Here is a 109,932-nt window from a genome sequence, read left to right on the forward strand (position 1 = left end):
TATACATATTTTCTTTCTGATATTTCAGTAGTGAGTTTTGGTACCTCCTCAACTATTGAAAAGGTACTACTTTGAATTTATTTAGTTCACACACATCAATCACATTTTGTATAAGGCTGCCAACAGTATAGATGAATAAAATTATATGCAAAAAGTCATATTCAACAAAGTATTTATTTTTACTTTTTAACCACTTATTTTGCTCAATACTATTTTTTCTAATTTATATTGACATATAAAAGTATTGCTAAAAAATTATGTACTCAGAACAACTTTATAACATTCTCTTCTTTGTATTTCCAAAAAGAAATGAAAAACAGAAGAATTTAGAAAAATGATTATAACATGTCTAACTATTAAATAACCTCTATTCATAAAAAATGTTTCAGTTGTTTATATACCCCCCAAAAAAGGTGCTTAGAATAACTTACATTCATCTTAAGGCACAAAATATCTTTTTATATTTTTATTGAGAATTACTAAATTATCCTTCAGTCCATATATGTGATAATGTACTTTTTGAGATGCTTATTTAATAATCTAAGAAAACATCCCATCTTCTATTTTGTACTGTTTCTCACTAAATAATAATTCTGTGCAGGTTGTAAGGATCACATTTAAAAAATAAAATAGACAAATAGACAAATGGTCCCTAGAATAATTACATTGTGTTCTATTGAACAAACAACAGCACATGACTTAGAAGGCAAGGATACACAAGTCTGTGTTTAAATACACATTCTACAGGTAGGCCTCCATCATTCAAAAATATTTATGTTACAGAAAACATCCATAATCACCCTGCATTGAAATTTTCTCTTGCATATCCTTTAATTCCTTTAACATTTTCCTATGTTTTAAACAAGGTGGACTATTTCAATCTTAAAAGCTTTGAGCTCAATTTCAATTTAACAAATTGAGAATGGTAGCAATTTTATTTGGGGAAATGAATAGAAAAAAATGGAAAGAAACTTGGTTACTACAATAAATGATTTCATATAGTCTGATACAGATGTTACTTCCCTATGAAGGCTAATAAAAACAGCTCTGAAATATATTCAAGGTAAGTAATAAATAAAAAATACAGATAATTTAAAACTTATAGACAGGGAGGTACTCATACTTGCACATAAATATATCCATATCCCTATATATTCCTTTCTGAATATTTCTCTTTCCAGATTCAACCTTTTTGAGGAAAAAAAAACAGAATAGAGCTCTAGAATAATACATTCCAATGGTTGATCATACTTTGCATTAAATTAATCTCTCCTTTAAAATGCTTAGGGCTAATTTTAAAAAACTAAATCCCCCATGGAGTGCGTAAGATAGACACAAAGTCCTCGTCATCCACCACTCCTATACTTAGACCTTCATAGTAATCTTCAAATTCCCCATATGACACTTCATCAGACTTGCTGCAGGCGCCTTTTAATGTTTCTAGAAAAGATAATTTGATTTCTTCCTCCGTGGAATGACCTGCAAAATAGTACTGACCATGTAACAATCTCCTTAAAATTTCAGGAAAATGACTGACGATGGTAAAGAAATACTTATCACCCTGTAAAATCTTTTCAATGATTTAAAATCTCATGTCAAAGTATCCTCCAATTTACTTACACACTTTCTTTCATAAACCGGAATTTAATGATTAATGTTTTGGAGGCATCTTTTAAACTTCTGATAGGATGAATCCTCTGTAGAGGCAAAATAATAGTTAACTATCATAGATATCCTGATTTTTCTTAATGTTTTAATGGACTCACCTTCATTCCCATTGGAAAGAAGAAGAAAACAAATGCTTTCAAAGATTAACACAGTGATATGATGTATAAAAGATATCTCTACATTCAGGCATTAGTTACTTTGTGAATCAGTTACTCACAATTGCAGCTAGAAAATGTAACTGCAAACACAAGATTCAAGGGCCTATGAAAATGTTTGCTGGAAGAACTTACATTTGATAAATCATTCTATTTCCATCTCTTATATTAAGTAGGCAATTTTTATTGGCTTATATTAAATATGACTGATTTTATCCTATTAGAAGATGCTGAGAATCATATATGTAAATAACTGCAATTCTTTAGTTTGTTATTAAAAGAGAAAACACAATATCTGATCCTCTTTAAAAATTCACTTGATTTTTTAATTCAGAAAGAGAGCTATTCAGAAAAGGCTATTTAAGTAAGTAACTTTGATCATATTAAGGTCAGCTGGAGCAGAAGATCCATCTCAGCTTAAACACCATTCTCTTGGAAAGTTTTCACTGACCACCCCAAATGTGGGTTCTCCATCATAGAACTCTTCTCACTAATTTGCCACCCCCCTCATTGCCTACCCTTCCTTGCACTGATTTACTCTCAGGATCTTAGAATAGAACAGGAAAAGAGACATTCATTAATTTTTTAATATGAAAAGAGGAATTAAGAGAAGAAAGGAAGCTACAGGTTGTCAGATAATAAATAAAATAGAGACCCATATACAAGAGCAGAAAAGATGCCTAAAAAAAATCTTTGGACCCTATAAATGATTTTATATTTTTCATTTACTTTTATAAGGATAGTTGGTATAAATCATTTTAAAGTCATATTGCATTTTATTTTTTTAATTTATTTAATTATTGTTCAAGTACAGTTTTCTAAAACTTAAATTGGAATACCACCTGAATATTCATCTAACAGAAGAGGCAAAATTACAGTAAGAGCTGGCTCTTTCTCAAACACCAGAGGCTCTCTAACAGATTCAGGTAACAACTCATTGTAAAGTACCTTTGAACTGAAAGAATAAAATCTACTTAGAATAGAAAAAAGCTTGCTGTCTCTTAAAAACATGAAAGGAATAAAGAACACGACTATTTAAAAAAAAAGGTCAAAAAAGGACTGAATACTTATGCTACACAGAGATAGTAATATAAAATAATAAAGTGAATTTGTGATTGAAATCATGGATAAAATCATTTGTGAGGGAAATCATGGATAAAAATTAATCAAGATCTAATCTAAATAAAAATATATAGGGAGATTTTCCTCTATGTTTATAATCCACATGTTTGAAGAGATAAATTTTCATACTATTTTTCTAGGTAAAAGATTTTTTATTTAAATTTATTTCAAATACTCAAGAAATTTGTACTTCCTTTGTATTCTCACCCAGGAAATAACCTATCTTCCATCATTTGTAACTAACCCTTCTTTTGCTTCTCTTAATATTTTAATAAACGTTAGATTTCTAATACCATTACACAGAAAAACACTTGATAAATTCCATTTCTATTAAAGTTAAGTATACTTTTAAAAATAAATTATTTAAACAAAGTAAAAATTTTTTGTAGTTAAATTACATCTGGTGTAAAAGTAAAAGATTCAATTTGAAATTAATTAAAATTGTAAACAATCTATATCCCCAAAATGGACATGTGAATAAATTATAATTTTGTAATATTATAAAAAAATTTTTACACAGTAACAGGCTTTCCTCTTTTTAAATCTGTATAGTTTGTTAGCTTATCTTTTTCATCTGAATATAAAGACAATGGATGTCATTTCTTAACCTAACAGAAGTTTAACCAACTACAAAACAAAAACCTTCACCAACAATTTAACAACAATTAAAAAAAAACTAAAGCTATTTAAACAACTTATGATTATTAGAGAAGACAAAGAGAAAAAACCATGGTGTTAAGTCACCAAATTTTGAAATAAGTAAACTATCTTGTTTTTATCTTTAACATAATTAATTAAAGGAAAAAAGAAGAGAATGATATGGGTTTTGAGGGAAAGATATAATATGTATAACTAATTTTGTAAATTCTCTTTTGGCAACTGTAGTTCATTTAAAGTCATTAATAAGCAAATGAAGCTATTTTGACCTGCAATATATTTTTTAAAATTGGGAAGTCATTCAACTTTAATCTTTGTAACAAATTCTGCTTCTTTTAACTTCACAATGAAAAGTAATAAATAAACTATAAGGGCTATTGACAGTAATAAACCTAAATAATTACAGTGTATTTTTAATATCAAAGAGGAAAATTCTAGAAAAATAGTATTCTATAGTAGTTAACTATATAATCTAAAATATGAATTAGAAATTGTTCATTAAATGTTCATTATAAATGGTCAACAAATATACAAAAATGTTTAACTTCCCTAGTAACCACAGTAATACAAATTTTTAAAAATTTAGTCTATTAGGTTGTCAAAAATCTGAGGTAAAATGAATTCTCCAACTAATGGCAGTACAATCTGGAATAGCCATGTTACAAAGCAATTTGCAAGTATTAATTAACTTCAAACATACATATTCTAAGTCATGATAGTACCCCAAGAAAATAGCATTATATAGGCCCAGCCAAACTGTACTATATTGATTTTTAAAGGAATAATATGCAGAAGATAAAAAGATAGTTCAATGTGGATTAACATGAAGAGTTCTAAAATGCACTGTTGAATATAAAAAGCAAACTACATAACACAATGTTTCATGAACACTATGTTCATGAAAAAAACTCAAAAAGTATTAGATATTTATAACACATATATATCTATGAAAATCCATAGAGTAAGGACTGAAACATATGTGTATATGAAAAATAGTAATTGCTACCTTTACAGAGGGAAATGTAATATAAACAGAGAAGTTACTATGGCCAAATGCTTTCTATATAATGAAAATTCACTTATAAATTATGTAAAAATTAAAGTCAAAAGAAATATAATAGTTAATAAACCTCTAGAATTACTTAAAGATATGTTCTATAGCCTCAATTTTCCATAGACAATGTACATTCATTATATGTATAGCTCTATCCCTAGAGAAAGACATCCCCTCATCCTTCCTTAAATCTTCAAGTATAAACATGTTCAGTAAAACTAACTCAGAAAATTTGCAGATGTACCTATCTGTTCTCTATCTCTTTTCTGTCCTTTTTAAGTCAAATTCTTCACTATCTCAACAGGAAATAAAAGTTCAGTGTTGATCATAAACATCAAGGAAAAAAAAGTACAGACAATAGACCCAAGAATTTTTTAATGACTGTTAAATAGCTCTCACTTTTTCTGTTTTAAAGATAATTGTTTATTCCTCCCTTAATGGCCTCAGGTCCACATTATGAATTAATATTATTTGAAGATACTGCTTTTTTTAACTAACATTTTAGAAATCTAATGCCTTTTGACTCATAACAATTACCTGAAATCACTTCAGGGTGCTTCTTTGCACAGTAACATTTTCTTATGTCCATAATAGGCACACTTCCAGTTTTGTTGAAATCCAGTTTCATAAAGGCCTAAGTAATGACAGAAATATTATTTTTTCTATGAAACCTTTAGACATGTGAACCTAACTTTTTATTCTGCAGTAGTCATTTATAGGTTCTAAAAAAGACAGTTTAAAAATACTAAACTGGTATATGATGGCAGAATCATAAATACAAGGGAGAAAGGTACTGGAGCAAGATGGTTGTTGGCACCAGTTCAACCCCAACTAGAATACCCAATCTGCACTACACAGTGAAGGAGGAAAATGTATCCGGTGTGAACAACTCAATTGTGATGTAGCATGGCTGTGGTACAGCTCCACAGCAGTAAGCTTTATATGAAATAGGAGGCTGTGTAAAAGCATGGCTGCAAGGTGGTCCTCAGGCGAGGTGGCCCTTAAGTGAGGCCCCTTTCACAAAGCTCTGCTCCCATCCAGTCTGCTCCACTTTGCTCTGATCTGGGTCTGCCTGCTCTCTGGTCTGCTTTGCTTTAGTCTGAGGAGATATTTTCAATGTTTCAGCTTCAGCCAGGGAAAGTAGTTTTAGTCTTCAACAGAATGAGAAAGTGCCCAGAGTCACAGGAAAGCTGTCTTATAGAAAGAGAAGTCCCCACCCATGGACCCTAATTAGTCCATCCTCATGCAAATGGAGACTCCAAATCCTTGCGGTTTGGTTTCAAAGGCACTGTCCTGATTGGTCAGAATGGAGCTGCTCTGATTGGTTGGTAGGATGCTAATAAAAGTATAGCTGTACAGGTCCAATTGGCAAGGAAAGCCTCAGTCCTATTGGTTGAAACACAATTCCAGGAACTCCTTTATGAGGGCTGGCTCCTATAGCAGGAACACACTTCAGCCAGGCAGTTCCCTGCACGCTTCTCCCTGAAGCATGCATGGTCTGTGTGAGGTGCTCCTGTTTAGGAATGGCTGCTAGGCTCTGTTTATGCATTTGAGAACAGTCACCAGGAGCCCTTCTTGGTAGGTATCTTCTTTCCAGTTCTATCAGTCTCCAGCACCTTGACTTTGATAAAGTAACCTAACCTCCGTTGCCCTGGCTTTCCTCCTCTGCACACTGGACTTAGGTTAAAAATCTGTCCGGTAAATTCCAGTTTAAGAGTCACATGAAACTGATCAATGGCTAAAACAAACTGCCAGAAGTATTTTGACATGTAAGTGAATTTCCAAATATTCCATCACTAAAATCAAAGGAGTTATTAAGTTAAAAATGGAATCATTGGGGTGGACCTAATCCAATGTGACTGGTGTCCATATAAAAAGAGACTGGGGCAAAGACAACGCACACGGAGGGACGGCTGCGTGAACACCCAGGGAGAAGACAATTACGAGCCGAGGAGAGAAGCCTGGGGGAAACCAAACTTGCTGAAACCTTAGTCTTATGCTTCTAGCCTCCAGAATTTGGGGACACAGATTTCCATTGTTTAAGCCACCCAATCTGTGGCACTTGTTATGGCAGCCCTAGCAAACTGGTATTGTACTTTGTGACACTACTTTTTTCCTCTATTCCAAACACCAAGATAAATAAAGGAGACAACTCTTTGGTTTACATTTCCAACACCCAAACCTGTCACCAGGATATGTAAAGTACCAATAAATGGAAATTTAAAAATACTATGAATGAGGCAAATTTGTTTGGCTTAAGGTACTTTTGTGTATCTGTTGGCCAGTTAATATTTTGATATTTTTCTATTTGTGATTGATACTTGATGTAATTGTCTATACGACTCTATATACAGTGGCTTTGTTCAGTATTAGATACATATATATTTTGTATTAGGCACATGAACAAAAGGAAAAGAAAACTATGCTGCTCAAAAGTATGTTCTAAAACTGGCTACCAGAACTGCATTAATTTGTGGCTTCCTATAAAAACCAGGACTCCTGGTTTTTAATTCCAATTTAACATGATTGTTTTAATCCATATTTTAACATTCAGCATGCATATTATAAAAACTAGAGAACCATCACAGTCATCCTAAGATAGCACATATTGAGCACCTTGGCCACAGCAAAGCCACAATGTAAAGTCGTATGTATTATCTCATTCAGACCTTATAACACCTCTATGAGACAAGGAACTGAGGATATTGGGGATATTTAAAAAGCACATATAGTCACAGAGCTAGTAATTTATGGAGCCAGCAATTTATGGAACTAGTAATTTGTGAGCCAAAATTTGATTCAGATTTTATTTTCCTTTTATAATATTTCCTAAAACAAATGCACAAATTATTTAGCATTATCCTGGGACAGTTGTATTTGTACATGTTTTTTTTTTGTTTGTGTTTTACTAAAACCAAAATACATTATAGGTAAGGGATTTAAAATATTTTCAATGGTAATTCATTAAAGTTTTAAAATAAGGAACCCAACAATCTATTAAAAGAAACTACATGCATTTGAAAGATTACCTAAAAAGTTACCTTTCGAACAAACGATTTCCTATATTCGTTCATTTCACCAATAATGGCACGTTTGAATTCTCTGTAATCAACCTTGCCATTGCCACTGTCATTCAGAATCAACCACAAAGACTCGAAATCCTAGAAATAACACACAGACCAACCATTCTTGCACCCTTAAGTTGTACATGACTACACAATCATAGTATTTCGTTACATCTTTTGCAGTCCTAGACAAAGTAAAAAATTATATATAAATCCAACCAAATCGACTCAGAAAGCTCTTTAAAGAAACTCTGTGGTTGGGACCACTAACTATGCTTGAAAGTATAAAGCAAATTTGAGTGACTCTAATATTATTCCATAATTTACACCAAAAGATGTTATTTTGAGTAAATCCCTTATGCGAATCTGTTCATTTTACCATTGCCACTTACTGTTTTTATAAATGCACTATTTAATAGAATGTTTTATTCTCCCCCCAACTGTTCTATTTGCTCACCCAACTCATAAAATACTAGAATTGAACAGCTAACACTAGAGGCTTAAAATAAATAATTTTCAAGAATTAAATAATTTAGCCAAAGTGGCAACAAATCTATGTAACTCTTTTTCAGATATGAAAAATGATAATTCAGTTAAAAATAACTGAGGTTAATTCAATCACACTATTTCTATAGAAATTAAGCTATTTGGTTGAATACTGTTTTGTTTTTTTTTTTAAATTTCCCATCAGGGAATGCAACTACGCCTTATGACAAACTAACTCTACAATTAGGTTGGTGACTATTATTTTCTTATTTTACAGCCACTTACGTTTGTTTATCATTATATGGTCAGCCTCCAGTGGTATCAGTGGGAAAAACAGGGACTATTATTTAAAATATATGAAAAAGGGGGGGACCTTATTCATATTTTCATTGTATATGTTCTCCCTATAACAGGTACCTTATATAATTTTTTTAAGTTTTTATTCCTGAACCTAATCATAAAAATATAGCAAGCCAATCAAGAAGGGAAGTTCTGTGGTGAAGCAGAAAGAATACAGGTTGTCCCAGATTATCTGGCTTCCAATTTTACCTTGGGTATTAATTATCTGTATAATTGCTGATAAAGACACCAAGGCTTTCTAATTTTCTATTGCTGTCTTTTTGGGTTTTTACTTTTGTTTTGTTTTATGAAAAAAAGAGGCCGTTCAATAACTCACGGTGTGTGTCACAAGGTGGGCCATGAAATTAAATGTTGCAAAACCACAAAAGTTAGGTCCATCACAACAATAATATACAAAATCACGCTGGTACAGATTTTATAGTCAATAAAGCATATTCCTGTGTCATTTTCTCACTAGAGCTTCACAGCTCAAATACTCTAAGTATTGTCTCTGGATTGCCCAGGCGCAGCCTATCAATTCAAAAAGTGAAAAGACCTTCTCAAGATCACACAGTTCAAGTAGTAAGCCTAAAACTTGAACCTGTATCTCACAAACTCAACTTCCAGTGTTCCCTCCACAAAACACATTACATCTTGTGACAAGACTGTAGAAGCAAAAATGAACAATGAAGAAGATTTTTTAACTGAAATTCTTAAGGTAAATTTGAATCAAATTCATACTTTTATAATAAAATCCAAACTTCTTAGCATGGCATGAAAGGCTTTAATGCAACAGACCCTCCCAAGCCTATTTCTCTTCATTCTTCTCTTTTCCTTCCACCATCTATCCATTCAAAGTAAAGCATTGTGTCTTTATTTATTCAGTACTTGCTGTATGCCAGATTCTATTGAAAGGTGTTAGAAACAGAGCAGGAAACTAGAAGCACCCTGGTCCCTGCCCTGATGGGTTAACATTCTGCTTGCAGAGGAAGTGGCATAAAGAAAATAAAATAGGAAGTGCAGAGGACCAGAGATCGGATGGGGTTCTCCTATAGACAGAAGTGTCAGGGCGCACTCTCCATAGGAAAAGCTGTGGCCCGAGTGATGAGAAAAGCTAACCATGCAAAGGTCTAGAGGAAGATTACTCACAGTGAGGGAACAGTATGTGTGAAGGCCCTGGGGGTGGGGCGTGAGGGGACAAAGCATTTGCAGTTCCAGGGCAGGCCACACTCCCTCTGTCCTCCATGCTTTCACAATGAGCTTCACTTTTCGAGAACTATCCAGTGTCTGATCCACACTCCTCTCCTCTTGTCTGCTTAATTCCTCATCTTTAAAATTCAGCTCAAGCCCTGGCTGGTGTAGCTCAGTGGACTGAGCGCAGGCCTGCGAACCAGACAATTGTGGTTCGATTCCCAGTCAGGGCACATGCCTGGGTTGCAGACCAGTTCCCAGCAGGGGACACACAAGAGGCCACCATACATTGATGTTTCTCTCCCTCTCTCCTTCCCTTCCCCTCTAAAGATAAATAAATAAAATATATAAAAAATAAAATAAAATTCAGCTCAGATATATCCTCCACCAGGAATCCCTCTATGATCTTCCCTCTCCTTCCCTATAACATGGTTTGGAATTTATGCCGGGTGTTCTGAAAGCATTCTCTACTTAACACATATCATATTGTTTTGTAACCATTTATATTGTTATGATTGTAATGAAGATCTTAGAGTGTATCTTCTCATTGTCTTAGGAAAATGGGTAGTTAATATGTGCGCTCTCTCTCTCTCTCTCTCTATCATATATTCACATATATCATATATGTGAATATGATAGAAGAATGAATGTTGAAATTTTAAAAACCAACAGGATTTGTTACCTGATGGCTGAACACTGATATCAGAGCCTCAGGAAAAAGGAGACAAATGAACTACTAAAATTTCAGCAGAGAAGTGAATATCAACTAAGAATAATAAACCATTTACTGCAGTGAAGTATCTGTGGTACATACCTTTTCAGACACTTGTAAGTGAAACACTTTTAAAGCTTGCTTAAAATCTGGTTTATCTAAAAGTCCGTTTCCTTCTTTGTCCAATTGTTGAAAGTATTTTCCCAAACCAGACAAAATACGAACACCTTTCTTATGTAGCTGTTTTTTCAGCTTATCTGTTTAGGAAGAGGAGAGATGGAAACTAATAGTTCCTGTTCACAAATGTATCAAATTGCAATTGTCTCTCATGTAAGAAAACTAAAGTTGATGTCATGTTATAAGAAGTGCCAACCAAATCATATGTATGACTGATAAAAAAAACTTTGGAAAACAGAGTTTTTGTAATAAAGAAGGTTAGATATGAAATTATGTGTAAATATACCAGAACTATAGCACCACTGTGTGGTGAAAGTGTTCATTTTAAATGTAGGAAAATAATGTCACTTGAGCAGTATCAAAATAACCTAAATGTTCCAAATAGAATTTTATTTTCTAGGCACTCTCTTCATCTAACAACACCACATTTTTCATCTCTTTCTTCCGTCTTTGTTGATACGAACTGAATTACAAAATTGACACCAGTCAAACCACTCAAAAATTATTAGTTCAAAATGTCTAAAATAGTTTGCAGTTTTCAAGGTATAACATATATGTGAAATGGCATGAAGGCTTTGGAGTGTTATCCCTTGCTGACACTTTTAAAGTAACCCTTTCTTCCAGGAATTCATAAGAGGTTATATTCTCAGGCCCCAGCATTTTTTGTGGGTCATTAATCAATTTCACTTAATGAAGTTTGTGCCATTTTAAGAACATATAGTGAACTTTACTAAAGTAGTTACTGAGTGCAATACATTAGAGGAGGTACATGTCACCAGATACAATAGTGACAAATACTGTTTTGACCATGATAGAAAAAACAATTTACTAACAATGACATCAAGAAAATTCGAGATTTCAAATACCAATTTCAAACAACTTTGAAAATTTCTAGTCTTCTCACTCCCTGATTGTCTTTAAATGATAAACCAGAATTTATTAAAATTCATAAATTACATGATGATTTCCTGTGGTTACTTCTAGACTATGAAACTGACTGCAAGAATTGTCTGAGCCTATTATACTGTAGCAATTAAAAAATTAGGCTCTAAAAATAAAATATGCAACATGTGTGAGTGTCCAAAGCCTGTATATATTACAACTATGAAAAGTTAATAAAACTGATTATTTCCCCCATTTTAGAGATGAAGAAAGAGGTACAAGAGGTTTGCACAGTCATATGTCTATTGAATGATGGAATTGTGGCTTCTAGTCTCACGTCTTTTACACTAGGCGACCACACATCTCTTTAGGATGGCATCTAATGCATGAGACAAGTATTATGTTACAAAATTAGCTACATTTGATTCAGTCCATGAATAAAATCCATATAATTGAGTTCTTTCTAGAATTGTTAAATTCATAATTCAAAGAATATCAGTTATTCAATTAGAATCATTAAAGTAGGGGGTATCTTAAAAGTATTTTTAGACATACATACATATAATTAACTTACAAAAAGATAAGCAATTTGGAAATATAAATCAAGTGCCATAAAACTAAGAAATATCTGAAACATACTGCTTTAGTATGTACAAACAAAATTGTTAAACATTTGAAATAGTCAAGAGCAAATAAAATGATACACACCTTGAATGGCTTTAAAGACCAGCCTATCATTGGCTTCTTGACTGGTTGTATCATCCTCATGTTCCACAGAATCAGTCCTGCAATTGACATGTTCACAGTGATAAAAACACATTCTGTTTTGTAACCTTGAGTATGGAAACTCTAAGCTCTTCCCCATTCTAGATTAAATGAAAGTCTCATCAAAGTTGGAACAGTGCCAAGATTAATCAAATCCCACCTTCTACATGCTGATTTAATTCCCAGGAGGATTAAGTGTATACTAAGGGCTAACATTCTTAAAACCTTCCAACAAGTATCTTTAAGATTATAGTCATTTTTTTAGCTATTTTGGTGTCCTTTTAAAATAATTAAAACTATTAAATTTAAAAGTAGTATTGCCTTATAAAGTATAAAATAGAAAAATATTACATTACAAAGCCAAAAAGTGCATTCATTTTGAGCTATACAGTAAAATGACATAGTAAATAAAAACTACCTTAGAGCCAATTTGTGGGATATGGCCGCTGGTGCACATACAGTACAGCAATTATCAGCATTTTGAATTATATTTATTACCAAGAAATACTTGTAAGAATAGCATATATTTACCACTAAAAATCACTCAGCAAGAATAACAGCACATAAGAGTATATATAAAAAATAATTGAAACAGCTCAAATTCATTTAAATGCATTTCTCATTTATAGTATTATTCTTTCATTATTCATATTACAAATAAATACTATTAACATGTGGAAGCTGAGACATTTTTAGTGCTAAAAAATATCACACTAAAATATGGGGGAAAATATTAATATTTACTGTATCCGATCCTTTAAATTTTATTGCTTTGTTAGCATTTCATAAAAATGTTAGAGCAAAGGCAAATTAATAAAGCACCTTTAACATAAAATGGGACATTTTTGTTCTTTACTTGATTGTAACTATTCCCACACATGGAGTATAAGATAACAAATAAAATAGATAAACATAGCTATGCTTTGTTTTAAAAAATATAAATCTAAAGTCAAAATACTTTCAGATTGAATCTCATTTTTAAGTAATGAATAATAGTGTTTTCACTTACCTTCAAAATGACAAATGTATGTTTGACTTACCTGAATGAATCAAAAGCTATCTGATCAATATTTGTGATTCGAAGTATAAGTAATGTGCTTTCTTTTATGCTTTCTGGAAGTGTGGGATGATCAGAACTTAAAAATGTCAAGTTTGCACCCTAAAAAAATAACAAATGAATTATCTAAAGCTTAGAAAATCTATAAGGAGTAAAACACAACTAATGCTAATTTTAAATATTCTGATTATGTGACATAGTGTGCTTTTATAATGATTTTTGGCAACGTGAAAAAGGTGGGATAACTGTAACTGAACAACAATAAAATTTCTTAAATAAAATATAACAATGAAAAAATAAAAGATACTTGATCATGTCAACATAAAAAATAAATAAAAATAAAAACATTAAAGAAATTTGATAGTAAAAAATAAATAAAAAATACAAAGCATTTTAAAGACCATTTAGAAACCACACAGGCTTCAGTTAATAATACAGAAGAACACAGGAATAACCTCTCAATCAATCTCTGAATTAGAATAATCTTCTATTTAACCATCCATGTAAAAAATAATGTAAGAACTCCATTTTTATAAGAATCTGAGGAAGAAAGAATAAATTCTTTGAGGAAGTGTTTAGGAAAAGACCTTGGTGGGGCATATAGAAAAGATACATTCCAGAGTAACATCTGGAAAGCAAAAGAAAATCTCCTCCCCTATACCCAAAAATGAAGAAAAAGGTAAAATATGCCCTGGCTGGTGTGGTTCAATGGATTAAGTGCCAGCCTGCCAACCAAAGGGTACTGGTTCGATTCCCAGTCAGGGAACATTCCTGGGTTGCAGGCCAGGTCCCCAGTAGGGGGCACACGAGTGCAACCACACATTGATGTTTCTCTCCCTCTCTCCTTCCCTTCTCCTCTGTCTTAAAGTAAATAAATAAAATCTTTTTAAAAAGAGAGAAAAGGTAGAATATTTCTGCCTTTCCTCTCTCTCTATAAATAGATTTTCAGGGAAATAATAATAATAATAAATTTTTTAAAAAGAAGTGGAATTTTGTAGGGAGGAGGAAAAGATGCAAGGAGTCAAAAAAAATGAAGAGGGCTTTTAACATGGGAAATACCCAAGGGACATATTTCTAAGAATGAGAATGTCTAATCATAACTTGTAAGTTGCTGACATGCTGTAGTATTAACCTCTCTCCATGTCCCTTTCAAAATGTCTGTCACACACACAAGGCATCATATGCACGGTTTGCATGCAGACTCTGCCCACGCCCCTCTTCCTTCTTTTCTTCCTTCCTTTCATGGAAATCATGAAAGAGAGCAGAGTCCTACATCTTCTTAAGTGACAAGGAACAGACATAGTGGGAATACGGCATCAATGACACTCAATTAGTGGAGACAGCACTCGGAGCTGGAGGTAACTGCAGTTGTGGGACCGGCATAAACATCTTTTTTCAGGCTGTGAAACGGGGGTCAAAGCCAATTTTCTCCAGATCCCAAGATGCAGAGTTGAGTGACGTACATATATATTTTTTATTTAATTCGAGTTTAAGATGTGAAGTTTTCCTCACCTCCAATCTCTCACCTAACAGTTATTACATCTTAATGATTCTACATCCTAAACATTTGCTTTATTTTTCTAATTAGCTTCACAGCCACAGCTGTCTGTCTAATTCAGGTAGCCATAATGTCCTTCCTAAATATACATGTTCAACCCAATCTGGTTCTTTATACCTAGTCTTTAATCTATTCCCCACATTGTGATCTTTCTAAATCACAAAGTTAATGTCACCTCTCCCCCTTCCATCCACATCTTATCTTTCGATGACTCTCCAACACATTTCAGACAACTGTTTAGCAGAGGCTGTGCTTCAGTTCCCACTCATTCCCAATAACACTAACCTTGAACTCTACAGTCCAGATGGATTTTCCTACCCTCACCTATCTCCCTGTCCCACCTAGCTAAGTTTACATGGCATTTTCTTCAGGAAGCCAAATGTTTACCTCTCCTAGCTGAATGTTTCCCATTAGACTGAACTCCTCAAAAGCAGAGAAAGAGTCTTACTTACTCACTCTTCTCTTTCCAATGTCCAGCCTATGAATATATATGTGTTACCATCCCTACGGATAGTGCTGCATTTTAATCACAAGATAACGTGTGACTATAATGATTTGAAATGTAAGAACACTGTACAATTTGTGACATTATCTATGATTGACACATTCTACAAAGATCCATGTAATTCACCATGTGCCAGAAGCTTCATGAGGTGGGAAAATCATAAGGATAAGCTACCAGATATATGACGGCTCCAGAAGCCAACCGCCCCTCTGCATGGGGAGAAACAATGCGCATCCTCAGAAGATAAGCCTGTTCTAGGGGGAGCATCACTCCTAGTTCTATTGAAGTGGCCACATTACTCCATGGTACAGCCCTGTAAAGCCTTTAAAAATACCGAGACAAACTTTCCTGGGCCTATACTTCAGATTTAGGGGGCAGGAGGGGAAGAAGGTAGTGTTAAAGGGAATAAAAGCTGAGCCAGAGAGGCGGAACCTGCTGGGACTTATCAACCATGAGCCACTCACACAAGCACATGCCCCTGCTCAGGAAGGACAAAAATCGGCCAACGATGAGAAACCCTGCTCTGCCAGCCCCACGGGATCCCACAGAACCCACTGTCTGGAATTAACGCTTTTGTATGCACACCCTTAACTTACAATATAAAAATCGCCAAGTTGGTATTGTTTTCCTTTTCTTCGTCCACGCTGATGACTATAAATGTTTTTTTGAATAAAAGGAAGCACATTTGTTCTAGAAGTTAAATGAAAAAAATGTGAAGTCACTCAGCTTCTCTCAGAAGTAATCATCTTGAGAGGCGTAATGGTGCTTTATGGCATACCTGTTTTTCCCAAACTGCCGATATTCATAAATTGTAAGGGACTGGTCGTGAATAAAAAAGAACCCAACCAGCTCTCTGCATGCATCATGTCCATTTCTACAAAAAGGGAAGAATATCAAAGAGTTTTCTAAGAGGAAAAGAAGTAACTCCCTCAAATGTGTGGCAAGAGCAAGGGATAGGAGAAGCCACAAGGAAAACATGCCACGGCTTGCTCACGTATGGATTTAAGGTGCATTTGGATGGAGACGAGCATTAGTTACACTGGTGTGAATATGGATATACAGATGACTAATCTGATAGAAACTTTTAAGATAAAGTGAAAGATCTTTTAAAAATGCTGAGTTTGCAAGAAGCCACTCAATGATATACATGCATTACCCTTGGTCCTAGAAAGTTTAAAATCACTGAACCAACACGATAATTAAAAATAAAACTTTACCATTAGTATATACAAAGACTATCAAGTAGCGTTTGTTTTACTGGAAGTTTGTAAGACTGAGGAAAGAGATTTAAGAATCACCTACTCAGTCATCTTCTTGAATCTATCAGTAACCTGTTTACTAAAGCCATCACATGAAGTTATATAAATCAGCTTATATAATGGTTAATTTTTAAATCGTTTAAAATCTTCTAGTAGTAATATATACCTTTTTAAAGTTCACTTCTACATTTCTTTTTGAAAGACATTTTAAATCACATTTTAAATGACTTCCAATTAAAATGCTTTTCTTTAGGTTCATACTTCCTATAACTTTTGTAACAGATTAACTTACATATATTACTCAAAAATGTCCTAAGTTCATATTTGCACTTGTTTGTGATAAATTTAACTAATCTCATTATTGTTACTTCTATTTGAAAACAAAACACATTTTATAATCCTGAGATTTAAAAGTGTAATAAAGTCATAATTACCTTGATATGATCCTACCATCAAACTGAACTTTATGAGAAAGCACATTTTCGGTTAACGTAGAATGCGTTCTTATCCTGTTAAGGAAGGGACTAGTTAAAGAATACGTATGAGTGACCCGTGGACATGGACAACGGTGTGGGGACTGCCTGTGGGAGTGGAAGGCGGGGTGGGTGGAAGGGGGCAAAGGGAGGGAAATTACGACAACTCTAATAGAATAAACAATAACAAAAAGAGAAACACATTAATCAACAATTATTTTAAAGTGACATACATTTGATATAAACAATAAAAGTACAAAAAAGTTAATATTTTGAAATGCACAAATTGTGTTAGGATGAATGCATAAACCTCTTTTTTTCAGATTGTTCACTGTAACCAACATATAAGAAATAACCCTAAAATATAGTATATAAGCATGAGCAACTTCTATGCAGAATGAACAGTGACACAGTCCTATAAAAGTAAGCACTGAACAAAGACAGCACTTTTGTGACTGAACCTGCTGCAGTATATCCCGACAGGCATTTCTAGCCCTATTCCCCTTGCTTCCCTTCCACCATGGAATTTGTTTTCTTAGCCTCTTTAATTTAGGGTGACTAAGGGACCCAGTTCTGTCCATAAACTCCCAAGAAAGACTGTGCTTTGTCCCGATAAGAGAGCGGCATGTGAGGGGTTCCTGCCTGCAAACGTGGCAGGGACATGATGCTTGGAGCCACTATGGCCTTCAAGCAACCATGTCAGAAAGGCCAATGAAACCTCAAGGAAGCCAGCCCAGAGCAGCACTATCTTTGAGCCACTGAACTGAAACCAGTGACAACCCCAAGCAGCTAGTTATATATGAAAAATAAATCCCAACTTGGTTAAAGCCACTATCAGTCAGGTTTTCAATTAGGGGTCACTCAAAACATCCCTTACCAAAATAACAGAAGAGTGAAAAAGAATGTTAGATGAGGTTTTTAGCCTTGAAATCGGTATAGCTATGAGACATACAGACCAGCTGTTTAATCCGCATGGCCTTGAGACAGCAGTGAATAATCTCACAAAGATGGCTAATTCTTAAAATTCTGTTTAATAGTATTAAGCAAAACCCAAACGCACACACTTTGGCATTCTACTACTGTCTTCTGTATGCTAAAAAATCTAAAGATTCAGTGATATCTTTATTGACCTTCCTAAACAGTCTTATAATATTCACTGTAGGTATTACAGCATTGCAATAATGTAAATAGTCATATGGGGGCATGAGGATCTTGAAACATTATGCCTCTCTAAAAGCTAGGTCTCTACGAAAAGTAAGTAAGATACAGCCAACAAGAGTCAGTGGACCAAGTAAGTTTGTGAACACAAACTTGAGCTATAAAAGCTTGGACATCTTGATTCAATTTAATCCATTAGTATTAATGTGTTTATTGAATGCCCATTCTGTGCCATAAACAATTCTAAATGCTGAGAAAATAATAGCACTAATAGTAGCTACCATTTATTGAGAACTTCCTAGACACTAGTTATTAAAGTCACTTTAATGTGTATTAGTTCATTTAATGCTTGCAATAAATCCATGAAGTATTATTATCCCATTTCATAAATAAATTTTACAGAGCCATAATACAGTTAGTACACGGCAAGCTAGACAAAACTTTGCTCATAACTACTACATTATATTGCTTCTCAAAGGTGAACAGAACTCAGTTTAACAGTGATAGGCTGAAGTAATAGCTTCAAGAAGTCTAGAGTCTCCTTGAAAATATAAAATAGCCATTTATATTATAATGGAAAGTTCCATATTAGGCTTTTAGGTATCTGATAAGTAGCACCAATAATCTACCCAAATTTTTAACCAATACAGAAATAAGAATTAAGCTGCTCAGGTCCAAAATATGAATTTTATTATTAATGAAACCTTTGGCAACCATGGCTTAAGAATGCAGCAACAGGAGGCGAAGTCCTTGACATCAGAATTAAAGAGACTGACCCACTCATTCCCTCCGGGGAGGGTCATGTAAAACTTCCTGCGTGGGGCAGAGTGTGGACTGCCATAGGCAGCTGTTCCTCTAGGGAAACACAAGAGGAAGGGCTGCACTTCATGGGCCAATTTTCCGCTTCTGACTCTTTGAAGCAGAATTTTCTCCTCTTCCTCTAGAAATAATTAATCAGAGGGGAGGGTAAAATCCACAAACTCAAAAATTCTAATCAATATCCTCATACAGTTTTTCATAGAACTAGACTACCTAAATCAAAAATTTCTACTAAAGAGAAAAGGGTCTATTGTGCAAAGGCAATGCTGAAGATAAACAAGCTGCAAGTATTTAATAAAAACAATACTAATTAAAATAAAAAATGTTGAATATAACATAGAAAAATACAGGTAGATGAGACCAAAGAAAAAGCCTAGACACCTACCATGCATTTACAACAACTTGATGTATGTCATGAATGGCATTATAAGTGAGAGAAACAACAAGTTTGTGGTAAGCAGGGATTTCTTAAAGAAGATAGAAAGGATGCTAACAACAAATAGAAAGAATGGAAAACTAGTCCACCTGAAATTAAGAAACCTGATCAAGAGAATGTAAAGGCAACCACAGAGTAGGAAAATATGTGTCCAAAAATGTAAGTGAATGGGACTTGCAACCAGAAAATATAAAGGAGTTCCACAAACAGTATGAAAAAGATAACCCAACAGACTTGAAGAGAAGTTTCATATAAGAATAAATTTACATGACCAATATACATATGTGAACGTGTAAACTTCATTATTCACCAGTGAATGTAAGTTAAAATTATTACATATCCTTATAAGAACTAAGTTAAAAAATATAGACAATACCAAGCATAGGCAAATATACGGTGCAAATACCACCCTCTACTTCTACTGGTGACATGTTAATGGCAACAACCACTTTGGAAAACTATTTGGCAATATTTTTTTAAAGCCAAACATATGCATGTTAAATGGTCCACCAATTCCAGTTCTAGGTGTGCACCAAGCAGAAAGGAGTACATACGTTCTCCAAAAGGCATACACAAAAGTTCATGGCAGCAGTATTCGTAAAGAGCCAGATGTCCATCAACCCCTGTACATACATTGTAATATAGCTGAACAGTAAAATACTGGACAGCAATGAAAGTAAATGACAACTACAATTAATAACATGAATAAAATGCACACTACCTAATGTTGAACAAAAGCAGCCAGGTGCAGAGTCGAAATTTTATGCTTTCATCTAAGTGTATGACCGGGCAGCTATGATCTATGGACAGCAGGACAGAGAGGCCAACCTGCTGGGGCAGAGGAAGTGGGTAGCACCTGGGAGGCAGCACAGGGATGAGGGGTTGGGGTACTGCTTCCAGCCCACTTCTTCATCTGGAACTTGTTCTGGTTGTGAAAATTCATTATGCTATACATCTAAAATGTATACACTTTATTTTTTTAGTATTTCATTTATTTATATTTTTAGAGAGATGGGAAATGAAGGAGAGAGAGAGGGAGAGAAACATCAGTGTTTAAAAGATAGATCATACCCCCAGCTGGGGACCTGGCCTGCAACCCAGGCATGTGCCCTGACTAGAATCAAACCTGCAACCTTTCAGTTCGCTGGCGCTCAATCCACTGAGTTGTACAAGCTTGGGTTAAAATGGGTACATTTTGTGACTATGTTTTATTTCAATAAAAGTTTACCTTAAAAAAGAGATTTAGAGATGATCCCCTAAAGATGTCCATGTGCTAACTGTCAGAACATGTAAATATGTTACCTTAGATAATATGGTAAAAGGACTTTGTGGATGAGATTGAAGATCTGGAGATGAGAAGATCATCCAGCATTTTCTGGGCAGGCTCAGTACAATCACATGGGCCTTAATAAGAGGGAAGCAGAGGTGCCTGTGATACAGAGGAGTGTCATTGTGAGAGGACACAAGAAAGACTTGACCAGCCACTGCTGGCTTTGAAGGTGGGAGAAGAGGCCAAGAGCCAAGGAATGAAGGCAGCAGGTGGAAGCGGAAAAGGCAAAAAAAAACCAGATTCTTCCCTGAAGCTTCCAGAGGGAATGCACCCTGTCAAGATCCTGATTTTAGGTTTCTGACCTCTAGAACTGTAAGAGAATAAATTTGTGTTGTTTTAGAAGACTATTTGTGGTAATTTGTTACAGCAGCAATAAGAAATTAATACATGATACATTCAAATACTTAAAGTTATGAAAACTAAAGCTTCAAGAAAATAAGACAAAAAGATAAAAGTTCTAAGAAAGTAGCTGCCCAACAATTACAGCTGTCTGAAAACATAAAAGAATTACAACAGGAACTGGTAGATTTTCTGTCTATTAGAACTGAGGCTAGATGTCAACAGGCAGTGATGTTGAGAAATTAAAGTGAACTACAACAGACTGTGAAAATTTATACCAATCTAAAAATTTTATAAACTACAGAGCAAATGTAAAAGAATAATTACTTTTAAACAACATCAACTTTGAATATATTATGTGTCAATGAGCTTTGGCCACTATGTATTGTGTACATACCAAAGTCTCAGTTAATATGTTTTCTTTAAGCTTCTATTTATTCATCTTTAGAGGGGGGAGGAAAGGGAAGGAGAGAGGGAGAGAAACATAAATGTATGGTTGCCTCTCATGCATTCCCTGCTGGGAACTGGCCCGCAACCCAGGCATGTGCCCTGACCAGGAATCAAACCACGATCCCTTGGTTCACAGGCCCGCGCTCAATCCACTGAGCTACACCAGCCATGCCAAGTTAATATGTTATATATTTTATACAGAAGGACATACACATTATCTCCTAAAGTTGTGGCCATTACTCCTAAGTCACAAATAAAAACCTGAAGATTAAGGTTAGAAATCTTTATCCCAATACCTTAAAGTGGAATGAGCAGAGTCTAAACTCCAAAAATACACTTATCTTTAGAGAGAAAAAAGCAAAAACTTTCTCAGTTGGACACAAAGTAACATTTTAAATAACACATGTACAAACAGTACATCCTAACTTTATATACATAAAATCTTACTTTGTTTCATGTAGTGTTCTTTTCCTAAGTCGAAGAGGCGCTATGTTTGAATCTGGAAGGATAAAAGCACTTTCTTGTTTCTCAGTGGATAAATTTTGTTCTGGATCACTGATTACAGCCCTATATGGCAAAATGCAAAGTTCGACAGTTAAGTGGGACAATCTATTGTGCTAGCATTCACATATTTGTAAGCAGTTTTGGAAAATCCCATATAGGAATGCAAATTTACACTGCTATCAGAATTACATATCTGTTAGGTATTAAATGAATAATTACTTTGTGGCGGAGTAGTTGGGGGTAGAAATATTAATAAAGTGAGTTCACAAGATAATGAAAAGAGACACATTGGAGATTATAATAATTATTTCAATTTACAGAAAACATGCAGTAGAATATCATTCTTTTTGCCACCTAATGAAATCATTTTCTTCAAAGCTAAACTTAAGTCTTACTTCTGAAACCTCCCAGTATTTACATGTTGTCATGCAATCTAGCTAAGCAGGTGCCAAAACTTTATATAGTTTTTAAGGGTTATTAAACTTAGATTATGTTTTACAATTCATATAGTTAGTCCCACAGTTCCCAAATTGTATTCCAAGTCATCTCCGGGATGCCCCGGACACTTCCCAGGGACACTGCAAGGTATTTTTAATTTTCGAGAGAAACACAGTATTTGATATTTATTAGATACCACAGGAATTACTAGCTCAAAGTCATTTACAGTTTCAGTAAGACGCACCCCTTCAGTGACATCTCATCTTCGCACAGCTGGGCTTTCTACCATCCTGTGATAAAAAGCAAGTGCCATGTGAAATAGAAAGTGGGAGTGTGTAAACAGTATCGTAAACATTCCTGAGGTTGGAGATACTGTGCAGTGTCCAGGATGGTGCATCCACCCCATTAGTAAGTGGTTATGGCTACTTAAGAATAAATATATATATACCTTCTTTTCATTTATGTGTATTATTTTTTCCAATAGCCATGAAATTGTTAGGAAGTAAATATTCATTAAGTTGTTTGGACAAAAATATTTAATAAGTGGAACTGATGCGTATTTCTATTGGCCTAGGAGTACTGTGGAAAAAAAACTATTAAAACACTATGAGTGCACTGAGCAGAGAAAGTGTGGGAATGCCTGAGTTGGCCACTCCTTCACTGACCAAGGATACGGGCCGTCAGCCATAAAAAAAATATCTAATGAAAACTTCCTGGATGCACCTCTGGTACCCGACTAACTCTCACCTAGACAGGTGGTCTATCATCACTTGCTCCTCAACAATCTGTTTCTTCTTCTCAGCGGCCACAATCTCCTGATAAGAGAAAATAAAGAAAATCTCACTGTCCGTAAAACAGAATGACACTATGGTTAACACGAGAGTCCTAAAATCTAAACTATTCACAGTGCAGGAAGCTGAAACCGAACTGAAATCATTCAACCCCGTGGCGAAACTAAAAACAAACAAAAGTGTCCCATTATTAAAAGGACACTAATATTTTCCACACATATACTCCATTAATAAGCCTTGATCAACTTTTCTCAATTAGCGTTTTGACTAAACTCTCTTCATAACATTGTATGCTTTTCCAAAATTATCTCTACTGTACTTTAAGTCACGTCAGACTGGGGTGTAGTCAGTCAATTCCAATTAGACGATCCTGTAACTAGAATCACTAAAATGTTTCTTTTGAAGGGCAAATAAAACTAGTTAAAAAAATTAAGTCAGATAAAACTTGTTCTATTTTTATTTCATCTTTATTGTATATTTTCCATTACCATTTAGTCTCCTTATACCCGCTCCCCCCACCAGTCCCCACACTGTGGTCCACGTCCACAAGTCTTTTTCCATTTTGCTCAGTCCCTCCACCCCCTCACCTCCCCTATCACTAGGTGTCACCCTGCTCTCCATCTAGGAGTCCGTGCCCATTTTCCTTGTGAATTCAAACTTGTTCTATCTCTAGAATGTAAATGACTGTCACCCGTCTCCACTCCATCATTTCAATAAATGAAACCAAGTAAAGTAGTGCTGCTTAAGATGAAGACTTTGCAAGTTTAGAGAGAGTGCACTATTTAAAAGTGATACAAAATTCATATCGGAATAACTAAAGATGTATTATAGAAACAAAAGGTAGAAACTCCTAAGAAACAAGGAAAAGCTGAGCACAATTATATAAATGTTAGTCTATAATTGAATTTAGATTTTTGTTAGGCAGAAATTTAAGATGTACACTTTATACATCCAAATATGCCCCATATAGAGTTCATATAATTTAATATGTAATGGCATCTTGTAGTCTTAAGCTAGCGACACTTCATAATGACTTTTAATGATTTTGTTAAAGTTAGAAGAACTGTGTAATTACAGGTAAGCAAGGTACATTTTACATCAAAAAGTGATTCAGAAAATGAACACTGACTAAAATGTGAAATTATGTATAAAAGAAGACCATCTGGAACACAGATGTAAAACCCAGAACAAGCAAAAAAGGTTAGATTAATAAATATAGAGCCCATGCAGAAAGCCCACCTCAACTGTTGACATTTATGGTGGATTACATTTTGCAGAGAAGGTTAGAATCACCCTCAGGCACTTTGACTTAGAGGTCTGTGTAAACATAAAGCTGATTAGAAGCAGAAATCAACTGCCGTAAAGAGTCTGATAACACTGAAAAATGTCAAGCAAACTAGAAGAGATGAACATAAAAAAACACACACTCACTGCTTCTGTTGTCCGGTTAACTAAAATTAAATTTAAAAGTTGTCACCTATACTTTAAAAATAAATAAATACTAATTTTAATGTACTCAAAGTTAACTTATGTAAACATTTCCTCCAAAAACACAGATAAATGAGTACTACCACAATTAAGTGAAATACACTTGATAGTGAATTTATATACATTGCCACTAACAAAGTAATTGTAAAGAGATATCTACTAATACCCAGATGGCTTTGGTTTATATCAAGAACAATAACCCAATGGACCTTAAGTACATATTGGTGATATGCATTTCAAGTATAACTTTATACCCATCAATAAAACTTCATTTGAGATACTATTTTTGCTTTATAAAGTAACTGCTTTATTTTTTAGGATGATCCTGCCATACTCCTTATTCTATTAAGCATAACTATCTAGATAATAATAGGGATAGAAAATAATGCGTTTGTGGTTTTAGTAGAAGAACTATGACAAGTTAACGACTTGGGACATCCAGAAAAACATCAGTGCACCTGGTCGAGATTGATTACACAAGGCTGTCAATTCACAAGACCGTCATTCTGCATGAGTATGACCAAAATAAAACCCATATTAAACTTCCTCCCCTCAATGATAATGAAAATGTAACTGGCCAAATCCACATTGCATTATTATTATTCGGTCTATCTAAACAAGAATTTTCCCAACTTTTGAGCCAACACTCATTGGTATTCCATCAATCCATTACAGGTGTGCCTGAGATTTTAATCACCGGGTGTGTCTCAGGCGGCCAGTGGGCTCCAACTTCAAGCAGCTTGGTCTGATGGGTGGTAGACGCCCAATGCAACATAAAGATGATGCATCATAGAATCACATGTTTGAAACTTATATTTTTATTAACCAATGTCACCCCAATAAATTTAATTAAAAATAAACATAACGTTAAAGTGCATCTATTGAATAAAAAATAAAATTTTATTTTAATGTAAAAAATATGGTGTCTTTATCTATTTGTACCAGGACCAGACTAAGCAATACTCACCCAACACTATAATTGATTTTCTAAAAGATATAATATATTTAATATTGAGAGTCTAACTTGGAAGTTTGGCTTCCCTCTTCTTAAAGAGCATTTACTTTATCCCTGTTCTTTTCTTTAACTGCTCTGAATTTCTCTAGTTTTTTTAGCTTCTGACTTAGGAAAAATAACCAGACTACTTTGGGGGAGGGTTGGTGCCAAATAAGTCCACCGATATAAATAGCAGTCAATTAAAATTTGGAACATTATAAACAAAATTTTTACAAACTCTAAAAATTTTCATTTCTCCACAGTAAATATATCAAACATCAATCATTTATAAAAATGAGGACTCAATTTGCACATTAATAAATGTTCACCTCAGTCCAAATTCAATTGCTGAAATTATTTATGCAATTATAAACCTGTAAAATCTTGCAGGGCAAATTATCTTACCGGCCACCACGTTAAGTAAATGTTCTGCCAACTTACAGCGTCAGATTTTCTCCCCAGCTGCTGTGCACGGTAAGGGCTGTCTGCGTAGCGCTGCTGTAAGAGTGCCTTTCGATCTGGAGTGGTAAGGTCAGCAGTGAACGCTCCTTCCTCTTCCTCTTCCTCTTGTGCACACTGTACATGAAAACAACAAGCAAACCTCATATACATACTTTGCATATTTGTTTTTAACCAAAAAAAAAGGATTAAAGACCCACTGAACACATCAGTGGTTATTTGTGTAGGGTGTAACAGTACAAGCTCTGACCATTAGACTGCCTGGTGGAATTCCGCTCTTCCACTTTCTAGCTAGATGACCGCCGTGCCTTGGTTCACACATAGAAATGGGTATTAAAACAGGAATTAATAATAGTAACTACTTTGCAAACACACACAGAAAAAGATTAAATGAGATGACACATGTCCAACACGTAAAAAAGCACCCAACATACAATAAGCATTAAATACAACGTAGTAACTATTGTAACTATTACTGTCCATTTAAGTCTTTGTAAAGTTAATGAATGTGGATATGTCCACTCCTTTATAAACTTAAATTTGGAGCTGAAGTAGAAAAAGAGGGGGTGTATCCTTTGAGGTGAAGGTCCTCTGGGGTCCTGAAGAGATAGACACTTCATTCTTCTCGGATTATAAGATATACCGATGTTCCATTAACAGCGGCAAAAGTGTTCCAGTAGGAGAATCACTGACGAAAACTTGTCTTGCTTTTGAAACTCTTGTCTAAGAGATTTCACACCTTAAAATGCTGATAATAATCCTTTAGAGTTCTTATGAATCATAAGCTAATCTAAGTAAAATATTTAAAATGGTCTGAGGCACACTTATTATAAGTAATAGCAAGGCATATTAGACCAAAAAAGATGTTTCTACAATATGTGTGCTCTTTTTATAAAGCCTCATACATTACCTTGTCCTCTATCTTGTTTCTTGGAGATAGTTGATGTTCGGTATTTGATTTTGTCTTTTCTGCATTCCTCTGACTACACTGTTTATATCCTTCTTCCATTTCAGTTTTGCACTGCTGATATTTTTGTTTATAATTTCCTGTTGTTGCTGGCAAATCTTCAGGTACAACATCCTGCTCCTAAAGCAAAAAGAAAAAGTATGCTATCTGCCAGAAAAAAATCAAAATAATTATTAATCTGTCTTATTAAGATTAATAGGTTTATCACTTACCTTAACACTAATATCTATGTTCTCAACAGAAGTGATAGTTAAAACATTTAGCTGTACAGTATCATTAAGCAATCAGAGCAGACAGAACTGCTGAAAATGGGCATTGGCCTCCAATGCCAGTAAGTCTGAACCTTGTTTCCCAGTGAAAATCATCCCTGGTTCTAAAATAATTTGAGAAGACAATGAGCAACTTTCCTTTGTTTTTAGAAGTTCTAGATAGGCCTTTTTCCTCTTGCCCCACAAAACCTCCATGGTCAATCATATCTTCCAAACCGTCATAGGAATTACAGATCACTAATACTGAGAAGTACTGATTGCCATTTCCAGAATATTAAGATATTCTATCTTCTGGTATTTTTTTGGTTCCCTGCCACACTTCCATGGAAATGAGACATAATGAGCCAGAGAATAAGAGAAACCAGAAGCATTAAACAAACCCAGGGGATATGTATTGACCCAGAGAGAGGCAGTCACTTCAGGACTATAATGCCAGTACAACCCCTGAAAACTATTGATAACATCCAAGTCTAACCCAGAAGAGAAGGATGAGGCAAAGCTTCAGGGTAAAAACTGCAGCATGATACAGACTAGGGTACTATTCGTGCAATTATCCACAGTGAGACTGAGGAGAACATGAATAGAGCCAGTTAGGTGAGTAAAACTAACAAAGACAGAAAAGTAAGCCCTACTCATAGAATACTCAGAACTTGTGTTCACAATGTGAAATAAAAAAACATTATTTCATAATGTGAAATAATAAAATATTGTGTGAAGTATAAATATGTCCCAAGCAGATACCTTGATGTTAGTATACTGATTTATTCTATAGCACACTAGTAACCTAAAGAATGAGTCAGTTTCTAAGAAATAAATAGAATATTGTCAAACTACCAAGATCTGATCTACTATTCTGCCATAATTTTTAAATTCCTGGATTCCCTATTAGGATAAACCTATATTTACCAATTTTATAAGACACCTTAGTAATAAGACACCTTAGTAATACCATTCCTATATGAGAAAATAATGTAAAACAAAGTAAAATTATTTCACCAACATTATTGTTTAGGATGTTAATATATATAAAATACTTAAACTAAATAAAACATAGACTAAACCTAATGAAATTTCTAGATTAAATACAGTGCTAAAATGCACACTGTAAATCAGAATGTTGGTAATAAGAAATAAACACTAACCAGTTCATTTAGGTGATGCTGAGTATATGGCATTTGACATGGTGTGACCCGATCAAGAGCAGAAGATAAAATTTGGTGGGTCAAAATGAATATGCACTGTACTAAGTGGAATCTATTTTTAAAAATCCTAAAAATAAAATTAAATGAAACATTATATGCTATAATACATGTAATACTGTATCCAAATATTTGTTATATTAAATACCAAATAAAAATTACCTCTTCATCAGAGTCAATAAGGCTTCCCAAATCGAGTTGTGGGACCCTGAAAGAAATAATCTATGCAGACCATAACTTTTAAAAATAAGACTTTAATAGTTGAAAATTATATATGCTGACTCATAAAAAGTTACACTGAAGTCAATGGTGAGCTGATGCCTACCAGCTGTGCTAGCTTTTGTTCAATGCTCAGTAATTTTTAGCATATTGTTAACATAATATCATTAAAAATAAAATTACATAAACTTAAGAGTTAAATAAGTTATATAAAAACAAAAGTAATAAATACTCAAAGTCATTACTTGTTACTGATGTTATATTTCACTATTATTTGTGCCCTAGGGGTTATTATACATATACCCGTATAGTAAGATAATGGTATACATCTCTCCAAATCTGTGTTCAGTGTTATTACATAGATAGCTTGAAATCAACCACAATAGGATTATTTACACAGAAATTGGAAAATGCTATGAATCAGGACTTGATTTATTACTTAGTATTTATAAATTTCTTGCTATATATCCTTTATATCTGTAAAATTTATAATCAACTTAAAATATACTTAATATTATTTATAGTTAACAATTAAAATTTATATTAAGTTTACAGTACAGTTTCAGAAAACCAGTTGTTAAAAACATTTGCCAGCACACAACTGCCTGTTGTTACACACACGACATCCTGTACCTAGTGTTTGTACCGAGCTCCGTTCATTGCCTAGAGGAGCGTATGGGTACCTATTATGTAGAATCTCAAGAAATTTCTGATACTTGCCAATTTCATGTAGTTCCACTTAATAATTATTGGTTTTAATTTCTATTTTCCAAGATTCCCTATAATCTAAAATACTGCAAAGGACATAAAAACATATACTTCCAAATTTTAAAAGGGAAAAATATAAAGCATATGACCAGCCAATGTATCATACATAGTTCAAAATAAAATCATTTTAATAAGATTGATAAAATTGTCATATTCCTCAAAATAAGTTCCAATCAAATTCATTTTGACTATCCTAGTTACAAAATGCAAAATCTTATATATCTCTTTAATAAATGCACTTAGCTGAACTTTCTAAATAAAGCAATATTTATACATTTTCAGGAATATATAAGAACAATATTAAATAAAATAAAAAGCAAGAGAAGTATGATCCTTAATCCTACCATCCTATATAAAAGAGTTACTTTAATTTGGCATAATAACTTCAGGCCATCCACATGCATATAAATTTTCCTCTAGTTCACAATCATAGTTATATATATATATATATATATATTTCACTTTCTTTTTATCCTTATCAATAAATATTTGCCCATTAAATAGCTCAAATGTTAAAAAAAGTGACTTACACAGGAAAGGAAGGAGGATTCTGGATTGCCCATGATTTGGAAGTACATCCATGCTTTAATTTAAAAAAAAATGAATCAGTATTTACCCTTCATTTATACTTTAAGAGATAAACAATGAATCAATGCAATATGGCTAATTGTAACTTTTCTCAGTGAACTATATAAGAAATATTTATTAAGTCCCTCCCAACTATGCTTGAAACACAGAGACAGAAAGATAAACAACATACCGGGTTGGTAAAAAAAACTGCTACATTTTTTTCATACCATGGCTCTTATAGTGCTTAGTGGTCTTTTAACTTAATTCTAAACAATTTTGTTAGATTGTATTATGACAGCTGTCATATCATCATGCACTGAAAAAAAACTTATCAAAACTGGTAAATTTTTGTGCAGCCATTTTAATACTGAAGATGAAGGAAGATTTTCAGCATATTGTGTTTTATTATTTCAAGAGAGGTAAAAATGCAACTGAAATGAAAATAAAAAAGATTTGTACAGTGTATGGAGAAGTGACTGACCAAACATGTCAAAGTGGTTTGCAGAGTTCACTGGTACTATTGACATTTTGGGCACATAATTCTTTGCTGTGGGGCTATCCTGGGCATTTTGTTAACAGCACCTCTGTCATCTACCTACTAGAAGCCAATAGCAGGAGATAGCTGACATACTCAAAATGTCCAAATCAATAAAGTTATTGATGTAAATGAAAAATATGTCTTATTTTATGGAAAAAACTAAATGGACTTTTTGGCCCCTCTAACAGATAATTCCTACCTGCAGTCCAGCTGCTGAGAAAGACACTCACTCAAACAGACAATAACGGGAAAAATAAGTGCTATGACAGAGCAGCTACATATACCATATATGCCCAACCTCGTCTAGGGAATTGTTGAAATTTACAAAAGCAAAAACAGCCTTTACATATGGAGCTCTGCAGGGGGAGTGGGAGTTACCCAGAGGAAGAGAGAAGACAGGGAACTGCTTCAGCAAGAGGAGCAACTTTTGCTGATGGAGCCCCAGGCAAGAGCCCTTGGAGAGGGTACAAACCCAGAGTGTGAGAAAGTAACGGCCAGAGCTGTTACTTTGTAATAGAAGTAAAGGAACTTGGACCTCATCCTAAAGGTAATGGGGAAAATGGTGCAGACTTTAAGCAAGGAAATGACAAATAAATACATGTATATATTTGTAAATATTCAGTCTTATTGCCCCCCTCAAAACTGTGCAGAGAACAGAAACTTACAGTGAGCTTAGCCACTGTAATAAGAAATATGTATGAAATATGTATGAATCTTAGGGAAAGGTGAAGTTAATAAAAACAGAAAATAATTTACCCAGCTCATTCTGAAATATTATCTAACTATTCATTTTTGTGATTCTCATAGCAAATAGAGATGATATATAAGACTGAGCTTCATCATTGTGACCACAAGCGTAAGAGAAAACAAATTTGCCTCTGTATCAACTTTAATATGACATTGTTTTAAATACTATCCTAATAAACAGTCAAAATGTAGATACAGAAAATCACAAAAAGATTATTTCAATGTAAGTATATTTTAATATATAATAATCAAATAAAATATATTAGTTATATTTAATTAACTTTACATAGTAATAAAATAATATACAGAGGGTCCAGCAGAAGCAAGGTCTACTTGAGTGTGGTTGGTAGGGTAATAGTATGGGTGTAATAATTTATAGTTTTAATTTGAACACTTCACCTAAAATGTGATATGGTGCGCTTGAGTGTGATGTTGTTAGGTTACAGAATTACATGCTTATGATTTTGTAATAAAAGAGTTCGTAATTTTAAAAGGGCATAATTTGTGCCAGATCCTGCAAAATAGCAGTACATTTTCATCACACATTAAAGATTTTCTTAACTGTACGTGGGAACACCATGACATTATCCAATTGTAGTAAGAAAATCCAAACAGAATTTAGCTGTAGTTGTCACAGTCGTGATCATCATCATTGTTATTCCCCAGAAAGAGCTTTAATGGACTTGTAGACAGTCTTCTGAAGTCATTGGAGTAAATATTTTTGAAATGGTAGTTATCTTTCTTTTTTGCTAGCCAATTTGATGCTAGCCAATCAGAATAAAGATAACTTACAGTTTATAAATTTCTAAGCCAATCCAGAATACAAAATTGTGTTAGCCAACCCAGAATAACATAGAGTTCATAAATCCCTAAGGCCAGGAGTCAGCAACCTCTGGCCCAGCTGTTTCTGTAGATGAAGTTTTATGGGAACACAACCAGGCTCATTTATCTACAGGGTGTCTGGATTCCCACTACAACAGCCGAGGGGAGCAGCTGCAACTCCACAGCCAAAATAGTTAAAGCTAAAAATATACACTACCTGGGCTCTCATTTCAGATGTTGGATTATGTGTGTCCTGTCTTTTTTCTAATTGACTTTGTTTTTTAGAACAAGTTTAGATTCACAGCAAAATGGAGTGTAGGGTACAGAAATTTCTTATACACCCCTCACACCACACATGCATAACTCCCCCCATTTAATAACACCCCCACTAGAGTAGAACATATGTTACAACTGATGAACCTACATTGACACACCACTATCACCCAGCTCCATAGGTTACATTAGGTTTCGCCCTTTGCGTTGTACATTTTACATAGGTTTAGATGAATTTGTAAGGGTATGTATACTATCTTTTTCAAGCTATTTTCTGTTACTACTTAAAATTGTTATTATTATGACTACATAATATTCTATCTAAAGGTTGTGCCACACTTTATAGAATATTTTTCAGTTGAGGACTGCTAGCCAAGATGGTGGCATAAGTAAACACAACTTGCCTCCTCACACAACCACATCAAAATTACAACTAAAATATAAAACAATCATCACTCAGAACCATCAGAAATTGAGTTAAATGTAAGTCTGACAACTACAAAATTAAAAAAAAAAACACATTCAACCAGACTGGTAAGAGGGGCAGAGACATGAAACAATCTGGTTCTATATCCACATGTGGTGGGAAAAATTCGCAAGTATATCTCAAAAGCAAAGAGACACAGCAATAAACCAGAGCCCCATCCCACAGTTCCAGTGCCAGAAAGATAACTTCCTATAACTTTTAGCTGCAAAAATCACTGGGGCCTGAGTTGGTAGAAGAAAGCTCTAGAGACTCAAGCAGTTCCTCTTAAAGGACCCTTACATGGACCTACTCAGACTCACTCCCTCTGAGCTCCAGCACCAGTATAGCAGCTTGAAAGGCACCAGAGGCATAGAGGAAGAAACTGAAGCATCTTGCACCAAGATGAGAACTCAGGGACAGCTTTTTCCCAAACAGAAAGGCAGGCAGAAGCCATTATCTCTTCTCTGAACCCTTCCCCAACAGAGCCACAGAGCTGGCAGGGAGGTGCCATACGTGAAACTCCATCAACCTGGCCTAACACTATTTCCCCACTCTGAGATCCCCTAAGACTATATTCCACCCAGATTATGGGCCCACCCAAGCTGTTAACAGAGACTTTTCCATATGAATGGCTGGTCTTGGCTCATGTTTCACATCTTCCTAAATCCTCTCAAACAGGCAACAGCTGGCCTCAGTGATCATCCAAGCCCCATACCTCTTGATAAGTGTCCCAGGCCCCAATATTAGCAACAGCCAGCCTAGATTCACAGCTTTGCTTTACCTGGGAATCTCCAAGCCCAGCACAAGTAGCAGCCATTTCAGACTGTTTTGTAGCTCAGGATGGCCCTGAGCAAAATACAGATAGGGGCTGACCTTGGCCTTCACCACCCAAAAAACCCCAGAGCCTGCGCACCCAGTGGACAGCTACAGACCATGTCAGACATCACCAGCCAACCCCTGCACAGCTGATCCTCCAGGGAGGATGGATGTTGGTGGTCACAGCCAATTCTTCCAGCTGACTGGCCTGAGTAAATCCCTCCCATTGACCTGCCAACAGCAATTAAGGCTCAACTACAAGAGGAGGATGTACTCAGCCCACAAGAAGGGTGCACCTTGAGTACCCAGCATGGGTGATGGGGGAGGCTATGCCACTGGACCCTACAGGACACCTACTATATTAGGCCAAGTTTCCAAGACAAGGAGTCATAGTAACTCTATCTAGTACATAGAAACAAACACAGTGAGGCAGCCAAAATGAGCAGACAAAGAAACATGGCGCAAATGAGAGAACAGATCAAAACTCCAGAAAAGGAGCTAAACAAAATGGAGATAAGCAGTCTATCAGATGCAGAATTCAAAACACTGATTATAAGGGTGCTCAAGGAACTTAGTGAGCACCTCAACAGTGTAAAAAAGATCCAGTCAGAAACAAAGGATTCACTAATTGAAATAAAGAACAACTTCCAGTGAAACAACAGTAGAGTGACTTAAGCTGATAATCAAATCAATGATCTGGAACATAAGAAAGTAAAAAAACAATCAATCAAAACAACATGGAAAAAAGAATAAAAAAAAGGGGTAATGTAAGGATCCTCTGGGACAACTTCAAGGATTTCAACACTCATGTCATAGGGGTGCCAGAAGGAGAAGAGAAAAAGCAAGAAATTGGAAAACTATTTGAAAAAATAATGAAAGAAAACTTCTCTAATTTGGTGAAGGAAATAGACATGCAAGCCCAGGAAACACAGAGTCCCAAACAAGATGAATGCAAAGAGGCCCACTCCAAGACACATCATAATTAAAATGCCAAAGGTTAAAGATGAAGAGAGAATCTTAAAAGCAGAAAAAAAGAGCAGCTAGTTACCTACAGGGGAGTTCCCATAAAACTGTCAGCTGATTTCTCAAAAGACATTTTGCAGGATAGACAGGATTGGCAAGAAATATTCAAAGACATGAAAAGCAGGGCCCTACAACCAAGACTACTCTACCCAGCAAAACTATTATTTAAACTTGAAGGAGAGATATAGAGCTTCCCAGACAAGAGAAAAACTAAAGGAATTCATCATCACCAAACCATTATTATATGACATGTTAAAGGGACTTAAGAAAAATAAGATCAAAACTATGAACAATAAGTGGCAGTAAATACACATCTATCAACAACTGAATCTAAAAAGCAAACTAAGCAAACAAGATGAACAGAGACAGAATCATGGATGCAGAGAGGGTTTTGATGGTTGCCAGATGGGAGGGATGTGGAGAAATGGGTAAAGAGGTCAGGGGATTAAGAAGTACAAACAGATAATTACAGAATAGCCATGGAGATGTAAGGTACAGTATAGGAAATGGACTAGCCAAAGAACTTACAGGAATGCCCCATGGACATGACAATGGTTGGTGGATTGCCTGAGGGGATGGGAGCTGCTGGGTGGAGAGGGGCAAAGAGGGGAAAATTGGGACAACTGTAACAGCATAGTCAAAAAATATTATTAAAAGAAATAATAATATTGTCCAATTGCTACTATAGCTTAATACACATGTCAATCTCATTTTTTTAAAATGTGGCACCAATTTGCAATACACCAACTGTACTTCTGAGTACTCTCAATATTACATTTCCTCCCCAATTTAATCGAGGCACAAAGGTATATCGTTATGTGAATTTTCATTCCCTTGATTATTAGTAGGTCTGAACAACTTTTTATATTCTCATCTCCCATATGAATTTATCGGTTGATCTTTGTAATTATATTTGAAGCATTAAGTACCACTCTTTTTTTAAAAAATTCATGCATTATTTCTTTTACTTCCAATTTTAGAAATGGTAACTGTTAACTACAATTGTGATACTTTGGTGTTAAACTCTAAGAAACAACAACCTGGACATCTGGGATTATTTTTTCTTAAGGAACAAGAGTTCTGGAAAAAACGAAAAACACGAACTTGTCCCCTAAATCCAACACCAGAAATCCAACACGTTTCTAACAGGGAAATAAAGGCATTAAGTTTAAAAGAAGATATTATTTGAGCAGTAAAAAAAGGCAATTTTAGAAATCTTTCTTTTAAAGAACTTAAAGCATGAGCTTTCACTACCAACCAGGAAAAAGGTTCCTAATATGATAAGCAAATAGTGAGAAAGAATGTAATACTGTACTTGATGTTTTGACTAATAAGAAGTCTGCTTTGATTCACATTATCAAACACTTCAGTTTGTTTTAACACATAATATTGTAAAACATTAGCACACCAAAGTACCACCTTATTATAAGGTGTAGGAGATCGTTCTGCATAGTGTGGGCCAGCTCCCACTGGGAGATGCACAGGACCCACGCCCTGTGGGGGTTCTCCCGTGGGGGATCAGGCCTGCTATGTGCCTGGGTCACTTGAGTCTTGCTTTTTGCTAAAAACTCCCTCACCTGGATTTGTGGCAAACATTCACTGCAAAGTAACTTCCTAAAAACTATGCTAAACCTTCCAAGGACCACTGTAACCAGTTCATTCACTTTTGCCCTTCTCATTTGCAAATATCCCTCTTCTGTGATGTGATTAGGTGGCATTGGCTCCTTTGTTTTCTGTAAAAGGTAACCACCTAAAGCAATGTGCATAGTAAATGAGGGCCATCATGTCATGTTCGCAGAACCCCAATGACGGTTGGTCCCAGCAAGGGTCAGGTCTTTTGCTCCCCTTGAGAGAAAAGCCATGCCTGCCCTCTTCCTCCACGGGACTAGGTAGTCCGTGTGAAGGTCTCATTTCATCCATAATGACGCAGACACTGTGGGCCGGTGCCCACATCAGTAAGGGAGATGGCAGAACTAACACAGATCCTGAAGTCAGCACTGAAGTTCAAAATCCTGGCAAGTCACTTATCTCTGTCCGCCTCACTTTTTCCATATTTAAAAGCAGGTAAAAATAAATCCTGCTTCAAAAGTTTATTGTAAGAGTTAAGTGAGATAAATTATGAAAACATTTATCATGGCTCACTGACAAGCAGTAGGCAATCAATATTTGGAATAAGAACAGCAAGGAAATATACATCACTCTTACGTGTTTCTAAACTAAACTTTATATATACCCAATTATGTGGTGGATGGAGGAACAAAGTAGCTTTAAACGTCCTTAATCGATGATATACACAACAGTATATGACAGAAGTTGAAAAGAATAAAAGTCACAATAATAGAAGCCCAGATTCTCTTCCTACCTAGTTAACACAAAATATGAATTAAAATATTCATATTATTTTTCTTTCTACTGTTTTAATTTTTTTATATTTTCTGCAGACATACACAGATAATTTTTAAGTAATAGTAAGAAAATAGCAATAAACTTAATATTTTAAAATAAAACTAAATTTAAGCAGTTACTAATTTTTAAGTACTGATTACCTTCAAGTTTAGAGGTTCAATTCTTTAAATCAGGGAAATATTGATCTTAAATATTTGTGAATATAAGTAGTCAGAAAACTTCAAGAAAGGAGTCAGAAAGTTGACTCATACTACAAGAGGGAAATTATATAGCACACCTACTTGCAGTGGCTTCTTTCTGCCAGAGAATGACTGAGTTTGACTCCTACAAGCGACAACTCTTTTAACCTCTAAATCCATTCAGGTTCTTGTTTAGATTGTGCAGTATACCTTGAAAAAGACAAATATATACACACACATATATTAAATATAATAATCCCTACCCTAATTTTAAGTAAATCGTACAAATTACATAACAATATGTCATAGAAATCCTGTGGTCACTTTTACTTCTTTCACTGAACTTAGGTAACTGTGATGAAGCAATTACATTATGTGAGGAAACATTTATGGGGTAAATTCTAGTCTGAATAATGGCCCCCCTAAGATGTCCATATCAAATCACCTGACCCTATGAACATGTTACCTTACGTGACAAAGTTTAGGGTTCAGAGGTGCGATGGAGTTAAGGGTTTTGAGATGTGGAGATTATCATGGTTTAACTGGTGGGTCTGCCAGAATCACCAGAGCCCTTATAAATGGGAGGCAGGATGATCAGAGCAAGAAAGAGAAGATGTCAGGGTGGAAGAGAGGTCACAGAGAAACAAAGGCATTTGCCACTGACTTTGAAAAAGGAGGAAAGGTCATGAGTAGTTTCTAGAAGCAAGAAGAGACAAGGACTGCCTTCTCCTCAGAAGCCTCTCCAGAAGCAACCGCCTGTGCTGACACCTTGATTTTGGTCCATTCTGCATTCCGACCTTCATAACCATAAAGTAATGGATTTATATGGCCTCAAACCACTACCTTGTGTTAACTTTTTACAGAGGCAACAGGAAACTGATGCATGCACCTCTTCTCCATCACAAGATGGTTTCTACTTTCTTTATTCTTTTCCTAAATCTTTATGAGTTTCAAGTTTTCTAGAGTAGGTTGAAAATATTTATCTAATACAAAGAACAAAGTGGAGTAAATGATCCAACTAGTAATTATGAGGTGATAGGTAAAAATGCCTGCAAAATAATCAACTTGGAAATATGTACAAAATATAAGTCATATAAATATCTGTCATCCAAATTCTGAGTATTTTATTTCATACTTCAACCTCATATTATGATACATTCTTGTCTATCAATTCATTCATATTTTCTTTCTATATTATTAGACTTGGGTTTATTTTTACAGTAAGATATTTTTGGTTTGTTTTATTTTTAAGGAAAGTTAAGCTGGCATAGTGCTTGGAGTCCGATAGGCTGACATTAAAATCCTTATTTCTGACACTTTCCCATAACATAAGCTTGGATAAGAACTTAATTTTTCTGAGCCAATATATGTAATATGTAAAATGAGTTTAATGTTAGTACCTTTCTCACCCTCCTGTATCATGTGGAACATGGTTAACATTCAATACATCATTATTAATATCACATGTAAAATAGTTTTATTTCATGTCCAATGGAATCTTCTTACCTGAAAGGTATACCAACTCTTTATTAATGTATCCATATGAGTCCCTTCACCCCATTGCAAAGCCCTCTCTCCTAAACACCCCATTCCCTAACACAGGAATTCTACCCGGGGAAGTCAGGAAGACTTACCAACCAACAGCAGACATTATGAAAAAAAAACAAATCATTAGATTTCAAAATACTACTACAACACCAACAGATGGCTTGCTTTTTTCACAGATAGCTTTCTCAGAGAAACAACTCTTTAAAGTTGTCATCGGTTTGGTGGGCAGAGGGGTTTGTTGTTTGCTTTTGATCATATCACAAGAGCTGTTGTTGGTATTTGCCATGATGATTAGTGGCCAACAAACCCAGGTTGAGATAAGGGTGTGCAACAATCAGCTAGGTGATTTTTTTTCCAAACATCAGTCATACAACTAATTATACCTTAGTAATTACTATAGTCACTTTGAATTGCTATTGGTCACTTTAAATCACTATAATTAATTTGCCAATATGAAAAGCAAAAAAACTTATACCCTCAAATCTCCCGGTCCACCTCAATGGCTTCTGTCTTCACCCAAACTGCTCCCACTCATGACAGGTTATTGCTAGCATGCAGTGAACATTATCCTATCATCTTCAACACTACCAAAAAGAATTAAACTCACTTCCCCCTTTTCTCACTTTTTAAGAATGCTTATTTCCTATTTGAATTATCAACACTTTTCTCTTGATTAGTGATATATTAGTGGCTATACTGTTGCTTATACCAAATCAGAGCACAGTGGAAAGCAAAGAGTAAACTGATCAAATCCAGCCCACAATCAAGGAGTAAGAAATGAGATTTGAAAATATTATTTGGTATTTTAAGCTCCAGGCAGGCAGGGACCGAGGAAATCTATCTCAGCACCCAGGTGATAACAAAGTCAGGTATCTTAATTGAACCTGGGGTCACTGATAATTTCAAATGAGGCAAAGTAATTCCCCTGCATCGTTCCTCCAAAAGTTGAGATCATACCTCGAGGCCATGGTACTGGAAAAGTACTAAAAGGAATGCTCCAGGTTCTTCCTATCAGGGACACAAGGAGGTGCCTGCTTAGCGCAGTAGGTAGCGCGTCAGTCTCATAATCTGAAGGGACATAAGGGACAGCCATCCAGACTCGGTTCCCTAAACTGGGTCAAGACCTGGTCCGAAGTGGGAGTACTGGGAAAGCTATAAACTGGGGCGATTCCACCAACAAACCCTCTTGAGACGCGTGCAGACAGGCCAAGCTGAAACAGGGACAGTTCCCAGCAAAGGATCCAGCCCACTCAGGCCTGCGTCTGCAGGTCGCCTGACAACAGGCGCCTCACCTGGGCCTCCAACCTTTCTCTCAAATCCACAGTAAAGAAAGTGATCGGCCCATCCCTTGCTCCATCCACGACACCTCCTTCAAGCTGTGTTCTCCGACCCCAGCATGCGGGGCAAAACCCTGCAGCCCCCTCAAAAGTACTCACCAAGAAAAAGAAATCCCAGTGGGAGCCGGGGAGGCAGGGAACCTCACCTTCCCCACCTAGCTCCGTGATGCTTCTAAAACCCGGGGTGGGGTTGGAGCGAACTCACTCAGCTGAGCTCTTCCAGCGCAGGGAGAGGGCCAAAACCAGGCCCGGATCGATGGCTGTTGTATAATTCTTCATTTAGGTGAATTCTATTGTAACATATTTTATAGAGAATCTACCAGGTGTCAGCTCCAAGAATGATTTTTTAACTTATTGAGGTTTTCTTTTACTGTACAATATTTTTTACTGTTGTTCAATTACACTTGTCCCAGATGTTTTGGTGAGAAAAATATTTTAGCATGAGCTCTCAAGGAGCTAACAATTATTTAAAAGACAAGATTGCATATGATATTATAGAGAGATATATAGACATAGATAGATTATTACTTTATTTATATGTGCATGTATGCACAAATATATATGATGACTTATGATTACAAATTAAAATGCTGATGTAATAGGAACACACCTAGGAGTCGGGAAACCTCCATTTCATTGGTTGCTCTGCACACAATGTCTTTGGGTGTCAGCTCCTCTTCCATAACAGGAGCCGTCTGGTTGGAGGTATTGCTAAGGTTCCATTCCACTCTAAGATGCTTAACTTTCCTGAACCGCACTGGGTAAATATCAGCTACCCAAACTAGAACTAAGACTATCTGAAGCCTAGTCCAGTTCTCTTCCCACAAAATCAAGTCCTTCTCTACCCTGTAGTTTCTTTTCAAAATTAGCTTCCTTCCCCGACCAGTGGTTTGGTTAGTTGGAGCGTCTTTCGTAAACTGAAAAGTTGCCTGTTCATCCCGTCAGGGCACATACCTAGAGTGCGGGCGGGTTCTGTCCCCGGTCCGGATGCATAGGAGGGGCAACCAGTGGATGTTTCATGTCACCTCTCTCTCTCTCTCTCCCCCCCGCCCGCCCCGCCTCACCTCTGCCACTCCCCTTTCTCTCTCTCCCTAAAAACAATGGAAAAATGTCCTCAAACTATATGTATTTAAATTCCCAGTTGGAGCCAGTTTGAGAATAAAAAGACAAATACATTTTAAAAACATTAAAACAGTAAAGTTAATGGTTATAAGATCGTGACTTCCCTGCATGCCATAAAATTTATCTACTCATTATCCCCACGTAGAAAGAAAAGCAAAAATGAGCTGAAAAGTAATAATGAAACAAAAACTAAACTTCAACTTTCAAAAAATGTATCAAAGACCTTCAAAATTTTAGTACCCAACCAACATTGCCCATTCCACAAACAGATATTCAAGAAAATAAAATATCTTTGTCTATTTCTGACACTTAGGCGTACTACCCCTAAATTGCTTTGGTGTTTTGGGATGGGGTTCTCCAAGCAATTAGGAACATGGTCTAAATAAAACAAATCTATCTAATCCAGTTATTGTGTTAAAACATCTGTATAAAAACAATAATCTTTGATTATGTGTTGGTTGTATAAATTATACTTTTTTGCCACAATACACTTCATTACTTTACAAAAGTTGTTGTTATTATGCCAATTAATTCTCTATACACAAAATGAAACCAAATTAACCCTGTTAATCTATATTATTTTCAGTATCAAAATAATTTGCATTTGAATCTCAACAAACATCTATTGAACACCTACTATCTGGAAATACATCCAGTGTCATAAAAAGTAAAAGTACATAAGTCTGCTTAATATTGGCCTCTAAGCTGAGTTTAAAATATTTGCTGAGTCACTACTATATAATGAGATATAGTTTCTAAAGAAACTTACATTTGTATACAACATCATTGGAAAGTTAAAGAGTGCTCATTTCTTCATTAACTCATTTTACAAATTTTTTTGAGGGCATAAGGGGTCAGTACCAGATCTAGTACTATATATAAATAGCAGTGAAGTGAACAAAACCAGTGTTCTAGAGAAGGTTACAATGTAACAGAGGTGACAACCATTAAATAAATAAATAAATAAATAATAATATGACGTCAGGTAGCAGTTGGTAGGGGATGTGGTGTACTCAGGTATGGCTTTACTGAGGGGGATTCAAAGGGAACGGCAAAGGTAAAAGGCCTAAGGAGAGAGCATCCTTGTCAAGCTGACAGATGTGGCTGGAGCAAAGTGAGCCAGGGAAAAATGTAGCATAGGGGCCAGAGATAAGCCATGGTCAAGTTTTTAGTGACTTGCAGGACATAATTAGAACTTTAAATTTATAAATATGACAGGAAGTTATTAGAGGGTTTGGAAAAGAGAGGCTCTAATGCTTTAAAAGGAATAATCTGGCTGTTTATAGAAAACAAATCGCAATGAAGAAAGAAAGGATGCGGAAAAACTGAGCATAAAGATACTACTTCTTTGTTCAAATCCCTGTCTAGAAGTTTTGTGGGATAAATTTTAGATGTGATTCACATTTAAATCAATAGACTTTGAATACAGCAGATTACTCTCCATAGTGTTGGTGGGCCTCGTCCAATCAGTTGAAGAACTTAAGAGCAAAGACTGAAGTTTCCTAAAGAAAATGCACTTCTGCCTCCACAGTGCAATGTAGAAATTCTGTCTGAGTTTCTAGGCATCAACTTAAGTTCTTAACATCAACTTTTACTTGAATTTTCAGCCTGTCAGCTTGCCTTACAGAATTTGAGCTAGCCAGCCCCCCAAACTGAGCCAATTGTGTGAGCCAATTTCTTCAAAATCACTGTGTGGGTGTGTATGTAGGGGTATGTGTTCTAGTGCATCTGTTTTTCTGGATAATCCTAATATAAGAGGAAAATAAAATAAAGTAATAAGATCTAGGAACATGAATTGATTGAATCACAGGAGATTCCTTCTAATTAGAGGACTTCATATAAGAAAATGACATTTGATTGGAATCTTAAAGGATTTGTTTATTAATTTGTTCATCAAATATTGAACTCCTCTGTTGAGATGATATGGATACAGTAGTAAGAAAAAGTAATTAATAAGGAATCCCTGACTCATGGGTCTTACACTCAACTGAGGGGAGAGATGCTAACAATATAAATAAGTAAATTACATCATATGTGAGGATAGGGTTATGGAGAAACATAAAGCACAAAAGAGCCAGTAGGAAGTGACAGGCGTGTGTTCCATAACTCCTGAGCATGAACTTATTTTGTCCATAGATATTTTCACCTTTTTATCATACTATAGCAGTTATTTATTATGCTTATCATTTATTGTCTGTCTCCTTGGAATTCCAGAAAGGCAGTTTGCTTTTATTTTTTTTAATGGTGATAATTCCAGAAGAATCTCTGGTACACAGAAGACACTCAAAATATTTAAGTATATGAAAGACTGTCTGCCGTCACTCCGATTGCTGTCTTAAGAAAAGACTATGGGGTGTTAGAAGTGGGAGCAGGAAGTTCCACTAGGAAGCTATTGCAATTATCCATGAAATCGAGGAGGGGCCATTTTAAGTGGGAAGCAGTGACCAAGGTCTGAAAATACAAAGCCAGCAGGATTTGCTAAAGGACCAAATCCTCCAAAGTTTGGGACCTGATAAATTAATCAAAAGGATGGAGCTGCCATTAGCTGAGATGGGGAAGACGGGGCAGAATCGGGATTGGGGTGTGGAGTATCAGAAGCTCGGTTTGCATTCTAAATGAAAGCTTTGCCGGATAGAGCAATCTTGGGTGTAGATCTTTGGATTTCATGACTTGGAATACTTCTTTCCAGCCCCTTCTTGCCTGTAAGTTCTCTTTTGAGAAATCCGCTGACAGTCTGATGGGGACTCCTTTGTAGGAATGGAAGGACAGATAAAGAGCTTCTCAGATAAGATCAAATTCAAGGAGTTCATCATCACCAAGCCCTTATTATATGAAATGTTAAAGGGACTTACCTAAGAAAAAGAAGTTAAAAAACATGAACAGTGAAAGGACAGCAAACTCACAGTTATTAACAACCACACCTAAAACAAAAGCAAACTAAAAGGACAGCTAGATCAGGAGTGGAAACATAGAAATGAAGATCTCAAGGAGGGTTAGCAACAGGGGAGTGGGAGGAGGAGAAGGGGGGAGAAGGTACAGAAAATAAGTAGCATAGACAGTAGATAGAAAATAGGGGGGGCAAGAATAGTATGGGAAATACAGAATCTAAAGAACTTGAGACACATGATCATAAACTAAAGGGGCGTAATGGTGGGGATGGGGGGGTAGGGTGGAGGGGAATGAAGAAGGGGAATAGAACAACTGTAAGGGCATAATCAATAAAAAATAAATTAATAATAAAAAAAAGAAGCTCGGTTTGCGCTGTGGATGTGAAGTTCAAGTCACAGGCAGTGCAGTTCTCCATCAGCAGAGAGCAAACCAGAAACATTTTCTCCATTGTTCAGTAGAGTTTCCATTAGGATACTTGTAATTGTTCCACTGTATAACTTAATTTTCTGCTTTCTATTAAAAAATGATGAATAGTGTCTTCGAACTTCCTTGCCCCACCCCCGGGTGGAGGTTAGCTGACTATGAGGGTCAGTACTTGTAAATATGTGTCCACTTTTATTATATGGCACTGTCAATGACCTGAAATCATCAAATAAAAAATTATTCGAAACACAGAAATACTGAAAAATTTCATTTATTGTCACAGAAAGATACAGGCTTTGTAGTAAACAATGTAAATGATAGCATGGACTTCAAATATTCAGCCAAATAAAGTTGATTTATATTAAATGCACTTGGTCCTAGATTTTGGCCCAATCAAAGCAGTTTTTTATTTGAACTTTTCTAGTCACCAAAATCATAAGACTGTTTCAAACTTAAATTTCGAGAAGATTTTTGTACAGGAGAATAATTGGCTACACTTTCCACGTGTTTATGTTTTATCTTTCTAGACAGTCTCTTCAGATAAGAAAACAAGCAGCAAATTATTAAATTATTGTTTGACAAAATAGTAATTTAGGATGACGCTGTGTCATAGAGTATATTCTGACTTTACCCACCATCTCTGAGGAAACAGGCAATAGGATGTTGAAGTTTTTTTAAACAACAAAAAAATAATGCAGGGAAGCTGAGTCTGTGAAACTAACATACAGGGTTTTGCGCAGGCCTGGTCCATTATCAGCATCTTCTCGCACGTGACCTCTTTTACATAAGGCAGTGCTGTCTCCGCGTTGCAATCCTGATTAACATCCAGACGCCCTTCGCAGTGATTCCGGATGAGGTCCGCAGAAAGTGCCTTCGGGATGGTCTAAACCCTGCATCAGAGAGCCACTCAAGGCTTTTTCTTCCGTAGCCCGCGGCTTTTTGGTCGCCCGCTGGGGCTGCGGCACCGGAGGCGCTGGGCTCGAGCTTGTGCGGGAGGCCGCAGCCAGCTGAGAGCGTGGTCCGGGGAGGCCGGGAAGATTGGCCTGACCGTTAGGGATCCGTGCAGCTGGGGCATCCTTTGCGTCTCGCCATGGTTCTGAGGAGTGAGTTATGTTGCTTATGGACTTTAAGTTTCTGTCTGGTAGCCAGTGAATTGTCTCTCACTGTCCCATCCATCAACGACGAGAGTTTCATAGAACAATGTGTCGCTGCTCACAACGAAATGCGTGGCCAAGTTCAGCCCCCCGCGGCCGATATGAAATACATGGTGAGAAAGAACCGGGCTGGGGTCTTACTAGGTTCATCCTAAGGCATCTTGGTGATTAATTTTATGAACGCATTTGTATGAATTCGCTCAGCACTTAATTATAAACTCACACCTTGGCTGACCTGTCTCCTGCGAAGTGGTGTTAGAAGGGAATCAGGAAGGAAATCTTGAAGCTGATCTTTGCCTAGACTTAAAATGTGTGTGTTTACATACAGCATGGGGATATTTTGTCTGGCATAGATTTATGTTAATTGACATTTTGACCCATTTGAGTCTATTTTTTTTAATTTGTAACGCAGGACAAAAATAGTGGTTGAGGCTAGGGATAATTATCTCCCTCTATTAAAGAAAGATCCTGCTGAGTACTCTACACAATCCCCAAGATTCTGAGTTTTTCCAATCCCGCTTGTGGGTAGAGGCAATATTCCCAGTAGTGTGTAAGTATTAGGTAATATGCTCTTATCCTTTTGAGTGATTCATTCCCTGGCCTTGGATATATTCTTCATATGTGTGTGTTAATCAATAGTCTGCTATTGGAGGCAGAGGTCTCTCCTTTCTGGTATTCCAGCATGGCCTGGGCAATTATAAGATTCACTTTGTTGGTTTCCTTCCTCTCCTAAATCACTGGTCTTTATTGCCTGATGTCATAGGTCTTGACTACTGCTTTTTTACAGAAGTATTTTACGTTTATTGTTTCAGTGTAGTCCTGTCACTGCATCTTGGCCAAAAACAGAAGTGCTAACTGTTAGCTAAGTCTACAGCAGGTGTTTCTCTTGCCATGTACTACTGAATCATCAGTAGATTGAGGAGAACTAGGCACCTCATTTTATATCTATTTCTATAAATGTCAGAAAAGGTAGACCACAATGTGTTAACAAATAAACCTTGAAATCATGCAAGCTTTCTTATTTTTTATTAACATATAACCTTTTATTAAAGTATACAACATCATGATTTAATATCTGTGTCTATTGCAAAATGTTTACAGTAAATTTAAAGTTCATTACCTCACATAGTTGTATTCTTGTGACAAGAACTTTTAACATCAAATCTCTTAGCAACTAGCAACTTTCAAATGTGTATTACAAAATGGTTAACTATACTAACAATGCTATACTCTACAGCCATAAACTTGTTTACCTTGTAATCACAAGTTTGTACACTTTGAACACCTTTACCCTTTCACCTACTCCCCACCCCCAAACTCTGACAAGCACCAATCTGTTCTCTGTATCATGATGTGGGTTTTTTAATATTCTACATATAAGTGATCATACAGTATTTGTCTTTCACTGTCTCACTTATTTCACTCAGCATACAGGTAAGTTTTAAAACAACCCAGGTTTAGCATCTCACTCACACTACTCTCCACATCACCTGTTCTCCATGCAGTGCCTTTGGGCTGTTTACATCTTGGTTCTTTCATATCAACATTTGTTCTTCAGAGTCACCATTGAGAAAGCTAGAGGGCTCTACCGGAGTGTTATGATCAGACATAAGGTGATATATGCCAGTCCCACACGGATCTGTCTGGCGAGAATTAGTCCAGTGACCTTAGTGGGCTTACCTTAAATGTCTCTACTACAGACCTTTTTAGTGGTCATCAAATATTATTTTATCCCTTTCCTTCCATATGTAGAACAAATTCAAGGCCTCACTCAAAGGATAAAACACAATAGTGCTCAGTTGCTGAATCAGTCTCATAACATTGAGTGATATGCAACAATTTTTTCAAAAGGGTTGGTTGTGGATACCCTTGGCCATGTGACTGTGTGTTTCCTCCACAGAAACAACATTTAATGCTAGCACAGAGACAACTACAATGAACATTTCTATTCAGGAAGTAGAAGAATGGGACCCACACAGTCATCATTGGTTCAGGGTGACTTTGAAATCTTGAGAGCAGGTATTAATGAAGAGCTGCTAACCTGGAGGTCAGAAAATTTTTTTCACTAAGGATGGTAGGGGTTCACTTGTTCCTTGTTTTTTCTTGACCTCATCTTTTCCTTCTAAAATGTTCTTCCGGGAGGGCAAGAATAGTAGGGGAAATACAGAATCTAAAGAACTTGAGACACGTGGTCATAAACTAAAGGGGGGAGTGGTGGGGGAGGGGTGTGCAGGGTGGAGGGGAATGAAGGGGGAAATAGAACAACTGTAATGGCATAATCAATAAAATAAAAATATATATTGTAAATAAATAAATAAATAAATAAATAAGTAAAATGTTCTTCCTTGCCCGTCATCCTCCTTGGCCCAATTTACAACTGAAAAACTTAATAAAAATTTAAAACTCAGTGGATGGGCTCAATAGCAGAATGAATGTGACAAAGGGGGAAAAAAATCAGTGAATCAAAACTAGAGCAATAGGATACCAAATCTGAACAACAGAGAAAACGGACTGAAAAGAAGTGAACAGAGCATCAGGGATCTATGAGACAATAACAAAACATCTAACGTTCATAGCACTGGCACTCCAGAAGGAATAGAGAAAGATGGGGAAGGGCAGAAAAAAATTGGGTAAAGACATAAACAATACACCTGAGAGATGACCAAATATGATGAGCTTAAAGAATTTCAAGCCAAGATACAATATAATAAAACTTCATAAACTTAAGACAAGAAAAAAAATTTAAGTAGCTGAAAAGGTATAACACATTAGCTAAAAGAACAACAAATTCAATGTCATCGAATTTCTCACCCAGATCCATGGGTGCCAGAAGGAAGTGGCACAACATTTTTCATTTACTTTCAGTGTCAGTTTCAAGGAAGACTCATCTAAGAAGTCTACACAGAGAAAAATATACTTCGGGAATGAAGGTAAAATTAAAATATACTCATATTCAGGAACTAAGGTAATTTGTCATAAGAAGACCTACTCTAAAACAATATTTAAGGAAAGATCTTCAAACAGTAAAATAATGATAAAACAAGGACTCTTGCAACATCAGTAATGAAGAAACAAAAAGGCAAAGAGTAAAAATATGGGTAAATATACTAAACTGTTCTTTTATGTTTTCTAAATTATGTTGACACTTGAAGCAAAAATTATACCATTGTCTTAACATGGTTCTTATGTATGTAGATTTTTAAGACATTTTTTCTATTTTGTTTGTTCATTTATTTTGTTCTTTACATTCCACGTATAAGGGGCCATTAGGTAAAATAAAAGTTACTTGCACACAAGCAGTGCAATGCTGCACCAGTAGATCTGAAAACCAAGGCAGCCACTGAGTGAGTCATGGGCAGGTAGCATGAACAGTACAGACACACTTGACATAGAGATGATTCACATCTTAGGATGACATAAGATTTCATGAAGCTACTCAGAACACCATGCAATTTAAAACTTACAAATTGTTTATTTCTGGAATTTTTTATTTAACACTTTATTTTGGACCATGTTTGACCACAAGTAACTAAGAAAGTGAAAACAAGACAACAGATAAGAGGTTCTACTCTGTGGGGGGCTCCGCTCACATACCCCCTAACCCCTGCCGCCACCACAGATGAAAATAAGTTTACCAAGACATGATCTGCTGGGGAGGAAAGGTGGCCAATCTCTCAAAGGAAAAGGGCCAAGAGCCTTTTCCTCAATGGGCTTTTATTGGGTTCGTTTTGTACAGGACTACAGGTAAAGCTCATCAGTCATTGTCAGGCACTAAGGATCAAACAATAGATAACATACAAAGAACTCTGAGGGTTTATTCTGAATCAGGGTCAATTAGCTAAAGGGCTATAAAAACTTTGGGAAACAAGTTCAGATCCTGCTCGGACCCTTATCAGAAAATTGATTAGTTTAGCCTTCATATGTTCCTCTAATTTGTGACTAAAATCAACCACTTCTGTAAGCATCCTGATCACCAGTGTTTTGAACTGTGCATCTGAAAGTTTTGCTATTTCTTCATTGCTTATATTTATGGGCTCTGGAGCTTTGAGATCTTCTTCAGCCATTTTTGGTCTGTTCCCATCCATTAAGTATGAGGAGCAGAGCCTTAGGTATTCACCAGGGCGGGGCCGCCCAGGTCGCTGGATTGTGATGCTGTATATGGGGGCGGGGTCAGAGCGGGGAAATGGAGGCTAAACTAATTGAAATGAAGGGAACTGCGCAGGAAACCAATAGTGATGAAAAGGAAACTGGGACTCGAATCAAGGGAGTGTACCAGAAGGAAGAAAAAAATGACCAAACAGGAAAATATGAAGAAACAAGAATTCCAAAAAATGTGGAGAGACTTAGGAACCTCCAGGACATCTTTAAATGTTCCAACATCAAATTATAGGGGTACCAGAAGGGGGAAAGGAACAGCCAGCAGTGGAAAACTTATTTGAACAAATAATAAAGGAGAATGTCCCCAATCTGGCAAAGGAAATAGACTTCCAGGAAATCCAGGAAGCTCGGAGAGTCCCAAAGAAGTTGGACCCAAGAAGGAACACACCAAGGCACATCATCATTACATTAGCCAAGATTAAAATGAAGGAGAGAACCCTAGAAGCAGCAAGAGATAAGGGGATAGTCACCTACAAAGGAGTTCCCATCAGACTGTCAGGGGATTTCTCAAAAGAGACCTTACAGGCAAGAAGGGGCTGGAAAGAGGTATTCCAAGTCATGAAATCCAAAGACCCACAACCAAGATTACTCTATCCAGTGAAACTTTCATTTAGAATGGAAGGACAGATAAAGTGCTTCTCAGATAAGATCAAATTCAAGTAGTTCATCATCACCAAGCCCTTATATGAAATTTTAAAGGGACTTATCAAAGAAAAAGAAGATAAAAAAGATGAACAGTGAAAGGACAGCAAACTCACAGTTATTAACAACCACACCTAAAACAAAAGCAAACTAGGAGGATAGCTAGATCAGGAGCAGAAACATAGAAATGAAGATTTCATGGAGGGTTAGCAACAGGAGAGTGGGAGGAGGAGAAAGGGGGGGAGAAGGTACAGAAAATAAGTAGCATAGCCGTAGATAGAAAATAGATAGGGGGGAGGGTAAAAATAGTAGGGGAAATATAGAATCTAAAGAACTTGAAACACATGGTCATAAACTAAAGGGGGGGAATGGTGGGGGCGGGGGTGCAGGGTGGAGGGGAATGAAGGGGGGAATAGAACAACTGCAATGGCATAATCAATAAAATTTTAAAAATTTTTTTTAATTAAAAAAAATTGAGATCATTCTTAGCAAAGCAGATTTCACAAGATTTTATGCTTTTTTTCTTATGCCTAATTGCCCCACGAAACCTGCCCTGTCCAGCACAGGGCTGTACCACCCCTGTCATTGTTTCAGGCTTAAGTCAGGCAGGGGAAGTAAGGCAGCCAAGAGATTAGGATACTTTTTGCAGACAGAATGAGGACTCAGGCTTTGTCAAAGCTGAGGGGTAAGAGTCTATCACCTCCTTTTGCTATAGCCCCAAGTCCTTCCCTGGGGGCCCCCCATGACCATGCCTGTCTTAGGTCATTCCTTCTTTGAGGAATCTTACCTGCCAGTGGCTAACTGGTCATGCACTGGGGGCCAGGCAGGGTGAAATAAAAGGGGCAGAGACAGTGCCCCTGCCAGGGAGATAAGCTTTGTCTCCTTAGTGGCTTATGGTCCCAAGGTCTCTACTCAGCCTTAGCTATGGGGGCTTATAGCTTCTGAAACCAGGCAGGGCGGTTCCTAACACTACTGTAATATTTGTACACTCAGTCAAACTGGTAAAATGCTGACACAAGTCATTTGTGACTAGTTACATATATTATGTAGTATATACTTACATATATATTATATAATACCTACAGCAACCACTAAAACACCTGAATAAAAATATATACCTAAAAACACTAAGGATGAATCAAAGTGAAATTCTAAATAATGGTCAAGTAACTCACAGGAAGGCAGTAAAGTGAAACAGGAATGAAAAAAATAGGATTAAATAAAATGGTAGACTTACACATTAACTTATCAAAACTTAAATAAACAACTCACTTTAAATATAATGATATAATAAGTTAAAAGTAAAAAAGATGAAGAAAAACATGTTATTGAAATAATCAAAAGAAAGCAGGAGTGGCTTTATTAATATAGATAAATGGAATTCAGAGCAAAGAAAATTCCTAGAGACCGAGATTACATAATAACAAATTGATCATTCCATCACAAAGGAATTATAACAACATTTTGTATGCCCCACACAACGTATCTTAAAAATATAGGAAAGAAGGCTGATATAACTGAAAGAAGAAATAGAAACATCCTCAAACATTTTTCGACAGTGGTAACTTCAATTTACACATATAGTAAAACTACATACACAAAAATGTGCGCATGTAAAACTATTGAAATCTTACTTTCTGTTGATTATATCAATGTCAATGTCTTGTTTGTTGATGCTATATTATGTTAATAGTTACATAAAACATAACCAATTGGGAGACCGCGCGGCCTTGATAGAGGACTTGTCTCTTCTATTTTTATGACCTGTCATGAATCTACAATTAGTTGAAAATAAAAATACTTTTTAAAACCATCTTGCATTAATAGCTATATTAATAGCTACAACTATTAATAGCTATAATTTTTGTCAAAAATTGTTTCTGGCCCTGGCTGGTGTACCTCAGTGGATTGAGCACGGGCCTGCGAACCAGAGGATCGAGGTTCAATTCCCAGTCAGGGCACATGCCTGGGTTGAAGGCCAGTTCCCAGCAGGGGACCCAGGAGATGCAACCATACATTGATATTCTCTCCCTCTCTCCTTCCCTTCCCCTCTAAAGATAAATAAATAAATAAAATTTTTAAATTGTTTCTGGACTCTGCATTCTTCCATTGGGCTATTTGTCTACCCTTGTGCTAGTACCATTGTTCTTAATACAGCTTTGTGGTGTCTTGATATTTGGTAGAGTAAGTCTTTTCACTTTGTTTTACTTTTATGGGTTGTCTTAGCTATTATCAGGTCTTTGATTTGCATTTCCACATAAACTTAATGAACAATTTCAAAAAACTCTACTTGGATTTTCATTAAAGTGAATTAAATAGCAGGATTAATATTCTTTGCAATATTGAATCTTTCAGTCCATCAACATTATATATTTCCAGATTTATTTAAGTATTTTACATTTTCTTTGAGATGTTTTCTAGTTATCAGTATAAAGATCTTTTTTATATCACTCAGTTATTCTATTTATAAATATTTTATATTATTGATACTATCTGCTTCCAGAGTAACATGGAAATACAGCTTTTTATATTTTCCTGACATCTGGCAACCTTCATAGTTTTACTTATGTCTTACAGTATACTTTGTACATTCATTTGAATTTTCTATTATGCAATTCTGTCATCTGTGAATAATGGTAAATTCCAATCAATCATTATGTTGCCATCACTATTTAGTTAATTATTAATAAAGAAAAGGGGTGCAAATGGAATAAACTGGGGTGTATGTATCTGTGTGCATCACCAAGAAGCTACAGCTTCAACATCCAAAGGACTATAGCGTTTCTCTGCCAAGGGGATTAACAATCCTTCCTTCTCACCTCCCATACGTGATTACCTGGAGGATAGCAGGGGGAGGCAGGCACATGCACCATAGAAGTCAAAATGGTGTGAAGGAGGTGCATGACCCAAGAGGACTGTCAGTCTGACTAGGGGTATGAACCCATCCAAAGCCCACGAAAACTTGGGAAGTTGATTGGTCATTTTGAAAAAGCACCTGGTCCATCTCAAACCCAAGCTAATTATTAATCCAGAGAGCTAAGAAGCTCTGTCTCTTCCTTGCTCAGGACTGCCACTTGCCCCGTGCATTCACATGTCTTCTCTCACTCTGGAGTGCAGGTGTGGCATCTACTGGAGCCCACATCAGATGGTGTGAGCTCCGAAAGGACTAAGCTTTAATACAAAGTGGAAACTCTGGCTTTTGCTGAGGACAAGGTTGGAATTTTTCCATGGCAGGACAGACAAACATGGAAAACTAGAAACTCAGGGGGCAGCTGCTATGTCCACCCAAATAAACCATGCCTCACCACAATCTCTCATGTGTACATACTTTAAAATGCTTTTCTCATGGTTTCACGGAAGAGCTTAATTTCCACTGGCAACAATTAAACATTTGATATCTTTTGTCCCATATATTTTATACTACCTAAAATCCAGTACAGTTCTTATTAAGGATTTTATTTTTATTTATTGAGGGAGGGGAAAAGAGGGAGAAAGAGGAGAGAAACATTGATGTGTGGTTGCCTTTTACATACCCCCTAATGGAGACCTGGCCTTGCAGCCCAGGCATGTGCTCTGACTGGGAATGCAATCAGTGTCTTTTTGGTTCACAGACTGGCACTCAATCCACTGAGCCACACCAGCGAGGGCTCCAGTACAATTTTAAATAGAAATGAGACATCTTGTTTCATTCCTATTCTTGGGTGAAAGCTTTCAATATTTCATCATTTTTGTATTAATGCTTGCCATATGGTTCACACACACACACACACACACACACACACACACTTGATCAAATTAAGGAAATTCTATTCTAGTGTGCTAGGAAGATTTTTCCTTTTTAATTATAAGTGCGTACTCATTGTTTACTTATGATATGTTTGCATGTCTTTCTGAATTACTAGACTGTGAACTTCAACTGATTTAAATCACATTCAAATATTTGCTGACTGCTTATACTGTACCAGGCCAAAAATGAACTGTCATAGAGTGGGTCATAGAGGGTTTCTGAAGCACAACTAAAAAGAAATGGTAGGGGGAGGGATTTTGAGGAACAAGTATGAAAGACACAGAGATGAGGACTGGGGGGGGGGAATGGGAGGGAGGGGGGAGACCAGGCGGGGGGGTGGGGTGGGATGGGAGAAATAGATAAAAAAAAATGTACTTGAAAAGTAACTAAATAAAATTTAATATTAAAAATAAAAATAAAAAATAAAAAGAAATGACAAATGGTGAACATAATAAATGCCAAAAAAACTGTACTTTATTAAAATTAAAATTTAAATAAAATTTAATTGATCACAATAACGAGAATAATTTAATGCAAACAAATATGCACAATTCAATTTAAATTATTTTTGTCTTCCAGACTTGGGATGAAGGCTTAGCAAAGACAGCAAAAGCATGGGCAAATAAGTGCAAATTTATCCACAATGGCTGTATGAGTAAATCGTATAAATGTCATCCAACTTTTGAATTTATTGGAGAAAATATCTGGATAGGTTCATTATCTACATTCACACCAAAATCTGTTATTGCTTCTTGGTATAGTGAAAATAAATTTTATAATTATAGTAGTCTACAGTGTTCCAAAGTTTGTGGCCATTATACACAGGTAAGTATTTGATATTTTATTGATTAGTTTTTATTTATGCCCATTTCAATCACAAGACATGTTTTTTTAGCATTTCCTTTTGAGTTTCTGTTGTATATCCTAAAAACTCACCTTCATTTAAAAGGTAGTTTTACTGGGTATAAAATTCCAGGGAGCTTTTGTTTTTTTGAACTTTAAAGATTACTCTCCTGTCATCTCAATGCATTAATTCCAAATAAACAATCTACTGTCAACCTTTCATTTATTTCTGTGTATATAATGTGCTTTTTTCCCTTTGATTAACTTCAAAAATGTTTCTTTGTGTCAAGTCTTGAACAATTTCATTACTAAAGTTTTCTTCATGTTTTTGTGTTGCAGTTAACTGAGTTCCTTAGCACTGCAGTTCTATCAAATTTTGAAAAATGTAGTTTAAATCGAATTTTGAAAAATGTTGGATATTGTTTCTTGAAATAGTTCTGTCACCATCTCTCACTTCTCTTCTCCCAGAGTGCAGTCACCAGTGTAGAAGGGCCACCTGAGTTTTCTTATGGTTGATTGATATTTTCTGCTCTTTTTCTCTTAAATTTCTTCAATTTTTTAAACTCCGTGATAAATTTCAGATAGCCTTATTTTTTAATTCACTAATATTTTCTTCTCTAATGTTTAATTTACTGCTAAAGACATTTAGTTTATTTTTCATCCTAGATGTTAAAGTTTACCTCTCTAGGAGTTTGATTTTGTGTTTTTTATATCATCAGTAACTACCTATAATTCTTGACCTTTTATCTAGTTTCTCAATCATATGAGATAGTTATAGTAATTGTTTTTAACATTTTCTCTGTTATTACTAGCATTTATTTTAGTTCTGGGGTACTTTCAATAGATTGATTTTCCCTCTTAATTTTTCTGCTTATCACATCGGGTGTTTTATTACATTCCCAATTTTGTAACTTTTGCCTTATTGGATACTTGATTTATTTATATACTTATAATATTCTTAGATTCTCCTATGGGGTACAGTTAAGTTACCTGGAATTTGTTAGATCCTTTTTGTTCCTGTTTTTAAAATATTAAGTAGAATGAAGGCCATGTTTAGTGAAACCAAATTCTTCTATGTGCTCTACCCTAGTGCCCCAGAAATTATGAAACTCACCAGTCTAGACAGTGGGAAAGGCTCTACTCCTGGCCCAGTGTAAACCTCAGTATTCTTTCCCGCAGTTTTTATAGATGGTTCTTTCCCAGGCCGAGGGTGCTTTATTCAAACGCATGCTTTGATTAGTACTGTGCTGAATTGATGATGGGGACCCCCTGCAGATCTCCACAGCAGTGTCAGAGTTAGATTTTCACCACTAAACTCCCACCTCCTTGTCTCCCCAGACTTTCACTGTCTTTCTACTGTGTGAATCCATCAAGCTTCTCCTGATTTCCCACCACCCCTCCCCCTCCAGCCACCACTTGAAAATTCTCTCAAAGCGATAAGCTGGGACAATTGTACAGCTCACAGCTTCTCCCCACCCCAGCTTTCAGGGGACATTATTCTTTGTTGTCGTATATCTAATATATTGAAAAACTTTATTTCTATAAATTTTCCAGTTCTTTTGGTTGTTTCAGGTGAGACTTTTTGGTTAGAAATGGAAGTCACATTTCAGCCAAGCTAACCCTAGATATGGCACTAATGTCCTAGGATGGCCCATTTAAGCAAGAGAAAAAGCTCTCTTTTCCAAACTTACTCGTCTGTGTAAGTTGAATTAACATACAGAGTCTGAAAGCATGTCATTTTTATCAGAGGTGCACTGAACATGGAATTAGGAGCTTTCATGCTACTACTGCATTTAATCTTTATCCAGTAACAGGATGCTGTAACTCTGGACTTCTTTCTCAGAATAGATGTTTTATACAAAGATTACAGTTTGGTTATTGCTAGGAAATTGAGCGAATGGGATCAAATATCAGGTGTCCTGATAACAAGCAGAATGCAAGCATAACAAGCATATTCCTCATATGGCATCAAGGCTGAGCCACAGCTTCCACATAATCCTTTGTTTCCTCTTTTACCGCAAAGGAAAAATAACCTGTTTTCAAATACGACCTTGACCCTTTGCATATGACGACAGAAACCAGAGCTCACTCCTCATTGGCTAATTTACATATATGTTTAAACAATTTAGAATAGTTCCACTTTTCTTATTGGTTCAACAACTGTTGTTTAGTGTATCTTTTTTAGTGTTCTGAAGGAAATATAAAGATTTCTTACTGTTACTATCTGAAGATGTTTGTACTGAAGTCATAGTCAATGTTCATATTAATGTTACATGTAGTTCCTTTAATAAATGGAAAATATTTTAAACCTATACATAATCAATATTTATCTTTAGCATTCCAAAAGCCAAAAACATCAGAGTTTAGATATATTAAGAAAATAAAATTTCATGGTGTAGTTGGTTAGTCATGAACCAAATTTTTAGACATGAATTTCTTGAAAAATTATATATACATACATGTAGTTATATAGTTCATTAAATTTCTAAAACATTCAAGAGCAACGGGGTATTTTAAGAATCTAGCTTAATCTCACATTATTAAGTGGGAAACTAGCTCAGAATTGATTCTTCACTCTCCAAAGCCACACACATGGTTAGAAGTAAAACTCATCTCTTTTTTGTTCAAAGTGATTTTATTGCACTTTACTGACCCTCAGGCAAACAAAAAGCCATTAAAATACATTTTGTAAAACTGTTGATTACAGCTGTACCTGGGCCATGGGAAATAGTGAGTAATGCATCAGCTAATAAATTGTGTCAACATGCTTTGTTAATTGAATTGTAAAATAAATGAATTCAGAAAATTCACTTGTGTTATCAACACCTATGTCAATTTTCCTGGTTATTTTGTTTTCCAAAACAGCACATTTTCCCCTTTGTCCATTTGGGAAATGGAAGAAAATTCCATTATATCATTGCCACAAAAGAATACTAAGTTTTTCACCTCCTTACCTCTCTCCCTCATAGCTAGTTTTCTATAGAAATCTTATTCTGAATAGCTGCTCTTCTTTACAATGAAACAAAAATATTCACCATTCCTATGGCAGGCATGTTTTTTGCACAAACCCAATATGTTCTAAGTCTCAGTCCCTATCTGTCTCTTTTGGTTTGACAGAGATAAGAATATGGTTAAGACCACAAAATCTGAAATGCAATAATAAACTAATTAGAACATTTAAAGAAACAGAAATAAAAGTTAATTGTTTCCTTTTTAAAATCTGATTTTAACATTGTGTGTATTTAATACCCATGGAGAAAATAAAAATGTCTCATAAATCATCTAGAACAAATTATTATTTTTACTATATAATATATCCTTTTGATTTCTGAGAATTATCAATAAGGAAAAATTAGGTACCCCTAATGAGAACTGTCCTTTAAAAATTGTTTTAAACTAAATATTAGAAATTAAGAAAAATAGCCAACAAGAATTTATGTATATTCATTTTTATAGCATGACTATTATAGCTATTTCTACAATGCACTGTGGCATAGAGTTGTTTTGCATATTTTATTTAAATTTTTTTTCTTATAGGTAGTTTGGGCCAATTCATATAAAGTTGGCTGTGCAATTACACTTTGCCCTAACCTTGGGAAAGCTGAAATTTCAATATTTGTATGTGACTATGGACCTGGGTAAGTAACTTTGCTATTAAAAATATTTTATATTGAAATAAGTGTTACAAATTGTTTCCAACATAGGGTCTTACACTAAAAAGACAAGAATATATTTAATAAATAAAGTCTCACTCTACAATGCTAATCAAATGATACAGATGAAAATAGAAAGTGGTGAGAGGATACTGCTATTACTTTGTGTAAAGAATTATACCTGCCATGAAATATTTAAAGTTTAGAGTGAAAATGATGAATATTGTTTAAGTAAAAAAAAAAACAGATAATCTAAAATGCATTGTCACACTAAATGTTGGAAAACTAGAGAAGTTGGTAGATGCTTTCCTAGCATAATACAACATCAATGGAATGAGCAAATGATTCAGAATGATGGTGCAAAGCACATTCTTCTAAGAAGAAAATACCATAAGTTTTATTGCCTTTTTGGTAATTGCACACCTAATTGGAAATATAACATAAGCCTAATTGGAGGGCCCCAAAATGAAATTCTGGAACTCTAATCTTAATGATTCGTACAAGAAGATAAAATCCATTCACAATCCAACCATTTAACAAACAAAAATATTAAAATATACAACAGATGAAAACACAGACACAGAAAAAATATACAAGGATTGGTTAAAAAAGAAGAAAGAAGGAGAAGAAAAAGGAGAAGGAGAAAGAGAAGGGGCAGGAGGAGGAGGAGGCAGAGGAGGAAGAGGAAGAGGAAGAAGAAGAAGAAATGTGGGGATATGCCAAAATTGCTGTGGAGAAGAACAAAGGTGTATATCTCTTTCTGTATTTCTTCTACTCACTCAGTTAGCAACAGAAATAACTATGACAAAAGCATAACTTAAAGAGAAGAAAAATAAAGGACAAATGAAACAGAATAAATAAGAAGATGATAGCTTTAATTTTAACTATGTCAATATTCACCTCAAATGTAAATGCTACAAACACCCAAATAAAAAAGCAGAGATTATGAGAATAGATAACAAATCGAGAACCAATTATATGCTTCCTACAAGAAATATACTTTAAACATAAAGACACAAATACATTAAAAGTAAAAGGATGGAAAAAGCTTTACTATACTAACACTAGTAAAAAGTAAACCTGTAGTGTTTATGTTAACATCAGATCATGTGAATTTCAGAGGAAAAAATGTCACCAGGGATAAAGAAGACAAAAATAATAATGGGGTTAATCAGGCAACTTGCATAAAGTTGAAGAAATCCTTAAAAGACACAAACTACAAAGAAGAAGTAAAATGAAAAAAGAGAAGTATCTCTTATGAACATAGGTACATAAATTCTAAATAAAATTTAAAATTGAATCCAATAATATGGTAAAAACACAATACACCTTGTCCAAATGAAGTCTATTCCAGGAATGTAGAGCTGGTTTGACAATCTAAAATCAATCTATGTAATTAACCACATCAATCAGCTTAAAAATAAAGATCATCTCACTAGACTGAGAAAAGGACAAATATTTACTCCCAATAAAAGTTCTCCGCCAACTAGAAATAGAAGGAAACTTCTCAAACTAATAAAGAGCATCTTTGGAAAACCTGCATGTAACATTATGCCAAACAGTATACAAAATTTTCTGTAAAGTACCAGACAGTACTTTTTCTGTAAAGTACGGATAGTAAAAGTGTTAGGCTTTTTGCAAAACACATGCATTCTATTACACATTTATCTTTGTGTTTTTTATTGTTTTAAATAACCCTTTAAAATATAAAAAAATCAATTCTTAGCTCACAATCCACAAAAACAGACCACAAGCCAGGTTTAGCTTAGGGACCACACTTTGCTGACCGCTGATCCACACATCTATATACAAAATCCGACAGAAGCTATGAAAACTCTTCTAGAACTAATTAGTAAGTTTAGAAATTTTTCAGGATACGAGATCAAAATGCAAAATGCAATTACATGTCCATAATCTAGCAACAAACAATCATAAGTTGAAATAAAATGATAATACCCTTTATAATGGCATCAAAAACTATAAATTATCTACAGATAAATCTGGCAGTAGATATGAAGGACCTATAAGATAAAAATTACATAATGTTCATGAGAGAAATTAACACATACACAAATAAATAGAGAGATATACCTAGTTAATAGGATAAAAGACTCAATATTGTTAAGATATAATTTTTCTTTTTAAAAAAATAATTGGCATCATTTTTTAAAAGATTTTTATTTATTTATCTTTAGAGGGGAAAGGAAGGAGAGAGGGAGAGAAATATCAATGTATGGTTGCCCCTCATGTGTTCCCTGCTGGGAACTGGCCTGCAACCCAGGCACATGCCCTGACTGGGAATCTAACCTCAATCCTCTAGTTCGCAGGCCCGTGCTCAATCCACGGAGCTATACCAGACAGGGTGAGATGTAATTTTTCAATAAATTGACCTATAAAACCACACATGGGTTTATTTTTGCAGTGGAAAAGTTTTTTTTCAACAAATGCTACTGGAACAATATGTCATCCACCTATAAAAACCAAAAGTAAACTTGAATCTACACAAAATACAATCTACAAAAATAACTCACAACAGATCTTAGACCTGCATGTAAAACCTAAACTATAAAACGTATGGAAGAAAACATGGATGAAAATTTTGTGACCTTAACAGCCAAAAATTTTTAGCTACCACACCAAAAGCATGATCCATAAAAAACAAATTTACAAGTTGGATTACATTAAAATAAAAAATTACAGCTATTGAGCTTCCAGTCAAGATGGAGGCATCAAAAAGGATTAAAACCATTCAAAGGCAATAATCAGAGAATAAAAAGATAAGCTACAAACTGGAATAAAGTCTTTGCCAAATGTATCAGATAGAAGACTTGTACTATGAATATAGGAGGAACTGTCACAACGCTATATCAGAAATACTGAAAACAATAAAAATGGATAAAAAGTTAAAGGAAATATGCAGGTGTCAAACAAGCAACGATAAAAGCCTCAACATCATTAATCATTTAGGGAAATACAAATTAAAACCACGATGAATACAGCCACACAGCAATGTGAATGGCGGAGACTGGCCGCTCCAGATCCGGAGGAAGATGTGAAGGAAGCAGAATTCCCAACCGCAGCTGGTGGGAGGATACAGTGTCACAGCTATTCTGTAAAAACAGTGTGGCAAGTGCTCAAAAACTTAAGTATGTACCAATCACATGATCTATTTATTCCAGTCTTAGATATGTATTCATGAAAATGTATGTACATAAAAAGACATATACATATTCAAAGGTGCATGGTAGTATTGTATATAACAGCAAAAAACCGGAACAGCCCAAATGTCCATCAACAGATGAATGGGTAAGTGAATTGTGGCTTATTCTTTAATGGAATACTGTAATGTCATTAGTGTTTTGCTTTGTGTACCCTAAGTAACACTTTTTAAAATATTCCACAGTCACAGACACGAGAGAAAAAAGCAAGTTTGTTAGAATGTATCAGCTTATTTTATTGAAAAGCAGGCATAATATCTGCCAAATGGTTAAGTAAATGGTACCATTATTTGGTACACCATCAAACAGAACTAGATAAGGGCTACGGTATTGTGTTTCCATTTGCGATTTAAATTTTGCTTATTTCATTTACAAAATAAAGAGATAGTCTTCATGTTTTACAACAAAAATAAAATCTGTGCCTGTTACATACATAATTACAATGGGTTCACATCTAACTTGTGTTCTATAGAATATTCAAGAATATAACACCCTGGCCAAGTAGTTCAGTGGGTTAGAGTGTCATCCAGACATGCCAAGGTTGCAGGTTCGATATCTGGTCGGGGCCTATAAGAGAATCAAAGAATAAATACATGAAAAACAAATTGACGTTTGTGTCTCTTGCTACCCCTCACATCTTCTCTCTCTTTCAAAAAAATTAATAAGGAGGATACAAAGTCAATATTCATAAATTGAAGGCATGTTTGTACAACAACAATGATATATCAGAAACAGAAATCAGGGGGAAAAATTCCAGTTCCTATAGCAACAAGAAATATAAAGTACCTAGGAATAAACCTAACCAAGGAAGCAAAAGATCTGTACTTAGAAAACTACACAACACTGAAGAAAGAAATTAAGGAAGATATAAATAAATGGAAGTATATACCATGTACATGGACTGGAAGAATTAACATCATCAAAATGTCCATATTCTCCAAAGCAATCTATGGACTCAATGCAATTCCTATTAAAATACCAATGACATATTTCACAGATATAGAACAAACATTTCAAAAATTTATGTGGAACCATAAACAACCTGGAATAGCTGCAGAAATTTTGAGAAAGAAGAACAAAGTAGGAGGGATGACCATATCTGACATCAAGCTATATTACAAGGCCACAGTAATCAAAATGGTCTGGTACTGGCATAAAAACGGACACATAGATCAATGGAACAGAATAGAGAGTCCAGAAACAAACTGAAGTCTCTATGGCCAATTAATATTTGACAAAGTGAGCAGAAGCATAAAATGGAGTAAAAATAGCCCCCTCAATAAATGATGTTGGGAGATCTGGACAGCTACATACAAAAAAAATGAAATGACCACCAACTTCTACCACATACAAAAATAAACTCAAGGTGAATAAAAAGACCTAAATACAAGTCACAACAACCATAAAAGTCCCATAGGAAAACCCAGACAGGAAGATCTCAGATATTCCACTCAGTAATATTTTCACTGATATGTCCCCTAGAATAAGATACATAAAGAAAAGAATAGACAGCCCTGGCTGGTGTGGCTTAGTGGAGTGAGTGTCGGCCTGCGAACCAAAGAGTCACTGGTTCGGTTCCTGGTCAGGGCACGTGCCTGGGTTGTGGGCCAGATTCCTCCAGTGGGGGGGAGCACAAGAGGTGGCCACACATTGATGTTTCTCTCCCTCTCTCCCTCCCTTCCCTTCTCTCTAAAAATAAATAAATAAAATCTTAAAAAAAAAAAAGAAAAGAATAAACAAATGAGACTTCATCAAAATAAAAAGCATCTGCACAGCTAAAGAAAACATCAGCAAAATAAAAAGAAAACCAACCATATAGGCAAATATATTTTCAAATGATAACTTGGACAAGGGTTTGATCTCAAAAATATATAAAGAACTCACATGACTCCACTCCAGGAAGACAAACAATCCAATTAAGAAATAGGCAGCCCTGGCTGATGTACCTCAGTGGATTGAGCATGGGCCTGTGAACCAAACAACTGTGGTTCGATTCCCAGTCAAGGCAACATGCCTGGGTTGCAGGGACGCACAAGAGGCAACCATACATTGATATTTCTCTCCCTCTCTCCTTCCCTTCCCCTCTAACGATAAATAAATAAAATCTAAAAAAAAAAAAAAGAAAGAAATAGGCAAAGGACCTGAACAGACATTTCTCCAAGGAAGACATATAGATGGCCCAGAGACATATGAAAAGATTTTCAGCATCACTAGCCATCAGAGAGACACAAATTAAAACCACAATGAGACACCACTTCACACCATTCAGAATGGTCATGATAAACAAATCAATAAACAACAAGTGCTGGAGAGGTTGTGGGGAAAAGGGAACCATACTATACTGTTGGTGGGAATGCAGACTGGTGCAGCCACTGTGGAAAACAGTATGGAATTTTCTTAGAAAACTAAAAATGAATCTGCCTTTTGACCTGGCAATTCCACTGCTGGGATTATACCCTAAGAATTCAGAAACACCAATTCAAAAAAATCTATGCACCCCAATGTTCCTAGAAATGCAATTTATAATAGCTAAGTGTTGGAATCAACCTAAATGCCCATCTGTTAATAAGTGGATCAAAAAACTGTGGTAAATTTACACAATGGAATACTATGCAGCAGAAGAAAAGAAGGAGCTCCTACTCTTCATGACTGCATGGATGGAACTGGAGAGCATTATGCTGAGTGAAATAAACCAGGCGGTGAAAGACAAATACCATATGACCTTACTTATAAGCAGAACCTGATCAACAAAACCAACAAGCAAGCAAAATAGAACAGAGACATTGAAATAAAGAACAAACTGATGGTAACCAGAGGGGAGGGGGCAAGGGAGATAACGGGGAAAAAAGGAGAAAAGTCATCAAGGAACATGTATATGGGACCATGAACGAAGCCAAAGGGGGGTGGGATTGAAGGTGGGAGAGGGGTAGGAGATGGGGAAAATAGAGACAACTGTAGGTGAGAAACAATACAAATAAATTTAATCTAATTAATAAAGAATATTTTTAAACAATATAACTTTTATGAATATGCTGAAAAAGAACAATTTTAAAGTTTCTTTTTACAAAAGAAATAAACATAAAATTGGGACAAATGTTATTTTCCTTTCAAAATTCATCATGTAATGAGCAACCAAAAAACTTACATAAATGAATGAACAAAATTAGAGTAATAAATAGCCATTTGGCTACTCAATGTTTCTTTTCATTTACAGAGGAAATTATATGAAGACACTCCCTTATAAAAAAGGAACGCCCTGTTCTATGTGCAATGAAGAGACCTGTGAAAACAAGCTCTGCCGTAAGCAAAAAGGGGGAAAAACAATTGTAACATTCTATTTAGAAGGCAAAAATTTAGCTCTCCTCAAGTTTATAAAGAAGTTGTATATAGGATTTGATCGCTGCTATATGATGGTATAAGTCATCTGTCATGAGTTATTTTTAAACTCAGATGCTTGTGGGGCAACTGAATGCTCTCCCCCTCAGGCTAAAGGACAGAAAGAAGTGAGTTCTAAATTTGGTGGAGTCATCTGCTAATTCAGTATATATTTGCTACTAGACAAACCACCACCAGTTGAAATGTTTATTAGCATTTGCCTCCATCCTCCTCCGCTTATTAATCATTATTAAAAGAGTGACTCACTCAGAAGTAATACATTAATTAGTGTCCAAGTTAATTGTGATTTAAAATGAATGTTTCTGTTCTATCACCAGCCTTTTGGTTCTCAAAACGAAGATACTTTTTAAGGATAAGTGTATAAATCCTTTGACTGAGGATAAAGGGAAATGGGTGAAGGGGATAGATGATTTAGAAATTGTTAAAAAGAAAGTCGTGATGCACAAAACAAGAAAGGCAACAAATAAAAGCATATCAAATGACTCTACTTACATAAAGTTCAAAATCAGGCAGAAGAAATCCATGTGTGGAGTCAGGATAGCTCCTTATCCTGACCTTACCTTTAGAGGAAATGGGATGTAATGATTACAAGAGGAGAGATTACACCAAAAGATTATCTAGATGTGTTCACTTTGTGATAATTCATCAAACTTCCCATGAGATATGTATATTTCTGTATCCATGTTATATATACTTCAGTTAAAGAAGTATGGTGCCTCTAATTCCAGATTACCTCAAAACAATTTTAAAAATAAACATATTGATCCTGGCCACTGATTTGAGAGAGAAGCATCAATCAGATGCTTCTCATATGCGCCAGACCCAGGATTTTATGTGCCCTGACCAGGAATTGAACCTGCAATCCTTCAGTTACAGCACAACATTCCAACCAACTGGGCCACACCAGCCAGGGCTGGCCCAGTTTATTTTTTCATAATGCTAATCATGTTCTGAAATGATCCTTTTTACTCATATGTATATATTCAGTCCATTTTTAAATTGGTGATAGATTTCCTTCTCTATTTTTCTGTAAGGAGAACTTTATTTCTCCTGATAACCAATACACCCATATTCAAAGGCCGGAATCATGCTAAATACACAATAGGCACTTAAAAAAGTGAATAAATAAATTTAAAAATAAAATAAATGAAAGCCTAACAAATTGCAGATCACTGATAGAATGGTAAATAGGGGAGAAATATCTGATGAGGAAAAGATGTAGAGCAAAATTCGGAGCAAGGGCCACTACAGAAATGAGTGAAATCTTTGATGGAAGCCTCTGGGAACCCAAAATTCAACATGAAAAATTACCTTTTGCATGGAGTTTAAATGGGCAAATCAGAATGGCAAAGGTCAAGTTACACAGTGTAGTCTATGTTTAACTTTCATGCCTTCAACACGAGAGGCATATTCCAGAAATACTTGTGGACACCACATTGTTGGCAGGAAGCATCAGACAGATTTTCTTAAGTTAAAAAGCCATCCCCCCCCACCCTGAGTTGATTGTCTTATTCTAAAAGCCAGAAGAGCAAATAAATGCTTTTAATTTTATATTTTTTCTATTTTAGGAAATAAAGAACGTGATGAAATTCAGAGTATGTATCAAAACATTTGAGTATTGATTTAAGTACTTCATTCCCTTGAAACAAAACTGAGCTCTTAACTGTTGTTATTTTATTGACAGAATATCCAAGTTGGAATCCTCAGGGGAAAGCGATTCAGTGGAGAGCATGTAATCTATTGTGCTTCATTTATCCTTTTCTGAGATTGTTTTCATTTTAATTTATGTACAAAAAACTTCCTAGAAATGACAATAAAGAAATAGCTTATGGCTAAATGTCTCATCAGTTTAATTATTAAAACTTCTACACTCTTGTCTGTTATCTAAATTTAATGTCTGGTTATAATTCAAAAGGTGTATTGCAGCATAGAAGAATAGCAGTTAAAAATTTTTCAGCTTATTCGTTTGAAATTACAATTTTATATGCATCAAGAGTGCCATTCTGTAATATTTTAAATAGTCCATGTAGTTACAACAGACCTACAGAACTAAACATTGTATTTTTCTTATATGCCAGTGGTTTCCTTTAAGAATACCATCAGTATTTTCAGAAACTAAATATTACTAAAGTAAGTATCAAAAAACATGTCATATAATATTATTGTTATATCAATATTTGTGGAAATGGATGAGAAGAGAATTGATGTGGATCCTGGCCTGCAAGATCTGTGTGTTGTGGTTGCTATGAACAAATACACAAAGACAACAGAAGTCCTGTGAAGGAAAAGGGATGCTATGGCAGCTCTCTGAGTGAGAGGGGGCCCTGGCCCCTGCTTGGACAGGCTTTTATAGCTTTTCTGGGTACATTACATTGAGGATGGTCCTCATTTACTATGCACAGGTTTGCTGCAGGTGATTACCTTTTACAGATAACAAAGGAAATAATGTTGCTGATTACTTCAAAGAAAAGAATGTTACAGACCAAGGGGAAAAGTAGTTGAACTGGTTACACTCCATACTTGGGAGGTTTAGCATAGACTTTAGGAAGTTATAGCAAGCACTTCCTACCTCAATTCAGGGTGAGGGAGTTTTAGCAAAAGCAAGTCTCACAGCAGCCTAGGTACAATGCAGTCCTGATTCCTCTCGAGAAAACCTATCCATGGGCGTGGTCCTGTGTGATGACTCACTTCCCACTGGTTTTCCGTGTGGGAGCTGAGCTACATTTCCATGCCATGTGAAATGCCTCCCTACACAGAATATACAAAAAGGGAAATTAATAACATTTTTAAACTGATAGGTAAAAGTATGTATGTTCTGAAAATTAAAATCATTCTTTTAAGAGATTTTTAAAAAATAGGTCCTGTATAAGATAACAAATATAGCCCTGGCTGGTGTGGCTCAGTGGATTGGGTGCCAGCCTGCTAGGGGCATGCAAGAGGCAACCACACACTAATATTCCTGTCCCTAATTTTCTCCCTCCTTTCCCCTTTCTGAAAATAAAATGCTCCGCCCGCGGAGCAATCAACTGGGGCTCGACCACCTACCTAGAACAAATGAGTTGGGGGGACAAGAGGCGCAAAGAACGGCAGCAAGACAAAAGATTCTGATCAAGCTCCAAACTTTATTTTTCTGAACTGGGTATATATATGGGCGGGGGGGGGGGAGAGATTAGGTTGCTTGCTGTTGGCTAGCTTGAGACAAAGGAGGGCCCGCTTATTGATTACTTGGGTGCAGCTGGTATTCGTGGACACCTCATGTGCCTGTAGCCGATTGGCTTGTGGAGCGCAAGCACACCTCATGTGCCTGTAGCCGATTGGCTTGTGGAGCGCACAGGTTCCTGTAATCAATGCAATGTTTTTAGCTAGAAGCCAGGTGTAAGGTTCCCAACAATAAAATAAACAAAATCCTTTAAAAAAAGATAATAAATGCAGACAGTACACTTTTTTAAACCCTATACCAAATTATCTGTAGAACACATATATTAACAACATCTTTACAAACCAAAAAATTGCTCATTTCTGGCATTTGGTCTGAAGACAATAAATAAATAAATAAACCCACCAGATTATTCCATTAATGCAGTTTAAAAATCTTTTATGTTGCATCATTGATCCCTCTGGACTAAATTATCTAGATCTTTTCCTTCTAAACTAAAACAACCAACTTCCCTCAGCTATAAATATTAAAAGCTACTTTAAATGTATTTTAAACTGAGAGTTATTTTATATACATTGCCAAATACCTAGGAATTTCCACATTGCTGGTTGATTGATGCTTTATTGAAAATGAAGCTAAGCGATTCTGCATTTCAAATCTGCTTACATTAGTCAGGGTTCTCCAGAAAACCAACAGGGGAAGATGGTGAGAGAGAGAGCAGGAGAAAAGGGGTGGGGGAGAGGTTTGAAGAAATTGGTTTAGCCCTGGCTGGTGTGGTTCAATGAATTGGGTGCTACCCTGCAAACCAAAGGGTCACCGGTTCAATTCCCAGTCAGGGCACATGCCTGGGTTGCAGGCAAACACACATTGATGTTTCTTTCCCTCTCTTTCTCCCCCTCCCCCTCTGTCTAAAAATAAATAAATAAAATCCTTAGGAAAAAAGAAATTGGTTTACATGATGTGGCACCTAGCAAGTTAGGAATCTGTAGGTCAAAAATGGCAGGATGGAGACTTAAGTACGACATACTGTTGTGGGTTTGAGTTCGTAGCCAGGAAAATAAGACATAATTTCTATTTTGCAATCTGAAGGCACTAATCCTTCTGCAGGAAATCTGTCTTTGCTCCTGAGTAAATGTGGCCCACCCACATTACTGTAATATCTAGACTAGTGTTTGACCCAAAACTTCCACCATAGCCTAGCCACACAGACACATACAATTAACACTGCTGTTTGGTATCATGTAGACAGAGTCATTACCTTTTTAGTAAACTATTGCTATTTAACTATTGCAGTATTAAAATTTTTATTTATATTTATTTCTTAACTAGCAGTTTGAAACAGCTATAAGTAAATTAACCTATATGGAATATACTTTTCTATCTTGTATTGTCTTCATGAATTTTTAATTAAAATTTTTCATTAATATTTAAAATATCCTCTGACTTTTTAAATATAATTACTCCCTTACCTCTTCTGTCTCCTTCTTCATGCAAGCACATATAAGTTCCTTTTATCAGATTAATTGAAATTCTACAGATCCCATGAAAACTGAATTTTTACAGAATCATATTCTCTGATTTTGAAGAAATATTTGTCAGAGTATTAAATCGACCCTGCTGTAGGAATGTGCTAGAAGTGACAGTTCTCAAAAATGGGGTGTCTATTTGCAGAGAGTTCTACCTACACTTAAGCTGTGAGCAGAGGCTGGGCAGGTGGGAGTCCCCTGCCTTACCACCAGTAGAGTTTCCCTTCATTAGCAAAAAGAGAAAAATTTGGACCAAGGAGTTATCTACCTTCCCTATTTCTTGCGATCATAATGACAAACCCTTGACAGCTTGACAGGATATCTTGGGAGGCCTGGTGTCACTTGGAATTCTTTTATTCTGAAGAGATCTTATTCTTAACAGTCACTATAAGTAAACCTCCTATTTTACTCACATTGGATTTATTAGACAAAGTGCTCTGGCCTTGGCCTTTTCAAATAAAGGAAGGCAGTTAACTCAGGGTTTGGACAGAGCAATTTTCTAGAGATCCTCTTGTCCTACTAGACTATGGTTGAAATTCCCAGAAATTGCCTAATTGCCTGCAGATGAAGTGATCAGACTTGTCAGTCTTAGCTGGGCCTGATTTATACCATTCTTAACACTTAGGAAGAATGGTGAAGAGATGGTTTAATATAGTCCCTGTAGCTCCAGGCAGGTGGCCCAGTGGGTTGGAGGACTATCTCACACACCAAAAGGTTGCAGTTGATTCCCAGTCAGGGGACACATCTAGGTTGTGGGATTGAACCTTGGTCCAGGCACCTACAGGAGCCAACTGGTCCATGTTTCTGCCTCACATAGATGTTTCTTTCTCACATAGACATTTTCCTTTCTCTCCCTTCTTCTCTCTCTAATACATATTCTTCCCTGTAATTTTTTATGCACCCCTATCAGTTAAAAAATATTGTTGAGTGACCTACAATCCTTATTTGCCTAGGAATGACAGGTTTCCCAGACCATAGGAAAACACAATAAACCCAAGGCATTCCCTAAACAAGCCGGGAAGTTGGTAACCCTAACTTTAAACCAAAAGTATATATGTAGCATTCATTACATGTATTCTGTATATTTTTATAATAGAGCAAAATATGCAAAAAATAAACTAAAAAGTTGACATAAAATGAATTTAAAAATACATGTGAAATAAACATTTATGTCATGACAATGACAATCAAATGATTGATATTGTTTGCTTGCACTTGCACTTGTACAACTACAATCTGCAATGTCTTTTCAATGATTTTTGCAAGGCATGATTATTTTGTGATGCTTGGCTTAGTTAAAACGGGTAATACAATCTGCATAAATCTACCCAGACTGACACACTTCAGCAAAGGAAACAGATAAACCCCATAATCACCACTCCCTGGGGAACCCCCATTTCCCCCGGGAAAGTGTGCTCCCCAGTCAAAAACACAAGGAACTCAGCTGCAGCTGCACACACTGGGTTTGCTCCTTGCAGCTGGTGAGACCACTGACTGTCGTAAGAATGATTCAGTACATGTGTATTGAGAATGCATAATATGTCTGGCAAAATGCTAAGTGTTAAAAAATGTATTCTAGTTCTTGTCAATATAAATGAAAATGAGGTACAATTTATTAACATGTTTAATTTAAAACTACCTAATAGTGAGTAATGTTTTCAACATGCCAAGCACTAAGTGCTTCACATATAATACTCTCAATAATTCTGTGAGGTAAATGCTATAACTTTTTATTTCTTTGATGTGGGAAGCTTTGGAAAACCTTTGTTCACCCCAAACCCCAGGTTCTGGGAGAATGATAAGGCTGTCTGAGAAAAAGCAAACAGCAGGATAGTCACAAGGACTGGGGCTAGCACCCCCACCGATAGAACTAATTTTCACATTTAGCCTTTGTACTCTGCTTCTGCCCCGTAGATAGAACTAATTACCACATTCCGCTTCTGTATCTCACTTTGCTACATAGACAGGAAGACCCTGTAGACTATATAAACCCCAAGAATCCTTTGTTCGGGGCTCAGAATTTGGAGACTGACTCCTCTGGGCCTGTGTACGTTAACAAACCTTGTACTCCAGAATCCCTCGGTGTCTGGTTGCTTCGTTTTCCTATAACATCTTGAATTACTAGTAGACTTAAACACATGTTCATAAACTGAACTCAACTTTACAAATATATTTTTAGGAGTTATTAAGATAGTCTGGGAGAATGATACAGGGTGCAGCCAAGGGGGGACCCCCAAAAAAGATTTGGAATGGTGTCCAGAATTCAAAGTGTATAGGAATATTGGAGAGACATATAAGATGTCCTCACCCCTCCCCCCCAGGAGGAAGAGACCAATGGAGCAGGGCCATTGAGAGCTGTTTTGCATAGCAACAATTTTGCAGCTAACCTCTGGAATGATTATTTAACATATCTATAACCTTTAACTGGTTTCATAGATATGTTAAATAGTTGTGGCCAAGTTTTGAGCCAGAGAGAAGGGAGTGGCTCGTACCCAAGATGTAACGAGGGGCTGCACTCCTGAGTTAGAGGGCCTGTGTGAGAGCTTGGAAAAGACTGGCTCCGGGAAATGAAGGGTCCCCGCTTGGCCAGGTGAAGAGAGAGCCACTCGGTTTGAGGCAGAGTGAGGACCTCTGCAGCCATGGTAGAAGAGAGCCACATGGTCTGAGTTAAGACCCCCTCTTGGTGAGGTGAAAGAGGGAGCCCATGTGGTTTTGGCAGAGTGCAGACCCCCTCTTTCCCAGGTGAAAGGGAAAACCACGCAGCTTTGCTAGAATGGAGACCCCTGCGGACAGGTGAAGAAGAAAGCCACATGCTTTTGGTGGAGTGTGAACCCCTGCAGCTTTGGTAAAAGAGGCCCACACAGCTTTGGGGTGCCGCCTTTGGCCACGTGGCCTGGAAAGTAGGAGAGACTTTGACTGGAACTGGGTATGAAGAACTCTTGCCAGTGGACCATGAGAGGGTACCACAGTACTTTGGATTAACTCGAGAGAGATCCTGCCTGACACAGCTGACCATACCAGCGGCCTGAAACACAGACGTGTGCTCTTTGCCTGATTTACAGCACCCGGAGTTGGGACAGTGGGAGAAGGGAGAACTGTGTGGGTGTAGGTGTATACCCTAAAGGACTTTGATATTTTAGTGGAGGTGTTACCGAACAAGAGGAGGTCGTCCGAGGGAGGGGCAATACAATATTTGGCCCACCTAGGGATGCCCAAAACTGCTGTACAACAGGGGCCCCTCCCAAAAACCAAAATACTAAAATCTACTGGGCCCTTCTGTCCGCCGCCAATTGGAAACACATCTCTTAATGCCAGAGATTTGTGAAAAGGAAACAAAATGTTTATTTAATGCTATTCAGGCCTAATGCCACCACTAAAATATCAAAGTCCTTTAGGTTGTACACCTACACCCACACAGCGCTCCCTTCTCCCACTGTCCCAACTCCGGGTACCGTAAATCAGGAAAAGAGCACACGTCTGTGTTGCAGGCCGCTGGCACCGTCAGCTGTGTCACCATGCAGGATCTCGAGTTAATCCAAAGTACTGTGGTACCCTCTCATAGTCCACTGGCAAGAGTCCTTTGTACCCAGTTCCAGTCAAAGTCTCTGTTGCTTTTCAGGCCCCGCGGCCAAAGGGGGCACCCCAAAGCCGCGTGGGCCTCTTCTACCAAAGCTGCAGGAGTCCGCACTCCACCAAAAGCATGTGGCTGTCTTCTTCACCTGGCTGCAGGGATCTCCATTCTGGCAAAGCTGCGTGGTTTTTCCCTTTCACCTGGGAAAGAGGGGGTCCACACTCCGCCAAAACCACGTGGCTCCCTCTTTCACCCCACCAACAGGGGGTCCTCACTCTGCTGAAACCGCGTGGCTCTCCCTCATCTGCCCAAGCAGGGACCCTTCATGTCCTGGAGCCAGTCTTTTCCAAGCTCCCACACAGCGGCCCTTCCACTCAGGGGCGCAGCCCTTAGTTACATCCTGAGTCCAAGCCCTCCTCACTCAGGAGAGCAGCTCATAGATCCCATCTTGAGTCCCAGCTCACTCAGGAGCGCAGCCCCTAGTTACATTCTGAGTCCAAGCCCTTCTCTCTCCGGAGAGCAGCCCTTAGTTCCTATCTTGAGTCCCTGCCACTCAGGAGGGCAGCTCCTAGTTCCATCTTGAGTCCCTGCCACCACCTTCTCCCTTCTCAGGAGCGCCGACCCTAGTTACACTCTGAGTCTCTGCTAGTTCCTTCTCTCTGGCCTCAAACTTGGCCACTGCTATTTAACATATCTATGAAACCAGTTAAAGGTTATAGATATGTTAAATAACCATTCCTCCAGAGGTTAGCTCCAAAACTGTTGCTATGCAAAATAGCTCTCAATGGCCTGGCTCCATTCATCCCTTCCCCCTGGGGGGGGGGCGGTGAGGACATCTTATATGTCTCTCCAATATTTCTATACACTTTGAATTCTGGACACCTTTCTAAATCTTTTTTGGGGGCCCCCCTGTCTGCACCCTGTATCAGAGGCATTAGGCCTGAATAGCATTAAATAAACATTTTGTTTCCCTTTTCACAAATCTCTGGCATTGAGAGATGTCTTTCCAATTGACAGTGGACAGAAGAGCCCAGTAGATATTAGTATTCTGTCCTTGGGAGGGACCTCTTGTTTGGTAACAAGAATACTGTTCTTTTAGGGAAGATTTCTAGGAATTGCTGCATACATATTGCCTTACTGAATAAATATTGAGCTCAAGAATATTAGAGTAATGATAATTTAGGGGTCAATATTTCATGTAAATATTTCCAGATTTATATTTGATTTTATGGTTTTGACTTTGGGATGGAGGCAAACTGTTGGGTAGCTCCTGAGACTGCCTTTCACCATATTATTTTGTCTTTTTTTTTGTCTCTGTTCGCCTCCTTCATTTATTTTTCTAATGATGCTGTACATTTTCTTAGTAATTTTAAATTTTTCTTAAGTGTGCATGAATGGCACATTATACTTTAATAAAGTAAGTTCATCTTTCTGTTGGTAGGATAGGTAGTAAACTAAGGCAGTGAGGAGGAGAGACATGTCTCACCCACTGACCCAGCAGTCCTGAGCCTGCTCAGGACTGCCACGGGTTCCAAACGGGTTCCAGTAAGACTGCCACGGGTTCCAAACATCACAAGTGGGAGTTAATACAGGAGGAGGGGAGTCCTGGAGACTCTTTGCTGGGAAGGGAAACCCTGTAGCAATTTCACTAATACAAAGAGTCTTTACGAGCTGAGAAAGAAAGCTTTTGTAGCTATACATTATTCCCAAGGTTTAGAAGGTGAAGGAGGGGGAACCTGGAAATTGAGTAAAGTATATAAGCCCTGAACACTGATATAGCTGAGCACCCATTTGTAGCCTCAGCTCAAGTGTACAGAACAACTTCATTTCCTCTGTATGAAGGGCATTCAGACCAGCTGGGTACCTGCTTGCAGCTTTGTGCTCATGTGTGTTTCATAAGGAAACTTGCTGTCTCATTTCCACTATATGAGTTTGTCTTTCTTTTGAATTCATGTCTTGCTAGTGAGACAAAAACAGAGGTGGATGGTGAGTCCCTGACTCAGGTCTCCCCCATTAACAGTTCCACTTTTTTTTTTAGTTTTTCCATCTGTGAAATGGACATAATAATATCTGTTTCTTAAGGGTTTTGTTCTTTAAATGAGTTCATATTTTCCAAGCATTTAAAACAGCACAGGAGTGGTGATGATTATACAGCACTGTGAATGTAACTGCCAGTTAATTTTATAATAAATGTGGTTTAAATGGTAAATTTCATTCTGTATATTTTACAATAAAATAAAATAGCACCTGGCCCATAGCAAGGATTTTTGAAATAAATTTAGCACTTACTACTTTGTATTATAATTGCTTGATGATTATAATCAGAACACCTTTAACTAAAAGCCTCATCTGGATAGAAGTATCTAGCTTGTCCAGCATTTGTAGCTCTGATGCAAAGAGGGTCCTTAAATAAATACTTGTCAAGTGAGGTGTGTAGCATTGAAATGGCCTGCCTGAGAGATGGTGAGTGACTTCATTGTCAGTGTGATGTTTTAAGCAGAGGAAATAATGATCACCTATTAAGGATGTGTCTGAGAATATGTCTACTACATGGGACTAGCAAAAGTGTCTAAAATTTCTTTCCAATTTAAGATTGCATTATTCTGTTTATCTCATGCTTTACTAGAGCAATTTTCATAATCTAAGAACAGTATCGACATAATAAAGGAATTGCGTCTCAGCACTGGCCATCTTCACCCCTAAAGCAGGCTCTGGTCATAGTAAAGCTCTCTTAGCCTTTCCCACTTTTATTCAGAATGCACTATTTCACCTACCTGTGTTACTTGCTTTCTTGATGTCGCATGTTCCAGAAAGGCTTTTTATTTTTCACATGGTATAACAGTTAACAATTTTCTAGTTCTCTTAACTGTAAGCTACTTGGAGCAGGGTCTATGTCTCATCCACTGGTCTTTCTCAACCCCGTTGCCTAGTAATAAATATTTACTAAATGACTAAAACGCTTGAACCAAACCATCTTATGAGGTATATTGCTTTCAATTGTGTATACCATAGATAATTTTTAAAGGCACATTTCTTTTTAGACATTTTGGCCAAGCGGTTAACAATACTTTCTTTGTGGTAAAATTCTATCCTTGTGTCAATGATTTTGAATATCTCCTTAATTCTATCAAACACAATATGTTACATATAAATGGGGACCCCCCCAAACAAATATGTGCTTTTATTTTTGTGCCTAGAATTTATACTCTTCACAGCAAGCTTTTGAAAGCAAAATGTTTGGAGGTAAAAAGCACAGACTAAAATCTGCTAGAACACTAGTCAGTTTTGTCTGAAAGAAGAAATGAAAACAAAAATAAGTTCTTATCTAATGTGCACTGCGCAATTTGTCAGAGAAGATTACTATTGATATTCCAGGCTGTCTATAAAGTGCTGATGAGAGAAAACATGTAAATATTTCAAGTTTATGAGAATATGACGATTTCTAGTTTAATCCCTAATGTTGAGCTTTCCAATCTTCCATTTATTTTTGTGATCTCCCACAAACACTCAATCACTGAATGAAAGATATTTTTCATTCCACGATGAAAATAAAGAACGCATCCTGCATTAAGTTCCCAACAGGTAAGGATGAAAAAATAATTATATTCAACAAAATCACGGAAGAATGATCATCTATCTTTGCATAATTATAGAAGGTTCCTCAGACATGTTAATTATTCAGCATTTGGCATTTACTGTAAAGAGGGCTTAAATGATGACTCATCATTAGGTATCAGAAATCCACCTGGACAATAACCAACTACATTAGTTTACTGAAGTCTCTGCAGTCATTTGACTCAAGCCTCCCTTAAGTTTCACGGGCCAGCAGGTACGATCACCTTTCCCCGGGATATAGACCACTTCTGCCCTCACTCTTTCCCCTCCCGTCTCGGCGGGGCGGGGCCAGACCGACGGGCACAGCCCGGCGGATTTCCCTGCGGGTCACCGGGCGGGCGGGCGCGTGTGCACTGGCCTGTCCGCGACCGGTGGACCATGGAGGCTCCAAGTTCCTTCGCACCGGCCTGGTACCTCCGATCGCTGCCCAAGACGCCAGGGGGCGATTTGAAGCTGTGGCTCTGTGAGTTCTGGCTACTACTGCTGGCTTCTGGCCCGAGCGAGACTTTTTTGCCGCACGAGGAGGACGTGAGCTTCATCAACGAGTACGTGAACCTGCACAATGAGCTCCGAGGCAACGCCCTGCCCCGAGGGGCTAACTTGCGCTTCATGGTGAGGCCCGGAGGCCGTTTGCCCGAACCTCTCGGACCGCGGGTGTCCGGACGCACCCGCTGGGCCTCCCAAAGTGCGGGCCTCTGCCCTGAGGCTTAAAGATCGCGGGCAACGGCACTTTTAGCTTGGGTTTAAAAATATGTATATGTAGAGTTTATCCACTCGAGAAATAAAAACCACTGTCTCTCTAAGTCGCTTATTACCAAGATTTTGCACGGGCTGGGACTGGGGTGAGTAGAGGCACTCACCAGACGTGCAAAATTTACTGGTATATATATATATTCAATGCAAAAATGTCATTGGTGAAGACAGTATGAACTTAAACAGGACCTTTGGGCTTGAATTAGAAATGCAAATGAGTCAATCTCAGGATGGTACAAGTGAAAAGATCTTTTTTTTAACTTTATTTTTTTTCATCATGGCTGTTTTCACATTAATTTTGCTTTTTAAAAATATTACTTACCCTGATTATTGGCTTTTTGGTATCCACTCTAAACTGTGCTCCCGAGGGAGGGCTTCGGTTGCAGCACCCTTGTCCAAGCCAGATTTTGCCATCCCTGAAAAGCTTCTTGCTTCTTTCCCATCCTCTGCCGTCCCCCTCACCCCCCGCCCCGCCCCCTGTCCGTTTCTATTTAGCGTCTCATCAACTATTGCCGTGTTGCTACCGAGTCTTCGTGATTGTCATTAAAAATGACTGCAAAATGTACTGAGATAACTATTATCAGGCAATTAGGAGCTTCCAATGAACATTATAAACAATATTGCAAAGATATCTCTGTAGACCTGAGTCTTTGCTCCTTCCGGATTAGTTTCTAAGGTCAAATTCCAAAAATGGCTCAAATAAAGAATGTCTTTTTAAATTTATATGACACATAGTGACTGCTAGTCTAAAGGATTGTGCCGAAATAAGCAAATACCAGCAGTGTATAAATGGTCTGTTTTTATCATATCCACAGTGGCATGGGTTTTTCAATCATTTGGTAAACTGATAAATTATAAAATGGTACTTCATGTTAATGTTAACTTTAAAATGCTATTTTGATTGATCATATTTTGGTTCTGTCTTGTTCATTATCTTTGTCTTTTGTATTGTCAGTGTTTCCACTTCTGTTTATAAATTTTCTAATAGAAATATACTAGGATTTAGCACTGTTGCTGAAGATAGTTATTTCCAAGCCAATTTTTATGTTTTGAATTAATCAGAATATTTGGGGATATTTGAGAGTTTAAGCTCTGTACAACCCCCTTTATGAGTAATTCTGTTTTTTCTAAGTTTGAAGATTAGTCTTTCTGATAGTTAATAAACACACAATAGCTTATAGTACAACATTTTATAAGTTATGTGTCTCTAATCTCTAAATATTACACTTCAAACATAAGGAAAAGTAGAGAGTAATATATAGAAAGTATATAAAGGGTAAAAGTATAGAGAGCAAGTACACTTGTGCACTTGCAATATATATCTTAATATATGAATATTTTAATAGGAATATTGGAAACAATTTAAAGCCCCAACCTAAACCTATACCCTTGTGCTCTTTCTAAAAGTGGGTGTGTATTTTTCCATTGATTTCACTAGGATGTAATATTAACTGTAAATAGCATAATTTATTGTAGCAGTATGGTCTCTTCAAACCTTTCCTTGAGAGATTTAAAAAGCATACATTTATTTTCATTTTTATTGGTTATTCTTAACATTTTAATATGCATATAAGTTTACAAAATCCAGCATTAATTAACATCTATAACCTCCTTCCAAATATAAAAAGATTTTGCAACACAAATTCAGCCTCCTGCTGTTGTTGTCCTCTAGTATTTTTTCTACCTTCTTATTAAACTTAAAAAACCTAGTCTTCATTATTGGTGTAAACTGCATAACATAAAGTTTACCCCTCTAACCACCTTTTAGTGTAGAGTCCTGTGGCGGAAGCACAGTTACATTGCTGTGCCACCATCACGGCCATTCATCTGCTGAACATTTTCCTCTTCCCCAGGTGCAGCTCTGTCCCGTTAGACACTAGCTCCCCAATCCCTCCTTCCCCCAGTTCCCAGCTACCACCATTCTGCCTTTTGTCTCTATGAATTTGACTGCTTGAAGTACTTCATGTAGGAATCATGTAGTGTTTCTCTTTGTGACTGGCCTATTTCACTTAGCAATAAGGTTTTCAAGGTTCACCTATGTTGTAGCATGTATCAGAATTTCCATTTTTAAAGTTGCAGGTCAAAACTGCAATGAGATGTCACCTCACAGGTATTAGGATGGCCATCATCTAAAAGACAAGCGATAGCAAATTTTGATGAGGAGATGGAGAAAAAGGAACTATTTCTATGGAGAAAAAGTGCACTATTGGGAGCAATGTAGACTGGTATAGTCACTACGGAAAATACGCCATGTATTGGTTTGATATTATTTCAAATCCACTTGTACATAACAAAAATGAAGTTATTCTAAGAGTAAAGTTGTTTTGACATAAGGATGAGGTAAGATGTGTCAGGATGTCATCACTTCATTTGTTTTTTGCTAAGCACTTAGGAGGTAAGCTGATGAAGTGCACTGTTGGAGCTTATCGATAACATCTGAAAGAACAACTAGGAAGGGGGCATTTAGGCTACAAATAATAGAGTCTCAGCCTGAGCAAGGCCACTCTTTGCTGAAATAAATAGCTCTTTGAAGACCTTTGGGGCATTGGCTGTGACTGCAGTAAAGGCTACTCTTTTCCTAGCAGTGGCCAAGGCTGAGCAGTGGCCCCGCGAAGATCAGCTTGCCCGTCAACACCAGTGCCATTGTACCCAAGCTGCACGCTCTACCAGCAAATGACTTTTTCATTTTTGCACTGGCAGCTGGACACTGGGTTGCTTAGCTGTGTCTCCTGAGTACCAACTTATAAAAAGTGCACCTCAAGTAAATTTGGACTTTATTCCCATCATCTCCCCTTGCCTGGAACAATAGTGTAATTAAGCTATCATTGCTTTAAAGTATGTTATTTTTTACTGGCTTATTGAGAGACATTGTATATGCTGTTGGCTTATGGAATTATTATAATTCCCACAGTGAACCTGTGTTAAATACTAACAAAACAAACTCAGTTTCTGAGCATAGTATTTCCACCCAAAACAAAACATGACTGTTCTTCCAAATTAAAAACAGAACTGTCATATGATTCAGCAATTGAACTTCTGGGTGCATATCCAAGGAAAATTAAAAACAGGATATCAGAGAGATTACTGCCATGTTCATTGAAGTATTACTTACAATAGCCAAGATGGAGAAACAATCTAAGCATCATCCATCATTGTTCTTTATCCATCAATGGATAAAGACGATGTGTATATATACGATGAATATTATTCAGGCAGGAAAAAAATCCTGCCGTTTACAACAACCTGAATATACCTTCAGATCATTATGTCAAGTTAAATAAGCCAGACAAAGACAAAAGCTACATGGTATCACTTATATGTAGAATCTAAAACAAAAATGTTTTTAAAAGCCTGACTCTTAGAAACAGTAGAAAAGAAAGTTTCCAGGAGCTGGGAGTGGGAGAAATAGGAAGAGGTTGGTAAGAAGGTATTAACTATAGTTGAAAACACTGTGTTATATAGTTGAAAAAATTATATATTTTTTATTTGTAATTGAAATGTTTTCAATTGTAATTTTATTTCAGGGTGAGCAAAGAAATTTGTAAATATAAGTTATTTTACATATTGTCATAGAAAACAATGAAGTCAAATGCATACATGGTTGGAGTTGAGAGTTAGGCTTCCTGGGTTTAAATTTAGGCTCCACAATTGGCTATAAGTGACTACAGGTGAACTACTTGTTTGATATTAGTTACTTTCTTTGTGAAACAAAAAATAATAATAATGCATACCTCATAGGGTTATTCTGGACATCAGGTGAAATGATGCATAAAAACAGAATAGTGACTGGTACATAGTGAGCATGTGATGAATAACTAATATGCAAAGTAAGGCAGTAAAAGAATGGTTCATAGAACATTGTTTGCCAATGAGACATAATCTAAAAGGTCATTAGGAGTGTCATGATAACACTTATTATATGCTATCCATACTATGGAATACTATGTAGAGATTGCAAAAGTTAAGTAGAGCTAGTTGTGCTAATATGGAACAATCTCTGTACATGAAAACTGTAAGTTTCCAGTCAATAGTGCAAGGAGAAAAATTTAAAACAGCCATTTTTTTAAGACAACAATTACCTTTACCTGAGTAGTAGGGGAGAGTATTCTAAAGGCCTGATCTGTATATTTTCTATACCATACTTTCTATATTGTATATGATGGGGGACCCCAAAAACCGAAATTATCTTCTGGAGGGCAGGCACCTTGTCACACTGGCTCCTCACCTAGGTAAGTGTTCTAGGGACCCATCTGTGTTAGTGTACCAGTAAGCATTGTGACAGGCTGTGTCGGGCTTCAGTGAATTTTTTTTGAGACTTTCAACACCTTTGCCCATTTCATGACGGGTGGTTTACAAGTGCACCTGCCCACACTACACTGACCAAAAACAGCATGACCCCTCATGCCCCCACTCCCTATTCACCCAGTCTTGCCCTGAGCAACTTTTTTTGTTTCCCCATGAAAGAAGTCCACGAAGGGAAATGATTTGCCTACATTGAAGAGGTAGGGGCAAAAAACCAGTAGAAGCACTACAAGGTATCAAAATCAAGAAGTTAAAAAACTGGAGCAGTGGAAAAAACACCTCGATAGGTGTATTGCATCAAATGTAAAGTACTTAGAAATTGACTGAAGTTTAAATAGGTAAGAATAAATATACAATTTTTTATGACTAGATTCCAGGGATTTTCTTGAGTCCCCCTCATATATGTATAATCTATGAAATTAACTCAGAAAAAACCCTAAGGAAACTTTAGTATTAGTTTTAGGTATACTGTAACATATATACTTAGCATTTTGGTTTTACTACTATTTTGTTGATTTTTCTGTGTGTGTGCTTTTTGTTCTTGTCCTGAACAATGAATTTAATGAGGCTCTAAATAATAACAAAAGCACACATCAGTGGATATTTCCAGAGAGTGGCCAGGGAGCAGCATCTAATGAAATTTTCTCATGTTTCTGGGAACATTATAAAACTTTATGTTCCTCTTTTACAACATTATAAACTACCATCTATTATGTGTATGTGCATATATGTGTGTGTGCGTAAATATATATGCACATATATAAAATATCTCAGAATATTACCTTACAGTAAGCAGCTAGAGCACTAAATTTATACTTCATATTCCTCACAACACAATATTTTGCATAAAATCAGTGCTCAATAAATAGTTCTTAGATGAATATTTTATTATACTATGAATACAAGTCACGAGATTAAAATATACATTCTGAAGAGACTACATGAGTATTATACAGTATTATAGAGTTCTGAACAGACTACATGCAAGAGTATCACAGTCATTTGTATCATCTAACACACTGACTTTTCAATGACAAATATATGCATAATCCTTTGTCTCAGGAAATAGTTGTGCCATTTATGATTATCTTTAAAAAACTGCCTCACAGAAATTCCACAAATAAGACCCATATGCACAAAACTAGGATTGTTTTCCATAAATCCTACTATAAGAACTCCAGAAAAATAATGTAGAGCAAACAAACCCGAAACACCTATTGCTACTATTCTGTTGTCTTTACTTTTTGCTTTTTTTTTTCAGACGTGGGATGTAGCTTTGTCACGGACCGCTAGAGCGTGGGGGAAAAAGTGTGTGTTTGAACACAACATTTATTTGGAAGAACTACAAATGGTCCATCCTACATTTAATGGCATTGGTGAAAACATGTGGGTCGGCCCTGAGAATAAATTTACTGCAAGCATTGCTATCAGAAGTTGGTATGCAGAGAGGAAAAAGTACAATTTTGAAAATGGCAGTTGTTCCGGTAACTGTTCTAACTATCTACAGGTATCCTAATTTTTATATTATTAATTCAATGGATTTCTTAATTGCTTTACTGGTAAGTTTTTATTGATTGTTTCAGTTTTACAAGTAAATTGAAATGGTAAAATTATTACTTCTAATAGAATCAAATTCTTATTAGTCCTAGGTCTTCAAAAGGTCTATAATTTCATCTGTTATGTGAACTATACAATTAAAACATTCTTTTTTTATTATTGTTCAAGTACAGTTTTCTCCATCTCCCCCCACCACTACCCCCCACCCCAGCCCTCCCCACCTCCTTCCCCTGATCCCACCCCATCATGGTTTTGTCCATGTGTCCTTTATACATATTCCTGAAAACCCTTCCCATTTTCCCCTCATTATCCCCTACAATGAAAACATTCTTTTGAATATAGGAAATCTAATCTTCATAACCAAAAGTGAAAGGTTTTTTTTAACGTAATAAACACTGGAAAAGGAAGAAACTGGAAAATAAAATTTATTTTTAAATGATTGGCTTTAAACATACTGTAAGTGAAAGACTTCATGTTTTTTGCACAGATCAGTACATATATTACAATATAACTGATGGGTTAAAACATTTAAATGCAAATTAATAGTATTATTTCCCTACTTTATATCTAACAATCTACCCTTACACTTGATACTGCACCCTTACACTTTATAGTAAAAAAATATTGAACCACTTGTTATTTCCTATGCATACACTTGTTATTTCACACATCACATTGCTTAATAATCATCTACATGTGATTCTATACTAAGAGCAAAGATCTTGTTATATAATTATTCTCAACACAACAACCTGACATTAGTTAGGTCTTCAATAAATATTTGTATCAGGGTGAACTTCCCACCTTATTTAAAATATTATTTTATCTCAATGGACTCTAATATCATATTTTATGTACAACTTTACGTCTTTGAAATTTTTCATGTTGAACTCATATCAAATGAATCATGTTGCAAAAATGTTTGATCTGTTTAATGTTATTCTGGAAAGTTATAGTGGTTTTCCATTGCCTTACTCATATCAAAACTAGTCTCCTTAATGTCACTTCACACTCTCTGTAAACTGACAGTCTGCTCCCTGACCTACTACTGTGTATTTTGGACTCCTTAATCCTAGGATCTTAGACATTTTTGTTTCCTGCATTTGACTTAACTCTAATTTAACTGTTGCAGACATTCTATTCTCTATTCTTTTCATGCATCACTCTATTTCTTTAAGAATCCCATTTTTAAAACCTATGAGTCTTGGAATAAAAATAAAAATAAAACAGAAATGGTTCCCCTCTCTCCCGCAGAGGTGAACACAACAAAACGTACTTTTTTGTCACTTGTGACTATTAGAAATATTAAAGTCATACAGACGATTTCTGGAATATCTTTAATTATCCTCATATCATTACTCCAATTTAAGACCTGTTTTTCCTTTTATAAGAACAAGTCTCTTTATTCACTTTTAAATGAAAGGTTAAGACTCTATTTTATAATGGAATTTCTTCAACAACAAAAAAAAGTGCTAATAGTATTCAATTCCTCTCTACTCTTGTTATCACTTTTCCTTCCCTTGTATAATCTTAATATCTCTCTTTTTCTCCCCTTTGTTTACAACTTTTATTCTTAGAAAACTTTTCTCTTTCCATCTTCCTCTAGAGCTCAGATCCAATGAGAAGATGCAAACTGATTCAGCAGGTGGGCCTTTCTTTGGCTCGATTATTCTGGATCAGCATTTCTCAAACTCTTTTAACCTAAGGATACTGATTGTCAGAATCTTTTAAAGTGTTACTCTAAATACGGTGTTACAAATGTTTCCCTAAAACCATGATAATTCTCTACCTCTCCCAGATGAAGAATAGTTCACATTTCTTCAATTTGTGTCGTCAAAGGTTCTATGTGAATTGAATATAGTATTGTTTATAATATAGCAGAGTAAATGTTTAGAATTAAATTTCATGTTTTCCTTGAAAAATTTATTTTAGCTTGTTTGGGACAAGTCTTACAAAATTGGTTGTGCTGTTACTCCATGTTCAAGAATTGGACGTATTCGATATGCAGCAATTTTCATATGCAACTATGCACCAGGGTAAGTTACTTTCCATTTTAAAAAGAATATAAAAACAAATTGGCAATTTTTATTTTGTTTTCCTAACTTTCACAAAGATGTCTTTGTGTCCTACAAAAGAATTAAATAAAGGATGTTAAAAATGTTATACTGAAATATTTTCAATTCCATAATGAATCAATAAGTTATAATTTGGGCATATTAATATTATGTATTGATTAGCCAACTATTACTTCTTAAATGAATCTTAACTTTAGTATTATTTCACAATACTTAGCCTAATTAGCATTGAATTTAAATTACTTTTCAAAATAGTTTACTCCCATATTATAAAAAAAGTTAAAAAAAGATAAAGTTACATGTGTTAAAATGTATGCTGTATGAGTTATTTCATGAGTACATCTAATTTGTAATATGAAAGACACTTTTAACTGACTATTTTTTTGGAGATTGCATTATTAATGGGAGCTAATATCATACATATAAGGAACTGTAATATCTCAGAGATGGAAGAGTCCTTTTAAAGTCTTCCAGTCAAACTATCCATATGAAATTTGAGTTCCAGAAGGATTGTACCAATTTACTGTTCCCTGACATTTACTGTGCTTACATGTGCTTGTCAGTTAAGCTTCTCCATCTTCTCAAAAGGATGAGTGGAAAGTGGCCATTTATTTTTGCTTTTACCTCAATTACTTCACTTATGAGTGGGACACTAGCTTTTCATACAATTAATGACCATTTTCTTTTCAGCAAATAACCTCTTTATATCTTCTGCACATTATTCTCCTGGGTTGTTTCTCTTACTGATTTGTATAAATTCTTTGTAAATTAAGGTGACTGACTCTGCCACATATCCCAGAAATATATTTTCCCAGCATATTATTCTTTCTTTGGCTATGTCTATGATATTTCTTTAGCCATAAGTTAGTTTTAAGGTTTCGTAGAACCAAATACATACATTTTCTCTAGATTTTTATGTTCTGCTTGGTAAGGCCCCACACTGTTCTCTGACATCTCTCCATTTTGGCTGGGCCCCAACCACAACTCTGTCTCCTCAGCACTACGCACTTTTTGAGACCTCTGTGCGGGTCTTCAGCCTCTGAGTAAGTCCAAGGTCCTGCCAGAATCTTGCCTTGACACGTGCAGCTTAGGAACTGACCGTGGACCCATGGGAAAAAATTTATAGGCTTTTGGGAGCTCTTTTTTGCAGCTCTTCCTCTTTCGGATCCTTGTTCTAAATACCAGATACCTTAACATCGATAAACGAAGATATGTCCTTTTTCCAGAAAACTGACATTCTTTGTTTAGATTTTGTTTCTCTAGCTATGTTTGGAGAATGCCCTCAGAGAGAAAAACCAGATAAACATGAGGTTCCTATTGAGTTATTTTTTGTTTGCAAATATTATAACCTTATATTGGTTGTTTCCCAATGCCTGAAAACAGTTACTTTAAATACAGGGAAGGGTTGGCAAAAGTAGGTTAAATTATAAGCCATTATTAGCTAAAAGATAAATCATAAGTACAAATATGAAATAACAACAGTAAGAAGACAACAGTAATACAAATAATAAATAAATAATACAATAATTAATAAAGAAATAATGCAAGAAAAACTCTGCTTCACGCGCTCACAACTGTAAACTTACTTTTGCTCTCTCCCTGTATACTTTGTCCAGGCTTTATGGTTATTTTTACTTTTTTTTACATTTATTTATTTATTTATTTATTTATTTATTTATTGTTGAGAATGCTTATTAAGGCTCTGGACAGTGAAACAAGGAAGGACCTAGGATAGAAGAAGCAATAGGAGAGCCTAGGAGGGCTTTAGTGCAGCTCGCTGAGAAGTCAGAGGAATGAGGCCTTGGGGACAAGCTGTGGCTGCCTATTGCTCCCTGGCTGCCGGTCTCCTGGGGCCCATCAGAGTTTAGGAGATGCATGCCTGTGGGGGACGGAGAGGGGCAAGGGAGAGGTGAAGATGTGCTTCCAGGAAGGAGAGTGAGCTTCTTTATGGTTATTTTAAACAACAGATTAATTCTTTTTTTTAAAAGATTTTAATTTATTTATTTTCAGAGAAGGGAAGGGAGGGAGAAAGAGAGGGAGAGGAACATCAGTGTGTGGTTGCCTTTTGCACACCCTGGACTGGAGACCTGGCCTGCAACCCAGGCAAGTGCCCTGACCAGGAATCAAACAGGCAACCCTTTGATTCTCAGGTCAGTGCTCAATGCCCTGAGCCACACCAGCCAGGGCAAGAGACTAATCCTTATACCAACTTTCATAACACTTAGAAGTAAAGTGTATCAAATATTTAAAAGTTAAAAAATAAAGAATTGCTAGAAGAAAATGTGAGATAATATTGGGTTGACCAAAAGTTTCATTCAGTTTTTAAGTAAAAATAAAAGACGTTTTTCATCTTCACTAATAACTTTATTATATAACATATTCACCATTTTGTTCCACCATGTTCTGCCATCTTTGAGGCAACTTCATAATTCCATCTTCCCAAAACATTTTATCTTTTCAAGCAAAAAACCATTCCAGGTGCCTTTTGCAGTCTTCCAGAGAATTGAAATTTTTTCCATTAAGAGAAATTTGTAAAGACTGAGATAAATAGAAACCCAAAAGGTACAATGTCTGGTGAATGTGGTGGATGAATCAGAACTTCCCAGCCAAACTGGAACAGTATTTGCCTGGTCATCAAAGAAACATGGAGTATTGCATTATCCAGATGGAAAATTATGTTCATTAATTCTGGACACTTTTTGTCGAGTGCTGCTTTCACTCGAGTGGTCTAATTAGGAGCAGTACCCATTGGAACGAATTGTTTGGTTTTCCAGAAGGACTCCCTTCCAATCCCACCATATACACATCACCTATTTTTTTTTTTATGAAAACTGGCCGTTGGTTGATGGTGGCTCATTTTACTTGCCCCACGATCTCTTTTATTCCACATTATTGTAAAGCATCCACTTTTCATTACCCATCACAATTTGTTTTTAAAATGAAATATTTCCCTTGTGTTTAAGTAGAGAATTGCATTCAGAAATGTAGTCAAAAAGGCTTTTTTCACTCAATTTATATGGAACCCAAACACAAAAGTAACTGACATAACTAAGCTGCTGCTAATGATTTTCGGTGCTTCATATGGGTATCTTGAGTATGGTGGCTATCTCCCGAATGGTATAGCGTTGAATGTTTTCAATTAATGTCTCAATTTGATCGCTGTCAGCTTCAGCTGGTCCACCTGGCCATGCAGCATCCTCCAGCAGGAAGTGTCCAGCACGAAATGTTGCAAAACCACTTTGGACACTTTCGATCAGTCGCAGCACCTTCTTCATACACCGCACACATCTTTTTCTGCCTTTCAGCTGCATTTTTACCTCTCTCAAAATAATAAAGCATAATATTCTGAAAATGCTGTTTATTTTCTTCCATCTTCCAATATTAAAATGGCTACACAAAAATCCACCAATTTTGATAAGTGTTTTTTAAATGCATGCTGGTATGATGGCTATCACAATACAATCTAACAAAATTTTTCAAATGAAGTTAAAGACGGCTAAGCACTGCTAGAGCCATCTTATGAAAAAACTAAAAAGACTTTTTGGTCAGCCCAATAATATTTTTGGAAGGCTTGTAAAAGCATGACACAAATCTCAAACCATAAAAAAAGTATGGATTTTTTTCTATAATAAAAAACTATTTGGCAAAAAAAAGTATATATAAAGTATACTTTTTTCATGACGGTATATATAAAGTCAAAAGTTAAACATCAAAGTGAAAAATACTGGTGATTGACATAACATGAAAGAGCTAATTTTCTTATATAAAATATTGACAATTGAAAGAAAAAGTCCAACAACTTAAGAGAAAAATAGTAAATGTATAGGAACAGTCAATTCCCAAAAAATGAAGTCCAAATGTTCTGAAATATATAAAAAGATACCTAAACTCATGTAAAAAAGGAGATTAAACTTAAAAATATACTGAACTCAAAGCAATAAATAGCAAAATGTTTGAAAATATGTTAGCAAGGGAGTTGAAAAATAGTCTCTTTCATATGTTGATATAAAAATAATTTTGTAATCAAAATGTTGTGACCATGGTGAATACATATTTAGTAATATCTATCCAAATAAAGGTAGATATGATCTTGACCCAGTAATACCATGGCTACCAATCCAAATATCTATAGGTACTAACTCACGTGGGAATTATGTCTACCTGGATAATTATGGCTGTAATAAAAATAATAGCCCGAATGCCCATAAAGGAAGAAAATTACTTAAATAATCCTTTGCACATCTATTAAAAAACACTGAAAATCTTAAAAAGAATCTGGACACTTCCAGTCATATCATTAAGTAAAATAATTAACACCACAGGAAGTATAATGGGCTCCTATTTGAATCATGAAGATACACGCAGAGAGACTGACATACTCTTGTATATACACAGAATGAATCTTTTAGAATAAAATATTGGGGAGGGTAGCTGAAAGACTGGGATGGAAACATTACTTTCTCCTTGATGCCTTTGAATTTCCTGTCATGACTATGTATCAAATATTAAGTGTTTAATTAAAAATGAAGTAAAATTTTTATTGAACTGAACTAAAATATAATGCATAGAAAGCAAAAAGGAAGAGGCTCTATCATATGGGATCCTAAGGTCCAGCAACAGCTGTAATCTGAGAAAATATATAATTGCAAATATTCTCAATACTAAGTAGGGTTAAAGATAAAGGACTACTGCATATCTTTATAGAAACAGCAACATAGAACAGCCCCTCCCCCTTAAAATACTTCAAAAATGAAATGTCTCAAAATAATGACATAAAAAACAAAAAGAATGAGAAAGGGTAAATAAATCTATAAAATCTTTTGAAAGATCAATAAAATACATTAAACCCTCAAGAGCCCAATTAAAGGAAGGAAGAAAAATTTCACTATTAAGAATTTCTCTACATTCTCTCTTCTTATAATTCTCTCCTGCCTTATTCTAGATAGAACTTGCTCTTTCATTTCTTCCCCACCTCTTATATGTTCTGTTTTCTTGTTTAATTTAATTCCCTGATGTGACATTGGTTCACAAAACCATAGAGTTTTCCAGCGTACAACTCAATAAAACATCATCTGCACATCTTACTAAATGGAATTGTCATTTCTTCCTCGTTTTCTTCATCATCCTGGGAGCATCTCATACAATTTACCAGCTTGTGCATCTTGCCTTATGTTTTTTACTTGGCTTCCAAGTATTCTTATCAGAATTGTTTTGGATTTCCCCTTATCTTCTTTTTTTGACATTTTAAAGTCAGTTTATTAAATTCCATGATGAGAGCTATCAAAAAAATATTCTCCTGAATTGTTTTTTCTTAGGAAAAGGAAAAAGAAAAATCAACATCCTCTCAGGGTAGCCACAGATACTATGGCAGTCAAGTGCCCCTGCAGACTGGGATAGTCTATTATTGGTGAAGGCACTTGCTGGGTCAGCAGGATCGTCTGCATCATCCTCCAGTTCCAAGTCATTCATTTCCTGGAACAAAGACTCACTTACCTCCACTTTGTTTCCAGGATCTCCAAGAACTGGCTATCAGATGTGTCAAAATAACGATCTATAATATTTCAAATAGCTGTTTCCCACTTAGTTTATTTTTTTCCTGCTTGTTCTTCTTTCATTCATTTCTTTTAATGTCCAAGAGTTCTGCATCAAACTTGGCTTTTTACAACTTAAGAAATTCTCAATAGTAACAGGAATGTTGTGAAATAATGGCTTTTCAGCTTATTTTGCTTCTTTTTGTTTATTTTCCTTATCTCCTAGTTTCTATTTGATCCACTATTTCATTTAATTTTTCTTGCACTGCTGCCATTGAAGATCATCACTATACCAAGGTTTTCTTCTTCCTGTAACACTATTAATTTTAAAATGCCTGAGACATTATTATTTTCTAGATTTTCCTGGGGGAATATTTCATAGAGGGGGCTTTATCTGGGCATTTTTCACTGTATGTAAAGCTGAGGGTTGTGTGGACAGTTTTATCATTTTCTCCAGCCCCCGCTGTCACAGTAATGGTGAAGCTGGGAGTATGATAATACTGTAGAGAAGTCGGGGTAGATAGACTCCAGTGCCTCCAGCTCCTAGTGATATGAGCTAGCTTATAGTAAGGGGAGAGAAACATGTTGGCAGCTTGACCATCTCTTAAAGCACCAGGTGGGAAGGGGTGCACATCACTGCTACTTCTGTTACATTAGATAGAAAACTGCTCATATGCCACATCTAAGATACAAGAGAAGTTGGGAAATACAATGTGGGAAATACAGCTTGCCATTTACATGCCGAGCTAACCTATATTTATTTCAGTATTTCAAGAGATTCTTAAATTTACAACTAGCGGTCTCTATCACAAATATAGAAATGCTAAGAATTTTTGTGAAAAAACTTTTTTCCTGGAAGAAATCATAGAAGCTGTTAAAGAAGTTATCTCTGGGAGACAAAAGAGTAAGATGGAGACATTTTTCCTTTCTTTTTAAAAAGATTTTATTTATTTTAGACAGAGGTGAAGGGAGAGAGAGAGGGAAAGAAATGTCAGTGTGTGGTTGCCCCTTGCGCGCCACCTACTGGTAACCCGACCTGTCCGGCAACCCAGGCATGTGCTGTAACTGGGAATCCAATCAGTGACCCTTTGGTTCACAGGGTGACAATCCACTGAGCCACACTAGTCAGGGCATTTTTTCCTATTTAAGGTTGCCCCTTTCTGCTTCCTCCATCTACCATATATTTACAAATATTATACATGTATTACTGTTACTTATTTATTTACTTTTATAGCAACAAAGTATATCTGGAATGATATTGGAGATGTATTTAACACATTTTAGAAGGTATAAATAACAGGATTTGCACATCATTGTATGAAGTAATGAGAGACAAGAAATAGTCAAGGAAGATTCTCAGATTTATGACAGTCATAAATAGCATTGCCATTAACTGCAATGAGGAACACTAAACCTTTTGGGAGGGAAAACAATTGAGTTCCATTTGGGACATAATGAATTTGAGTTGGCTGTGAAATACTCACTTTGAGATGTTTAGTCAGCAGGTGTTTACATGGATGAGAAGCTTGCAAGTGAGGCATAACATAGAACAAATATTTGGAGTGCCAGTGGCAATTGAAATCATGGGAGTAGATGGACTGTCTGTGAGGGCGCACAGTGAAGGGAGGAGGGTCTCTGGACTATCGTGCCAACAGTTAAGGGCAGTTAGAGGAAGATACATGGCGGGGGCCACTTAAGAAGAATAGCCAGACAGATTGAAGAAAAAAATGAGAAGAGCATCTCATAGTAGGCGTGGGAAAACTATTTTCAGAAGGAAGGTTTGTCTAACATTTCAAGTTCTAAGAGGTCATACAAAGTAAAGATTTAAAAATATCAGGTTTAAAGAGCAGTTCATTGATACACATAGGAAGAGCCACTGGTGTGGGGGAGAGGGAAGTGATCCAGGTTGGAACGAATCAAAGACTGTTTGTCGTTGCTTTTATTTTGTGTTGTTTTTAAAATGGGAATGTGAGTATATTTAAGTATTGGCATGAAGTATCTAGTATAGAATAAAAACAATTCTTTACCAATAATAAAGGTATAAAGAGATTAACCTTAGAAAGAAGAAGTTCTTCAGTTTTATCAGAAAAGAAGGAAAGATGGGGTGGAAATATTTGTCATATTAGTGACAAAAATTTTCTCAAGTTCCAATCCAAGGGCCATTATGTTTCTCTGTGAAGTAAGACAGATAATGTTCTGAGAATAAAGGGGAAGATGGTGACGCTGGAGTTCTGATGATTGCGAGGATTTGAAATAGTTATGGAAAATGAGAGAGAAATCTGACTAAGGAACTAACTGTAGAAAGATTCTTTACCTAGTTTAATGATTTTTCTCCAGCAGCCCTCAGCGCCCTGAAGCAGACATGGAACATTCAGACAGTGAAATGACCTCATGTTTTCCAACCCTGGGGTTCGATTAGGTGGATATAAAGGAAATATAGTGCAGGAGGGTTTCAGGTTTTCAGCCAAATATGCAAACATTACAATGTGTCAAGACCTAATCCAGACAGAGAAGAGACAACAGGGTGGATTGGGAGAAAATAGACTTGCAGTACCAGTAAAATTAATGGATAAGTAAGTGAGCAACCGGGAAGGATGGAAAGCTCCATTCAGTAAGAATAATGTTTGGTTTTTCTGAGTTCAGAGGTGGAGCAATTTAGGGGATAACAAGGTCCAGAGTGTAGCTACAAATACAAAAATTACAGAGTATTTGGAAGTTTTGTGATGGTGAAGACATCCAGTAACAGAGAGATCAGGTTATTGGACCAATCACCTGTAAGCAATGTAATCACCTAGGTCCCAAATTCTAAGACAATGGCAAAACTTTGACTGAAAGGGAAATTGTGAGCCAGGCACCAAAATGAGTAAGAACACATGATCAGAAAGAAGATGGTGTCTTGGGGAGGATTAGAGGATGGTACAGCAAAATAATATCAGCCTCGAAGGAGCTTTGTCAATGTTTAACCGTGGTCCCTAGCCATTTAGTTCCAAGATGTTGAAGAGGCAGAGATGTGATGTGACCAACTGAATTTTACCCAAAGTGACACAAAGTCACATAGCTTTGCACATAAAGGAATAATTTGAGGAGTAAAACAGAAGGGTTCATGCTTTCCTTGACCTTGAATAAATCTAGGAAGCAATCATAAAGTTTTGGCAAAGACAAATATATTAAATGTATCAGAAGGAGAGTCAGACAGGCTCTCTAAAATATAATCTTTTTTTGCTGCTTATTGCATTGTATTTTTCTCTAGCCTACTGGGATAGATTATTAGAATCTGTTTGGGAAACCTGTAGGTGTCCAGATGTGAACGAGAAACCAGCACTGTGGTATATCTCAATGATATACAGAAGTAGTGAAAGTGGTTATTGTTTGCGTGGTGTAACTATTCTGTAACTGTGACATGGAAAGATCAACATCTGTTGACCTTCTCTTGCCATTGTCCTATGGACTATGTACAAAATAAGTGAGTCTGTACGTGGAAACTTTGAGAAAAATCTGCTTATAAATTATAATTGCTAGGTTGTCAATCCATGGCAGTGAATTACCTCCTTCATGAACAAAGTAGTGGCAGGAATGGGTATAGTGTAAGCAAGTTTCTCCTTCTGAAACAGAAGAGTTCTATTATAAAATTTGAATAATGGCTTTCCAATGGACTTTGGGTTGGATGTGAGTATATTATCCATTAGGCAGCCAGGTGACGCGTCCTGTCCAGGGCCTGGACACTTGTTGGGTAGGTGGCAATATGCTGAAGGTAGAACCAGATAAGAGTTTCAGGAAAATTCTGGAGACTTACAGACCTAATGTTTGTTTTTATAGCTTCCAATGCAATATAGGAAATAAGCAATCCTGTTTAAATGACCAATATTAATGACCCTCCCCTCACTCAAAAATATTTTTCCCTAACTACTTCTTCTTTCTTATCCTAGGTCTTTTATATAAGCTTCCCAAATCATATCTACTTTTGGGCCTCTTTTCCTTTCTTAGCTTTGGGCAATTGACAGAGTAATGTCTCACTTCCCCCCTCTGTTCTATACAATGGTTAAAACAACTTTGTAAAATTCCATTTATATTTATTTGCTTGTTTGTATATTTATGTATTTCTTATGTAGACCTCAAAGTAAGCAATGCAACCAGGTCTTTGGGACAATAAATATTTCAAGATATTGCATACTCTTCAGAAAATTAATATATTGCTTCTTTAGAATTTTTTTATACATTTGTGCTAACCAGAAAGTAGTTAATTACAAAACATTCTGTAACATCCATTTTTAAAGGAAAACTTTGCTACAAACTAAGATGAAAGATGCTTTAAAACCCAATCATATTTAAGTTAAACTATTTTGTTTTAAGGATATGGAAATTAGTTTAAGACGACACTTCTCAGTGGGGAAAAAAAGCAGGGAAGATTGCATCTCCAATTTAAGTACTTTTTTGAGCCCTTATTCTTAATTAAATTACCTTGATAGCCTAACAAAGAATGATAACCATATTATTTAAATAACATACAATTTGAGACTTTTTCTAACTAAATGTTTTCTGCTTTTTCTGTAGAGCAACTCGGACAAGAAGGCCTTATAAATCGGGACAAGTTTGCACACAGTGTAACATAGAGGACAGATGCACAGATTTTCTATGCAGTAAGACAAAGAAAATATCTTTAACATGAACACAACCCATAGTGCATAGGGTGATGAGAAAAGTGAAGTGTCGAACACTAATTTTTGTTCCTTTGACCAGAATAACATCATATTAAAGAGGTTTGAGACAGTGCCATCTTTAGAGCTTTCTAAGTCACAAAGCCTTTTCTGCCCTTTCCTACCTCTATGCCTGCCCCTAAGGTCATACCAGAGTGTCTGAAAGAAGAAATGAAAACTAATAGCTATACCCCGAAAAGGCTTCACAGTCAAGTCCTGAAATAGCAGCTTGTTTGAAAACAGCAATAAGATATTGCAAGATATTTATAAAGAGAAGTAAAGTAGCAAATGTTCAATAGTTTTCTCCCTGAATAGTCAAAAGATAAAAGTAGAAAATATGTTTGATTTAATTCTTTTTAGTGTTTCCAAACATAAGAGCATAGAATCCAAAAGTATAATTACCTGGAATGTATGATACTCAGAGGACTGTAAAGGGCATATTATGCTTTGTGTTAAAGAAACCAGTGGACAATTTTTTCCTAATGTCACTTCTGGGGTGAGTCCACTCTAACATTTCTGCCCTTGGTTTACTTGAATCAAAGTGCAAAGTATTGCTCTTCCTCTTCGCCTTTTCTTTCTCTTCCTGAAACGTTCAGTCCTAAGGCCATCAGGTAGGCCAGAATGAGGTAAGCATCCACAGAGGGCAGCCAGATGTGGCGGGTTGGAGCCTAAGCAGGGTGACAGGGCATCTCTACATGGTGCAGTGGACGCAGGGAGACAGCCTGAGCAGGATGAGGATGGTGTCTTCATTGGAAGATGGTCTTGTATGGGAAGTCAGAGCCCTCATGGAGTGAATCAGTGACCCTGCATGACGTCAGGCTTGGTGTATCAGAGACATATCACGATGAAGGAATGTTCATGCAGAGATGGTCAGTAGGTGGTATCTGAGCCCAAGCAAGGGGAGGACAGCATCCACAGGGGGTGGGAGGGAGAAGCTTGGCATGGGGTATCAGAATCCAAACAGGTAAGGAAGGCATCTAGCGGGATGGTCTGGCACTGGTTGTTGGAGCTCAAGCAGAATAAAGAGAAAATTCACAGAAAGGTGGCCTGGCAAGAGATATTAAAACCTAAACAGGCAAAAGGGCATCCATGTTCAGGAGCAACTTTGCATGAGATGTCAGAGCCCAAGCCAAGGAGGGCTTTAACAGGAGTGGGCGGCCTGGTATCAGAGAGCTGGGCGGGGTGAGGAACGAATTCGTACATCGGAGGAGTTCGAAGCTGGGTTTCAGAGCTGATCTGGGCAGAAGCGGGTCCAAGTGAAGGGTCAGATTATGGGTTGCCAGATTAAATACAGGATGCCCAGTTAAATTTGAATTTCAGATCAATGAAAAATACTTTTAGTATAAATATATTCCTAAAAAAAATTTTTGTTGTTTTCTGGAATTCAAATTTAGCTAGGTGTCTGTATTTTCATTTGATAAATCTGGCAACTCTTCCAGCCTGGTGTGGAGTGTCAAAGCCTGAGCAGGATGGGAGGGCATCCAGGTAGGGGTAGAGAGCAGGCAGTGGTGGGAGACTGGGAGCATACCAGGGGATTGAGCAAGTAAGTAAGCACATTAAGGAGAGTGGGAGCCAGTTTTTTCACTGTCTGGAAAATGGAGTACAAATATGTAAAGGAAGAAAATTAGCATGAATCTCCTGATGGATTGGAATTAGAGATATTAGAACTTAAGGATTTCAATAAATGTGAGTAAACGAAATGGAAATATCCCTTGCTTTGAGATGGCTTTAAAGCACTAGCCCCCTCACACCTCCAATCAGTGAGCGCAGCTAGCACACAGACCTTGGTTTCTCAGTTTCAGTGTGTGCTCAAAAGAACTGGAGCTCATTGGAGGGAGGTTGGATTCCAGGGTTAGGTCAGGAGAAATGTAAGGTAAACCTAGAATATCTCTTTAGACCTGAAAGCAAGAAAGTGCTCAGAGAGTGATGGGGACATGCAACAAAAGAGACACGGAAGGCCACAGAAGCCGTCTTAAAAGAGTTCTCACTGGTCAAATCTGGGACAATTTGAGCATGAAAACAATGATAGTAGTAATCAATTATAACCATTGAATAAACCAGGAGAAACTATGATTCCTACTGATATAAATGAATGAGTTAAGTTTGGTGAGGAACAGTGTATTTACACAGCTCCAAAGTAACTGCCCATAAAAACGCTGAACTCCTAAAGGGATAAGAGCGACTTCACAGTGGAGGAGCCTGGCAGAGACCGCCCTGATCAAACGATCAGCGTGAACATCGTCAGTAAGAGAACATTTCCAAACTGCGTGCCACCTGGTAGGATGCAACGAGAAGAGCACGGCATCACTTCTGCGTTGTTCCTGCCAAACACCCATAACCTAATCGAATCATAAGGGAGCATCTAACACACCTCAATTGCTCATCTGTTTTAAAAATTGAGGATTTGTCTACAGCATAACTGTCCTACTTTCTTCAAAATTTTTAAGATTATGAATGCCAAATAAAGGATGAAGAATGGTCCCAGACCAAAGAAACTAAAGAGACCATCAAAACTAAATGTAATGTGTAATTCTGAACATGATGCTCTTGCTGTCAAGGACACAATTAGCACAGCCGGAAAAAATTGAACAAGACCTAAACATTAGATGGTAGTAATGTAACAGTGTTGATTTCTGATTTTGATGGCTCTATTATGGTTATATAAAAAATATCCTTAGGAAATACTTAATACTATGAGATGATGAGGTATCAGATTGGCAACTTGGATTAAGATATTTCAGAATATAAGTTATTTGTACTGAATTTAAAAGTTATTTTTACTGATTGAAACATTTGAGATTTAGGGAGTCTTTTACATTTTAAAAAACTTCTTAAAAATTGCAAAATCTAAGTAAATCAAATTACTGTGAAGGTTTTTTGTTATAGCCCAGAGGAGAGATTAGGCTCATATTGGAATATTTGTAAGAATTTAGAGATAATGAGACAAATTTGACTAATATTCATGGAGCAAAATTAGCAAGTCTTAGAGTCTAATCTGATATGACCAGAAAAAGAGAGTTTAATATAAATACTAGGTTTGGGGTTTGGGTGGCTAATGGTGCAATTTATTGAGATATGAAATCTATGAAAAGAGGAAGCTTTGGAAAATAATGAGTTCAGTTTTGATCATTATTAGCTTTAAATACCTGTGGAGATAAACATCTGTGGAGATAAGGCTATTAAGTTTAAGGTACAGATCAGGGCTGTATTTTAAAATTACTAGCATATCGATGAGACTAAAAACATAAAAAAGGAAGACCTCATGCAGCTACAGCACGTAGACAAAAGTATTATACCAACGATGAAATCCTGGGGGGGGATGAAAAGGATGGGAAAAGGATGGGGAAAACAGTGGAATGAGAGGAACAGGGACAAGAGGGTGCTCTAGTGCACACATTGAACCTGCGGCACGGAGATCAGCCAGGGCCTGAGAGAGGTGTCCGAGGGCTGGCAGGAGAGCAACCAGATTCCCAGGGGTTGAAAGTGAAGAGGGAGAAATATCTACGGTAATACCACTGGGCCAAAAAGCTTGGTTAAGGAATTTCTATTTTAAAGTAGCATCTTCCTCAAAGATTCCAACAATACTTTTCTTAATTTCCCATTAAAGTGCCAATCAAGATTTTTATTTAGACAATCACTGGCTGACAGTGACCAGAGGGGAGGGAATTTCAAAGGAAAAGAGGAAGGGTTTACAGGAACAAGTGTAAAGGACACATGGACAAAAACAAAGGGGGTGGAAATGGGCGGGAGGTGGGGAGGCCTTGGGGGGGTGGGATGGTAGTTAAAGGCAGAAAACTGTACTTAAACAACAATTAAAATTTATTATAAAATTATTTTTAAAAGAGAATATATTGTTAAAAAATTCTACACTAGATAAGTAAATGTTATACAGAGAGAGAGACAGAGGAAGGTGTGGGTGCGGGTAGGGAGGAGGAAGGACAAAAACAATATATTTAGTAGTAACTGTGCCAGACGTTTGTACGCTGCAGTGGTGGGGGAGCAGGGGGGAAGGGGAATGGTAAGGAGGGAGACATACTCCCTGCTCCATTTGAACTTACAGTACAGCAAGAAAGGTAGGCATTGAAATTTTTAAAAATAGTATAAAGAATAAAACTATCATTTTATGGCAGAATGGCCATCATTGATAAATCAACAAACAAGAAGTGCTGGCAAGGTTGTGGAGAAAAGGGAACCGTAGTGCACTGTTGGTGGAATTGCAGACTGGTGCAGCCACTAGTGCACTGTTGGTGGAAAACAGCAGGGAATTTCCTCAAAAAACTAAACAGGGAACTGCCTTTTGACCTGCCAACTTCACTGCTGGGATTATAACCTAAAAATCCTGAAACACCAATTCAAAAGAACCCGTGCACCCCAATGTTCATAGCAGTATTACAACAGCCCAGTGCTGGAAACAGCCTAAGTGCCCATCAGTAAATGAGCGAATCAAAAACTCTGGTACAATACACAATGGAATTCTATGCAGCAGAAAGAAAGGAGCTCCTTCCCTTTGCAACAGCATGAATGGAACTGGAGAGCATTATGAAGTAAGCTAGGCGGTGAAAGACAAATAACATATGATCTCACTTATAAGTGGAATCTAATCAACAAACAAATGAGCAAAATAGAACCAGAGACTTGGAAATAAAGAACAAGCTGACAGTAACCATAGGGGAGGGGGAGTGGAATAACAGGGAAAAGAAGGAGAAGGGGCAAGCCAAGCCATGGGCACAGACAGTGGTGGGGGAACTGCCTGTGTGGGAGTGGGGGATGAGACGAGGCAGGGGAGAGCAGTGGGGAAAAGGCAGGACAACTGTAACTGAACAACAATTACAAAAAAAAGAAATAAATGAATGTATCCCCGAAAAAAATATAAATAAATGGAACTACCATATGCTCCAGCAGTTCTACTTGTGCATATTTATCCAAAGAAAATTAAAACAATAACTCAAAATAATATCTACCCCCATGTTCACTGCAGCATTATTTACAATAGCCAAGGTATGGAAACAAACTAAGTGTCTATTGATGGATAAATGGGTAAAGAAATTGTAGTATAAAATATGAGATGTTATTTAGCCGTAAAAAATAAATAGATCTTGCCACTTGTGCAAACAATATGGACTTTGAGGGCATTATGCTAATTGATAAGTCAGTCTTAGCTTTACTTCTTGATCTGTTTTCAAACTTCAGAAGCTTTCAGTTATTTCTTTTTTTAATTTTTTTAAATTTAATTATTGTTCAAGTACAGTTTTCTGTCTTTTACTCCCATCCCAGCCCACCCCCCCCAGTGCTCCCCACTTCCCTCCCATTTCCACCCCCCTTAGTTGTTGTCCATGTGTCCTTTATACTAGTTCCTGTAAATCCTTCTCCTTTTTCCCCTGAAATGCCCTCCCTTCTCCCCTCTGGTAACTGTCCCCTTGTTCTCTATTTCAGTGTCTTTGGTTGTATTTTGCTTGCTTGTTTGTTTTGTTATTTAGCTTCCTGTTAAAGGTGAGATCATATGGTATTTGTCTTTCAACACCTGGCTTACATCATTCAGCATAATACTTACCAGTTTGAGCTATTTCTTCATATATATTTTTTCAACACCATACTCTTTCTCTTCTCCTTCTGGGATTCTGGTGACATGAATGTCAATCCTTTATGCAGGATTGTGAATTGCCAACACCATTATTCAAGTCAACTCTCTGTTGTGGAGCTGAACCAGGACTAAGTACCTTTCTGTAAATAGAGGGGGAAATTTAGGCTGGTCTCAAACTTTTCTACAATAACAGTCAGTGCCAGGAGACAGTGGAGTGATGCTCACAATCTCCTTAATACAAGAAGTGTCATCCAAGAATTTATATGCAGCCAACCCTATTATTCAAGTATAAGCAAATAGACACATATTATGGGAACATGCAGGAACTTGTACTGTATAATTCTCATGAACATTTCCTCAAGAAACTCCTAGAGGATGACTTTCACCAAAAAGAAGAGATGAATAGAAAAGCAAAAAGCTACAATGAAAGAACTATCCATAAGCATTGAATCTTTATTTATAAACAAATGCTAAAAAAAACCCTGAAGTTTATAATTACAAAACAAAATATAAATGTAGTAAATTTTTGCAATATACAAATGGTGTAATTTTTAAAAACTTGGGAGGAGAGAAAAATTTCCTCATCTTTTAGAGCCAGAGGTCAAAATATATTATTTAGATATGTAAGTTTAAATGTATTTAAATATTTAATCAAGTGCAAAGCTAAAAGAATAATCAATTAAAATCACTAATCAATAAAAATTAGTGAGGAGAAATGAAGTAATCTGCAAAAAAAGAACATACTAATCACATTATCGCATATTCAAAGTGATCAGTAGGTACATATACACAGAATGAAGTAGAGAATATATATAGACTACATGGCAAAAGATTTTTTAAGGAACTCTCTCTAATGTACACATCATTACATAAAAAATAATAAATACGATCAAGCACCAAAGGCTAAATAACCTCAAAGATCCATCAGAAGATCAGTTCATCCCTAAAGTGCCTGAAGAGTGATTGCTAAATTTTCCTCTGAGGGTTTTATTGTTGCTGGACAGAGCTCCATGTTGCCCTTACGCTCCGCCTGTGTGAGAACTCATTTGTCCTCTCACTCTCTGCCCTAGTGGAATCCAGGAAAGGTTGTCCGACTTTCTCTGCCCAAGTGGGCAAAGGAAAGAAAATGTATTTCCTAAAACACATTAGGATAGCATTAGGCTAGATAGCAAAAACGATGAATACCTGGCTAGAGTTAACTTTGCCATGTAGGAAATGAAGAACTGTAACCTTCTTAAAATAAAGATTAAATGAGAAAAGTGAGTAGTTTGAGAAGATCAATTTGGAATAATCATCAGGGGAAAAAAGAGAGATGAACAGAATCCTGAGAGATGTTATAGAATCCTAGAAAACTAAAATTGGAACAGTCTTTAGAAGGCAGACACAAAGTGATTTGTATAAGGTGACACAATGATTTAGAGACAGAATTAGTACTAGAATTCACATCTCCTCATTCCTATCCTCTTATGCCTTCTCTAGCAAACCAGGGGAGAAATCAAAGATAATAGACATCATATGCCTGAGAACTAGGAGAATGATGTCATTATTGTTGGAAAGATTATCTTACATTCTAGTGAAAGAAAAAATATGTAATTCCTTATGGACTTTTTTTTTCTTTCTAGGCAATGCAGATCGTGACCAAGCCAAATGTATGTATTGTTGTCCTTTATTTCTTGAATGGTTTAATTACTTTATGTAAAATCCTGCTTTCAACTGCCTATTTGTTTACAGATTATCCATTTTGGTATCCAAAATGGGAAGTACCCCGGCCACTTGTGTGTGACACACTCTGCATATTTGTTTTTATTTTGAGAACACTATGTTTCATACTATGTGCCACAACTGTTATGATAATACAGTATCGTTTTCCAAATATATTATTGGAGGAACAGATGGTATTTACTCCTGAAGTAACAGAAATAGAAGAAGAAATGTTGGAGGTAAAGGAAGAGGAAAAGGAGGAGGAAGAGAAGGAGGAGGAGGAAGAGGAGGAGGAGGAGGAAGAAAAAGAGGAAGAAGAAAGGGAAGAGGAAGAAGAAAAGAAGGAAGAGGAGGAGGGGGAAGATGAAGATGAAGATGAGGATTAAGATGAGGGGTAAGGTATACCACCACCAAAGGACAAAAGTATACAAAAAATGGCCAAAAAATTTTTCAAAAAATTAACACTGACCTTTAATAAGAAAGAATATGTACAAACCACTCTTGCAATATCTTTATTCCTTTCTATTTTTTCATACTTATTGAACAAGTTTAAATTTGGCAGACAAACAAAAAACATGTATTTATAGTAAGTATTGCAAAGCATGCTCTTGGGCACTGAGAACAGGTAAAGATGCGGTGATAGAAGTACTGAAACTTCTGTTCGACAGGCTAATTAATCTTAAGATGTTACTATGTTATCTTGATAAAGGAGACAATTTCCATTTCTAGATATCTTTCTATCTTTGTGTTTTAAATATTTTTAAAGTGGGTTAATAAGTTTCTGGAGCATTAAGATTTATGTGTGAGGTATGTAGGACCATTCCATTTTAGGACAGCCATTTAATAACTTTGGTTTGTTGTTTTTATCATTACTGTTTTAGTGGTGATATTTTCCATTTGTTATCAATGCATCAAATATCATTATTTCTGTAGTTATATGTTTCGATTGGTTTAAGTGGTACTTGTATATGCCGTTAGGAGACAAAAATTTATTATTTCCATTTGTGTTTGATATTTCTAAAGTCTTCCTGTAATTCTTTACTGGACTATATAATTTGTTGCCACCAGGGGCTAATAAATGTCAAAATTTAATTAGGTGTGCTTGAGTGATCTGACTGCTTTTGAATTTAGGTGATAAAATAAACTTAAAAAATAACTATTCACTCACAGTTATTCAAAATATAGAATAGAAGTGCATAAATTAGTAATAAATTAACTACTTACCACCTGTAATACTAATAAATGAACTAAATAAAGGTATTTAACATAGAAAAATACATCAAATAGTATAAACTCTGTGTTTATTAACTCTGTTAGGTTAAAAGCCTGTGCTCAGCTGGGGCAAAATGAGAATTACACAAAAAGTCAAATTCATACCTAGAAAAGATGGAATAAGTGTCTCTTCCAAGGAAAATGAACCACTGCCTTTTCCAGGATGGAAGGAGCCCAGTGTTGTCAACTGGTCACCAAGTGCCATTTCGTCTCCACAAACAATAGTGCCATATCAGGGACACAGCATTCATCTCTGTGGTTGGTGGACTGTATGCGCAGAGGTGCCTAGATCAGCACTGATAAGTGAAAGTCCATACACATGGACCTATGTCTGGCATTCATGAATTCCATTCACCTATCATGCTAATTCCAGGTGGACAAAGGACAATGGCAATTGGTTGAATTATGTTGTCCACCTGGTTGTTCAATGCTTCTGGTGCACGTTAACCTGCACAAAATCTTCACACACCATTTCTATATCTCCATTCACCTGCGTCTGCCCCAGACCCTCTGGTCTTCCACTCCTTTTCTTTCTAAACTCCTACCCTTTGGCAGGCATTTACTACTGTCCATGTGTACATATTTATTCTCAGGCCACTTCCATACAGAGTACCACTCAACGCTCCACCTTAAGGATTTTTCCCTCTCTCCTATCTCACCCAGACCACCCCCGAGCATGTGTGTAATACAGCCATTGTCTGTCTTCAGCTTGTACTCACATGTCAGGCCAACCAATTTACAAACCCTGATTTGGCTTTTTTCCATTACCTATACATAGAGGTGCAGAACCTGGCTGTGTATAGTCAAAGGTGTGAACTGAAGAGGGAAGCTAGTATGACCGTGGTGGGTAGAATGGAACTCTAGGCTGTCTGCAGGTTACTCCTGCCCTCTGGTCCTGCTTGGATTCCATCCCATAATGATGTCGACTCAGACCTTTTGTCCAGTCATTCCCCGGTTGTATGGATATTCCTATTTTCAAGTATATATTCACTCAATTAAATGTCCATGGGCCCCTTTTGCAAAGTACTAGGGAAATCTGTAACGTGCATACTAGTGGCTTTCTCCTGGAAACTCAGGCGTTGGTGCTTTCCAGGTGTGCACGAAAGCTCAGCCCTAATAAGTAAGCTAGAGATGATGATTTCTCACCGGCTGCTTTCTTGGATGTCTACTAAAATAAGCTGTGCCATCTTAGATCCTCCTGATGGTAATGTCAAGATAGAATTGGAAGTACAAGAGATTTATTAGTTGATGCCTGTAAAATTTGAGGTATCAAAGAATACAGCATGGGAAGGTGGGAAAAGAGTGACCTCAGAGTGGAGAAAGCCAACAAACTACTCAGCCATGTGATTGAGGTCAATATCAGCAGTGGTGAGTCACGGTCAATGGCACGTATTCTGGACATGACATGATACAAATGGCATTTTACCTCTGTGGTCTTCTTCCCAGTAACATATAATCCCCGTCTAATCATGAAAAAAACATAAGACCAATCCCAATTAAGGGACATTTTATAACTGATCAGTATTCCTAAAAACTGTCAAGGTCATCCAAAACAAGGAAAGCTGGAGGAACCATCACAACCAACAGGAGTCAAGCTTAGAACTGTGATTAGTAAGTGTAGAATGATATCCTGAGTGGGCCCTGGAACATAAACAGGGCATTAGGTGAAAACTAAGAAAATCTGAATGAAATACGGATTTTAGTTAATGACAATGTAGTGCCATTGGTTTAATCATGACAAATGTGCTGTAAGATGTTAACAGGGGAAAGTATGAAGAGGGTCTAGGGTATATGGGACCTCTCTGTACTGTCTTCACAATTTTTCTGGAAATCTGTATGCACGGTTCTAATTTTACAGCAATAACCAAGTCCTTCATAGCTAACTAATGGGCTACATTATTAGATTAATTATTGTCTGGCCATTTAGATATTCAATGTGTTGAAAAGGAAATGGTGATTACTACAATTTGCCACTCCCCTGGCTCACACTTTATTCAGGACACCAACACGCGAAGGGCTGGGGGAGCAGGAGCAGGTGGAGACAGCTTCCCACTACAAGGCACCTGGGAAATTCAGTGGCAGAGGCTCAAACTGAAGTGCAACTCCAAGAAAATATCGGCCCACACAAGGGGGAGCTGTGATGCAAAAATCCCCTATAGAGATCTTTCAAAATAGGTATTGAGCAGAGATGGCTTTTAGGCTGCCATGCTCAGTCATTGGCTGTGGTTGCCCAGGGCAAGTATAACCTTGGCTAAGATGCTCCAGAAGATTCCAAAGTTGCTGCAGCTGGAGGCTGTCAGCTAACAGCATTCCTCCTGACAGTTTTTGTCTTGAAGGGAAACGTGAGGGACGTGCATCTACACAGTGAGCAAAGAGGACCCACCTGCCCACAGTAACTGACACTTCACGTGGTCCACCCATACAGGAAGCTTCCGGGGAGGAGGTGAGGGTGACGAAAAGAGGCCACATACTAAACTTCACAAGCCCAGGGGAGGCCTGCATGGCCGACCTACAGACACAGAGACCAAAAGCAACCACATCTGAAGATAAAATTTCCTGACTAAAAGTGGGTTGTATCAGGTAGTCGCTCCCTATGCCTGCAGCTTCCTCAACAGAGGGCAATCCTTACCTCACAAGAGCCTGTCTATTGTCTTTTGGCATCTAAGATAACATACTTTTGAAACGTCAGAGTAGTCTCTTCTTGGCCCCTCAGGGCACGACCACCTGCCTCGGAGCACAAGACCACAAAAGCCTCCATCGTTATCCTGCTGCCCAAATGCCATCTCTGTACAGGAAATGTTCACCATCCTGTATCCGCCAATGTAAAAGAAGCATGCGTCTCTCCTTTTTGCTTTTTATCCAATCCCAGAGATTTCCCCATTTTGCTCTCTTTGGCCTCCTTAGTCTACTACCAATAGATTTTATGTCTTCTTTGATTCCAATGTACAAAATAAACTACAAAACTACCATTTTCCAAAACACTTCCTCAATCTGTTGAGATTCTGCTTCCTGAAAATTGTCAGTTTGGCTCAAATAAACTCATTCTCTACAGGTCTGGATGTCTCTTATGTCACAAGGGAACAAGCAGTAATTGTAAAAAGTGGGGGACGGGTTTGGATTAAAGAGTCTGAGATTAAACTCTCCCCTATGAAAAAAATAATTTTCGAGAATGAGATAAAAATTCCAATTGACAGGCAGGCTGAAGCTGTATGGTGGTAAGCAGTTGGACAGACAGGAGCAGAGCAAGGATGATGGGCCAGGTACAGAAGGTCACCAGGCAGAAAGCCCTGGGTGCCTAGCAACAGGCAAATAAGGACCTAGCCCCCAGGGTAACCTTTTCTCCCCTAGGATATCTCTGGGTATGCGGTTTGGATCCCTGACTTTTCATGTCGTGGGTCATGTGGTTCAGACTCCCCCTGACTTCTCCTCCCCTGGCATGTTGCTAGTCATACAGGTTAGACCCCCCTTAGAGTGAGAACAAACAGAGGGGTGAGAAAATAGCCCTTAAGCATTAAGCCCCAGAACAATGAGATTCTGACCCACATCAAATATATCCAGGCCTCAGCTGTGTTTTAGCTCCAGGCCCAGAAAAGCAGCAAAAACAGATAAGTGACAATATGGCTGACCTCAGGGCCAGCTGCACTGCCTAATGACCCCCTGCTCTGGCACCAACCAGTCAGTGGAGACTTGAAGAGACAGACACACGTGGAAAGCTGATGAATATTCTCTTGGGATCCTCCTCTAGGACCTCCCCTAAAACCTCTGTCCTTAAGTTCTTAAAAGCCCTTAGGACAAAGGACTCAGCACACTCTCCCTCCCTGCTAGTATCACGCCCAAGCCTCTCCCTTCCTCCCCGCCCCATGTGTTACCTCTACTCTTCTCTCCCCTAAGCCCCAAAGGCCCCTTCCTTTGCCTCTGTAACTTGTTTCCTGAGCCGTTTCTTCTACCAATCACTTCTTCTACCTCTGTGACTGTCTAAAAAATCTCTCTTACAGTTTGACTCTTGACTCTGAATTCTTTCTTAGCCAGAACTGAAGTATAGAGGTTGCTGAACCAAAGGCCAGTCTGACCCCACCAGTATAACACCTGGTGCTATTCTAGCTGCCACCAACAGTGTGATGAGGTCATGGTATAATGGCCTGAGGATCAGGAACAAAAATTTCTGGGTGTGGGGCTCAATGTACAATATAACCCACACCCTAGGGCAAGGACAATATATCAATATTGAGGGGAGAGAAGGATGCATTAGTGAAAGAGTAAACGGTAATAGATTTTCAAACCAGTAACAAATTCTGTTATTAGGAATATCAGAGCCCATTATTGGTATGGGTGGTATGGGTAGGAAACTCTGCTGCTACCACTGAGAGTGAGGCAGCGTTCAGTAAGCAGGGATGCGGAATAGTCAATGCCGAAAGACATAGGAAGGTTCAGCAACACAGGTCTCCCTTCCACCCTGAGTGTGTGGCACGACGGGAAATTGTACTTGTGAATGAAGAGAAGCGCTACAGGGAAGCATAGGGGGTTTTAGACCTCATGACCCTTAATCCAGCTGCTCACCACTTTCACTTTGAAATACAGTTAGAGGCATTATTCTGGATAGTGAATGAAACTATACTGACTAATGAGGGACTCCAGTAATTTTTAGATCAAAAAGTCCAGTAAGAACCAGAACCTGAGTACTGTCAGAAAAGCGTTTAAACAAAATAAAAACAACAACAACAAAAAAGAACACCAGGAAGGTCATCAAAGTAACCTGATTGAATGGAAATAATACATTCAGAAACCCATCTGTAAACAAGGGGAAGACACCTCGCTGGGGCCACAGCTGCCTCTG

General features: G+C 36.7%; 3 protein-coding genes and 1 pseudogene across 4 annotated transcripts; 2 read left to right on the forward strand and 2 right to left on the reverse strand.

Annotated features, from left to right (window-relative positions):
• Window positions 1-359: 359 nt before the first annotated feature.
• Window positions 360-40,642, reverse strand: CAPS2 (calcyphosine 2). Of its 2 annotated transcripts, none has more exons than XM_037144723.2 (17): window positions 40,578-40,642; window positions 37,696-37,803; window positions 30,284-30,336; window positions 28,929-28,974; window positions 27,242-27,418; window positions 26,314-26,448; window positions 23,347-23,414; window positions 22,105-22,224; window positions 17,087-17,161; window positions 16,172-16,267; window positions 15,990-16,083; window positions 13,314-13,432; window positions 12,217-12,293; window positions 10,552-10,706; window positions 7,698-7,817; window positions 5,194-5,290; window positions 360-1,479 (listed from the first exon to the last, which is right to left on the reverse strand). In XM_037144723.2, the coding sequence occupies exons 2-17, from the start codon at window positions 37,771-37,773 to the stop codon at window positions 1,304-1,306; spliced, it is 1,686 nt and encodes a 561-aa protein (XP_037000618.2). In that variant the 5' UTR covers window positions 37,774-37,803; window positions 40,578-40,642; the 3' UTR covers window positions 360-1,303. The 2 variants fall into 2 exon arrangements, with proteins under 2 accessions (XP_037000618.2, XP_037000617.2); XM_037144722.2 differs by lacking the exon at window positions 40,578-40,642 and adding an exon at window positions 28,710-28,836 and having other exon boundaries at window positions 37,696-37,780.
• A 5,360-nt stretch (window positions 40,643-46,002) lies between these two features.
• Window positions 46,003-67,378, forward strand: GLIPR1L1 (GLIPR1 like 1). Its single transcript, XM_037144719.2, has 5 exons — window positions 46,003-46,179; window positions 55,233-55,478; window positions 59,034-59,134; window positions 65,582-65,667; window positions 67,332-67,378. The coding sequence occupies exons 1-5, from the start codon at window positions 46,003-46,005 to the stop codon at window positions 67,376-67,378; spliced, it is 657 nt and encodes a 218-aa protein (XP_037000614.2).
• A 10,610-nt stretch (window positions 67,379-77,988) lies between these two features.
• GLIPR1L2 (GLIPR1 like 2) lies at window positions 77,989-104,212 on the forward strand. The gene is made up of 6 exons (XM_037144725.2): window positions 77,989-78,244; window positions 83,949-84,194; window positions 86,177-86,280; window positions 96,402-96,487; window positions 103,748-103,774; window positions 103,857-104,212. The coding sequence occupies exons 1-6, from the start codon at window positions 78,011-78,013 to the stop codon at window positions 104,210-104,212; spliced, it is 1,053 nt and encodes a 350-aa protein (XP_037000620.2). The 5' UTR covers window positions 77,989-78,010.
• Window positions 91,600-92,791, reverse strand: LOC119048899 (RWD domain-containing protein 1-like; annotated as a pseudogene).
• Window positions 104,213-109,932: the final 5,720 nt, after the last annotated feature.

Source organism: Artibeus jamaicensis, unplaced genomic scaffold (assembly GCF_021234435.1).
Source record: "Artibeus jamaicensis isolate MK-2021 breed Jamaican fruit bat unplaced genomic scaffold, CSHL_Jam_final contig_233, whole genome shotgun sequence".
Classification (NCBI taxonomy): Eukaryota; Metazoa; Chordata; class Mammalia; order Chiroptera; family Phyllostomidae; genus Artibeus; species Artibeus jamaicensis.

Bases quoted from the DNA above. Each gene is read 5' to 3' on its own strand.
- CAPS2 (XM_037144722.2), bottom strand. From the start codon at position 30,335: ATGGATGTACTTCCAAATCATGGGCAATCCAGAATCCTCCTTCCTTTC. The intron at 22,225-23,346 runs GTGAGAGTTAGT...TTTGCCATATAG, and splicing joins ATGATAGACCACCTGTCTAG to GGCTGTAATCAGTGATCCAG. The intron at 13,433-15,989 runs GTAAGTTAAGGG...TTATTTTTTTAG, and splicing joins AACTTGGCGATTTTTATATT to GGTGCAAACTTGACATTTTT.
- GLIPR1L1 (XM_037144719.2), top strand. From the start codon at position 46,003: ATGGTTCTGAGGAGTGAGTTATGTTGCTTATGGACTTTAAGTTTCTGT. The intron at 46,180-55,232 runs GTGAGAAAGAAC...TTTGTCTTCCAG, and splicing joins CGGCCGATATGAAATACATG to ACTTGGGATGAAGGCTTAGC. The intron at 65,668-67,331 runs GTAAGCAAAAAG...TTTCTATTTTAG, and splicing joins CTGTGAAAACAAGCTCTGCC to GAAATAAAGAACGTGATGAA.
- GLIPR1L2 (XM_037144725.2), top strand. From the start codon at position 78,011: ATGGAGGCTCCAAGTTCCTTCGCACCGGCCTGGTACCTCCGATCGCTG. The intron at 84,195-86,176 runs GTATCCTAATTT...AATTTATTTTAG, and splicing joins ACTGTTCTAACTATCTACAG to CTTGTTTGGGACAAGTCTTA. The intron at 103,775-103,856 runs GTATGTATTGTT...ATTTGTTTACAG, and splicing joins AGATCGTGACCAAGCCAAAT to ATTATCCATTTTGGTATCCA.